This window comes from Eleutherodactylus coqui, chromosome 9, assembly GCF_035609145.1.
Source record: "Eleutherodactylus coqui strain aEleCoq1 chromosome 9, aEleCoq1.hap1, whole genome shotgun sequence".
NCBI lineage: Eukaryota > Metazoa > Chordata > Amphibia > Anura > Eleutherodactylidae > Eleutherodactylus > Eleutherodactylus coqui.
In genome coordinates, this window is record NC_089845.1 from 148,569,534 (window position 1) to 148,713,712 (window position 144,179).

A 144,179-nucleotide genomic window follows, 5' to 3' on the forward strand; every position below is an offset into this window, starting at 1 on the left:
GAGACATACCATTAGCAGCGGTATAGGCAGAGCCCAGAATTAGTAACATTTCAGCCGTAGCATTAGCGACAGGCCCCACTAACATATCACTAGCAGCATTATAGGGGGAGCGCAGTCTTAGTTCCATTTCAGTAATAGTAGCAGCCTACACAGGCCCCAGGAACAATTCCGAAGCAGCAGTATAGTGGGAGCGCAGTCTTAGTTCCATTTCAGTAGCTGCAGTATAGCAAAGGCCCAAGTTACATTTATGTAGCTAAAGTGTAGGCCAACCCCACACACACTTCTGTACCATGAGTGCAGGCGAAGAACATAAAAATTGCTATGATTACACTGTAGATGAGGGCCCCAAAACATTGGTGTACCAACAGTACTAATGTACCTCAGTAAAAATTGGCCATGCCCAACCAAGATGGCAGGTGAAACCCATTAATCGCTTTGGTTAATGTGGCTTAAGTGGTAACTAGGCCTGGAGGCAGCCCAGTTTAACGAAAAAGTGGTTCAAGTTAAAGTTCCAACACTTTTAAGAGCATTGAAACGTATAAAAAATTTTTAGAAAAATTATATGAGTGAGCCTTGTGGCCCTAAGAAAAATTGCCCGTTCAGCGTGATTACGTGAGGTTTCAGGAGGAGGAGCAGGAGGAGGAGGAGGAATATTAGACACAGATTGATGAAGCAGAAATGTCCCCGTTTTGGATGGTGAGAGAGAACGTAGCTTCCATCCGCGGGTGCAGCCTACGTGTTGCTTACGTATCGCTGCTGTCCGCTGGTGGAGAAGAGAAGTCTGGGGAAATCCAGGCTTTGTTCATCTTGATGAGTGTTAGCCTGTCGGCACTGTCGGTTGACAGGCGGGTACGCTTATCTGTGATGATTCCCCCAGCCGCACTAAACACCCTTTCCGACAAGACGCTAGCCGCAGGACAAGCAAACACCTCCAGGGCATACAGCGCTAGTTCAGGCCACGTGTCCAGCTTCGACACCCAGTAGTTGTAGGTGGCAGAGGCGTCATGGAGGACGGTCGTGCGATCGGCTAGGTACTCCCTCACCATCCTTTTACAGTGCTCCCGCCGACTCAGCCTTGACTGGGGAGCGGTGACACAGTCTTGCTGGGGAGCCATAAAGCTGTCCAGGCCCTTAAAGACTGTTGCACTGCCTGGGCTGTACATGCTGCTCGATCTACTAACCTCCCCTGGTACCCGGCCCTCGGAACTGCGCCTTCTGCCACTAGCGCTGTCGGATGGGAATTTTACCATCAGCTTGTCCGCCAGGGTCCTGTGGTATAGCAACACTCTCGAACCCCTTTCCTCTTCGGGAATGAGAGTGGGAAGGTTCTCCTTATAGTGTGGGTCGAGCAGTGTGTACACCCAGTAATCCGTAGTGGCCAGAATGCGTGTAACGCGAGGGTCACAAGAAAGGCATCCTAACATGAAGTCAGCCATGTGTGCCAGGGTACCTGTACGCAACACATGGCTGTCCGCACTAGGAAGATCACTTTCAGGATCCTCCTCCTCCTCCTCCTCCTCAGGCCATACACGCTGAAATGATGACAGGCAAGCAGCATGGGTACCGTCAGCAGTGGGCCAAGCTGTCTCTTCCCCCTCCTCCTCATCCTCCTCATGCTCCTCCTCCTCCTCCTGAACGCGCTGAGATATAGACAGGAGGGTGCTCTGACTATCCAGCGACATACTGTCTTCCCCCGGCTCTGTTTCCGAGCGCAAAGCGGCTGCCTTTATGCTTTGCAGGGAACTTCTCAAGATGCATAGCAGAGGAATGGTGACGCTAATGATTGCAGCATCGCCGCTCACCACCTGGGTAGACTGCTCAAAGTTTCGAAGGACCTGGCAGATGTCTGCCAACCAGGCCCACTCTTCTGAAAAGAATTGAGGAGGCTGACTCCCACTGCGCCGCCCATGTTGGAGTTGGTATTCCACTATAGCTCTACGCTGCTCATACAGCCTAGCCAACATGTGGAGCGTAGAGTTCCACCGTGTGGGCACGTCGCACAGCAGTCGGTGCACTGGCAGATTAAAGCGATGTTGCAGGGTGCGCAGGGTGGCAGCGTCCGTGTGGGACTTGCGGAAATGTGCGCAGAGACGGCGCACCTTTACGAGCAGGTCTGACAAGCGTGGGTAGCTTTTCAGAAAGCGCTGAACCACCAAATTAAAGATGTGGGCCAGGCATGGCACGTGCGTGAGGCTGCCGAGCTGCAGAGCCGCCACCAGGTTACGGCCGTTGTCACACACGACCATGCCCGGTTGGAGGCTCAGCGGCGCAAGCCAACGGTCGGTCTGCTCTGTCAGACCCTGCAGCAGTTCGTGGGCCGTGTGCCTCCTATCTCCTAAGCTGAGTAGTTTCAGCACGGCCTGCTGACGCTTGCCGACTGCTGGCGACGTCCTGCTGCTGCTGACACATCTAGATTGCGAGACAGAGGTTGAGGAGGAGGAGGAGGAGGAGGGTGCTTTAGTGGAAGAAGCATACACCGCCGAACATACCACCACCGAGCTGGGGCCCGCAATTCTGGGGGTGGGTAGGATGTGAGCGGTCCCAGGCTCTGACTCTGTCCCAGCCTCCACTAAATTCACCCAATGTGCCGTCAGGGAGATGTAGTGGCCCTGCCCGCCTGTGCTTGTCCACGTGTCCGTAGTTAAGTGGACCTTGCCACTAACCGCATTGGTGAGGGCGCGTACAATGTTGCGGGAGACGTGGTCGTGCAGGGCTGGGACGGCACATCGGGAAAAGTAGTGGCGACTGGGAACTGAGTAGCGCGGGGCCGCCACTGCCATCATAGCTTTGAAAGCCTCCGTTTCCACAACCCTATACGGCAGCATCTCAAGGCTGATAAATTTGGCTATGTGGACGATTAACGATTGAGCGTGCGGGCGCGTGGCGGCGTACTTGCGCTTGCGCTCCAACACTTGCGCTAGCGACGGCTGGACTGTGCGGTGCGAGACATTGGTGGATGGGGCCGAGGACAGCGGAGGTGAGGGTGTGGGTGCAGGCCATGACACGGTAGTGCCTGTGTCCTGAGAGGGGGGTTGGATCTCAGTGGCAGGTTGGGGCACAGGGGGAGAGGCAGGGGTGCAAACCGGAGGCGGTGAACGGCCTTCGTCCCACCTTGTGGGGTGCTTGGCCATCATATGTCTGCGCATGCTGGTGGTGAGGCTGTTGGTGGTGGCTCCCCGGCTGATCTTGGCGCGACAAAGGTTGCACACCACTATTCGTCGGTCGTCAGGCGTCTCAGTGAAAAACTGCCAGACCTTAGAGCACCTCGGCCTCTGCAGGGTGGCATGGCGCGAGGGTGTGCTTTGGGAAACAGTTGGTGGATTATTTGGTCTGGCCCTGCCTCTACCCCTGGACACCGCACTGCCTCTTGCAACCTGCCCTGCTGCTGCCCGTGCCTCCCCCTCTGAAGACCTGTCCTGTGTAGGCGTTGCACACCAGGTGGGGTCAGTCACCTCATCGTCCTGCTGCTCTTCCTCCGAATCCTCTGTGCGCTCCTCCCTCGGACTTACTGCCCTTACTACTACCTCACTGCAAGACAACTGTGTCTCATCGTCATCGTCCTCCTCACCCACTGAAAGGTCTTGAGACAGTTGCCGGAAGTCCCCAGCCTCATCCCCCGGACCCCGGGAACTTTCCAATGGTTGTGCATCAGTGACGATAAACTCATCTGGTGGGAGAGGAACCACTGCTGCCCAATCTGAGCAGGGGCCCGAGAACAGTTCCTGGGAGTCTTCCCGCTCCTGAGCATGTGTTATTGTAGTGGAGTGAGGAGGCTGGGAGGAAGGAGGAGCAGCAGATAGAGGATTCGGATTTGCAGCACTGGACGGTGCAGAACTCTGGGTGGATGATAGCTTGCTCGAAGCACTTTCTGCCATCCATGACAGGACCTGCTCACACTGCTCATTTTCTAATAAAGGTCTCCCGCGTGGACCCATTAATTGGGCGATGAATGTGCGGACGCCAGAAACGTGCCTCTCTCCTAATCGCGCAGCAGTCGGCTGTGACACACCTGGATCAGGAGCTCGGCCTGTGCCCACACCCTCACTTGGGCCTACGCGTCCTCGGCCGCGTCCACGTCCTCTCGGCCTACCCCTACCCCTCAGCATGCTGTATTACCAGTGATTTCCAAGCCAGGAAAGAAATTGGCGCAAGCCTGCAGCCAAAATAGAATTTTTTCCCTTGTTTTTCAAAGGACAAGCCACACTGCGTGTATTCAATGAATACTACTAAGTTTAATAACTGTGTTGTGGCCCTGCAAATGTGTCAGAGAACTGCAGTGATGCAAAGTTATTGGCTCCAGCAGATCAGGGATTTCCCATGCAGGAAAGAAATTGGCGCAAGCCTGCAGCCAAAATAGAATTTTTTCCCTTGTTTTTCAAAGGACAAGCCACACTGCGTGTATTCAATGAATACTACTAAGTTTAATAACTGTGTTGTGGCCCTGCAAATGTGTCAGAGAACTGCAGTGATGCAAAGTTATTGGCTCCAGCAGATCAGGGATTTCCCATGCAGGAAAAAATTGGCGCAAGCCTGCAGTAAAACGTAGCTGGCTGCGTCTGATTTTTTTTTACGTTCTGCACGCAGCACACACGTACCCAGAGCCCTGAGGACTGTCAGAGGCAGGCGAAATAGAATTTTTTCCCTTGTTTTTCAAAGGACAAGCCACACTGCGTCTATTCAATGAATAATAAATGTCTTCTGGCCCTGCCTACACAATTCTATCCCTGTAGTATTAATGCCGGGTGCAATGGTCTGCACAGCCGGTTTTGAGAAAAAAAAAAAAATGCAACACTGCTAACAGCAGCCTGGACAGTACTGCACAGGGATAGATGTGGCCCTAGAAAGGACCGTTGGGGTTCTTGAAGCCTACACTAACTCCTAACACTCTCCCTGCCTAACCACCACTTCTGTCCCTATTGCAGGGCGCAATGCTCTGCAGATCCAATTTTGAAAAAAAAAAAAAAATACAGTGCTAACACAGTACTGCACACTATTAGATGTGGCCCTGAGAAGGACCGTTGGGGTTCTTGAAGCCTACACTGACTCCTAACGCTCTCCCTACAGCAGCACCAGCAGCAGCACTGTCCCTCAGCTAACTCACAAGACATCTGAGGCGAGCCGCGGGAGGGGCCGACTTTTATACTCGGGTGACATCAAATCTCCCCAGCCACTCACTGCAGGGGGGTGGTATAGGGCTTGAACGTCACAGGGGGAAGTTGTAATGCCTTCCCTGTCTTTCAATTGGCCAGAAAAGCGCGCTAACGTCTCAGAGAGGAAACTGAAAGTAACCGGAACACCGCGTGGTACTCGTTACGAGTAACGAGCATCCCGAACACCCTAATATTCGCACGAATATCAAGCTCGGATGAGTACGTTCGCTCATCTCTAGTCTTAGGTCATGAATACAAAACCATTATACAATATTTGGATGGCTTTTTCAATAAGCAATAAACAGTCCTCTATTTTCCTAGCACTCAAAAATGAGGAGTTGAAAGTTTTCTGCTCATTGAAGTATACTCATGTCAGCTCTATACTGCTTCATGTATCATTGTGTCTAGAAGAGGTTAGCGGAGCTGAATGCACTAGGGATCGAGCTAATGACAGATGAGGCGGCTTTATTTCTGTTCTCAGTAAGCACTAAACAAGTATTATTTATAGGTGATGCAGAACATTCTATTGGTGGCACTGGCTTACTGCCAGGGGACGCAATCGTGACCCGGCCCCTTAGCTAAGGGGTCCATACCATATACTGTTTTACAGCAGTGGGATGGCTCTGGGTGGAGAAGGACCATTACTTGAGGCAGCCAATTCAACACTGCAGACTTCTCTGGCGCACGGTCTTTACTATCACTGAGAGACTGCAGTTGTGATTGGCCACAACTGCAGTCTGTCAGCGCAATGCCGGCAATGTGATTGGTCTGGCCGGTGGTATCTGATAGGGACGGAGAGGAGGGGAACATTTTGGTGTTACCAGCTATGTTCTGGACATAATCAGATATGTATAGCTTGTGGCAATGTCTGCATGAAGGGGGGGGGGGGCTTGGTGAGGACACAACCGCTCAGTCCGTATAAAAGTCTAACCATCTTTACTTTTGGTTTCAGCAACAGAAAACAGCAGCAGCATGTATACTTGGGGCTATTACACAAAGCAAACACCTGTTTTTTACTTTTATGTATGTTATTTATGGGAGAGTGGGTGCTATGATTTCGGACAACAGCCTGACACCTGCTCTAACAACCGAGACTGAAGAAAGCATGGATCCCCGCTGTTTAACCCTTAACAGTGCGACCGCAGCATATAAAACACTGACGGGGGGGGGGGGGGGGGTCTACCTCTCTCACCCATCGGACCCTCAGAAAGTGGTCATCAGGTCCTGATGTGGCACCCAGAGGTTTGCATATGGCCTTTGGGTCTGCCAGGAACAGAGGCCTGTGAAGTTCAGTCTCTGGCTGAGCTTCATATGCTATCCAATACACTGCTATATTGAATTTTAGTAGTGTAGTAGAAGAATGGTAACATAGATATTCAAGTCCCCTAGCGGTACAAAAATAAAATAAATGCTATTAAAAATACTATTTGACCCGCAAAAAGCAAGCCCTCATATGGCCATGTCGAAATGAAAAAGTTATGGCTCCTGGAATGCGACGATGAAAAAAACAGAAAAATTAGTTGGTCATTAAGGCGTAAACAGGTTTGATCACTAAGGGGTTAACACAACAATACCCATTGTAAAGGGATTCAAAGTGTAAATAAACGACCCTGATAGCACAGCAACTAATGACCAACTGATTTTTCAGTTTTTTTTCATATTCCATTATCATGATGTCACGTAAAGGGCTAATGCTTTTGGATGGATTTGTGCCGGCGAAAATCCGTGGCGTTCTCCCGCAGCTAGTAGGTTGTACTGAACCGAATAGCTTTCTGCCTTTCAATGTTCACGCTGCAGAATTCTACCGCGGAATTCCGCAGCCTGAAAGAAATCGTGGCATGTTCTAATTGCCGTGGAAAAACATGCGTCCGGCTTCCATTGTAGTCAATGGAATTTGTCCGTCATGTGAGACTTCCGCTGTGAGCGAAGTATTGCGTGATTACGCATTACCGCCCAACGTGTCATGCGCTGCACTGCACATGCGCACCCGCTAACCGGCGGATCCGGAGAGGTCAGTATGGGGTCTTTGGAGGTCGCCGTGTCGGACTCCGCTGCAATATTCCGCTGGCGGAGTCTGTGGGCATGAGGCCTAAGAGTCAAGCTAAAGAAAGCCACATCCGTATTCCCTCCCTGCTCTGGTTTAGGTCACAAGGTGATAAGTGAAGGCAGGTTGCTATAAAAAAAAGAACAACTGGGATATTAAAATTTAAACACAATCTGAATTGCAAATCTGTGTCTGACTATTCTTACAACAGATATTACTAGCGCTGGCTCCCGGCCATAACCCGTTCTGGGAATCCGTCTACACCGCGGAGGGAATTGGTTTCCTAATGAAAGCATATTAGCTGTAGAAGCCCTCATGTTGTTCTGGCTCATTCTCTGCAGCCTTGGTTATGTAGGTGCTGGAATGAAATGAGTACAGAGAAGTTTAGCATATGGGAAGTTTGTGAAAACAAATAATCAAAATGTGAGAGCTATAACATATCTTCCTAATCCAGCCATCTGGGACACTTTTTTGCCTTTCTACAATTAGCGCTTTATTTTAAATAGACCATAGCTAGGTAATAGAGCGTTAAAGAGGTTGTATCACCATAAGTCATCTTTAACAGTTGGCATAAAATTTTTAAAAAAAGAGCCCGTACTCACCTGTCTTCAGCCCCCCAGGACGCATATATTTCTTTTCAACCCCAGTTTAGTAGCATTGAGCAATTCCAACAACCTCATATAGGCCCCCGGGACACAGCTGAATGGCTCCTGCAGCCCCAACACTGGCTCCCGATATTGATGTCACATGACCGCTGCAGCTAATAAGAGGCCGAAGCGTCACCATCTGAACTCCTGGTATCAGCGCTCACATCCTAGGTGCTATGATGCCAGGAATGCAGGCCGATGATGATACAGTCTGATTTCCGTTGGACATCCATGCCGTCAGCCACTGCCATGGCTGTGGGAGCTGTCAGCAATGTCCCGGGGGGTTGAGGACAGGTGAGTATGGTCTCTATTTTATATTTTATTCCAGGCCCAACTGTTAGAATTTTTTTTTTAGTTGGACAACCCCTTTAAAGGTCCTGGGTATTTACACCCCTTTATACTGGAAACTTGTAATACACTTTTTGGTGTGTTTTTTGAGCCAAAGACAAGAGTAGATCCAACAGGAAGGAGCTGTCCACTGGATAGTATATTACCGGTAGTACCATAACATGTTTTTTGGTGAATGTAGTAGAAGACTGGTCATGCAAGACCTAAATGGTAATGTATTAACCCCTTAAAGACCAAAGTGTTTCGGTCCTAAAGGACCAGACACTTTTTAGTGATTTTACTCATGTGGTGGTTTTATGGCCCTATTTTTTTTCCCGGCCTGCCCAAAAATTTTTTGCTGCGTTTTTTTTTTTCCCGTCAGTGAATATACATATAGGGCTATTTTTAATACCTTTTTTCACTGACATTTTTTTCCATTTTTTTATTTTATAAGGGTTAATGTTTACAAAAAGTTTTTAAAAAGTTTTAAATTGATAGTTCTTTTTTTTTAAAGTTAGTATATTTACATTAAAATAAAGTATAGGAATAAATTCACCATTTTGTTTCAATCGTTTTTACATATAATTTGTATCATCTCGGATTATGGTGATGGTAATCAGTGGCGGGTCATTTTCTTTTTTTATATATATTTTTACTTTAATTTTTTTATCATTTTACTTATTTTTGTATGTTTTTTCTTTTTACCATCTATGTCCCCCATAACGTCATAGAAAACTCTGGGGGACATTCACACTGTATTTTTTTTTATTTCACACTTTTCAACTGTAAGGGCTTATTCCCACAAGCGTATATCAGCCGGCGTTTTCACGGACGGCCGACATACGCTTCCATCTAAGCAGTGCCCCTTCCCTCACCATCTCTCTCCCTCTCTCCTCCACTCCTGCATTTGCAATGGGGTGGGACGGGGCGGAGCTAAGCTCTGCTCTGTCCCGCCCACTCTCATTGCTGGCTATGGACAAGGGGCGGGAGCCTAGCTCCACCCTGTCCCGCCCACTCCCATTGCAAATCGCTCGAAGGGGAGGAGAGAAGCAGAGAGCTTGTGAGTGGGAGGAACAGCATATATCGGCCGGGCGTTAAAACCCAGCCGATATACGCATGTCTGAATAAGCCCTAAGGCTGGGTTCACGTGGAGTGTAATTTCTTCACCGAAATTCCGCCTGCGACTTTAATCCCGGGATTAGCCAGCAAAGTGGACGAGATTTGCAAAAATCTCATCCACACACTGCGGCCGGTCCGTTGCGGCCAAGCCGCACTGAAATTGACATGCCGCGCGGAATTCAAAGACGCAGCATGTCAATTCTTTCCCCGTTTCCACGGTGGCCTCTCTATAGGGAGAGATGGCCCTAGTGGAATGCAGGAGGTGAAGCCGCTCCAAAACCTGCGGCAAAAAGGCCGCGGGTTTTGAAGCTGCATTTCTCCCGCAGAAATCTTGCGGTATTTCCGGGCGGTCATTCCGCGGGATGTCAGTCCTGTGTGAACCTCAGCCTAACTGTCCATAGGAGCCCCAGTTTCAGAGGAAAACATACCCTAGTGTGACAGTAGTCACTGTCAGAGCTGGCAAGTGGTCACTAGTGATCACGTGATCGCCGGATCCTGTGCAGAGAACAGCACTGCTGCATTTCTGCATTCTCTACATAGCTCCTAATTAGCGCTATGTAACTTGTAAAAGAGAAGGCAGAAACGGTGTCTTCTCCTCTAGGTTCTCAGCTGCGTCTGACAGCCGAAGACCCGACCTGCTCCTGTTAGATTGCAGGAGTTTAAATTCCACGCCATATATTTACTATCGGTTGGGATTAAAGTCTAGGACCAAGATCCGTACGTCGCTTGGTCCTTAATGGGTTAAATAGGTAAAAATTAGGAGTGATCCATCCTCAGGATAGGTCATCAATATCACATGGGTGGGTGTCTGCTGCCTGGAACTCTGAAAAGGATGTACGTACTGCATTGGCCCGGTTTGGTAGTGTAGCCCGTTCCCATTGAAGTGAATGAGAGAGAGCGCCGCACTACCAAAGCAGGCCATGGCACTATGAAAGTCATTGTGTTCTGGATGTCTGCAGCTCCCTTTCATCAGTTGACTGCTGGGGGTCCCTGGTGGCAGACTCCTATGCATCTGCTATTGCTGACCTATACTGAGGCCCACCTTCTATCTCTATAGAACAATTGCATGCCCCTTTAATTATATCCTGTATTCTGTTGTTATCATTGTGCGTATCATTCATACAAGTTGTTTGTAAGAATTGTCTTCTGCTAGACCTTTGAGACTTATTGCACGTCACATCCTGGGTCCACTGGTGGTTCATGTGGTATTCTGGTGGGCCATCTGACCCTACTTAGAAGTGTCCATGAAACGTACAAATGTGCTGAAGACTGAGGCTTTATAGAGGGTTGCGTTATGTCTTCCGTCTTTGAGTTAGCATGCCACGGCGTTGTCCTTGCTACCAATAATGCCTAATGTTCCAGTAAACTGAATGTTTTTCCCCTCATTTGTGGAACTATAAGATAGGCCAGCTTCACATGACTAGATTTGAATAGCGGAATCCATGATTGTCACTTGTGAACGATCTGTGGTATTCCGCACCTATTGAAAAAATAGAACATTCACATGTCCATTCAAATGAGCGGCTAGCGATTGTGATTTCCGCAAGCGGATTTAAAATCGCAAAATGCTTTATTTTTGTGTGGAGTCCGCACAGACAGCTTCTATTGAAGTCAATGGAAGCCATCTGACCCACAGCCCATCTACAATTGACATTACGGATCGGCTGCGGGTACCTGTGTCATCGCCTAGCGATGGAACGGGAAAAGCAAACATTTACATAAAAATCTGTACTGTGCATGACCGTCAGCGAGCGTCCGTGGTTATCCGCAATACAGAAAAAGAAGGCACGGGGGGTCGCTGGCTGGGGTCAGAGCTGGTATCCGGTGCGGGAACCTGTGGAATCTGGCTTTGCCGCGTGCAGCCGGCCATACTGTGAGTGCTTTTCTGTAACTTGTTGCTAGCTTCACTGTGGGTGAAAACCCTAGGCGTCTGCAATACGAGGTCTAGTTGATCACTTTACCCCTGGAGGTGAGGTGGTTTGCCGGTTGTTGTTTCAGTTTATCTATACTTTTACGTGACTCCTTCTCCACAAGATTTTTGTATTAGAAAGCGTAATACTGGATCACCACTGGGATTGAACCGTATTGGACTATTACTTTAGCTAATCTCTTTCTACTTGAAATCAGAAAGGTTTTCATGTGAAAAGAGCCTCGGATCACTTTGGGGAGGAAGAAATCCCTGACCGCGGCTGACAGCTGCACCGCAGGATCACGGAGTTTCTCCCATTGTTTTTAATGGAAGACCTCGCATCGCATCACGTGCACCTAGTCATGTGGTGCCAAGCTGCCGCTGGCCCCATGGAAATCAATGGGCGCTGCGATGCGAGATCACGCAGCCAGATAGAACATGCCGCAATTTGTTTCTCACATAGCATCGCATCGTGGTGCCATACAGGAAAACATCGCTCGTGTGTATGACCCCATTCAAAAGAATATTTGTGTTTCTTCTAAAATTTGTGTTAAGCTGGTCTTAATTCAGTTGTGCCCTGAAAGCCAATGGTGTCCCCTCCATTATAGGCCTGTAGAAACCGAAAGATAAGACTCCAGTGGACAAAGAGCGTAAAAACTGGATGACAGAGCAGTGGAAAAAACATTACCTGGTCAGATAGATCCAGATTTTTGATTCACCACGCTGACGGGAGGGTCATAATTTGGAGCATGCAGTATGAATTGATGAACCCTTCCTGTCAGCTGTTCAGAGCATGTTAGTAACTCCATCTAATTTTCGGTATTGGCAAAACTTTTCTGCCTGCAGAGCCAATATTCCTGCAGAACGATTGTATGTCACGATGAATTGCTGAGAAATCTGACGGCCAAAGGAGGCTCAATGTGCTAAAAGTGGTTTCACACCTGTATTGGGGATTTTGCTTTCTCGCTCCATTTGGTGGTGGGGGTGGGTAGAAAAGGAGAATCCCGGCAGCCGAACGGTTACATCTCTGGATGGAACCAAACAGCGTAGAATGAAACCCATTGACTATAATGGTGTCCGTCCGCTTGCTGCCCAGCTGTTGGACGAAAATGGCACTTGCATGCAGAGCTTTTTCTTCCAGTATTTTGAGCTGGATCTGTGATGGACCCTTCATCCGGAGCTTTCGGCGCAGATGTGAAATTGACCTAAGAGTGGGTGTCTCTAATAAATGGCCATTCAGTGTATTAAAAGTTTGCAGCTGCACCTTGGCTTTTGCATGATATACATGGTCTTATCGAGGTCTCGACACAGCTCTACAGTCTGTATCATACAAGGGGACCCTGAGTGTGGGACCCCCTCATGATGTCCACCTACTCCGACGAAAAACCCCTTTAACATATTTTGACCATACAGTCCACATCAAAGAATGTGAGACGAAATGTGAGAGACTTTCCAAGCCACATGGCACTATGCATTGAGCACCCTCGGTGATCGCCTCTGTGTTCTCGCTGGATGTTGCTCTAGAGCAGTTCGCCCTTTTTTATCCCATACAAAATTATATTTTCTTTGAATAAGTTTTATTTTGAAGCAATGCAGATGAAAGATATAGTTGGAATAAGTACCTCAGACACATTTATATCACACTTAGTCTTTAAGTCTTTCTATAAATTATGAATTGAATAGATTCACAGACAGAAGATTATACTTTAAAGGTTGGAATATGGAAGCCCTATTAATGCTGCCCCCAGATAATGCGCCCATGAACAGAGCAACGGCAGATCAGTAAATCACATATACAGTTTATAATTAAAGGAAATTACCATTTAAATGACACTTTTGACAAAATGGTTTAGAATTCCTTTTTTATGGTCCTATTCCATGGCCTAATTTAGCAAAGCTGTTAATCTCAATTTCCAAAGATGCCAGCAAAGGTATTACAAGCTCCAATACTCACTTTCCTACAATGATAGGACTCTGCGTATGAAAATGATATACAGCTTGTTCTAGAGATATTCATAAAATGGTAATTAAAAGAAAATAGCGCGAATACTAGAATCCTTAACCCTTGGATGACACGGACATTTTTGTTTTTATCCTTTTTGGTTTCAAATTTTGGGCTTACTTCAGTATTGCAGTATATTGTATTTCTGCAGACATTCTATTAAGACAGGCCACAGGCAAGTTAAACTACTTAGCAACCCTGGGGGCCTTCACAAGGCCAAAGCTTACCAGGAAACCCCAATGGCACCCCACAATTTCATTTTAGTGGAAGGGGCATTTGGGAGACAGAGGGAGCCACCTCCCTCTGTCGGGCCATTTAAAAACCACTATGAGAATTGTGGTTCAAAATATTTTTATTCAATTTTGTCTTTTAACAGAAATAAAACATAGATCATCCGGGGCCAGTAATTCTGGCCATATTGCATCATCAAACAATTTTATGTTGTTAACAGTAAACTATTACCAACTACCTCCTGTCTGGTTCTTAGTTGTAATCTGGAACATTATACCTTAAGGTATTTTATAAACCATTTAATATTGTTAACTTAATACAATAGTTGGTACGATTTGTCAGATATAGCTCTAGCAGAATCTAGAGTGTAGAAAAGAGAGAAACAGAGTAAAGTTAGAAGAATAGTATGAAGGGGAGGGGTGAGTGTGTGTGTGTGGGGGGGGGGGAATAGACTGACCTGGTGTTCCTTTCCCTTCAAGTCCGTTTTATATGCCTCTAGTCGTCAAGAGACGGTTGGATCCTGGGGGCGGGAATCATTCCACTTGTGACCCAATTGGAGATCTCAACCGTTTCTCGTTGCGAGGACCAGGCATACCATGTCGTCAGGTGTTTCTTGAGACGCATTTCATCTCTTGCACACAGTTCCTCCATATATCCGATCTCATCCAATTTTTCTATCCACATCAACCTGGTGGGGGCCAACGGTACCTTCCACTTTAGTGGGATCACTTGTCTAGTCGCCAATACAAAGAACCTCAACAGTGATCTCTTGGCCCCCGCCAGTGACCCCTGAAACATTGACAGTAACGCTATTTCTGGTGTCAGCCGGACAGTTTTCCCGCTGATCCAGGAATATAATGCTCCTACATCCCGCCATAGGGGGCCGATCATCGAGCACGACCACCAGATGTGTGTATATGTGCCCCTCTCCGTGAGACATCTCCAACAGGTATCCGAGTGCTGCGGGAAGATTTTGGCCAACCGCTCTGGTGTTTTATACCATCTCGTCAAAATTTTATAGTTCAGTTCTTGAAATTTGCTTGAGATATTCAATTTATGTGTTAGAATATAGGCTTTTTTCCAGTCCTCCTCGGGGGGCAAGTGGCCCAGCTCCCTCGCCCACTCTCTCTCTAAAGCTATCCCGCACCTCCCAGTGTCTGTTTCTACCATGTAGCGATATAGATCAGAGATTTTACTTTTTGTTTTTGGGTTGAGGACAAATTGGCTTTCGAACGTTGTGGGAGCTGAACCCAACAACCTTATACTTCCTTGGGATCTGACATAGTGGCATAGTTGGAGGTACTGATACCATGCTCCAGCTGGGGGTCCCCGGTCCCCCAAAATTTCCTCCAGTGTTTTTAGGCCTTCTCCAGTGATCATATCTTTTACTCTTGGTATATCCCCTGGTCGGTTTTCTGTTAACATATTAACAAGAGGTGAGCCCTTAAGGAATGTCGGGATGTTTGTGTTACCCACTAGCGGGGTTAGTGGTCCTGGCCTCTTGATTAATTCCAACCTGGAGGCCACTCCCAGCCACACCGAGATCAACTCCTCTATGAATGGGGATAGCCCCAGCTTTTTGTGTTGTCCGTTACCTGGAATCCAGATAAGGCCTGCTCCCCTATATGGTATCGATTCTTGTTCCATAGTTACCCATCTTTTCTGTGTCTTGTTATGTGTCAGCTCTAGTATACGTCGGGTCAGGGTTGCTTTGTGGTAGAGTGAGATATTTGGGACCCCCATACCCCCTTTGTCTCTTGGCCCTGTAAGGGCCCTCCAGCTGCGCCTCGGCCACCTACCGCCCCAAATAAATCTCATCATTATTCTCCTGATTCTATGCATGTATGTCCCTGGGAGACGAATGGGCACCGTCTGTAACATATACAGGAACCTGGGGAGGACGTTCATTTTTATTGAACTAATCCTACCGAACCAGGAGAGGGGCGCGCTGCGCCACCTGTCCAGGTCTTCTTCTAATTTTGTTATTAACGGTTGGTAATTTTTTTGGAACAGGTCTTCCATTTTAGGGGTAATGTTTATGCCCAAATATTTAATCCCCTCTTTCTTCCATCTGAATGGAAAAGATGCCTTCAGGGCTGCCTCTTCACTTTCTTGGATATTGACATTTAGGATTTCTGATTTGTTCAGATTTACCTTAAAGTTGGACACCTTGCCAAATTTGCGGAATTCTTCGAGTACGCAGGGGAGCGCCACCCTTGGATTTGTGAGGTATAATAATAAATCATCTGCGTATAGGGCTACTGTTTGTTCACTTTTTGCCACCTGTACCCCTCTGATGCTGGGATTGGCCCTGAGTGCATTTGCCAATGTCTCCATTACCAGGATGTACAGGTATGGTGACAATGGACAGCCCTGTCTTGTGCCGTTTCTGATCTTCACTTGCTGAGAGAGTCTACCGTTCACCCTTACCCTCGCTGTCGGGTTGCTGTATAATGCTTTGATCCACCCCAAGAATCTAGGGCCCAACCCCGACTGCTTTAGGGTCATCTCCAGGAATCCCCAATCGACCCTGTCAAACGCCTTCTCGGCGTCGACGGACAGCAAGCACAATGGTGCACCAGACTCTGTCGCTCTCGAGATCAGGGCCAAGGTCCTAATTGTGCTATCTCCTGCTTCCCTTCCCGGCACAAAGCCCACCTGGTCGCCATGTATCAGGCTAGGTATATGAGTTTTTAATCTACTCACTAATAATTTAGCAAATAGTTTGGTATCTATATTGAGTAGTGAAATCTGTCTGTAACTCCCACAGCATGACGGGTCCTTGCCCGGCTTAGGGAGGACCGTGATTATCGCCTGTAGGGCCTGCGCCGGGAAGGGACATGATCTCGAGATTGCATTGAATGTTTCCAGCATCAGAGGAGCTAGTTTCTCCATGCATATTTTGTAAAAGCGGGGGGTTAGACCGTCGGGTCCCGGACTCTTTCCGATTTTTAATGTAGTGATTGCTTCCTTTAACTCTTGCAGAGTGAAGTCCTCTTCTAGTGCCCCCGCTTCCTCGCTTGTTATGTGGGTGAGGGAGTTTTCAGTTATGTATGTGTTCTTCTCTGCATCAAGGTTATTCTTGGGGTCCCCTAGGTTCCCCTCCAGGTTGTAGAGTTCCAGGTAATAAGTGTGGAAGCTCTCTAAGATCTCTGTGTTGCTGTGGACCATCCCCTTCCCGGGTTTATGGACCTCAAACACATATGTCTGTGCTTCTCTAGGATTGAGGGCCCTCGCTAACCCCTTACCGCATTTATTTCCGTGCTCATAGTGCAGTCCCTTGAATTTGTCCCTACGGCATAGTGACGCCTGATCTAGTATACGCAGGATTTTAATTCTAGTTGTGGAGATTTCTGCTGCTATACTGTCTGCGGGTGAATTTTTATTTGACGTTTCCAGGCCGTCGAGCTGTATCAACAGCTCTTCTAGCCTAGCTGTCCTCATCTTTTTTAATCGTGCCCCGTGCGATATAAAGATCCCTCTAAGGACGCATTTTAGTGCCTCCCACTTAAAGGGCGTGGATGTAGGATCGTTTTTGTGAGTTTCTATGAATGATTCTATTGATTGTTGAATGTCCTGCAGGCAAGCTCCGTCCTCTAGCAAGTTATCATTAAGTCGCCACGTAAGGTTTGTTCTTTCAGTGTTTCCCCCCACCAAGGACCCCCAGACTGGAGCATGGTCTGACCAAAGGAAGGGGCCCATAGAGGCCGACGGCCTTCTGTCCAACAACCCGTGTGAAATAAACAGATGGTCTAGCCTGTGATAACTATTGTGTGCGGGCGAGTGAAAACTAAAGTCCCTCTCTCTGGGATGTAATGTTCGCCATAAGTCAACTAACTTGAGCTTTGCTAATTCCGTGCGAATTCTACGTGTCGTTGAGGGGGAAACCCCCGACTTACCCCCCGAGGAGTCTTTTGCCGGATCCATGATTAAGTTGAAATCTCCACCGAGGATGATGGAGGAGCCGCCTGCGAAAGCCGCCAGGGCCCCCAGCACTCGGATACCGAACTTCTTCTGGTCCTGGTTGGGAAAGTACACATTAGCAAGTGTTATTATGTCGTTATTCACTTGAATTTTTAAGAACACATATCTCCCGTTTTCGTCCATTTCTGAAGAGAGTAATCTGTGCGGAAAATTTTTATGGATTACTGTGGACGTGCCGCCTGCTTTTTTGTCTGGGTGTGGGCTGTTATGCCAGGTAGTATAGTGGCGATATTTACACTTAGGTATCTTGGTATCCTGGAAATGGGTCTCCCGGAAGAAAACAACCATGATCCCCTTCCGGTGGAGGTGGTCCATGATCTGCCCCCTCTTAGTAGGTCCGTTCAGTCCTCTCACATTAAAGGTGCAAAATGTGATGTCAGCCATTGGTCACCGTGGGCATAAGATAAATTAGCTCTGCTAATGGTTGTAGGTCAGTCAGGTCGGGGTGAGGGTGGTGGGGTGGTTTGGGTAGGGAGAAGAAAGATAGAATTGAGCAAGAAGAGAGAGAAAAAGGTTCATCAGGTAGAACCTTGCGCAGTATCCAGCTACTGCGTTTGGTTTCAGGGAGAACTGCTGGCATATACAATGCCCGCATTCACACTAAATGTGATTGGTCGCCCTGTGTGAGGGACGTGTAGGTACCGGCTAGGACATGCGCCGAACCCCCGCGCCTCCCCCCACAACACGATCCTTACGATAGTGCTGCAGCCCCTCGTTGGGCCCTGGTCTAAAACTCTTGAGGCACCAATCATCATTTGCAATCTAAAAGAGAAAACAACAATTTAACTAGTACTATATCATTGTATAACTTGGAATGATATACTATATTAGAGTCTCGGATAACGCCCGTTTCCCGATCTCTGAGGAGCGGGTCATTCTGCTCCTCCGGACGCCAAGTGGGTATCTTCTGGTCTAGTTCGTTTTCTTCCCCAAACATAAACAACTTGGGTGAAGTAGAAGGTCGTGCAGTATGTTGTACTATTTCCTGTATGAGTCAGGTATGCGACTATGCTTGTATGCCAGATATATTTGGTGGATCATACACTACTGCATAATGCGTGGCGGGGTCCCGCAGTAAGATCAGGTGTTTCTGTCCATTGCCTTTTGCTTTTCCCGTCTTGGTTTGGGGTGTGCGCTCTGCCACTGCTCCTGTGCTGTGGGGGCCAGTACCGTCGGTACCATAGGCCAGTCCGGCAGCGCTATCATGGGTAGTTGTAAAGTACCCAGAAAGTTGGGCAAGTCTCCGATTGATCTGAATATGGCAGATTTCCCATCTTTTCTGGCTGTTAAAGAAAAGGGGAACCCCCATCTGTAGGGTATCCCTTTATCTTTCAGGGCCGTCAGCAGGGGTCTTAGGGCACCTCTCATCCGCAGTGTGTGGCGTGCCAGGTCCTGCAGAAGAATTATGGGTCTACCATCGTGTTGTAGGTCCCCTTTGTCTCTAGCTTTTCTCAAGATTGCATCTTTATCTCTGAAGAAATGCACTCTGCATATTACATCTCTTGGTCTTTTGGGATCAGCATTTTTTGGTCCGAGGGCCCTGTGGATCCGATCTATTTCGATCATATCTTCCGCTTTGCGATTTAGTAGTTGCCGGAAGGATTGCGCCCAAAGTTCTAAATGCTGCCCTTCTATTTCCTCCGGGAGACCCCTTATTCGCAGGTTGTTGCGCCGGTTTCGGTTTTCTAGGTCATCAAGGTGTGTAATAATGCCGGCAATTTGGTCTGCTTGTGCTTGGATGGCCTGTCTGTGGGTTTCTAAAATGGCTGACGCACCCTCCTGCGCCTCCTCAACTTGTACTATTCTGTGTCCTAGATGCTGTATATCGTTGTGGATATTTTCTAGCGCTTTTTTATTAGATGCCTCTAATCTCTTGAAGAACTCGTCTAGCTCATTTTTTGTTGGTATGGCCATAATACGACTCTTCCAGGCTTCTTCACTTATTTTGTCAGGGGAGTTGCTAGATCTTTTTTGAGGTGGGCTGCTTGTGGTGCTGTATGCAGGGGAGTGTTGCCATGCTGTGCTACTACCTTCATCAGCTATGGGAGACTGCATTGTGGGTTGGGGGGAGCCATATTTGGGGCAGGGGCTGCTCTCTGTTGTACTCACAGTTCCTTTATATCCTGCTTCCTCCTCCTGTGATGTCTGCTCTGTAGCGTGGTGGTTCTTAGGGCTTCCCCCCGAACTGTGCTGGTTGCTGGCCGGTCTGCCCCCGCTCTCTGCTTCCTCCAGGTGCCCTCCGGGCGGCTGTGCCAGCTCTGCATTGCTCGCCTGTGCCTGCGCCTGCGGTCCCGCGGGAGCCGGCGCCATCTTGGACGCGGCGGTGGCTTCACCTCCGCTGCCGAGAAACCTCTCCAGCGCGCCCCTTCTGCCGACCGGAGTGCAGGACAAAGATCGCGGCAGCTTCTTCTTCCCCATGTGGCGTCCGGGATCCGTTCTCCGCTGCTTAATGGTGCCTCTTAAGCTGCTGGTAGGGTTAGAGACGCGGGAGCTCGCTTAAGGTGCGACTTATCCCGCCATCCGCTAGCCACGCCCCCCCCACTATGAGAATTGAATAGAATGCTGACTGGGAAAGAAGGGGACCCCAATGGGTGAGAGTTCTAGAAGTGTAACGAGCAGCTATCAGATATTTATGGTATATACATTGACATGCCAAATCTCAGATGGTAATACCACTTTAAGTTTTATTTTGGCTCTTGAGAAATATGACAGTGTAGCCCTTGGGTTAAAAAAGGTTGTACACCCCTAATCTATACAGATCCAAGTACAGTTAAATGTGAGGTGACTTTTAATATTCTAAAAGGGTTTTTTCGGGATTACCTTTAATGTTTTCATTAGTATCCCAATGCAAATGTAAACACCTTTGTATTATGTTGTTAGCCGTTTAGTCGTTCACGGCCCTCGGCAACCCGAGCTCCCTCCATGTTTTTCGGTTTTACACAGTTTCTTTTAGTTGTGTGATATTCATGCCAGCATCAGCTCTAACAGTATCAGCCATCGTCTTCTTTGGCGGACGGGTCTTCTTTTGCCACTGATCTGTCCAAGCATTATAGATTTTTCTAGCACCTCTGCTCGCATTACATGGCCAAAATACGTGAGTCTGAGTCCGGTCATCTTGCCCTCCGTGAGTCTGAGTCCGGTCATCTTACCCTCCGTGAGTCTGAGTCCGGTCATCTTGCCCTCCGTGAGTCTGAGTCCGGTCATCTTGCCCTCCGTGAGTCTGAGTCCGGTCATCTTGCCCTCCGTGAGTCTGAGTCCGGTCATCTTGCCCTCCGTGAGTCTGAGTCCGGTCATCTTGCCCTCCGTGAGTCTGAGTCCGGTCATCTTGCCCTCCATGAGTCTGAGTCCGGTCATCTTGCCCTCCGTGAGTCTGAGTCCGGTCATCTTGCCCTCCGTGAGTCTGAGTCCGGTCATCTTGCCCTCCGTGAGTCTGAGTCCGGTCATCTTGCCCTCCGTGAGTCTGAGTCCGGTCATCTTGCCCTCCGTGAGTCTGAGTCCGGTCATCTTGCCCTCCGTGAGTCTGAGTCCGGTCATCTTGCCCTCCGTGAGTCTGAGTCCGGTCATCTTGCCCTCCGTGAGTCTGAGTCCGGTCATCTTGCCCTCCGTGAGTCTGAGTCCGGTCATCTTGCCCTCCGTGAGTCTGAGTCCGGTCATCTTGCCCTCCGTGAGTCTGAGTCCGGTCATCTTGCCCTCCGTGAGTCTGAGTCCGGTCATCTTGCCCTCCGTGAGTCTGAGTCCGGTCATCTTGCCCTCCGTGAGTCTGAGTCCGGTCATCTTGCCCTCCGTGAGTCTGAGTCCGGTCATCTTGCCCTCCGTGAGTCTGAGTCCGGTCATCTTGCCCTCCGTGAGTCTGAGTCCGGTCATCTTGCCCTCCGTGAGTCTGAGTCCGGTCATCTTGCCCTCCGTGAGTCTGAGTCCGGTCATCTTGCCCTCCGTGAGTCTGAGTCCGGTCATCTTGCCCTCCGTGAGTCTGAGTCCGGTCATCTTGCCCTCCGTGAGTCTGAGTCCGGTCATCTTGCCCTCCGTGAGTCTGAGTCCGGTCATCTTGCCCTCCGTGAGTCTGAGTCCGGTCATCTTGCCCTCCGTGAGTCTGAGTCCGGTCATCTTGCCCTCCGTGAGTCTGAGTCCGGTCATCTTGCCCTCCGTGAGTCTGAGTCCGGTCATCTTGCCCTCCGTGAGTCTGAGTCCGGTCATCTTGCCCTCCAGTGATATATCCAATCTTCTATGCTTCAGGGCTTCTCTATTTGTTACTCTCGCCATCCAGAGCATACGCAGCAGCTTTCGCCAGCACCACAGTTCAAACGCATCAATCCTCCTTCTATCAGCTTTTTTTGCAGTCCAGCTTTCACATCCATAGTTTAGTTGCTATGCCGATATCCCTACTTTTCCAGATTTTGTCCATGTTTAGCATCTCTCTTCGCTCTAATGCTATCCTATGTTTTATCTCTGGCATCAGCCTGGTTAATTTTGGAGCCAAGGAATATGAGGTCTCGCACGCATTCTATGGTATCATTGTCAAAGTTTTATTTGAATTTGGCCATTTTTTGCAGTTGTCATAATTTTTGTCTTCTTTAAACTCAGGTAGAGGCCCATCTTTTCACTTACAGTTTTAATCTTCTATATCAGCTGCTTCAGACCTCGATGCAAGCTTGGAGATGTTAAATCACATGTTTTGCAGTTTCTATTTATTTCTATAGGGCTGACAGAAAAAGTCAAGAGTGTGCCGTTCGGGTATCTCCGCAGTCCCATAGAAAATGAGTGGAGTGCTGGTGTGCTTGTGCAACGAGCGCTCGATTCAGTCTCCTCCTCACTGCAGTAACCCCGCAGTGAGGAAGACAGTGGACACGGAAGCCTCAGTCTCAAGATCAGCGGGGATCTCAGCAGTGAGACCCCTAACCAATCAGCAAGTTATCCTGTATCCTATGGATAGGGTATAACTTGCAATCTTGGTACAACTCCTTTAATCATGTGTGGCCTGTCGCCGTATGATCTTCTGTTGGATGTCTGTCCATTGTTCAACGAGTCTTGATACACTCTATGCAGTGGAAAGCAACAGTTGGTAGTCATGGATAAATGTGGTGATTTAACCTCAGGTAGATTGGTGGTGCCCAGAGGTGTGGTGCCAGTATTTCTGAATAGTCGCACTTGTTGGCTGTTCCCGAACCGTGCTATCCAGAGTGTATCAAGACTCATTGAACAATGGACAGACATCCAACAGAAGATCATACAGTGCTCCATTCACTTTCTATGGGACTGCGGAGATCCGAACGGCACACTCTTGAGTTTTTCCGTCAGCCCCATTGAAATAAATAGAGCAAAAACTGCACATGCTCATCCAGCGCTACCTTAATGCTGATGTCACTATGAAGGGAGAAACGATCCCCGCAGTGACAAGCGGAACAGAGCATGGGAGTCCTGTTCTGGAGATTGGCCGAGGTCTTAGCAGTAAGACCCCCACTAGTCAGCATATTCTTTGAATATGGAATAACTTGCAATCTTGGTACAACCACTTTAATTTTAGAGGCGAGCATCAGGTGGTATGTCTTGTATCTCAGCAACGATGTGCCACATTGGACGAACTGACCCAGTAGTACAACAGCAGAGAAGTTAGACAAATTTCCACAATGGCCAAATAACAGCCGAAGATCAACAAAGGTGCCCTTGATGACCCCGCATCATCGCCAATAACGCCCCACATTGGCCCAGAAAAAAAAGTCAATGGACCTTGAACACATGGCAGGTTGTCTGGACCGATGAGTCTCATTTCCTCTTGAACCGTATGAACAGCTGGGTCCACATCTGGCGTAAACAGCAGAAAGTCATATCCCATGGGTGTACTGCTGGGATTCAATAGGCTGGTGGTTGGAGTTCAAGGTGTCACTAGAGATACATAGCCTATGAGACTCCATACACCAATTTGGTGCTCTCCATAAGAAGAAACAATACCTTCTTCAGACTTATGTAAAATATACTAACATAGGCTTTGGCTTTATTCATACCTTACCTGTGGGACATCAATGTTGGATGAGACTACTTTCCATTTGTCCTCCAATAAGCAGATGGACCTTGTGCATTCCTGTTTTAGTTCCTGTTTGGAGTCCTCTGTTCTACTTGCATTCGTCAAGACCATGTCCTTCAATTCTGTATTGTGGTCACTGTTATCAGACGTCAAGTGACTAGTTTGTCTGATAACGTCTTGTTGTTCTTCAGATTGCGAGTGCGATTCTACATGTTCCCTGTGCAAATGACATAAACAGAAACACAGTAGGATCATCATTTCAAAGGTGACAACAAAGGCAAGACATTTACTCTCCAGCGTAAGTGACATGCCTGCTGTGTACACACAAGACATTAGTGTTCCTTAAGAAATTTTTACTTGACAGCCTTTGAACTGAACGTCTTTCTCATGACACAGATGAATCATTCTCATTCTTCGTTTCAGATCACATAATTTGTCAGCAAATCAATTCTTATTCTGCAAATTCAATAATAATGAAGATACACTCTTTGACAAAAAAAATCAAGCATCTACAAGTAGTTGTCATTTTTTTCTGCAAAACCTGGCATGCAGTTACATCTTAGGCAGATATACAAGTGATTAGAGTTGTGGTGATTAGATCAGCAGTCCTGTAAAAAAGCTGTCAGAGGCTACTGTGTGTAAAAGAAAGTAGTAGAAGCAGCACACCAGGGATTCTTTTCTTTAAAAGAATTGCATTGCATCAAGAGGTGCTTCCTTTATTACGGTCTCAGTCATAAAATGCAACGTTTCAGCCCAGTATGGGCCTTTCTCAAGCTTGAGAAAGAGTGGGTACTACTGTGCTGCTGGTTTTCTTGCCACTTGTGTGGACCTCTTTTTCCGCTTGTGTAGAGTTTGTTGATCACTAGAGGTTTTGTCCAGTTACCAGAGTCTAAGAGGGGCGCTTTATTGGAATATGAGAAGCTGGTTTGTTGTATCAATGAATTGCCCCCCACCTGGGCCATTCTGACCAGACTGTTAGAAGGTATGGGATGCCCTTGACAGACCACCAGTAGAGAAGATTTTTGCTTGTTGACCAATCAGGCAGCAGCTCCAACTGTTTTGTTGTCTGCCATCCAGAGACAGGTGGCGCCATTGTTACAGGCCCCTGTGTCTGCTTGAACCATTTCAAGGTACTTGGCTGAAGGACATTTGGTCTGACAGTGCCCATTAGGTATAATGCCTTTGACACCCATCCTTACCTGTGTTTGCAGTGGTGTCGTAAGCGAAGAAACTGGACGGCTATGGAGTGGAACCGGGTAGTCTTCAGCGATGATTTCAGGTTTAGTTTGGGCACTGACAACGGTTGTATTCATGTCTGGAGACCTAGGGCTGGTCCAGTGGTCCATTAAATACGACATTTGGTCGACCCTACCGTAGTAGTTGTACGAGGGACAATGACAACTCAGCGATATGTTCAGGACATCCTGCAGCCACATGTGTTCCTCTCATGGTGGCTTCCAAGAGGTATTTTCCAGCAGGATAATACTCAGCCGCACATACAAGGGGGGGCACAGGAGCCCCCACAACATTGTAACACTTATGTGGTCTGCCTGGGTTGCCACATTTATCGCCAATAGGACATGTATGGGACCATCTGGGATGTCAACTTCGACAGCCTACGAGTTTGCATGATCTAGACGCTTAGTTACAGTAAATGTGAAGCGATATGTCGCAGGATACCATACAGAATCTGTATGCCTCCATGCCTGCCTGTATCACATCTTGTATCCAAGCTAGAGGCTGTACAACATCGTACTAGAGCCTCCATGCCTGCTTGTATCACATCTAACATCCAAGCTAGAGGTGGTACAATAGGGTACTAGAGCCTCCATGCCCCCCACCCCCACATATCACATCTTACATCCAACCTAGAGGTGGTACAACAGGATACTTTAGTCTCCATACTTGCCTGTACAACATTTGGCATCCAAGCTAGAGGCGGTACAGCATGGTATTAGAGCCTCCATGCCAGCCTGTAACACATCTTTCATCCAAGCTAGAGGTAGTACAATAGCATACTAGAGCCTCCATGCCCTGGGTATCACATCTTACATCCAAGCTAAACGTGGGCCAACAGGGTACAAGAGCCTCCATGCCCACCCGTATCACATCTTGTATCCAAGCTGGAGGCGGTACAGCAGGGTACTAGAGCCTTCATGCCCACCCATATCACATCTTGTATCCAAGCTGGAGGCGGTACAACAGCGTACTAGAGCCTCCATGCCCACCCGTATCACATCTTGTATCCAAGCTGGAGGCGGTACAACAGCGTACTAGAGCCTCCATGCCCACCCGTATCACATCTTGCATACAAGCTAGAGGTGGTACAACAGGGTACTAGAGCCTCCATGCCCGCATGTATCACATCTTGTATCCAAGCTAGAGGTGGTACAACAGGGTACTAGAGCCTCCATGCTCACCCAGATCACATCTTGTATCCAAGCTGGAGGCGGTACAACAGGGTACTAGAGCCTCTATGCCCGCATGTATCACATCTTGTATCCAAGCTAGAGATGATACAACAGGGTACTAGAGCCACCATGCCCACCCGTATCACATCTTGCATACAAGCTAGAGGTGGTACAACAGGCTACTAGACCTCCATGCCTGCCCGTATCACATCTTGCATACAAGCTAGAGGTGGTACAACAGGGTACTAGAGCCTCCCTTCAGGCGGTCAGTTTTTCACAATAAATGATCCTTTTGCTCTGATATTGTAATGACTTATATCAACATGACAATCACACATAGAAAGTTAATTCCATTATGACAACTTCTAAGTGCTTGATTTGCTTTTATAATGAGTGTATTAGACCAGAAATGAGAAATAATTGAGTCAGCAGGAGGGAACTGGCCCCAGACACAAATCTTTTCCTGAATGACTTGGTTGTAGTTAATGTTTGTTCCATTTTTGTCTACGACTTCAGCAGTCTGAAGACCCTTTGGCATTTTTTCTGCTCGTCCAGGCATAGTGTAGAGAATGGCATCTCAGCCCTGATCACATATACAGACGTGAGCTGCAATACCTGCACAGAATCCGGATGGCACTACTTAGGAAAAAGTTAAGTTACACAATCTTCCCCCAGGAAATACAATTTGCCCCAATGCCTAAAATGAGAACGGGGTCTTAAAGGAAGAAGGAAAACACTACCAACTCTTCTATAATGAAATTCAGTAATACCTCATGGTGGGAAATGTCATGCCGTCTGGTTCTATGAGACGATATTTCAGAATGCTCGCTCAGCAGAATGGTGTGACTGAGAAATACTTCCTAATGAAATCATGCAGTGCCGTGTGGTTCTGTGAGATGGCATCACATATAATGGGCACCGGCTCATCAGTACAAGGAATAACGTCTCTGGCGGTACCCTGTAGTGTTGTAGCCTGATACCATACAATATGCTTACGTAGGGCGGGTAGATATCAAACAGAAACTTTTTGGAGCATTAAAGTAAAATTATTAATGGAAATCTATTTATCAATTAAAAAGAGGGATATTTAGAGCAAAGAGAAGCAGGGAGATTTATATCAAAAGTAGGAAGTGCCCCTCCAAAAAAGGGACAATTGGGAGGAATACCTAAGGTTTCTATCCATAGGATAGGTGATCAATGGGGTCCTTGCCTAAAATAACAAACAAGGGTATACTCACCTCTGCTGGCGCCCTGGGACGCAGCTGACAGCTGGCACTGGCATCAGCAGTGACCTCTGAGTAGATGGGTTGGGCAGCAGCACGTGACCGCTGCGGGCCAATCAGGGGTTGCAGTGTCATTCCCCTAAACTCTTGGTATTGTGGCAGCCAGGATAAGAGCACTGATGCCAGGAGTGCGGATGGTGACACATCTGCCTTCTTCCTCCTGGCTTGTCTACTCAGAAGTTGAAGCTGTTGCCACTGCTTGCAGTCAGCTGTGTCCCGGGGCCCCAGGGTAGGTGAGTATACCCTCGTTCATTATTTTAGGCAGAGCCCAGCTGGGGTATGGGTTTTGGTTTTAATGACAAAACTTCTTTAATGTACGATTGCTTGTCTTTCTACCACAGGGAACAAAAAACAGCTCATTTCAAATCCAAGTGAATGGAGCAGCTGTGTCAATGCGTGACGACAGCTCCATCCACTTTTTGGGATTGGCAGAAATAGCTGACCACATTTCTCAACTATCTCCATAGACAGTGAATGTAGCAGTGGTCACACATGCACACCCACACTTTATTCACTCGGGATGTGCAGTAGGGTTAATTAGTTTTAACATTCACTTAGTTCAGTGTTTCCCAACCTTTTCAGCCTTGGGGCACCCCTGGGAAAAAAATTTTACGGCGCGGCACCCTACCAAAAGAGGGTGTGGTTATGGGTGTGGTCGGGGGCATGGCTAATTACGACATAGGATTTTCACCTACATCCTTATAAAAAGGACAGGGCTGTTTAAAAAAAAAAAAACACTCAGGGAGGAACGCTGGAGTGCTGGGTGGGCTATTGATATACATTAGGGCGAGCACCCACTGGCGTTTTTTTACCTGCGTTTTGCGTTTTGCGTTTTGCGTTTTTCCTGCACAGGCATAGAGATAACATGTGTTCCTGTCCACTGGCGTTTTTTTTGCGTTGCGTTTGCGTTTTTAACATAGGAGCTGTCAGTTGCATATGTGTCCTTATTTTTCTCCATGGAAATTAATGGAAAAGCCGCGAAAACGCCGCGAAAACGCCGCGAAAAACGCCGCGGAAAACGGGCGGAAAAACCGCGGGGAACGCGGCGAAAACGCTGCGTTTTTTTCCCGCGGAAAACGCAAACGCCAGTGGGTGCTCGCCCTTATATGTAAAATTAACATGTTGCGGAATTAAATCCTCCACATGTTGGTGTCCACGCGGGTTTTGTACAGATTGTTTCCACACCGGGTGGATGATTTTCAAAACCTCATCCACTTTGCTGCTACCGCTACTATAGATTCCATAACTAATCCGCCCCATGTAGTAATAGTATCTCCCCCCCCATGTTGGTGGCCCCAGTAGTAATAGCAACCCCCTATATTACTGGCCAACGTAGTAATGGCGACCCCCTATATTGGTGGCCCCCGGTGGTAATGGTGACCCCCTATATTGGTGGCCCCAGTGGTAATGGCGACCCCCACAGTAGCCTCGGTAGTAATTATTGCAGCCCCGGCAGTAATAGGCGACCCCCTATTGCGGCCCCCGTAGTAATAGCGACCCCCTATTGCTGCCCCAGCAGTCAGAGCGACCCCCTATTGCTGCCCCAACAGTCAGAGCGACCCCCTATTGCTTCCCCAACAGTCAGAGCGACCCCCTATTGCTGCCCCAACAGTCATAGCAACCCCCAATTGCTGCCCCAACAGTGAGGGCAGCAGCGGCGGCAAAGGGAAGAACAAGAGGACCGGTACGCATATTTGGGATTTCAGCCGCACGACCGGTACAGGGACATTGAGCAGAAAGGGCAGCAGGGGGCCGAAACACATTTGACTGAGAGCGCCCACAGCCTATCACAAGCTGAGGTTGTCAGCAAACGTTACGGCTGGTATATTATGTCCCCACCTAACTTTCGGTGGCGACCTAATACACCACTGCCGACGTAATTTCCAGCCGGAGAGCCGCAGCACCCGGGCAGCCTCTCATGGCACCCTTGGGTGCCGCGGCACCCTGGTTGGGAATCACTGACTTAGTTGAACATACTTTACATTCCTTAAAATGAAGATATTTGGACATGCACAGTGCTGCTTTAGCTGAAAAGGTCTTACCCCACAAGTGCTGATATAATGGCTGCACAATGCCTCATTGGATAATATGTAAAAGTATCATGAAGTGTCATTTATGGTACATTAGTTTGTTTCAAAGTAAGGTGGAGTCCACTGTGGACTGCTACTGGTGAAGGCTACTCTAGAATTCTGGGTATTTAGAAGTCACAGGGCGTTCTCCAGATTGCTGACTGCACAGCATGGATGCCGATTATGATATTGCATTACTTTTTCGTATCTTGTTGATATACACTTTCCTACCAAAAGTATTTGGCAAGCTGAGCAAGAGTTGTGATATGGCATAACTCGTATATCCAATAGTGAGCAGTTCCTGTCATACTGTGCTGAGACTGACTTGGTTTCCACTCCCTTGCCTGCTCTCAGGGTGCTCCTATATAGTGGAAAAGCGAGCTCTGCGAACAATTCCTTACCAGCTGTCATTTGTCCCATTTCAATTAATATTTTGGCCCCTGCAGTTCATAAGTGGTAGGTTCGTCTCTCCTCCACCTTGTGAACTCACGGTTCATCTGGTAAACCTAGGTTTTAGGGGAAATGTCATGAACTGATATTCCACTAATGTAACAACTAACGATGATACCACGTGTAAACTCTGTAACCTCCTTGGAATGAGGCATGTTAAGCAAAACAAACTATACCAGGCACCTCCAAGGGTCTGCATCTTATGTGGCATGGTTTAGAACACGTGAATTGCTCATAAGGCGCAATCCATTCTACTGATAGGAGTATCCAAATACCTTTGGTAGGATAGTGTCCAATTCCAATTCTATCCATTCAGTCGTGTGCGACTCTTGGATACTCTGTAGGCCAGTCTTCTCCATGCTTCTCTATTCTAGGGTAGTGTACTGTTTGTATAAGCCTTTGTATCCTCTGATCATACATGTCTTTTTGATGATATCCTTTGATATCTAGTATGCTTTTATATATCTCTTTTGATGATGTCTCTTGATATCTTGAATGCATTTGTTTTGATATGTTATACGTATGTCCACTTCTTATCACTTTAAGTAAACTTTAATAATACTTAGCTTTTGTGTGACCTTATTTGTGCTTGCATCTTAGAACTCAGGGTAAAACAAGGGGATCTTGGGGTGTGCTGCTCAATGAGCGTCCCAGTTGTCTGATCCCTAGGAAACCTATCTTATGGATAGGTGATAACTGTTTTTGGTGGGACAACCTACTCTCCCTAGTATATATAAGTGGGCTAGTATTACCTTGGTTACTTATTCCTTTCTGTCTGAGATTCCTGGCCCCAGATGGATATGTGATTTCAGTTCTCACCAGCTCAGATCTACTTGGACTTATGTTGTCTAAAACTAGTCAAAGAAGATCCGGCCGCGAAGTAAGGAAGATCTGCATCGTCCGGAGCAGGTGAGTTTATTCTGATTTTAGGTCTCCCGCGGATCCGGACGGCTTCCATAGGTTTCAGTAGAAGCCTGCAGGAGCCGTCCCCGCAGGAGACCCGCACGAAAATAGAGCATGTCCATTTTTTTTCCTGCACGCGGATCCGCGCCTGACGGGAAAAATGACATCCGCAGGTATTTAACTACCTGTGGATGTCCAGTGCATCCCTATGGGGCGCGGATCCGCGTGTGGGAAAAACGCTGCGGATTTAAAATAAACATTTCCCAGTGGACATGAGGCCTAAATGTTTCATTTTGGAGCTCTCAGTAACTCTTAATTAGCGTGACATCTTGGATGTGATTTCCTGGATGGTATGAGAAGTGAGATTTTATGTTTTGCAATTATACAATTTGATTATTTCATTAAAATCATTTTCGGTAATAAAATGCTGTTATAAAACTTTAATTGCAACTTGATTTTGTGTTATTTTAACATACAAGTCTAATTAGTGAAAGTGTAAATGAATGGTGTAATACATTCAGGGACCTAAGGAACAAACTTTCTAATGAAGTCTAAAGAATTGGCCGGATTTAGGGGAAAATTGTTATTATAAGGCGCATTTATTTCCAATTAAAATCAAGATATACTTTTTCAAGAAATATTACTTAATTACTTAAAAAGGACATTCCAATTAACGCTGAATAGCAGTTTAGGTCTAAAAATAATATTTGAAGCACCACTCTATAGATAATGTCACAGTGGGATTTGCTGACCATCTAATATGAATGGCGGCCTCCCAACTTTTCCCTGTAAGATGTTAGAGGAGAGAGGTATTGGGCAGTTGAACTTCAGCATGTCCAATCCTTTTGTTCCACTGATTGTAGTTGCAACTATCTTAAACTCGCTTTCAGGTAATTTCGTTTTTTACCCCTCACCAAGCTGAGTTCTCATTTTACCGACCTCGGAAGGATGAGTCAACCCTGAGCCGGCTACCTGAATCAAGCGGGGATTGAAGCTGCAACCTTCAGGTCGCAGGCAAGAGCTTACACTCTGCACCACATGAGGCTCATAATGGTAATGACAGCCATTTGTGCTAATAACCCTTTCGAGTAACTGTACAATTCGCAGTTGTGCTGGCCATCACTGAAAACACTCAACAAGATTGTTGTCAGACAGACCAGCTTCTATACTGGAGTGGAAAAATAAGTTTTTCCTGCGATCATATTGCTGTATGATGCCTGGTCAAAAGCAGATACTGAACATCCCAGAATGCAAACCCAAGAAACTGCACAAGGAAGGAATGCTGTGGGATTTCAGCTCTGAAAACATGACATTTTTGCCATGACCAGCAGTGTCCCCTACCTCCTCCTACCATTGGCCCTACATTTCCCATCAGTTTCCTGGTCTCCCTATAGTATGCGTGCAACTGGCCAGCTCTTAAAGAACCAGCGTAGTTGCAGCCAACTTTCCAGTCCCCAACCAGTTGTGGGCTATTTAGGACTACTTTGCTCATCGGTGGGTGCCTGAGCTGTCAGTCTCCATACTCTGTGAAGACGCAAGTTTGCTTCTGTCTGATCTCCTAACATTTGATCCCTGCCTGAACCAGACAGCCTTTCTGACCTCTCCAATCCTGACTTTGGCTTATTTGACTACGCTTTCTTTGTCTGCTGCCTGCCCTGACCCTTGACCTGATCTACTTTGTAAAAGTATTCCACCTGCCCTGACCCCAGCTCTGTTCTATGGCTAGACCATCTGGTACCGTATAAGGGAAAATCTGACCACGTGTGTCAATGGGATACATGGCCTGTGCAATACTGATGTGTCAGCAGATGTGGATCCACTCTGCTTTAGAACTGATTTGACTTTGGGCTAGTTCCAGCATCTGAGGTTCCCCATTTCTTACCCTTTAACACCATCGAGATCTGGTCTTTGCTGTTTTGCTGTGGAGAGCTCCAAGCCATTACCCTACAAATAGTTTCAACCATGAAAACACTGAGACTCCAATATCCCCCATTGACAGATCTATAAAATTAAGTTCTACTCACAAACTCTTAGTTCTTATCAGTAAAGCTTTGCTTGTGTTCTGATTAGTGCAGCATGCTGCTTAAAGGGTTTTTCCTAAATTCTTATAATAGGCCATCAATATCAGATTAATGGGTATCTGAGTCCTGGGACCTCAACCAATCAGTTGACCTACTGGAAAGTCACATCTCCATCTGATAGTAGCTGCCTCTGACATAATAGCTCAATCCATTTCAATTGAATGCCACAGTACAAGGCACAGCTACTACCAAATGTACAGCCCTTCAGTCACCTGATGGATCGGGGTGCCAGGGGTCAGACTCCCACCAATCTGATATTGATGGGCTTTCCTAAGGATTGCTGAAAGTCCTGGAAAATAACTCTAAGGGTCTGTTTACATTGGTATTTTTTATGGTTTCTGTCCGAGATCCGTGTATGGTTGACGTGGAAAACAATAGTAGCCTGCAGCGCTTTTCTTCATGTCAAAAATATCCTAATGACATCTGATGGTCCACATGATCAGAATCAGATGGGATACACTGTATTTGTATGATGAGACTCAAAGTGACCCTGTGGTTTTAGGATACAATTCTGTCCTGGAACTGGAGAGTTGTATATTACCTGCAGTTGTTCTTCTCTGGCATCTCTCTCGCACATCAGTTCCAGGTCCTGTTTTCAACCTTCCAAGATGACCTTTAGACCACCTAATCACCACAAGGCATTGGTAGGGTAAGACTAACAATGCACTATATCTGCTCTCTGATTGGCCAGAGCTGATCATCTGATCAGCACTAACCTATTAGGAAGTAGCACACAGTGTGTACTAGGTAGTTAGAAAATTGCTGAAACCACCAGCTAAAAAGGCAACCACAATTTTGGGATGTATTAAGGGAAGCATAGAGTCTAGATCACGTGAGGTCATTATCCCCCTCTACTCTTCCCTAGTCAGACCTCATCTGGAATACTGTGTCTTAAAAAAAGACATAGACAAACTGCAGCAAGTTCAGAGAAGAGTTACTAAGATGGTGAGCGGTCTGCAAATCATGTCCTATGAGGAACCGTTAAAGGATCTGGAAATGTTTAGCTTGCAAAGGCTGAGAGGAGACTTAATACCATATGTCCCTGAAAATAAGACACTGTCTTATATTAATTTTTGCCCCAAAAGAGGCACAGGGGCTTATTTTAGGGTGTGTATGTGTTATATTCACCTAACCTATTCAATCCCACTGCACGGTGATAGCCTTTCAAATATTTGTAGACAGCTACCGTGTTTCCCCGTTAATAAGCCCTACCCTGATTTTCGTGTGTGTGGGGGAAATATAAGGCTTCCCCTGAAAATATGCCCTAGCTACACTACATGAAAAAAAGCAATACTCACCTAGCCGGCGGCGTCTGAGTCCCTCGTGCTGGTGTCCAATGCTGCGGCAGGCTGCCATGTCCCCAGCATTGACACAGCATTCTCTTTCTGGTGACGGGGCTTTGAACGCCCCACCTCCAGCAAGCGAGTTCTGTGATTGGGTCACGAGCGCCGCTGGCTCAACCGAAGCTCGATGAAACAATCACGCCCATTCAGTGATGTCATTCACTGAATGGTTGTGAATGATCGAGCACCAGTTCTGATTGGCTGGCGCGCAATCCAATCACATCGCTCGCTTGCTGGAGACGGGGTATTCAAAGCCCCATAACCAGAAAGAGAGTGCTGTTTAAACGCTGAGAACATGGCAGCCTGCCGCAGGAGACCAGCGTGAGGGACTACCCTCCACCCACAACAAAAATTTGGGCAGGGCTTATTATCAGGGAAACACGGTAGCTGTCTACAAATATCTGAAGGGCTGTCACAGTGCATAAGGATCAGCCCTATTCTCATCTGCACAAGGAAAGACTAGAAGCAATGGGATGAAACTGAAAGGGAGGAGACACAAATTAGATATTAGACAGTGATGGTGATCAATGAGTGGAACAGGTTACCCCAGGAGGTGGTGAGTTCTCCTCCAATGGAAGTATTCAAACACAGGCTGGCCAAATAGCACTCTGGGATGATTTAGTGAATCCTGCACTGAGCGGGGGGTTGGACCCGATGACCCTGGAGGTCCCTTCCAACTCTACCATTCTATGATTTTGAACATCCAAAGACAGGGGCAAAAACTGGTGGATCGGAGGGGCAGCAGAGAGGAACATTTGCAGGTAATCTACTCCTCTTTCCCACCTATCCCTGGACAGAATTTTATCCTAAAACTGGAGAGTCCCTTTAATGAGCTCAATACAGTTGAGTCTTTCACTTGAACATGTATACATATAAATTATATTGGTCTGTGATTATATTATTCTCCTAAACCTTTACAGTTTAGAGTTACAAAATACCTTTTCAGCTGACACCGATGTGTAGTCATGATTTAGCACTTACGTAACCAAGGCCTATTGTTCTGAAACAGCGAGGAAAACGCAGTCGCCTGGTGCCAGCAATATGTATTCACTGCACAAGGACTAACAAGTCAGATGAAAAGAGATAGATGAAGCTTTTCACATCTACTTATATGTGTCGCACATCAGCATGGAAGAAAAACCTACCACAGCTTATTTGTTTGCATAATGTTTAGTATTATTGGAACCCATTATGGGCTTCACAGCATGAACATGCGATGAATAATGGGATTCACATTACTATGTATCAAAGAGATACATTACTTATTATTCACGCACTTTTTACATTATCACAGAAATGTAAATATAAGAATACTGAATTGAGCTATCCTAGCTGCCTGATTCTGCTTGACAGCTCTGCTTACAACTATTTGCTTATGCTGACCTTCCAATATTATTTTATGGTCCACTGCAGTGGGGAGGGATAGTGAAGCTGTGGATGTGATAATACTGCAGTGGGGAGGGATGGTGAAGATCTGGATATAATACTGCAGTGGGGAGGGATGGTGTAGCTGTGGATGTGATACTGCAGTGGGGAGGGATGGTGAAGATCTGCATGTGATAATACTGCAGTGGGCAGGGATGGTGAAGCTGTGGATGTGATAATACTGCAGTGGGGAAGGATGATGAAGCTGTGAATGTGATAATACTGCCGTGGGGAGGGATGGTGTAGCTGTGGATGTGATAATACTGCAGTGGGGAGGGATGGTGAAGCTGTGGATGTGATAATACTGCAGCGGGGAGGGATGGTGAAGCTCTGGATATGATAATATTGCAGTGGGGAGGGATTATGAAGCTGTGGATGTGTTAATACTGCAGTGGGAGGGATGGTGAAGCTCTGGATATGATAATACTGCAGCAGGGGGGATGATGACGCTCTGGATGTGATAATACTGCAGTGGGGAGGGATGGTGAAGATCTGGATATAATACTGCAGTGGGGAGGGATGGTGTAGCTGTGGATGTGATACTGCAGTGGGGAGGGATGGTGAAGATCTGCATGTGATAATACTGCAGTGGGCAGGGATGGTGAAGCTGTGGATGTGATAATACTTCAGTGGGGAGGGATGGTGAAGCTGTGCATATGATAATACTGCAGTGGGGAGGGATGGTGTAGCTGTGGATGTGATAATACTGCAGTGGGGAGGGATGGTGAAGCTGTGGATGTGATAATACTGCCGTGGGGAGGGATGGTGTAGCTGTGGATGTGATAATACTGCAGCGGGGAGGGATGGTGAAGCTCTGGATATGATATTGCAGTGGGGAGGGATGATGAAGCTGTGTATGTGTTAATACTGCAGTGGGAGGGATGGTGAAGCTCTGGATATGATAATACTGCAGCAGGGGGGATGGTGACGCTCTGGATGTGATAATACTGCAGTGGGGAGGGATGGTGAAGTTCTAGATGTGATAATACTGCAGCAGGGGGGATGGTGACGCTCTGGATGTGATAATACTGCAGTGGGGAGGGATGTGACGCTCTGAATGTGATAATACTGCAGTAGGGAGGGATGGTGAAGCCCTGGATGTAATAATACTGCATTGGGGAGGGATTGTGAAGCCCTGGATGTGATAATACTACAGTGGGGAGGGATGCTGAAGCTCTGGATGTAATACTGCAGTTGGGAGGGATGGTGAAGCCCTGGATGTGATAATACTGCAGTGGGGAGTGATGGTGAAGCCCTGGATGGGATAATACTGCAGTGGGGAGGGATGGTAAAGCCCTGGATGTGATAATACTGCAGCGGGGAGGGATGGTGAAGCCCTGGATGTATTAATACTGCAGTGGGGAGGGATAGTGAAGCCCTGGATGTGATAATAATACAGTGGGGAGGGATGGTGAAGCTCTGGATGTAATAATAGTGCAGTGGGGAGGGATAGTGAAGCTCTGGATGTGATAATACTACAGTGGGGAGGGATGGTGTAGCTGTGGATGTGATAATACTGCAGTGGGGAAGGATGGTGTAGCTGTGGATGGGATAATACTGCAGTGGGGAGGAATGGTGAAGCTGTAGATGTGATAATACTGCCGTGGGGAGGGATGGTGTAGCTGTGGATGTGATAATACTGCAGCGGACAGGGATGGTGAAGCTCTGGATATGATAATATTGCAGTGGGGAGGGATGATGAAGCTGTGGATGTGTTAATACTGCAGTGGGAGGGATGGTGAAGCTCTGGATATGATAATACTGCAGCAGGGAGGGATGGTGACGCTCTGGATGTGATAATACTGCAGTGGGGAGGGATGGTAAAGCTCTGGATGTGATAATACTGCAGTGGGGAGCGATGGTGAAGCTCTAGATGTGATAATACTGCAGCAGGGAGGGATGGTGACGCTCTGGATGTGATAATACTGCAGTAGGGAGGGATGGTGAAGCCCTGGATGTAATAATACTGCAGTGGGGAGGGATGGTGAAGCCCTGGATGTGATAATACTACAGTGGGGAGGGATGGTGAAGCTGTGGATGTGATAATACTGCAGCGGGATGGATGGTGAAGCTGTGGACGTAATAACTCTACAGCAGGGAGGGATGGTGTAGCTGTGGATGTAATAATAATGCAGTGGGGAGGGATGGTGACGCTCTGGATGTGATGATACTGCAGCGGAAAGGGATGGTGACGCTCTGGATGTGATAATACTGCAGTGGGGAGGGGTGGTGAAGCCCTGGATGTAATAATACTGCAGTGGGGAGGGATGGTGAAGCCCTGGATGTGATAATAATAGAGTGGGGAGGGATAGTGAAGATCTGGATGTGATAATACTACAGTGGGGAGGGATAGTGTAGCTGTGGATGTGATAATACGGCAGTGGGGAGGGATAGTGAAGTTGTGGATGTGATAATACTGCAGTAGGGAGGGATGGTGATGCTCTGGATATGATAATACTGCAGCCAGGAAGGATGGTAAAGCTGTGGATGTGATAATACTGCAGTGGGGAGGGATGGTGATGCTCTGGATGTGATAATACTGCAGCGGAAGGGATAGTGACGCTCTGGATGTGATAATACTGCAGCGGGGAGGGATGGTGACGCTCTGCATAGGATAATACTGCAGTGGGGAAGGATGGTTAAGCTGTGGATGTGATAATACTGCAGTGGGGAGGGATGGTGTAGCTGTGGATGTAATAATACTGCAATGGGGAGGGATGGTGAAGATCTGGATATGATAATACTGCAGTGGGGAGGGATGGTGACGCTCTGGATGTGATATTATTGCAGTGGGGAGGGATGGTGAAGCTCTGGATATGATAATATTGCAGCAGGGAGGGATGGTGTAGCTCTGGATGTTATAATACTGCAGTGGGGAGGGATGGTGAAGCTGTGGATGTGATAATACTGCAGTAAGGAGGGATGGTGACGCTCTGGATGTGATAATACTGCATCCGGGATGGGATGGTGAAGCCCTGGATGTGATAATACTGCAGTGGGGAGGGATGGTGAAGCTGTGGATGTGATAATACTGCAGCGGGATGGATAGTGAAGCTGTGGATGTAATAACTCTACAGCAGGGAGGGTTGGTGTAGCTGTGGATGTAATAATAATGCAGTGGGGAGGGATGGTGAAGCTCTGGATGTGATAATACTGCAGTGGGGAGGGATGGTGAAGCTCTAGATGTGATAATACTGCAGTGCGGAGGGATGGTGAAGCTCTGGATGTGATAATACTGCAGTGGGGAGGGATGGTGATGCTCTGGATATGATAATACTGCAGCCAGGAAGGATGGTAAAGCTGTGGATGTGATAATACTGCAGCAAGGAGGGATGGTGACGCTCTGGATGTGATGATACTGCAGTGGAAGGGATGGTGAAGCTCTGGATGTGATAATACTGCAGTGGGGAGGGATGGTGAAGCTCCGGATATGGTAATACATTTCTCACCACTTAGAATTTTTTAAAAGTTTTTCAGTACATTTTATACAATTACATTTTTTAAACGGGGGAGAAAAAATGAAAAAAGCTTGGTCATTGAACAATGAGCAATGGAAAAATTATAAAGGCAAGCATAACAAAGGATATTACTGTGTCACAGATCCATGCGTACCATAGAGATCGCCCATATGAATACTATGGAAAGCATACATGAATACTATGCATGCAGCGCCTTTCTTTCCATCCAGAAGCTGGGCGGGCTCCATTATAGTCAGTGGGAGGGGTACTGTTCAGACCCGTGGTTTTCCCTTTCCTGCTCCCCAAACAGAGCAGGAAAACAGAATCCCCAGCGCAGATGTGAAAGCGGCCTTAAGTTGATACGCAAGGGTAAGGGGCACTCAACCTACTGATTGTGGAAAGGAGATGAGGGAAACAATATCAAGTCCTCTTGCTAAAAGTGAAGAAGGGTTTGACTATGCCAATCAGGAACCTTTTCCTTTGTCGTATGCCCCTACTTTGTCACAGTTCACAGTACATCACCAATCGGCCGTCAGATTCTCAGATCCTTATCCCTTATCTAGAAAGGAGGTGAGCCGGCGAGAGGGAGGCAATGGCATTGTGGCCTCGGTGTATATGCGCCAGCCCCCTCCCATCTGAATGGGCGCACAAACGTTAGATTTACGGCAGGTGCGCGTAAAAACACCTACGTTCGTGGGAAAGAGCCCTTATACTGGAGAAAAGATCTATTTGACTCTTGGATTCTGCTTTCCTGCTTCCATAATGCTAACGTAAACCAACCTTAGTTAGTTCATTTCTAGATAGAGGTCCAATGCCAGTAATAGTTCCAGTGCCAGTTATAGTGCTAATTATAAGTCTAATTTTAGTTATAAGATTAGTGGAATGTATATATAAGTTCAGTGCTAATTATGGGTCCATTTCTAGTTAAAATCTAGTTATGGTTATAGATCTAGTACGAGCTATAGGAGTAAGTCTAGTACTAGTTCTTAGTCCCCTCCATCCCCGCTGCGGGAGAATATCTACATCTCCCCTGCAGGGCAACCCCTCCATCCCTGATGCGGAGGAATCCCCTTATCTCCCTTTGCTGGCTGGCTCGCATAGTCTCCTATTGGAAAGGCAAGCATATGTATAAGCAGCACACCTAAATAAATACCACTTTGCGTGGGGGTGCAAAAAACAAAATGGGGGCATGCTTCAACAGGAGTCCGGACTTCAATAGGCTCCAAAGAGATAGACCATAAATATGTAGATGAGAAGCAGCACACCAAAAAATGAAGAAAGAATCTTCACAGCATTCTCTTCAAAAAGTAAAAAATACTTTGCTTATTGGGACATCCAGGGTAAAAGGCAGAGCAGAGCTACGTTTCGGCTCATACATCAGCCTTTGGCCGCCTGCAGACGGGCGGGATTTCCCACGAAATTTCCGCCCCTGGAAGCTACCATAGGATTGCGTTAGCAAACACAATCCTAGGCAGACGGCCGCGATTTGGCCGCACGAAATGTCACACGGCAAACAAATTGCGGCATGCTCTGTTTCTGAGCGGGGCTCGCAGAGGCCGCGGGAGCAGGTGAGTGACGCGCTGCTCTCGCAGTCGGATGCGACTCGGACGTCTGTAGGCGGCCTTTCTGAAGCTGAACAGCTTGTCCTGTCTTTTTTGGCGTGATTCTTTTCATTCATCTGAACATTTCCGTAGGAAACCATTGGTTCTATTAGTTGCGATTTTTTTGACGCATGTAACTTAGTAGGTATAGTTATGTTTTCAATGCTAATTAGGTCAAATACTAGTTAAAGGTTCAGTGCTAATTATAGTTCTAGTGCTAGTTACAGGTCCAGAGATAGTTATAGCTCCTGTGCGAGTTATAGGTCCAGTGCTACCGTGTTTCCCTGAAAATAAGACACTTCTTATATTAATTTTTGCCCCAAAAGAGGCCCAGTGTCTTATTTTTGGGGGGTGTCTTCTAATAGTCACCGGCGTTCGGGTCCCTTGTGCTGCTCTCCAGCACTGCTGCAGGCGTCCGTGTAGTCCTTAGCGTTGACAGATCATTGCTTCCTGGTAGTGGTAGTTTAAAAACACTCACGTTTACATTACATATCCCCCAATATATCTAACTTATATGACCTGAATTTCGTTCCCATCCTTGAAAAAATAGGAAGAGACTTAAACGCATGGAAATCTTTGCAAATTTCATGGTTCGGCAGGAAAAACCTAATTAAAATGGGAATCCTCCTGAAAACCCTCTACCTCCTACAAGTACCACCTATAGATAGCCCGCAAAATTTTTTCAACAAATTGAAAAGCTTGATCATTAAATGTATTTGGCAAAACAAAGGCCCCAGAGTGGAGTTGAGCGAACGTACTCTGCCGAGCTCGCTACTCGAGCAAGCATCATACCGTCTTCGACCCCGCCCCAGTTTTGGCTGCTCCCCTCCGCTGACGTGTCAGATTTGACCCCTCCCCGCTGCGATGCTGCGCATGTCTGCGGTAGTTTGTGGCTGGCTTGGGGGTGGAGAGGGAGAGAGGAATTAAAAAAAAGCTCGACAACCAGCGGTTCCCATACAAAAATGCTCGAGTCTCCCATTGTAGTCAATGGGGTTCGTTACTCGAGTAGAGCTCTCGAATTTTACGAAAAGCTCGATTCGAATAACGAGGACCCGAGCATTTGGGTGCTCGCTCATCTCTACCCCAGAGTAAAATATACAACTCAAATCAAGCATAGAAGAGGAGATGAGAATCTGGATAGATATCTGGAGACTTGGAGTAAATGGCTACAAAAACAGACAGAATCTCTTACCTAATAGCAACGCATAAGCCTCCTAATGACAAACCACTCTCTCCATTGTAAGGAAAAGGGGAAGGAAGGAGGGGAAAAAAGGTAATTTTTGCTGCCTGACTACATTCAGCATAGATATACTTTCTATTACAATTTACATATTGTTGCCATTTGGATAATTAAACAGAATCGTCCACATTTAATGTGTTATTCTAATAGTTCTCTGCATGTTCGCAGAGAAACTGTTTCTTGTTTTTCTTCCTTTCCCACATGCTTCCTGGGTGTTGATCCTGATAAGCAAATTTCCCTGTTTTCTTTCTGTACCCACCCCAAAATGTATAGATAAAGAAATTATATAAAAAAACAACAAAACAAAAAAAAACTAAATGGCCGCCGGTGAGAAACTCGTCCTAGAATTAAGGAAAATGGGTAAATAAGACGTGAGACGAGGGGTGTGACTAAGGCCTCGTTCACATGGGTGACATCGCAGCGATATCGCATCGCTGGTCCGTGCGATATCACCGCGACTTATCGCAGTGATACTGCGACTTTGTAGCACTACATGTGGTGCTACAAAGTCGCAAAAAAAACAACACACCTACATCACCTGTCCCGCGCTGTCAGCCTGGCCGCATCTTCTCCTCGGGTCCCCAGCAGTGATCTTCTCCTCTTCTGGCCGGGGATTCAAAAATTCCCGCCTCCTGGAAGCACTGGCTGTGATTGGCTGATGCTTAGGTGATGTATGTGTATTTTTTTTCTTGCAGCCAGGGCTTAGATTAGGGCTTTGACAGTAGGATTTCCTACTGTCACAGTTGCATTGCGCCGCACGAAAATCACATTTTCATGTGATGCAACAGAGAGGAAGGCTCCATAGGGGAACATGGCCTGTAAAACCTCAAAAGTCGCGTGCATATCGCGGGACCCGCGAGGTTTTTGTGTCTTTTTGTAGCATGCTACAAAACATGGCATGTGTGAAGGAACCCATAGGAAAGCATGGGCATCTCATACATACGATTTATAGCATTGTAGCAACGCTACAAAATCGCGCGACTTTGTCGCCCTGTGTGAACGAGGCCTAAGAAACATTTTTTAGCACACTAGTTTCTTAGCTAGTGTGCTAAGCTCCCGCCCCATCTCGGTTGCCAGTAATGGGAGGGGTGGACGGGGCGGGAGCTTAGCAACTAGCTCTGCTCTGTCACACACCTCCCATTGCAAACAGCCAGAAAGAGGCGGAGAGGAGGATGGAAGGGGGCGAGAGTTTACAAGTCACACTGCTCAACTCCGTCCCAGCTCCGCCATCAGTGTAAAAGCGCCCGGCCGAAATGCACCATCTTGGCCAGCCGGGCACTTTTACACCGCAGAAATACACCCATTGTAAACCAATGCATCAGAGGGGCAGCGTATATTGTCCAGAGCATGAAAACGCGGATGATATACGCTTGTGTGAATCAAGTCTCAGGCCTCCTGTCCACAGGCGGGTGGAATCCTGTCCATGCGGGATTCCCACAGCGGAGTTTGACCCAGTGCCTGGCTGATGACCCCTGTCTGGCCGCCTGTACACAGATGGGTCGGACCCCTGCGGGATTCCCGCAGCGGAGTTCGACCCGGTGCCAGGCATGCTTACCTGTCCGGTGTCTTCTCCTGTGCTGCCAATGTTCCGGCGACGCTGCGCTGTCACTATGGCGATGATGCGGCCTCATCTGCTGCAAAAATGCCGTACGCGTGCGCGGTTGAGAGGACGCCTCGCCATCGCGAGGACGCGGCTCTTGTGGCCATTCTGCAATCATGATTCAATGGAAGCCGGCTGTGCGTAGCCACGGCAAATCACACCATGCTGCGATTTCTTTCCCACGAGCGGAAAACCGCCATCGATTTCCACTTGTGAGCACGAAATCGCGTTTTTCCATAGCATGCTGTGGGCTGGATTTACTGCAAAATCCGTAGGTGTAATCCCGCTCCGGATTTTGCAATGCATATCCGCCCGTGGACAGGAGGCCTTATATTGAGCTATTTAAATTCTTCTTAGATTTTTTTTTTTTTGCAAACAGATGAATTTTTGTAAATTCGTAAACGTAATTCACAATCTAGCTTGAATAATTTTGATTGCAACTTTATAATCTGCACCAGCAGATATCTTATTATAAGGGCTCGTTTACACGGGCATGGAATTCATGCAGCTATTAGCTGCGCAAAAAGATCGCAACTACAGCTGCGGGAAATTGTCTGAAATCCCGAGTTTCAGCCACGATCTTGCCACACTGATCGGGAGGGACTGAAAATATGCGCTGCTGGAGAGAGAGATGAGGGGAAGCCCTGGGGAGATGAAGGGAATCCCTGGGGAGTCCCTTCATCTCTCTCTCTCTCCAGTGAAGGGAAGTCCCACAGAGATGAAGGGGTTCGCCCGAGGCTTCCCTTCAGATCTCTCTCCAGTGAAGGGAAGCATCGCCGCGAGGATGAAAGGAGTTCCCCGCCATGGGGCTTCCCTTCATCCCTGCGGGGACACAGTACTTCTTGGTTTAGAGACGTAGCAGAACTCACTCTCTTTTTTTGCAGCTTCCATAGGTGCCTGCATTTTGCACACCAAAGATAGGTCAAAAACCTATATTTTCGCGCAGCTGGGAATTTCAGTTGCTGATTTTCAGTCGCTCATGTCTTATCTTTTTTGGTGAGATTTTTTTGGTTCTAGTAGTCGCAATTTTTTTTCTTTTGCGCGTGTAATTTAACTGCGCAAATTCCCTCATGTGAACGAGCCCTAAATATAGAGACAAAGAACAAGTAAAGAAAAAAGAGATGTCCAGTTTTCTTTTAATGTGCAGGCGAAAGATGAGACAAAAGTAATAAAAAACACTGTAGATGAAAGTCCTGTACAGTCCGATAATACATAGCTGCAGCCAGGAGCTAGTACCTTCCCTGCAGGGAGCCGCACCAATACTGACACAAATCGTCACATTCTGAACAGTCCAACAGCTTAGTGGCCATTCAAATAAAAATAACCGTAAAAAGAAAAGTTTTTGCCTACTGTATTTACTAAGCAATTCCTGAAATTGTGCAGCATGGCCGTCATGTTCTTCCCTTAAAAGCATCAGTTTGTTTTTTTTCCCAGCAAGTCCATAATCAGACGCCCACGTAGTACCTCTCAACCGGGGCGTACCTATAGGTGGTGCAGAGGTAGCAGTCTCCGCCAGGTCCTTGTGCCGGGGAGGGGGAGGAGGGGGAAGGGGGCTCAAAGATGACATCAGTACTATAAATGGCACATAGAAGGCGGAGGTTCTGTTGAGGCTCCTGGGCCTCAGTGAAGAAATCTATAAAGTTATGCATCTGCGTCTTTAAGTTGAGTCTTCCCATGATCTTCCGTATATGGCAGAATTCTTGTAATGGCATATACATAAAAGAGGAAGACTTTGCACAGAGTGAAGCCCGTTCTACCCAACAAGAGCAGATAAGGTGATCTGTGTACACTAGCCGTAACGGTGCTGCTACAATCCGGTCCAATCAATGATCGACTTGATCTGTTTTGTAGTATTGAGGTAAGGTGCCTTTTTTCTTGGTTCCACATTTTAGGGAAAAGTGAAATTTTACTTTACAGCGTACCGGTTATAATTTTTCAAAAAAATCAGTAGGTTTTATGAAACTCTAACATCTTACTATGAGAAAAAATGTTTTCCCAGCAGCATATCATCCCCTTTCCATATCTCCGGGCTCTTTGTAAATGTTCAGAATCTTCCTCAGTCAGTAAAAGCTGAAGGCCAAGGGAAGAGAAGAGGGAGAAGCACCAGCAACAACTCTGTATTTCAGCTTGTACGCGAGACTCATGCTATGAGAGGGAGGAGGTGGTGGAAGATGCAGCAGGATGTCTCTGCCTGTCTGTGTACAAGACTAATGCTATGAGAGGGAGGAGGTGGTGGAAGATGCAGCAGGATGTCTTTGCCCGTCTGTGTACTAGACTCATGCTATGAGAGGGAGGAGGTGGTGGAAGATGCAGCAGGATGTCTCTGCCTCAGCCTTTGTGAGAGACTTATATGGTAAGGGAGGAGGTAGAAGATGCTATAATTTAGTTTCAGCCTTATGTGATACTTATGCTGTGAGAGGGAGGAGGAGGAAGATGAAGCAGTAACTCTGCCTTAGCTTGTGTGTGTGAGAGCCATGCTGTGAGAGGGAGGAGAAGCAGGAGGTGAAGTCAAAGTTTTCCTGTTTCTGCCAGTTTGTGCGACTTGTGCTTTGAAATTAAAAGGAAAAGCGCAGGAGGCGGCAGCCGACTACCCAACGCAGGAGGCGGAAACAGGCTACCCAGCGCAGGAGGCGGCAACAGGCTACCCAGTGCAGGAGGCGGCGGCAGACCACCCAGAGCAGGAGGCGGTGGCAGACCACCCAGCGCAGGAGGCGGCGGCAGACTACCCAGTGCACACAGCGCCGTTCTACACAAGAGAGAAAGTGAGGCGGGGAGAAACTGCACAGATCCAGAGATTCTGCAGAGGTAAGAACACAATACTTCGGGCTGCACAACATGTAATGTACATCTACAGCTGCCTGGGAAGGGATTGGCAAACCTTGTACCAATAGCTTTCATTTATAGGGGTTATGTGAGATTATTACAGTTCAGCCAAATGAGCTTTACAGCGGAAGTGAACATAGGCCCAAACAGCGCGGCCTGTGGTGATCAGGGGGATCCAGCGACCGTTTGTGGCAGATCCGTCTGCAGTCGGCATCCCTTTCATTCTGTTCCTAGGATGGAGCAGGAGAACCGAACGTCCTCATGCAGATGGAAACAAAGCCTAACAGGGAAGGACGCCAAATTAATGAGACAATGTAGAGTAAGTCTCCAGAACTAAAGTAGTTGTGTCCAACACTTGTGATTTAGGTTTAGTGTCCCTCTATTTCGGGTCGGGGGGGGGGGGGGGGGGGGCGTCATCACATTTCAACAGATTGACAAGTAGATCCAACAACTAGCACTAAAATGCAGATGTGAAAACATGACGACTATTAATACCGACGTCTCCGAGAGCCTTCAGCTTATTACCCCGGTTTGTACAGCAATATTATTAGAACACTTGTTTTTCACTGTAGCGGTCCTCTTTCTCTAGTACCATTGTGTTATCAGCGTGTCTTCGCAGGACGACGTTGCTCGGACGTCTATAAAGTGATTTTACTCCCATAATACTTTCTTGGTCTTGTTCTCCAAGGACATTGTAATTATGTCTTAGAAAATCAAACTCAACTTCTTCACGCAGCAGAGGTTTTCTATCAACACCGGGTATTCCCACACAGTGGAAGTTATCCATCAGATTGCAGCTCTCAGATTCCATGTATACATAAAAAAATGGTTATGTTTAAAGGGGTTTTTCCACTTATAAAAGGGGTTGTCCAGGACTTTTATTACTAACTCTCCTCAGGATAAGTCAGCACAGTTGATTGGCGGAGGGCATCCCTGCCGATCACCTGATCCTTAGGCCCACTGTCTGGAAGCAGATAGCGCCGTATACATTGCAGTGGCCTGGTCTGGTACTGCAGACACAGCTTGTATTGTATTCAATAGGAACCATGCCAGCAATACCACACCGGGCTGCTGCAATATGGTCAACATTATCCACTTTCAGCACTGACAGCTAGTCCGGCGATCAGCTGAGTGGCAGGCATCCTGAGGGGCAAACCACCGCCGATCAACAATTGATGATCTGTCGGTAGGATAGGTGACCAATTGTAAAAGTCACAGATAACCCCTTTAAGCGCTATGACATATCAATTACATACAAAATAAAATGGGGATTCCTCAAATTGAGCGGGATCCAAGGTCTCCGTTCTGGGGCAGTGGGCTTCCTGCACGCACAGATCCATTGAAATACAGGAGACTTGGAAACAGGCGAGGGCCCTGGACCCCACAGACCAGCAGTCAGATGATCCCCACCGATCCATTATCTAACCGCTAGAACGCGAAACAGAATATGCAGAAAACCCCTTACTGGGCTGAAATGGAAACTGAAAATGGGTGTAGGGGGCAGAAATGATGACACTGGCCAACAATACACACTATAAGGGCTCAAAACAACAAACGGGCAAGTTAAATTAAAACATACATAAGTAAAGATACAGACTGCGAAGTTGTCCATTTGCTCATCTACAGAGTACCATATAGAGGATATAACCGGATGCACGAGTACCATAGAAATGGGTTGAATTCAGGGTCTTCTAGTTTCTGCCTTTTTTTTTGGCAAATTTCCAACGTTAAAAAAATAAAAATAAATGGCACATTAAAAAAATAGAAGAAAAATAAAAATATACAAATGTCTTCATGCAGCAGGGAAACTTTGTATGCCAACGTGTGCTTTCTCTTTGACGTCAATCCACAGCTAGGTAGGATATACGATAATCACCCAATAAAGGATTGTGCTATATCAGCGGATAAAGAAACTCCAAACAGTTATAACTTTTGCATTCTTCAAAGTCTGGTATAGTCGCCGTTTTGTTGCAGGTCCCCAATACTTTCATAGTCGCTTTCGCCATGTTGGAGGATTCCCCCCTGACAAGACTGAGAGAAAGTCATAGTCCTGTCTTCTTCATGGCTTAAAGCTGCAATGGCTTCATACTCTGGGTCAGGTCCACCATTTACTACGTCCATTGCAGGAGGTAAGCCAATAAGGTTGGGGCTTTTATCGAGGTCTCTGACGGTTGCATATGTTCCATTACAGGTCGTTGGCGAGATCTCAACATCCTGGATGTAGGAATAATGCGAGAGGTCTTCCTGAAGCCTCAGAGACTGCCCGGTTCTAGAAACTCTTGAATACATGGCAGAAATCTAGAAGGATAGAATTCATATAAGTTTCTCATTCCATAACGAGATCCAGTAAGTATAGAAAAAGAACTTTTCATACAAAAAGTGCCATTAACACAAATTTCAAAATCGGGTGGGGAGCGGCTCTGTGGTCTTTGCCAACTTCTGGGGCGATCTGGGACCTCCACCAATCACGAGAATGGGAGGAGCCTAATGAAGGGAGTGCTGGTTACGTAAGTGCACTATGGCTCTAATCAATTTAATGGGATTGCCAGAGATAGCAGAGGTCAGGCGCTTGGCAATCATAGTAATGGGAAAAACACTCTAACCCCTTAATGACGTCACCCACCCCATCATTTTAGTTTTTTCTCCCCACCGTAAAAAAAACAAAAAAATCATATTTTTCCATCTACATGGCTACCAGGGGCCTCATTTTTTGCAGGAGGAGTTGTATTTTTTAATAGAAGTTTTTCACTGTTTTTCAGTACATTATTTAGAACATTGAATAGCACTAAGTGGAGCAAAATGGAAAAAGAATCGATTTTTCTGCCGTCTTTTATTATTCTCTGCCACAACTTTTTTGTTTTTCCGGCTCTTTTTTGTTTTGTTTTTTTGGGGTGGGGGGGAGGTCTTGTAGTCTCTATTGTAAACATTTGGAGTTCATGTGCCGTTTTACTCATTCTTTTCTTACATTTTTTTCTTAGAGACCGGGTGTATGTTTTTGTATGGCATTCGCAGTGCAGGATAAATAACGCGTTACCGCGACTGATCTGACTTTTATTTATGCAGAAATAATGAACATGTTTTTGTTTAGATTTTTTTTATTAGAAATATGGGAAAAGGACGATTTAAACTGTTATTACCTTTTATTTTCCTAATAATTAAAAAAATATTTTTACTATTTTTTACTTTTGTGTTTTAGTCACCACTGCTCCAGTCCAGAAAGTGGCTGCAGTAGTCGTGTGCCATTCATGTGATTGCTCATTGGATCAGTGTCCGCAGTGGGTATCTGGCATGAACACCATGTGACCACCGAGGCCAGTGATTGGCTTTGCAGTCACGTGAACGATGAGTAGTATGTGAAGGTTGCAGCAATTTCCTGGACTGAAGTGGCTGGTGGTGCTGTACCTGTGGGAGATGCTGGTGGTGGTTGGGGAGGGGGGGAGGGGGGGAGAAGTTATTCAAAAAAATGCCTCAGTTTTTTAAAATCCCAGACAAGTACCTTACTCCACAATTTCCCCTCCATCCGCACTGTGCATTACATGGCTAGTTATCTTTTTGTATATATATGAGCCTCGTGTGGCGCAGAGTGTAAGCTCTCGCCTACGACCTGGAGGTTGCAAGTTCGATCCCCACATGCGTCAGGTAGCCGGCTCAAGGTTGACTCAGCCTTCCATCCTTCCGAGGTCGGTAAAATGAGAACCCAGCTTGGTGGGGGGTAATTAAGTAATAAGTAAGTAATAATTACCTGAAAGCGCTGCGGAATAAGTTGGCGCTATACAAATACCAAGATTTATTTATTTTATTTATATATATATATATATATATTGTGTTCACGTGTTGTGCTTTTGCAGCAGATCTACCATAGACCTTGTTGACATGATATAAAATTTGCTGTTTTCCTACTCCTTTTCGTTTTAAGGTACTATAGATTATCCCTATTTGTTGGAGTGGGTTTTCCAACTTTCTGCAATGCAGATTTCAAATCCCCAGTAGCGGCTACAGCGCAAATTCCCATTGGACTCAATAAGATGTTGAATTGGCATTAATTCTAATGCAGATTTTGGCATGGAATCCCTATTTAAAAAAAAAAGTTGTGTGATCAGGGCCTTAAAGGGGTGTTCCTATATCTGGCTTTCATGGCTAAGATGGGAATACCCACATCTGTGATCCAAGCACACCGCCGGGGATTATGGAAATACTCTAGTCTGCGATCCGACGCTGTTTTCATAGCTCCTAATGAAGTGTATGGGAATTATGTAAACCGCGTGGCACAGCAAGCGATGCATCTTCTGTCAAATGACCGTTACAGATACAACATCATTAGCTGTACCATGCGGTTTCTGGAACTCCATACACTTCAATAGGAGTTACGGAAACAGTGTAAGATTGCAGCCTCGGTCATTTTTGTAATCCCCATTGGGGGGTTGGATCACAGATGTAGGTATTCCCGTATCAGCATGAAAGGCAGAGATAGGAACACCCCTTAAATGTTTCCATAGAGCCAGGTAAGGTAAAACACATGAAGTCACAGAATGTATCTCCTCTGGGCGCCATCTTTATACATACATCATCTTCCGTCAGGCAGGGATCTTCTTCTCGAGATTTGTAGGATATGCAGCTCTGTCTCTAAAGTGAGAGAAAAGAATAAAATCAATACCCTGTGAAGAGCTAAGGCCAAGTTTATTCTCCTCCGAACCCTCCGGGGTTGTTATCCAAGGACTCAGGAACAAAGACCTTCCTTTTGAGCCTCGTAGAGAAGTTAATATGTAAACTGGGCCGTCAACGAGTGCTGGCGGCTTCTGCTTCCACGGAGGACTCTGCTGAGCACACACCGGGTCATTACTCCTACACTACAGGCACAAAGTTCTGCATTTTGTTCTGCACGGACTGGGTGGGAGGTCCCTGTAGAACTGTGACATGGTCCGCCAGAATTAACCTGATTAACATGACAAAAACCTGGAATTTACGTAAGTGTTTGGCCGTCCATTGTACTGCTGCAGGAAACGGTGAAAGTTCCAGAAAATGTACAATTCTATTCATACAGCTAGTAAGGATGTTGGCGCCAATCACAAGAGCATTGCAATGAAAGATTTCAGACCTATTTTAACTCTTTAAAGGGATTCTGTCAGTCAAAAAAACAAATCATACTCACTTATTCCTCCCCAGGCAGTCTACTTAACGCACCTTCTCTTCCCCGATCTTCTCCCCACTCCTGCAGTCCCTTGGGTCACCTCACCTCCAGCCGGCCGATTCTTCGTCTTCCGGTGACGAATCGTCCATTAGCTGCAGTCTTCTTCCTGCATGTCAATGTACACTACATCACTCATGACATAGCTTTATTGCCTAGCATGAAGTGCCGGATGTTACGTCAGGCTAATGCAGAGACTGCACATGTGTGCAGTCTCATCGTGAGACTTCCTATTCAAATGCCACAAAACAGCACGCATGCGCAGTTTCGGCAATAGCCCGACATAGCATCCAGTGCTTTCTGCTAGACACTGACCCGCCGGAAGAAGAGAGCTGTAGCATAACAGAAGAAGAGGATCCAGCCGGCTGAGGTGACCCCGGGGACTGCAGGAGCCAGAAGAAGGTCGACGGGGAGATGGTGCGGTAAGTAGACTGTCTGGGGAGGAATAGGTGAGTAAATGATAAAACCCCTTTAAGGGCCCTTTTACATTGCAACATAAATCGGAGTGAACACGTGACCAGTGATGAAGTAGCGATAGTATACCGTTCGTTTGCTGTGCATTTACAATGAACAAGTTTTGGGAAGGTTTGATCGTTGATTCTAACATAACGAGGCCTCGAGTCAACCCTTCTGCCAAGGCTTTCCATACAGGGAATCGTACAATGTTCATACCAAACGATGCAACGCCAGATGAGCGATGATCTTCAGGTCCGCATGAAAGATCCCATCATTGATAATCTAATGATTTATCATCAATCATTGATTCGCTGCACGCATTCCAAATAAATTTTTTAAATAGGTTGCCCATGTTATTAATAATAATAATTTTAAAAAAATCTCTTCTTGGCAGTGAAGAAAAAGACATCTAAAAGTCTTCAGCTGCCAAGAAGAGCCGACAAGGAATGAGGACAGCCGAAAAGGCACAGAACGTGGGCGAGTGCTTCTGCCCCTTTATTTCAGTGATCACCGGGACCCCACTGATCAAAACTTTTGACATGTCGCTCTGACACATCAGAAGTTTTTAAAAAGTGAAGTATCTTTTTGAAAACTTGGAAAACCCTTTAAATTTCTTCAATGACAACAAACAGGAAAACGCAAACCGTCATTAATCATATAAGCAGAGTGTTTCAGCAGATTGTTGGTTGTGAGTAAATGCCCAGAAGCCTTCTCTTTGGAGCCATTTTAAAGGATGTGTTAGAGAATTGCATGAATAGCAATTACATGACATTATAGGAATCGTTCCATTTAGCCAAGTTCTAGGGAACCTTAGATTCGCCATGCTTGCTTCAGTCTAATCCACCATTTGAATTCATATTCACCAGTGACCATGGAGATTAGTGTTATTACCTCCCGCTCAGTAAGTAACAACGAATAGTGATAGTAGCAGCGGAATTGGCCATTTACCACATAGGAGCTCCGACTCCCATACACTTTACATAGTGGTCAGCTGAACGTTTGCGTGGGGGCGACAGCTATTCCTCCGAATCCAACCCCATACCCAGGCATGCTTGGCAAGCAAGAGTGTGCATGTGTTCTCAAAAGACTGAGGGGCGTAAGCCACTTCTAGTCGTCTCCAACGGTGGAGAACAACATGTCAACAACCCCCCCAACCTTCGGGGGCAAGTTAGTAGACAATCATATGCATCACATGTACAAATCGGTGGGTTTGGCAGACCTTCATCCTCACCTTGAAATCTGTGCTTGCTCCACCCTCTGGATCTCGGTTTTCTTCCTCAGTCTCTTTATTCTGCACATTCTCATTTTCATCCAATAGTTTTTTAGGAAGAGGTGGGGGAATGTCATCATCTTGATAAGTCGGAGTGCTTGCTGCACTCTGAGTGTTGATACTTTGCCTGCTCTTTCTGTTATGGTCCACAGAGGCGTATTCGACAACCGTCTCCATCTTACACTCGGCATTGGCTAGATGCTGCACATTCATGGTTAGACCTCTTTCTTCTGCGCTGGCCGAGGAGCTGATATCCTTTAGCTCTTTTACAGTCTCATACAGAGAGTCTTCAATGATGTTGTCGTGGGAAGAACTGTCTTTCAGTACCTCGTACGGCCCCTCGTTATACAAAGGAGCATCTTCTTCAAGACTTCCAGATTCCACGCTATTATCTGGAGGGATTTCAGGCAGCTCTCTGGTCTGAGGGCATCTCATAGACTTTCCGCTGAATTCCTGAGGTTCACACAGGTCAGCGAGAGAACTTTGCACATCTTCGTACGTGGGAAGGCAGGTGGCAGCACTGGCTTCTGAGACTGCAAATAACCAAAATCTGCGTCAAACCCTATCTTAATAACTGAATAACATTTAATATGAACGCAACTTTAAAGGGGGTTCTGTCACTGAAAAAAAATACTATAATCACCTATTCCTCCCCAGGCAGACTCCTTACCGCATCTTCTCCTCGCTGATCTTCTCCAGTCCCCTGGGTCACGTCACCTCCGGCCGGCCAGATCCTCGTCTTCTTGTTATGAATTGTGCATTCCTTGCATTCTTCTTCCGGCAGGTCAGTGAAGATCACATCCCTGTGACGTAGCGTTCACTGGCTAGGAGGGAATGCTGATCTATTGCACATGCGCAGTCTCTGCAATAGCTCTGCACCCCCTGCTAGGCTGTGAACTAGTGACATAGCGTAAATTACCAAGCAGGAAGAAGAATGCCTGTGAATGGACGCTTCGTCACAGGAAGCAGAAGACTCAGCCAACTGGAGGTGAAGTGACCCCTTCCCCACCCGGGACTGCAGGAGACAGAAGGAGATCGGCAGGGGGAAGATGAGGTAAGTAGACTGCCTGGGGTGGAATAGGTGAATATAGAATTTTTTTTAAATGACAGAGTCCCTTTAAGGGCTTTATACGGTTCAGAAAACCCACTTTCACTGCATATACAGTAATGTTAATTACTAGCGTGATGGAGACGTTCTGTAATTTGCGAGTTCAATTACCGGAGATAGTCGGAGGTCCTACGTAGAGGGACACTTTGTGATGAGCTTATGGTTAAGGCATTCTTGGAATTCTCTGATCCCTGACCATGTTATGTGACATCCCATACACTGAACACTTGGTCATCTCCCTTCTCCGATGTACAGGATGTCAGACATTACTTGCCTCTTAGGGCCCATTTACATGGGCAGACAACCTGTAATGAGCGCTGATTGATGACGTAGCAAATGAAACACTCGTTTAGTTGTATTTAAACGTATCGCTCATGTGGAACAGGATTGTTTGCCTCCATACAATAATGTCACCAGAAGATCCTCCTAGTTTACAAGAGGGCATGAGCTGCTGAGAAATTATGATTTCTATGCCCGTCTAAAAGATGCATTCAGTGACCATGGAGTGTTCGCTTGTTAGACATGTTCAATAGGGCAATGATTGGGAATGAGTATTTATATAGTCGTTTGAGTGATTATCGCCCCATGTACATGAGCCATTATGTCCACAGCTCCCTGTCTTTCCCCTATCCCTCTCTATAGAGATCATGTATCTCATACTGAGCAGCGGATCGTGTATTGTCTAGTGAGCAGCAGAAGTTTCTTAGTAGCAGAGCTGTATTTATCGGAAGACGGAGTAACTACAGCACTAACTTACGCCATGCAAGAGCTTGACATGCAGGAAGCGGTAAATACAGATACAGTAACATTCAACTGGACTCAACATGTTAGAATGACTTTCTCTGCCATGTTTTTTTTTCGCCCTTTCAATAGTTTTACAATAACTCTTCTGCCGTGTTAAGGCCCATTTACACGAACCAATCTGCATGATAATAGTTACGTGTATATGGGAAGCTACTGTGCCTTATTTGTTCACTGGTCGTTTATCGCTGAGTTTCAGCTTACATAAAAAATGGTAGTTTGTTTGTTTTTCGCTTGGTTTAAATGATATTTGTTAAGTTGTTTGAAAGACTAAAGGACTTGAGGGGGGGGGGGGGTTGTTTGCCTTGCAAAACACAGTGACTACTTGTTGACTCATGCTGCAGTAGACAATGGCTTTTCTTCCCACTAATTAAAAACCTCCTGGCCAGAGATTCCTCGTATAAACACACGCAAAGGGGAACAAACAACATATAGAGTGTTTACGTAGCTAATGAGGGAAATGGAGAGGATTTCAAACAATTATCTTTAAATCTAAATGCTCAACATTTGTAGGCAAAAAATTTGCAAAACCATTAATTCGTTCATTCAAACGGCAATTGTTGCATGGTAAATGGGGCTTAATGCTAAGGACACAATAGCTTTTTAATGGCCTAAGATAGCTTGCTGCAGAACATTAACAAAGTTTAACTTGACTGTGATACACTTGTAGAAGAAGGTCTGTGAGAACGGAAGAATCATGGGAACTGAAGTACTTTACATGGTAATCCCGCGCTTGGGAAGCCCTGTACAGAGCTGGGCACAATAATGAAAACAAAAAATAACTTCTGCTTTATACTGGCATCACCAGAGGGGCATGTAGACACATGCAGGAACTTTTCTCTTGTTTTTCATAAAAACGGAAAACCCCTTTAAGGGACTATATATCACTTTTTTTTTACTCAAACCAGATAAACATTTCTAATCTGTTTTTATTTTCCGATGGTTGATTTTTTTATTTTGTCGTCTATACATATAGGGGGCGCCCATCGTGTCTGAGTCCATTTAACAGCATTTACAGAAATGCTTTGCAGCAGCTTCACAGGCCATTCAGAAAACGTACAGGAACTGACCCACTGACTTGTATAGGAGACTGTTCTAGACATGCTCTGTGACCTGAGCTGAGGTCACTTTGCAGGGAGTATAGATAGAGCTCATCACCTCTTGTGAATGGTAAATCCTGTGTTATCTACATATAAGTGTTACCTGTGATGTTAGTGAGACGACTGCGGCAAATCTTTCTCTACAGATCAGGATGTGACAGACTAGTATTAGGTCAGTGAAAAAAATGCAGATTTTTAGGATTTGCCTTTTAAATATAGATTGTGATGGAAAATGAAGGGGAAAAAAAAATCAAAAAGGTCATAAGAAAATGTTTAAACACAAAACATGTGATTTATATAAGAGGCCATTTTCTGAATACACACTCCCTTTAAGGCAAAGCTCTTTGGGAAACAATAGAAGTATATGAAGGCTTGTATTTACTACATATGAAAACAATGCACATAATAAAGGGAATACACTTTAGAAGTCCGCACAGAAAGGAGCCTTAGCCAACTTTGGGTATTTTCTTCTATTTTTATTTTACTTCTTTGGCACAAAAATAACTAATGAATGAAGTTAACCAAAACTGGTAAACAATTGCTAATTTAGTTGCCAGTCGTATATTTGTACAGAACACAGGGAAAAAAATCACCCTGGAGGACTGAAACAAAGGACTCACCATCACCAGTGCTGACAGCGCCATTCCGGTAACTACTGGCTGGTGCCTCGGTTCCCAGACTTGTCACGGAGTGGCTGTGTGTCTCCTTGTCAGAAGGCTGTAAGAAAAAACATACTAATGAAGTAATGTGTGAACGTTATCATAATGTGTAAACCCCATACGATCTGTTACGTGTGCTGCTGTGATCTGTAGTTCTAAGCTTCCTAGCAGCACAGACCTCACAGAGTTAATTGATTGAGCTGGCTGGGTGTGGTACTTCCTGTTAGCCAATCTTCTGGGTCTGTGCTCACATATAAACCCAGCTCCTGGTCAGTCTTTGTATGGCCACTAGGGCCAAGACTAGCGGCATACCCAGGAGCCGTGAAGTGGCCTGCTAGCTTTCATGTTTTGTACAAAATGTCAACTAGTACCTGGTATTTATATTCAGCTTATCATCTGTTACTAGTGGTTGCATTTTGGCTGCTGTATGCTGTGTATTCTGGCTCTGTGTGTCCTGTTGTGTGGCATGTGAATGCATCCTGTTCTGGTGCGTGGCTCCTAGGATCAGCTAGGGCCGAGATCCGAAGACTGCTGGGCTGCCCTGATTGGGGCAATGTCCCCGCTTAGGTAGGGCCATGTCATCATCCCTTGTAGCACAGGGTCAGTTGCCAGAAACCTGTGTGCATACCCTAGTCCTCCTTTGGTCACGATCTTAGTTTGCCCACACGATCGTAACATGATCAGAATCTAGCTACAGAGCTGCACCAGGTGGTACCACTACGCAGCTAGGCAGAACCCAAGTCAGACAGCCAGGTACTGTCAGAAGGAAGCTGAACGCAGCCCAAGAAAACCATCAAGCGACAATATAACTTACCCGCTATACTATGGTAAGGCTACAGTCGGCCTTATGGTAACACAACACAAACCGCACACCCTTAACTGTATATCTATTATTCACCACTAACTTACCGCATTCATCAGGTTCTCATGGTCTCCATTCAGATGTTTCTTCTTCTTCCCTCTTTGAATTATAAAGGCAGAAAACAATGAATAAGAAATATCACAACCAACAGTCTGTCCTCACCAGGCCGGTCCTGTCTGTATTTGCCCATATGTATCCGGTACTACATTTACTAATATAATCCCCAGAGAGCAGAACATTACATCTCTCATACATCAGTCATGGGGTAAGCGGACGCGGTTTGGGCTGATATTTCACTTTCCAAGAACTGAAAGACCGCAATTATCCTTCTCTCCGGTCTCTTCTGAGGTCTTGTGCTCTGATCTTGGCCTGACATATCTGGTAATTGGTGTGTTTAATTATGTAGGGCACACTGTGAGCACGCTCCATGCAGGTACGATCTGGAGGAAAGGAGATTGGAAATCTTTACATCCCAGTGCTTTGACCAGCAGTGATACCTTAACCCCTTAAGGACATGGCCTATTTTGGAGTTGAGGACCATTTTGGTATTTTTTCATCTCCATTTTTCAACAGCCATAACTTTTTTATTTTTCCGTCGACGCGGCCGTGTAAGGGCTTGTGTATTAAGTGGCAAACTGTAGTTTTTATTGGTACCATTTTTGGGTACATAGACTACATTGTAAAACTTTTATTATTTTTTTTATGATCGTGGGGAGAAAAAAATGCATCAATTCTGACATAGATTTTTTTTTTTAGAGCGTTAATTATGCAGCATAAATGACACACTACATTTTTTTCTGCGGGATGGTACGATTACAGCGATACCAAAATTCTTGTATTTTTTTTTAGGTTTTTTCCACTTTTCTACAATAAAAGCCCTTTTTTTGGAAATTATTTTTTTCTAAACTCACTGCATTCAAAGTGCTATAACTTTTTTTATTTTTCTATGGACGGAGCTCTGTGAGGGCTTATTTTTTGCGAGACGTGCTGTAGTTTTTATTGGTACCATTTTGGGACACATACGTTTTTTTTTATCACTTTTATTGCGTTTTTTGGGAGGCAAAATGCTAAAAAATTAGCATTTTGCCTCAATTTTGTAGCATTTTTTTAACACTTTTTGCCGTGCAGGATAAAAAGCGTGTTCAATATATTGTACGCGTCATTACGGACGCGTCGATGAGAGAGAGAGATCGAGAGAGATCAAGAGAGAGATAGCGATCGAGAGATCGAGATCAGCACCTGGCGTCCCACATACAAAAATGCTCGAGTCTCCCATTGTAGTCAATGGGGTTTGTTACTCGAGTAGAGCTCGCGAATTTTACAAAAAGCTCGACTCGAATAACGTGGACCCGAGCATTTGGGTGCTCGCTCATCTCTATTTTTTAACTTTTTTGTACATTACGTCATGGGGAGTGAAGGGGTTAAGGACACAGCCAATTTTAGTTTTTTTCTGTTTTGTTTTTTCAGCCTCGCCTTCCAAGAGCCATAACTTATTTATTTGTCCATCAACATAAGTTAAATAAGTTAACTTTATTCTGTTAGTCAATAAGATTACAGAAACTTCTGACCTTCCTGCCCACAAGACCACTGAGGCCGGCGACCGTCTGTAGCCATCATGTTAGGGATAAACAGGACACCATAGCTTTCAATATCAGCGGCGACCGAAGCCGCTCGACAATGCTTGACAGCAGGCAACATGAAAATGTGGACAGCAGCTCATTATTTAAATCATTTGCTACCCTGATTATTTTAATGTGAGCAGACCCCTTTAGGTCATCAGAAGTAGTAGAAGGCGGCGTACAAAGTGCGGTGTCAAGAAGGGAATAAAAAGATCTTTTTTTGGCGATGCACTAAGGAATCCGACTTCTACTGATGATCCGTACGGTTGGGTAATCTAGATCACTCCCGCAGAGGAGGTGGGCAGCCATGCTTTCCATACGTTTGGAGTGTTCTGCTTTCTTTATGGAGAAAACCCCTTTACATCAGCACAGAACATTGTACTTAAAAAAATTATATCTTTTTAACCCTTTCCAATCCAACTTGTATCCTGGTTTTCCTAGGGGGCTTACTCTTTTTCTGCCGTTATACAACGGCGCTTTATGCTGGCTAAAGCCAGTACTGCATGAGGTGACACGTTGGATAGGCTCTGACAGCAGAGAGGCTGGCAATATACAGTAAGAGAACCCAGACGGACGTCTTCCAAAATCAGAGCTGTACAGCCTTAAATCATAATGTATTTCGATGTCAGACAGTGGATTGGGAAGGGTTTAAGGTGGATTTTTACTTCAAAAACTGAATTGTTAAAGAGGTTGTCCATGATAAGAAAATATGGTATTCTATAGCCAGAGGCGGTGGCTGGTTTATGACTTCAGCCTCACTAAAGTGGAAGGGGTTGGGCTGCAGTACCAGACGCAGACCATGGCCGAGGGTGGTGCTCTAGACTAAAAGCAAGCCTTATTTTCTAAGCCTGGATGAATCCTCAAAACCTAAAAACTCTTTAGACATAACTAACTACTAGCAGCAGTTGTTGGGCTCCTTTCACACTACACTTCTCCCGCCTGCACATTCACCATATATGGAAAACTTCTGCCAAATATGCTAAACATGCAGACCGTCTCCCATTATACCAATAGAGGCCAAAATAGCATTTATTAGCCTGTTTTAGGCGGTACATATCAAGGATATTGTTTATCTATTACTGCATGGAATAGCGCAGCAGACTGCACTACTTTATACAGAGGCATAGAACACACAATAGTTGTGGTACACATTTTTTTATTTTTTTAAACACAGGTGGCTATGGGTGATGGATGTCACTGTATAGCATCTGTCTCAAACATCCATTTAACGTATGCATCATGATTTTTCAATAGAGTATATGTTAAATGGGGGCCATTATTGTAGAGAAAGTGATTTGATCTTACCGGTCACAGCTGGAGCAAAGGAAGATGAGGACGGTGACTACAAGCAAGGAAGATACAACGGCTACACCGCCATATGATACGAGAAGCACTTGTTCACTGCCGGGCATCCAGCTTCCAGCTATTCTCTGTAAGATCGGGGCCATCGTCAGCGTCTGGGTAAGTAGTCACACTGAGGACTCATTTGTATAACGGAACTTGTTGCTGCAAGATAAGAAGTAGATTCAGGACACGGTAACTTCTATAGATGTATGCACTGAAATGACTACAATCATTAGATTATTAGGCACAGACTATATTTGTTATGTGTGCTGCTGGGATCTGTAGTTCTAAGCTTCCTAGCAGCACAGACCTCACAGGGTTAATTGATTGAGCTGGCTGGGTGTGGTACTTCCTGCTAGCCAATCTCCTGGGTCTGTGCTCATATATAAACCCAGCTCCTTGTCAGTCTGTCTGGTGTTCAGGGTGAGCAATCATGAATCCTTGTCTGTTGAAGTTTGTTGTGTGACCTGCTATCTGTGTCTCGTTGCAGCTTGCGGTGTGATCTGTGCCTTGCGGTTCATGTCCGTTTGTACATTTATTTTGTGTCAGTTTGGTCTGCTATGTCTGCGCTAACCTAGCGCAGACATAGCAAACAAACTCAGCAGACCAAACTGACACAAAATAAACGGACATGAACCGCAAGGCACAGATCACACAGCAAGCTGCAACAAGACATAGATAGCTGGTCACACAGCAAACTTCAACAGACAAGGATTCATGATTGCTCACCCTGAACACCAGACAGAGACTGACCAGGAGCTGGGTTTATATATGAGCACAGACCCAGGAGATTAGCTAGCAGGAAGTACCACACCCAGCCAGCTCGATCAATTAACCCTGTGAGGTCTGTGCTGCTAGAAAGCTTAGAACTACAGATCCTAGCAGCACACGTAACAATATTCCTTTCAATTTCTTACCAAAAACAGGAGTGGATCCCTGCTATATCTAGCAGTGCCGGCTTTAGGTATTATGGCACCCTGCGTGCAATTGTCTTTTGGTATCCCCAACATAAGAGAAAAAACTATATACTGTGTATTGCCCTGATAGACAGTCTGCCTATATTCTGCTTGGGCAGCATGATGGCAGCATATCCACACCGGAACAGCTCAGTCAATAAAAAATTGACACAGAATCAAGCTCATAATGTAAATACAGCAGCAGAACCAAGCTCAGTACATAAATACGATACCAAAACCAAGCTAACAACAGAAATACAATAGCAGAAATAAACTATTGTGTTGCGAGATACTGGTGGGCTAACGTCGCCTGAGAATATTAGAGAGGAAGATACAGAGCCGGGAGGAGGATGATTCATGTAGCTCCACTAGGTGCTGCTATATGGAGGAGGATGATCAACTGGCAAGGCAGACCTAAGTATGGTGATCATTCCCAGCTTACATATGCATGGTGCCCCCCCCCCCCCCAGCTTGTAGTTGTTGATACCTTGTCATCATTTCTTTAGGTAGCCATTAACAATAGCTTTCCAGAATACTTGGGTCTCTACATCAGGTTGGTATAACACAAAATCCGAAGAGTCACATATTTAGGCCTCCTTCACGCGGGTGACACGTGGTCCGTGCAATATCGCTGCGTTTTCTCGCGATGATACCGCGATTTTGTAGCACCACTTGCGAGGATTTAAGGGGAATGGCTTGAAATATAAGCTCTACCCTGAAAATAAGCTCTATCTGCAGGAGAAAATAAAGAATACGTCACCTTAGATGTGCTGTCCGGCTCCGCTGCATCTTCTTTCCGATCCCCGGCACTGGTCTTAATCATCTCTTCTGCACGGGGATTGAAAAATCCCCGCCTCCTCGAAGCACTGCCTCCGATTGGGTCAGTGCTGTGGAGCTTAGTCAATCAGAGCCAGCGCTCAATGAACCAATCACAGCTATTCAACGATTCATCAAGTGCTAGCTCTGATTGGCTAAGCATCATAGCACTCAGCTAATCAGAAGCAGCGCTTCCAGGAGGAGGAGATTTTTCAATTCACGGCCAGAAGAGATGATGAAGACCAGTGTCAGGACTGGGAAGAAGATGCAGTGGAGCCGGACAGTCTAAGGCGATGTTTTTTTTTCTTCTTTTCCTTGCAGTTAGGGCTTAGTTTAGGGCTTTGACAGTAGGATTTCCTACTGTCAAAGTTGCATCGCACCGCACGAAAATTGCGTTTCTGTGCGATGCATCAGAGAGGAAGGCTCCATAGGGAAACATGGGCTACAAAACCTTGCAGGTCGCGGGCATATCGCCGGACCTGTGAGGTTTTTGATTTGCAATGTCACATGCTACAAAACGTGATTGTTCTCAGCAAGAGAAACGACGTAATCTTGTAGATATGATACCTTTTAATGGCTAACAAAAATACATGATGTTATAATAGCGAGCTTTCGTACCGACGCAGGGTTCTTCTTCCGGCTTAAATGGATTGGATCTGAAGAGGCATGCATATTTATACACACTTATAACATACATACTTATGACAAGGCACAGATATGGATGTGATTGGTTCGCACTTAAAAGGAGTTCTGCAAAACAGAAAACAAACGTTTTTTGTCTAGGCACTGATAGCGGAGTGAAAGTTTTATGGTCTCTAAATTACTGTTGGAGGGGGGGAAAAGGTCAACAGGCTCGAATTGTTATAAGAGATACACAAACATTTTTAGCTAAATACTGATAAGGGAGTGAAAGTTTATGGTCCCTGAATTACTGCTGATGGGGGTCTTATCTGTGCAATCAAGTCTCACACTTCCCATTCACGCATAAATCCTGGGGAATAATTTAACCCAGTATTCAGCGTGTCAAAGGTTGTTATCAATTTATACTCCCAAATTCTTCTGTGGTTTTGTGACTTGAAACCACCCTTCAATATCAAAACTCTCATATCTCCTATGTCATGTCCGTGGTTAGAGAAGTGCTCGGCCACAGGTAATTCTCTTCTTCTGTGTTCAATCGTGTGGCGATGAGATCTCATCCTCGCTTTCAGTTTCTGTCCTGTTTCTCCAACATAAAGACCCCCAACAGGACATTTACTGCACATGATTAGGTACACCACATTGGACGAGGAACATGTGAATGTCCCCTGGATCTTATAGTCCTGCTGTGTGTTGGGAATCCATATCCTGTCCGCAGTCAGTACATGTGAGCAGGTCTTACAGCTCCTTACATTACAGGGATAAGTTCCTTTTTGTGTGTCAGAGGGTAATGCACTCCTGATTATAAAGTTCCTCAAGTTAGGGGGTTGCCTGTAACACAGAAGCGGAGGGTCCGGGAATATGGTTTTCAGACGGTCATCCTTGTGCAGGGTATGGTGGAGTTTTCTTGCGGTTTTCCTTAGTACCTCTAGTTGCGGATTGTAGGTCACTACTAGAGGCACACGATTGTTTCTTTCCTTCTCCTTGTATTGGAGTAGTTGACTTAAGAGCAACAAGGAAATTACAATTAAGCCTGCAGATAAGGGTGGTGCTATAGTCCTCATGAACACATCGGACTACAAAAAGGAAGCAAACAGACAGCTGACGGACACCAGATACTACACCAAACTGAATCAAGACCCGACTCAGACATATGTGAGGGAATTGAGAAGGGTCATTAGAAGCCTGTCTGTGGGCTCCACAAAACTTCTGGACTTGATACCGGAGAACCCCAAGGTGGGGACATTCTACATGCTTCCAAAACTACACAAAGCTGGCAACCCAGGAAGACCGATTATCTCAGGTGTGGGAACCCTCACTGAAGGAATCTCAGGATGGGTGGAAGGCATCCTCAAACCACTGGTGAGAAACACAACCAGCTACCTGCAAGACACCACGGACCTACTGAACAAACTGTCAACCGTAGGTCCCCTCCCCAATGGCACCATCCTGGCCACTATGGATGTGGAATCCTTGTATTCCAACATCCCACACGAGGATGGACTGACTGCCTGCCAGGCGCACCTTGAGGCCAATGGGGTTGCCTCTGATGCAGTGCTACAACTCACAAGATTCATTCTCACACACAATTATTTCTCCTTTGGCAAAGAGAAATTCCTGCAACTCACAGGGACTGCCATGGGCAGTAAAATGGCACCGCAATATGCCAACCTTTTTATGGCAAAACTGGAGAGTGACTTTCTGGCCTCTTGCCCCAGCAAACCATTGGCCTACTTCCGCTACATTGATGACATCATGATCATCTGGACCAACACCGAACAAGAATTAATAAAATTCCATGAAAGATTCAATGCATTCCACCCCACCATAAACCTGACATTAAACTACTCGCATACAGAAATCAACTTTTTGGACACCACCATAAAGATTTCAAATAACTCAATACAGACATCCCTGTACCGAAAACCGATTGATCGGCCCACATACCTCAGATGGGACAGTTTCCATCCTAAACACATCAAAAAGTCCATTGTCTACAGCCAGGCCATCAGATACAACCGGATCTGCTCCAATCCAACAGACAGAGAGGAACATTTGTACCATCTTAAAAGAACATTTATAAATCAGGGCTACCATCCCACCTCAATTGATGACCAAATCACCAGAGCCACCAGGATACCCAGAAGTCAACTACTCCAATACAAGGAGAAGGAAAGAAACAATCGTGTGCCTCTAGTAGTGACCTACAATCCGCAATTAGAGGTACTAAGGAAAACCGCAAGAAAACTCCACCATACCCTGCACAAGGATGACCGTCTGAAAACCATATTCCCGGACCCTCCGCTTCTGTGTTACAGGCAACCCCCTAACTTGAGGAACTTTATAATCAGGAGTGCATTACCCTCTGACACACAAAAAGGAACTTATCCCTGTAATGTAAGGAGCTGTAAGACCTGCTCACATGTACTGACTGCGGACAGGATATGGATTCCCAACACACAGCAGGACTATAAGATCCAGGGGACATTCACATGTTCCTCGTCCAATGTGGTGTACCTAATCATGTGCAGTAAATGTCCTGTTGGGGGTCTTTATGTTGGAGAAACAGGACAGAAACTGAAAGCCAGGATGAGATCTCATCGCCACACGATTGAACACAGAAGAAGAGAATTACCTGTGGCCGAGCACTTCTCTAACCACGGACATGACATAGGAGATATGAGAGTTTTGATATTGAAGGGTGGTTTCAAGTCACAAAACCACAGAAGAATTTGGGAATATAAATTGATAACAACCTTTGACACGCTGAATACTGGGTTAAATTATTCCCCAGGATTTATGCGTGAATGGGAAGTGTGAGACTTGATTGCACAGATAAGACCCCCATCAGCAGTAATTCAGGGACCATAAACTTTCACTCCCTTATCAGTATTTAGCTAAAAATGTTTGTGTATCTCTTATAACAATTCGAGCCTGTTGACCTTTTCCCCCCCTCCAACAGTAATTTAGAGACCATAAAACTTTCACTCCGCTATCAGTGCCTAGACAAAAAAAGTTTGTTTTCTGTTTTGCAGAACTCCTTTTAAGTGCGAACCAATCACATCCATATCTGTGCCTTGTCATAAGTATGTATGTTATAAGTGTGTATAAATATCCATGCCTCTTCAGATCCAATCCATTTAAGCCGGAAGAAGTACCCTGCGTTGGTACGAAAGCTCGCTATTATAACATCATGTATTTTTGTTAGCCATTAAAAGGTATCATATCTACAAGACTACGTCGTTTCTCTTGCTGAGAACAATCACATTTTGCTCTACTGGCTAACACGGTACCAGATCTTTGTTTTCATTATGCTACAAAACATCGCATGTGTGAAGGAACCCATAGGAAAGCATGGGCTTCACATACATGTGATTTGTAGCAACGCGTGAAAATCATGCAGCTTTGTCACCCGTGTGAAGAAGGCCTTATACACAGGAGGCCATAGGTGATATAAAGCAAAACCATCAATATGAGGAGAGCAGTAGACAGATGGAGCAATAAAAACTGGAGCGGTTTATAGATAAGGAGGGGGACCTTTTATTGTCCTCTGAGACCTGCTCAATGATTTTAATGCCTCCAAAAGGTCTGAGGAGCAAATTCCTTTAAGTAATGTAGGCGGCCATAAATCCACACGACACATTGATTCCTGTGTTAGAGGCTGTCATGACCTTCTATTCCCAGATCCTCCGGTCTCTCAAAGATTTGAAATGACCTTTCAATATAAATATTTTCATGGCAAATTATTTCTGGAAGCTACACCTGATACAGAAGAGCCAGAACCCACCCTGATAGATGGGAGCGGGAAACTGGCAACTAAGAAGAAACTGGACTGGACTGGGCGCTACCCTCATTTGGATAATGATGATAGCAGAATGCAGTTCTGAGCTCTCACTCACAACCTGAAGGTTGCGAGTTCAATCCCCGCAAGGTTCAGGCAGCCGGCTCATCCTTCGGTAAATTGAGCACCCAGCTTGCAGGAGGGGTTAATAAACAAATTACCTGAAAGCACTGCAGAATAAGTTGGCGCTACTCTATTAACAAGTCCCGCTCACCCCCCTGATGTACAATCCTTTAGACATGATAAAATCTACTGTCCTGAACACAAATAAGAGAAGCTATCCATATCATTGCCCAAGAGAGGAGGGCCATGCAGGTTTTGAAAAGCAACTATGAAATCCTCATTAAAGGGACTCCGTCACCTACTTTTAGTCCTATAATCTAAACTTACGGGCTGAGGGTAAATGAACCGCTGAGATCAGGGACTTAAGTATTATACTTGCCTCCCCCATCGTTCCCCGGTGTTGGTGCTGAAAGATGTCACTCTATGCATATATTGGCACGCTGAATAGTCCGCCCGTATGATACTCCTCTACAGGAAATTAAAGGCCATACGTCTCGATTACGTCATCAAGTTTGAAAAATCTGGGATCCATGATTATCCTTTGTCAATGTACCAAATCTGCATTACTATAGCCAACTGTAAAATCCGCTATGCCCATAGCAAGAATAAGCCAACTTCCCCAGGGGTCCTCATCTGCCACAAAGACCTCTCTCATTGATCCAGAACCGTACCTCAGCAACTAACCTCTTCAAAGTCTTAGGCCTCATGTCCACTGGGAAAGATCCGCAGAGGGTCACCGGCACACGTGATCCGCGCCCCATAGGGATGCATTGGACACCCGCAGGTAATTAAATACCTGCGGATGTCATTTTCCCTTGAGGAGCGGATTGTGTGCGGGAAAACACCCGCGACATGCTCCATTTCAGTGCGGGTCTCCCACGGGGACGGCTCCCGCAGACTTCTATTGAAGCCTATGGAAGCAGTCCGGATCTGCGGCACACCCGCAGCTGAATTCCTGCTCTCCAGCGCGGGAGAGCAGGAGTTAAAAAAAAAAAATGGAGTGCATGGCGCATGCGAGCAGATCCCCCGGGCCGAAGAAAGAAGATCCGGCCGCAACGGAGGGAAGATCCGCAGCGTCCGGACAGGTAAGTAATGCTTACATTTTAGCCTCATGTCTGCGGGAAAGGAGGGACCCGCTGCGGGATTCTGCATGAAGAATCCGCGGCGGGCCTGATTTCCCCCGTGGGCATGAGGCCTTACAGATCTAATGACACATAAGGCTCTCTACAGCGTGACCTCTAATGTTGTTTGTTATGTTCTTTTCAAGGTTTACAACTTATATACAAATGTCTTTTAATATGTCTATCTATATCCCCCTGTGGGGGGTCTTCAAAATTCAATAAATATTTTTGAAAGATAAATAGTCTGCCCGCTCTACCTTTAAATTGGGTTGCAGTTGGAAGTGTAATAGAAGGCTTGGATCCCATTGAAATCAATCTTCTATTACACTTCCAGCTCCAACCCCAATGTGAAAATCCAGCTGAGCCACACTGACAGTGGGCCAGAGGATCAGTTGATCAGTGGGGATCTCGAGTAGTGGACCCCTGTTGATCAACTATTGATGATCTATCCTGAGGATAAGACATCAATAGTAAATGCCCGGAAAACCCCTTTAAATGGCATGTACCAAATGTGTTATTGGTGCTCTCTACGTAAAAGAAACAGGATAGAGTCTTAAAGGGACCCCCATCCCAGGCCTCTCGCTAGCCAAGCCAGGATCCTACTGCACACTGTTGAGGGGCAACCTCCCCCCCAACCCCGCCCCCCTCCCGAAACAGCTGTCTGTGTATGGATTCTGACTTCAGTTTCAATTCCCAGTCATTGTTACAAGGCTTGTATAAAGAGTCTGACATTGACTTGCAAAAAGCTGCCTTCCAATAGATGGCGCTGCAGAGATATTGTTCCATCTCTCTTATTTGAAATCTTATGGTCACACAAAACAAAAACAAAACAAAAAAAAGGATAAATCGATCTGTGACCAAATATTTTTGTAGCACTGATCACATCAGAGATAGGAAATTTAGGTATTAAAAAGGAAATTTTAATCTACAAAGAAGATGAGGGTTGCATCCAGTTGGAGGGGTCCAGCCTGAATTCTTCTTAGCTGCAAGGTTCCCGATCTCTTCCAGGCAGGGTGAGGTCTGGCTTTTCTGTATCAGGCATAGCCTCCTGGGAATACAAGGTCATGAGAGCCTCTGACATACAAGAATGAAGTGGATTTATGGCCGCCTACATCACTTAAGGAATGTGCTCCTCAGATGTTGTAGAGGCATCAATATCATGGACCAGATCTCAGGAGGACAATAAAACGTTCACACTCCTTATCTATAAACTGCTCCAATTATTTACAGCTCCAACTGTGTATTTCTCTTAATCACCCCCCCAATCCCGCTGTCCTTTTGGGTATAAATGTTACTGTCCAGATATTGTATGCCTGATGAAGAGACCCAAGTAGTCTTGAAATCTTACTACCCCCTTTTCCCTGAAAATAAGACATACCCTGAAAATAAGACATAGAATGATTTTCCAGAATTTTTGAGGATGCAAAATGATTTTTCAGGCTTTTTGATGATGCTTGAAATATAAGCCCTACTCCAAAATTAAGCCCTGCTAACAGTTAATTAAAAAAGTCAATTTAAATAGTGTCCAGGCAGCTATACATGTAAAAAAGTTAAACCTTTTTGAACAAAAATTAATATGACACTGTCTTATTTTCGGGGAAACACGGTATATGTCATCGTTTTTTTCAGTCAGCCATTAAAAAGTATCATCAACTGAAGGCTGTCACTTTTACATTTTTCTATCTACCAGCTACCACGGTATGGTATTTTTTAAAGTGCATTCTACATGTGGCCACAAGGTGGCAGCTATGCTCTGTGTGCTGACATAACTAGAAAGCAGGCAGCTCACACTAGTCTTGGATAGCTGAGGGGGCTGATAAGATATTCTATAAAGCTGGCCATAGACATTAGAACAATCATGATCATCCTCGTCAAGTTTCACATGCAGCACTCGTGCCGGTCAAACAGGGCTTTCAAGGAATCCACCGGCCACAAAGTTCAGCTTTTCACTCCCCCAAATCACAAAATGTGCACATAAGTAATTTCCCAGCAATTAATCACACTTCCGTCACATCTTTCATCAGACATTCCTTATAAAGTGCAAAACTCAGCCCAACGTCGCACTCGGGGACGTGTGATGTTCCAACGGATGCCCCTCATTCCTTCAGTATAGTTGTGATCCTCCGGCGCGGCTGGCAAGCGTTTCCTATTGTTTTCAATGGTTTCCATCGCACGCCTTGCAATGTGTTTTCCGGCCGCATTGCAAACTACGGACGAAGCGTTACGAGCGAGCGCCCAAAGATAGGATATCGCGATGTGATGTAAAAGAAAGGTTTAGCCATCTGTCCCATCTTCTGCTGTCTGTAGAAGTGGGGCAGATGGGAGAGAGTAACACACGAGGGGGTACCCCAAAAATTGGAATTTTCTTCTGGTGGGCGTTACTAGTGCGGGCTTCTGCTGCTAGGTGAATATCTGCGGTACCCTTCCAGGGTGGTATACCAGCCGAAGGTTACGTATGAGCCGAGTCAATAAGTTTTACCACAAAAAACTGGTAAAACTTATTGACTCGAGTATAAGCCTAGCGATACCCAAGGATATACTAGGTAAAAAAAAAACCCAATACTCACCTTCCAGCCTGCGTCTGTGTCCCCGGCGTGCTGTCTCCCCGGAAGTGCGGCAAGCTGCTTGAGAATTCTCCCCACTGTTATCTCCCTGCTCAGCTTTGAATTCCCCCGCCACCAGCGCTGTGTAAGTAAGCGCTGTGATTGGACCGAGCGCCAGCCAATCACAGCCCACGCTCGATAAACCAATCACAGCGTTTCAGTAATGTCATTCACTGAATGGCTGTGAATAATTGAGCGCCGGCTGTGATTGGCTGGCGCTCAATCCAATCACAGTGCTTACTTGCACAGCGCTGACGGCGGGGGAATTCAAAGCCGAGCAGGGAGATGACAGCAGGGAGAATTCTCAAGCAGCTTGCTGCACCGCTGGGGAGACCATCGCGCCGGGAACACAGACGCAGGCTGGGAGAGTATTTTATTTTTTTTTTTACCACACTCGAGTATAAGCCGAGGGGGGCTTTTTCAGCATAAAAAGAGGTGCTGAAAAACTCGGCTTATACTCGAGTATATACAGTATATTATTTTGAATGAATAAATGAATTCTGGTTTCCTTTTTGGCACCCCTTCATATGACCGGGAGGTTATGAATACACACAGGGCTTATAGCCCACTTCCATGGAGACACATAGGCCTGCACTGGAGCTGTATACACAAAACTTTAGGAGATTTGTCATCGAGACTCTTTGCGATTCCAATATGAGCACGCAGCGTTACTAATGTGAAAACGATCTGCACTGGGACTTAATCAGTTAAAAAAAAAAAAAGAAAACCTCTTTTAAAATAATTACGATCCAATTTTAATTACGAGATAATTTGCTACAGAGATTACAAATGAGCGTGCGGCTGGAAATGTGAGCTTAGAAAACCCCGTTCCTTTAGAAACCTTGGAACTAGGCAAAATAAAAGGGACTTTGAGACACAAATCAGAAGAATCAGAGCCCAAGTGGTTGTCAGGGAGATGGTGACGATACGAGGTGTTGTGTTACCTCCGCAGCGCTGCGCCTTCTCTCTCTGGACCGAATTACACCGCATCAACATTCAGAGGATATTCAAGTTATTTATACCTTAGAGCAGCAGTAAAATCAATATTTCATTCCAGGAGCGCAGAGCTGAAGTGTAAAAGTGATGCTCGGGGTTATTAGACAGCGGCCCATTCAGCAATAAGACACACATTGTTTTATTGAGAAGCTGCAGCCCGTTCTAATTAGGAGAGATAAGAAGAGGGCAACCGCCCTGAAAAGGGCGCATGTAAAGGAGATCATGTGTGATAAGATGCTGCGAAGGCTTATACGACTGACAACAATGGCGTTACAGACCATAAGTGAATGCAGATTTATATGGGACCAGAACAAACGTGTATTCAAGTGGTAATTGTAGTGCCGTCAAGTGGCAAGTCAGGCTGTATAAAAGGGCCTCAAGGGTACTCATTGGTTGGCTGAACTCGCTGATCATCTAGTACTTGTATGTATGGGGGCATCCTGATTCTCCCCAAAGGAAGATAAGTATTGGGCACTAGAATCTCAACTGCCCGACCCTTTTATGCTCAGGAGATAAGCTGCTGCAGGAGGAGTCCATCAGTGGTTTTCTTACCTCTCTACACTGAGCCAGTTGTCCGAGCCAGCTGTGCATGTGTATAATATTGGGTGAGGTGGCCATCGGCTAAACTCTCATTTGCATGGACAGCTTATACATTTTTGATAAGTATCGGTAGACCGTTTCTCGATCGCCCCCCCCACCCCACCCCCACAGACATGCACAACCGGTGCCTTTTATCAAAATGGATACCTTACCCAGTGGGCCTCTATTAAGGACAGACGTGTGAAAGTCCAGATTTAATAACTCTCCCCCTAGATACTCAGTTCTAACTCATTTCAAAAGAAGTTAGTTTCTAATGTTTTTATAGTCTCGAAAATCCATTATTTCACCATCATCGCAGCCCAGGAAGTGGCAGATTTTGTAAGTCAAGGCGGTGTTCACATCAGCATCGCAGCTTCCTCTGTTGCCGATTTATGCGAAGATCCCAGACTAAATAGCGCTGCGGTCAGAGCCATTTCATCAGTGAAGATGCCAGAGTGCATAGTGGCGCCAAACGGAGCCCATTATAGTCAGCGAGTTCTGTCTGCGTCCCACATGTGCCAGACATGGCACTTCCATTGTTGTTCGGCTCCTTAGGCTGAGCTAAACAATGGAAGGCTTTGTGCAAATTTTGGGGTGTGTTCACATGTGGCGGAGTTTGATGGGGATCCACACAGAAACCCGCAGTATATTTTGCACTGTGGATTTTGGTGTGGATCTATAGCAGATTTCATCTATACAGCTGAAGGGGTGACGTCTGCTGCGGATCCCGATCAAAGTCCACACCAGTGGTGCAGCCATAGAAAATCTGCAACAAATCGATACTTGTGACCCCAGCCTTACAGTAACTAATTAGCAAATGAGAGGCATGCACACCATCAGCATTTAGCAGGTTTTGATTGGTGGCTGGTATGCGGTATCCTGCTCGTTGGCGTTTACAATCTAAAAGGAATAAATGTGGGAACATGATGTCTAATCTGCAGGCACCATGATAAAGAGCAGCAGGAGCCGAGGGCATTGATATATAGTCTATGGGAAACGATTCAGATAAATCTATATTCCATCCCTGTTCTTTCTATGCTTTGGAGTCCGGTGGGCGGTCCCACCAGTAACCGGCGAGCTTTCTAAATGACTATAGATACAAAGATAACGGTCAGCCATTAAGGAGGACCGCCCACTGGACTCCTAAGCATAATATGTATATAACGGGGTGTAATATTTATACATTGTATTTAGTTACTGCATTGTATGACTAGCAGGCCTGTAAAGAGTTAAGTCGTGTACGTGACATCTGAGTTTTGCTATGGCACTGTCCTACATGCAGGTTTAGTAACAAAACACATCTCCTCTGCCTCAGTGGACCGGGACAGTAAAAACTAATCTGCCATCTCTTGGGAATTCCTTCCAAGCAGTTTCCTTGTACAGCCGATGTAATTATACAATCTAATGAACTGAAACTAATGCAATCTCAAAAATCTTTATAGCTGATGAAAAACAGGTTCCTTCCCTCCATATTTTACTGGATGTGCAGATACAACCCAAGGGCATACACAACATAACACCCCGTACATGGGCATAGAGAAGGTAATAGATGGGCGCTCCCCACTCTGACTAATGTGAACCTTACAAAACGGGTAATGACAGAGATACAATATAACGGTGATCGGATCACTAGCAGCAGCACTTCTGATGGAAGCCACATATATACAGTATATACAACCCAAGGGCATACACAACATAACACCCCGAATATGGGCATAGAGAAGTGAATAGATGGGCGCTCCCCACTCTGACTAATGTGAACCTTACAAAACGGGTAATGACAGAGATACAATATAACGGTGATCGGATCACTAGCAGCAGCACTTCTGATGGAAGCCACATATATACAGTATATACAACCCAAGAGTGATTACCTGCTTAGGGCGCCCACCCACTGGCGATTTTTTTCCCTGCGAAATTCGCAGCATTTTTTTCTCTGCAGGGGTCTATGGGACTTGTAATGTTAAAATCGCGATCGCGCAAAATCGCGATTTCGCGGTAAATTGCGATTTTGCGCGATCGCGATTTTAACATTACAAGTCCCATAGACCCCTGCAGAGAAAAAAATGCTGCGAATTTCGCAGGGAAAAAAATCGCCAGTGGGTGGGCGCCCTAATAGAGAAAAAAAAGACAATATATGTATCTTATGATTCTTCAGGCCTCTTTCACATGACCGTATATCAGCCCGCCATTTTCACGGTCGGACGATATACGCTATGATCTGATGCATTGAATTCCAATGCATCAGATCACATGGCCGTATTCCCGCAACATAAAAGCACCCCACCGGCCAATATAGCGCCGGGCGTTTTAACGTCGAGCCCAAAAGAAAGTCCTGGAACTATCTTTTGCGCCGGAATATGTTGGCTGCTGCATGGACTCCTATGGGAGCCAATGACAGCGACCGGAGAAGAGAGGGAGTTTAGCAGCGTGACTGCTAAACTCCCTCCCTCTTCTCTCCTCCCCTCCGGCTGATTACAATGAGACGGGGCGCCGCCTCCTATTGCTGGCTGCGGACAAGGGGCAGGACGGGGGTGAAGCTAAGCTCCCGCCCCCTCCCCGCAGCCAGCAATAGGCAGATGCAGAACGGTGGGGCGCTTAGCTCCGCCCCTCCTATTGCAATCAGCCGGAGAGAAGAGGTGAGCCGGTGAGGTGGAGGTAAGGGGAAGGGGCAACAGCATGGTAGCCTCGGCGTACATGCCAGATGTTAGATTTGTGCGCCCGTTCACGAATTTTTACTACCCACATTGTAGCGTATATCCGCTGGCCATGAAAACGGCAGCAGATATACCTTCCTGTCAATAAGCCCTTAGGGAAGTTTTTTGTAAATGGACACGATTGCATGAAATGTTCTTAAAGGAGTTGTCTCATCATCGATAAGCTGCTTAATATTGGGGTACAGCTACTGCAGTAGTTCTGGTGTACTACTACATGGCTGTCATTTAGATGAGCCCACCAAAACAGATTTTTTTTTTTATTTCACACAATCATATTAGGGATTTAGGTCCTAGTATTTGAAGGGATTGTCCCACTTCTAGCTGTTTGGCTGCAGGAAGCAGACAGCTCCACACATTACATAGTGGCCTGGGCTGGTACTACAGGCTAAGAAGTGAAGTGAATGAGACTTAGCCTGCAGCACCAACTCAGGCCACTGCACAACGTACAGAGCTGTCTGCTTCTTGCTATAAAACAGCTAGAAGTGGGACAACCCCTTTAAGGTCTTTTTTTTTTTAAAGGGCAAATTTATTTTCCATTGTTTCATTGTAAGTGGTATTATCATACACGACCACTGCTCTGCTGTCCATGGACATTAGCCGAGTGATGTGCATGGTTATCTCCCTCAGTCCCATAGATATGACATACACACTACTCAAGGTATACAGTTCTCGTAATGCCTGGGAGCCCCAGCTGTCACATCCCTAGTGATCCTACATTTACTACCTATCCTTTACCACTTATGTGAATAGTTGATAAATGTTTTGGGTGGGATAACCCCTTTAATAAAAAAAAAAAAACTCTATTGTTTTGAGTCTACAGCTCCTATGCATGCTCATGTGTCACCATGGTAATAACTACAAACAAGTGTTGTGTGGTCTGATCCTGTCGTCGTATTCACATCCATCTGTCGCCTGCCTCTAATAAAGTATATTAGGATGAAAGGGAGGTATAACTGCACGATCAGACTACACAGAATGTGTTTGTAGTCTGTTACCATGGAAACAAATAGGTCTGCATAGGAGCTGTAGAAACGAATGCAGAATTGCATTATTTTTCATTCCTGATACCACACCTAAACGTTTGTGAATGTCTATATGGCCTTTAGCATTATACTGTACTTACACGTTACTAATGTCATTCATTCGACATATCCCTTATTACATATGCATTAAGATGCTGATTATCTTCCTGCCTGTCATCATCCATAATGTATAACTATATTACATGGATCTCTGCAGACGTTCACCAATCTTATTTAGGTTCCCTGAACAAAAGCAGCGGAGTGCGACTCCACGAACAATCGCTGCATGATCCTCCATGATAATGAAGGAATATTAAGCGACTTCTGGCGGCAGAGCCGACGAACCTGTAGGCACATAATGTGCAGATAAATCATATCGAAGGAGAAAATCAGCCCTATCCTCCCTAAATTAATGCAACACAAAATGTAATTGTGGGAAGGAAAAGCATTAATTAAATTACAGTCGCTAATTAGCTTGTCTTGTCATTTCAATTCAGTGAGCTCTGCTCACCGGACCGGATAAATCAAGCGTGCCTGCCTCGCCCCGACAGTAATACATTTCATTCAGACCCCAAATGACATCTGCGCCGAACTGGAGGTTAATGTATGGCGAGGGTAATCCGTCTGAGTTAGCAATGATTTGTTTTTCTGATTTGCTTGCTTTGTTGCTTGTCTCTCAAACAGTCATTTCTCTATATTACCCGCAGTTATTATTGTAGTCCGCCCATGATCAAATCCCAATATTAAAGGCCCTCTGCCAATGGAAAGACTCGAGATTTATTTCTCTGGCCTTTATTTATTCCGCTGTCTGATATTTCTGTCTCCGGTGAGGATGTGGAAGAGATCTTAAAAAATATCATGTAGAGGTCACTCTAGTCAGGATGGATCATTCTGCAGCCTCCTTGTTGCTACATACAAACTATCCGTATAGGTCATCCATCATGGAAGAACACCTTCAACACCAAAAATGGAAAATGGAAAAACAACAACAAAAAAAAAGGATACTAAATCATCTACAACCCCCCCCCCTCCCCTCCACCCCAGAAAAAAACATGGAGTTCAAAAACACATAATCTTAACCTGAACTGGGTCCCACGGCTGCCGAGTTGAAGACCCCCTGTATTGGAGAGCAGTCCTGTATATTTTTACCAATTAAAACCAGATAGAGAAACATTTTCCCCTTTTCTAATTTGTTTTTATTCTCCGATTATAGATCTTTTATTCTCTTGTTTGTACTAGACTAAGGGGCGGCCATCTTGCATTTTCTACAGTTTAACCCTTTGCAATCCAGTTTTGGATTCAGTGTTTCCTAGGGGTTTTTTTTTCTTTCTGCCATTATACAACAGCACCATCTGCTGGCTAGAGCCAGTACTGCAGTATGGGGCATGCTGGAGAGGCCCCCCAACAACAGAGCGGCCAGTAATATACAGTAAGAATACCCTGCCAGACGTCTTCTGGCATCAGAGCTATACAGCCTGATGTCTTTAGACGTCATACAGTGGATTGGAAAGGGTTAATAGCATGAAGAGATGCTTTACAGCAGAACGGACGAGCCATTCATGGACAGGAGGGGAGTCATCAACTGGACTATCAATTACATGGGGCTGATAGAAATATCTGAGCGCTTGCCGCTCAAATATCTGGGCAGGTGAACTTAAAATGAATTGACCGCTAGTTCGCTCCGTGCTCCGTTCAGTCCCCTCCTTACTGCGACGGGTACACCGAGGAGGATCGGGGACACAGGAGACCCCTCTATCCTGCGGATAACCCCCTCTAACCCCTTTAAGAACTCCTAGAGCCAAGTGTGCATACGTATGATATTGGGAGAGAAAGCCGTTAGCTGACGGCCATCTAGTGCGCACGGTCAACCTTTACTGGGCTTTGGCCGCAGATTGTCGGAAGTGCAGCAGATTGTTGCCAATGTTGGAAAATTATGGCACAGCGTTTGGCCGTAATCCCGGTAGAATCCCGGCCATACACTATGCAAAAATTTCCAATATTTTTGAACAACCCAGACAAGTGCCAAACAACTGTAAAAAAACCCCAAACCACATGACCCAGTATATCACCGGGCGCACATTGTAGAGTCCTGACACTACTTGGTGAAGATGGTAAACAGGGGGTTACACCAATCCGGTGCCGTAATTCATGGTTTTTTTCTTTACTGTAGTTTTCAGCCTAAAAACAAAAAAAAACCTGAAAATCATCATATAACTCTAACGGTGACATAAACCCAAACGGTATGTAAATGAGGCGTTAACACACCGGGCTCACCCTCTGCCGCAACGTGATGAAGTTATCATGGCCGAACGTATTATTGTGACATTGAATAAAAACAACTGCTGGAACCGCGAGTTAAAACATTCGAAACATAAATCTCTATCGCAAGATTTATTTATGTGTCGGCGCAGCGAGAAAAGAAAGAACGGATTTCCAGTTGATTGCATTTATTAAATTCTGAGAAGAGATGTTCAGTGAGGCAATACCTCTAGGATTCGGATAAGACCAGGGCTATGCTCCAATTCCCATACTAAGTGCCACTGATGAGCCTTAAACCCCTGTAAAGCCCTCTTCACAGAAGCTGCATACATAATACGGGTGTGTGACATCTCACCGAGATCAGCCGTGGACATTAGCTTCCAGTAAGAGCTCACATATGTGTAAAGGGGTATTAATACAGTTATGGCCTGCACCTATCAGGACAGGGGGACATAGAAGTCTATAGAAACCAATGTAAATGGGCATTCCCTGCACTTACAGTATACCCAAACAGCTCTTGCCTCTTTTACTAACTCCAATGGAGCGGGCCGTTGGGCTCCTGGGAATCAGCCAACAGGGGACACCAGACCCCTTTACTCCCAATAGATACAGGTGGGAGTCCCATTTATTAGGCATTTTTGGCAAATGCTACAGGATATAGAGCCACGGGGTATACTCGGTAAGGCGATATACTAGAGAGAGCATCGCCTTTTTTGAGTACCTACTGGCTCGTCCCTGAAGATTCGGGGGGGGGGGGCGGCGCGGGGCGACAGAAGGGAGCAGGGTGGAGAGTGAGAGACATCCCTCTTTTTCTCCCTCCCGATTCCCTCTGCAATCCCCCGTGTCCGCCCGAATCTTCAGGGACGAGCCAGCAGGTACTCAAAAAAGGCGATGCTCTCTCGAGTATATCACCTTACCGAGTATGCTCGCTCATCTCTAATATTATCCAAGGGATTGTCCAGTTGAGCATCACTGGGACGAGCTGCCAGCAATCATTTGCCCGACGGCTTTCCCTGTGCAAATGGACCATTCCAAAAGAGTCTCTCGCTCTGGAGGACCTGTGCTGTTCTGTATTACACATATAACCCATTGTTTTGAATAGACACTGGTGTACTGCCTAATTTCTCCTCTGGGGGTGCTATAGGGAAAATGAACGCTTACTGCCAAGTTTACCTATAGATTATAGCCAGTTACTGGGAGTCAGTTTGTGATTACCTTATTGTCAAGGGACCCTTCGAGCAAGGAGGGACTGTCCAAAGCAGAGAACCCCCTTATGGAAAACTAGTGCAGATAAGCACTATGAGCAGCCAATGAGGTTGTTGATTTTCATTCTCTAACCCGCATCAATCAGATTGGTAACAATGAACAGCACCATTGTATAACTTTAATCTATCCTCCATACATATCCATAGTCCACCATAGCCATGCTTTATCCTGAGGGAGAACCTACCAAACTATGCCCCCCTGTGCCCAATTACAGACCAATCTACACAAGCCAATGGCTTTTAGCATGAAATAGTTTGTAATACTTTACATTCTAAACACGATTTAATAATGTCAGGATAATGCCCCTAAATACAGGCGGTTCTATGGAAAGGTCCGTTTACACATAATGCACAGAGACCTCATCAAATATCGGGAATCCAGTCCTGACTTAAATCAATCCCTAATTAGTTCATTAATGGTAATCACTAGGAAGCAGTAGTCCCTTTTAGCTGGCGTCAGCACAATTTCTGAATGAACACATTAAAAATCCATCCATCACATATAATTCCATAGTCTGATTCACAATGTTGCTTAGAAAGTGAACTTTGCATGCAGTCATCAGAGACTAGACCCCCATTGCCCATCTGTGCCTATCCTACAGTTCGTAAAGGGAAGGTGTGATCAGAAAATGGCCCATCAGATGAATCATATTTTTGTGTTAAACATTTTTAAAGAATGTTTTGTGATTTTTTAAAAACTTTTTGGTCACAATCTAGATTTTTAAAAAAATCCTGAAATCCTGCACTTTTCTCTCTGACCACAGAGCCTAATAATAGTCTGGTCTGTAGAGGAAACTTTGTAGCAGTTCTCTCACTAACATCACAGGCAGGATTACACCGAGAGATAACACCTATATGTAGACAACATGGATCCAACAGTTACAAGAGGTATAAGCTGTGACCATCTACTCCCCCTACCTGCGAAATGATCCCAGCACAGGACTAGAACAGTCTCCAATACAAGTGAGTGGGACCCCTCCTGTTCATTGTGTGAACAGCCCATGAGACTGCTGTAAAGCATATCTTCTAAATGCTGTTAAGTGCAGCTCATGCAAGATGCCCCCCCCCCCCCCCCCCCATAGTCATGTACAGGAAATAGAATAAAACATTGTACAATCAAAAAAAGGAAAACCGATTAGAAAAATGGAAAATCTATCTCAGTCTGGTTTTAATAGAGAGAATTTTGGGGGGTGATCTAGTCCCTTTAAATGGGTTCTCTAAGAGTTACACATTGATGACCTATCCCAGGGCCCTCAAAGATCAACAAAACCAAAGGAGCCATGAACCTACAGCCGCACGTCCTCTTTATTATTTACACAGACCCAGGAACTCATCCAAATGGGCTTCTCTGCCTGGTATGGTGGTGTTGAGCCAAAGTAAACAACGAGGGGGCATGGCTGGAGCTCCATGGCCCTGAGGATGGGCCTCCACTGATTAAACATTTGAAGGTTATGGACACCTTGAGGAGGGGGGCAAACATTTTTTAACTTAAATGCAAGCATTTTGGACTGACAATCATTTCTGTAATAGACTTTATTTAAACTTTTTGCACAGTTTGTCTTCTGCACCTTCTACACATTACTGTATATAGAGACTGCAAGCTAAGTCTCAGTAGGAGATCTGTCAGTGAGGCTGGACTGATGGCTTAAAGGTACCTTTATAAGCTGTGATTACCGCCCAAATTTTCAGTCAATTGGGGAGATAATTCATCCCATGTACATGCGGCCACCGACAGGGAGCTAAAGAAGAACTTACCTGCTTATCCTTAAGTTCCGTTACAAGGAAAAGTCAAAAACAAGCATCTGTTGGGCCGTGTAAACAGGAGCTGCTCAATGCTTGGGACAGTAGCCCATGGGACAGTTGTCAAGGGGGTCTGTTTGCCTCTGGCATGTGCTGAATCCAGCGGTTCCAGTCTCTTTATTGTTAGGCTCCGAGGATGGAGCAGATCAATGGAAATTAGAGATGAGCGAGCATACTCGCTAAGGGCAATTACTCGATCGAGCATTGCCCTTAGCGAGTACCTGCCCGCTCGGAAGAAAAGATTTGTGTGTCGGCTGCGGGAGGGAGCAGCGGGGGAGAGCGGGGAGGAATGGAGGGGAGATCTCTCTCTCCCTCTCTCCCCCCCACTCCCCCCTGCTCATGGGCGCAACTCACCTCTCACCCGCGCCAGCAGCCGTACCTTTTCTTCCAAGCGGGGAGGTACTCGCTAAGGGCAATGCTCAATCGAGTAATTGTCCTTAGCGAGTATGCTCGCTCATCTCTAATGGAAATCATCTAGAGTAGATGTGAAATAAGCTTAAGCCATCAGTCCAGGCACATTGACTGATCTCATATGGAGACTTAAGACTGCAGTTTCTAGATACAGTGGTATGTAGAAGCCGTGGAAGACAAAAGGGTGCAACATTTTTAAGCAAGCCCAATTACAAAAGTGATTGTCAGCCCAAAATACATACATTTGAATAATACTCCCCCCCCCCCCCAGATATCCATAGCCTTTAAAAACGTGAACCCGGTGGTACTTTGCAGCATATACACTAAATGACTGATGCTCTATCTTATTTGAAGTAGAGCGGGTGAGAAGTTCACAGCTGTAGAATACGGCAGATCTCACTTTTCTTCAAAGAAACTCCAGACGTTTTATGTGTCGGCAAAAAGTGCATTCTACAGAAGAGACAGATGAAAGGAAGCCGAGACTGTTAGATCACCGCTTGTGGCGGGGTGCGCTTACAAACTATTACACTTCAACTGCGTAAACTTTCTAGATTTAAAGGGGTTTTCCAGGCAAATACTATTATTCTCAGGACAGGTCGTCAATTGTTAAATCGTCCAATCAGGGGATTACGCGCCCGGTCAGCGTCATAAAACATAGGGGTACGAAGCGGAGACCGTTAGCTCCAACGCCTGTATAGTGACAGGCGCTAATAATTAACCCCTCAGTGACCGCCGATACGCCTTTTGACGGCCTCTATCAGCGGTATATGAATGAAGAGAGATCGCGCTGCGGGCGCCTAATCAGCTTTGATTAGAAGCGCCGGACCCCAGCTGATCAACGTGTGATGATAGGTAATCAGTAGTATTTTCCTGAACACAACTTTTAATAGTGCAAAACAGTATGGAGTCATATTTAACCCCATGTCGCCTGCACAAACACAGGAATCTTTCCAAATATACTGCAACTTATGTTCTATTGGTCCTCCGGAGTGACAGCCTAGGTTTATTATAGCCCAGTCTCCCATGTGGTTATATTCTGGTCCATATCTGTGTCCAGGTGCCTTGTGTATGGGGATAGTCTCCTCTAGAAGCCCCTGTGGGACCCTCACGTCTCAGGTGACCACAATCGTCCTGTGACTCCCATTTGCAGAGCTGTCCACGGTTTATGGAAGTTACAGAAAGAGCCAAGTGCTTTTTGTGGTACCCCTGTTCTTCCCATTGGCGATCTAGACCCATCAGGCTTCTATGGTCTAGTCTGTGGAAGCGCTATGAATGTGCAATATTGGAATACACCTTTAACCCTTTCCAATCCACAGTCTTCCGTCTGAAGACATTATGATTTAAGGCTGTACAGCTCTGATGTTGGAAGACGTCCGTCGGTGTTCTCTTACTGTATAGTGTCTGCTGTTTGAGCCTATCCAATGTACCACCTCATGCAGTACTGGCTTTAGCCAGCAGATAGCGCCGTTGTATAACAGGAGAAAAAGAGTAAGCCCCCTAGGAAAACCAGCTTACAAATTGGATTGGAAAGGGTTAAAAGGGTTATCCAGTTTAGAAAACCCATTTTTCTGTACTATATTAGTGACTTCGGAGTTAACAGAGTGCACTCCCCTGTTTAGGACCCTTATCTCTTGGCCGGAATGGAGATCCGCTATAAAGAGGATTTATCTTTACACCAATCCTGTCCCGCATTGCAAACACCATATTGCTGTGAATGGGTACTGTGTAATGCTTAATTTACCCAGTGGTGGCGCTGCAGGGAAATCGATCACTTGCTGCTAGGACTCTCCTGATCACTTAGGGTCCCAACAGCAGGATATTTTGTGAAGTGTGCATTGTCAGGGAACTCTTATAACAAGTACAGATTGTCCAAAGCAGCGAACCTCTGAAAAGGCCAAACACGTTCTGTTTTAAAAGGGTGGTATCATAATCGTAAGTCATTCCCCATCTACAAGATGGCTGATAACTTGCTGATCGGTGGGGGCCTTACAGCTCAGACCCCCACCGTTGCAAATAATGGGGGTCTCATTTCCCCCATCCTCCTCACGGGGGACTTCTTGCACCCCCACATTGAGGAGGAGAGTCAATAGAGCACTGATCATGCAAGCGCTCCATTAGTTTTCAATGCGGCTGCCAGAGATAGCAGAATGACAAGCACTTGGATACTTCCCCATTGAAATGAATGAAGAACAACCGTGCATGCTTGGCCAATGCTCCATTCATTCTGACCTCACTATGGGGTGAGAAGCGGCTCTGCAATGACAGAGGGGGCACAGGTCCTCAGTTCTTGAGATACTGCTGAAACCCCTGCAAAGACCCCCACCGATCAGCAAGTTATCCTATATCCTGTAGATAGGGGATGACTAGCGATTCTGGTACAACCCCTTTAAAGAGAACCTGTCAGCAGTTTAAAAGCTACTAAACTAACTACAGGGACAGAATTAGGGCAATTTCCATGATTTACTTAAAGGGGTTGTCCCGCGGCAGCAAGTGGGTCTATACACTTCTGTATGGCCATATTAATGCACTTTGTAATGTACATTGTGCATTAATTATGAGCCATACAGAAGTTATAAAAAGTTTTATACTTACCTGCTCCGTTGCTGGCGTCCTCGTCTCCATGGTGCCGACTAATTTTCGCCCTCCGATGGCCAAATTAGCCGCGCTTGCGCAGTCCGGGTCTTCTCCTGTCTTCTATGGAGCCGCTCGTGCAGAATGCAGGCTCCGTGTAGCTCCGCCCCGTCACGTGCCGATTCCAGCCAATCAGGAGGCTGGAATCGGCAATGGACCGCACAGAAGAGCTGCGGTCCACGGAGACAGAGGATCCCGGCGGCCATCTTCAGCGGTAAGTATTGAAGTCACCGGAGCGCGGGGATTAAGGTAAGCGCTCCGGTAAGCTTTCTTTACCTCCCTGCATCGGGGTTGTCTCGCGCCGACCGGGGGGGGGGGGGGTTGAAAAAAAAAAAAAACCCGTTTCGGCGCGGGACAACCCCTTTAAGTTTTTTTTCCCTGAAAGCCCCTCTGCAGAAAATGACTTCTAAAATTTCCCGCACCGCATACAAATGTCCGCAGTCCGGTCCAGCTGTCTCTTTTGGTTGGAATTCTTAACCCTGCCCACCTCGGCTGCGGCCGAAATTCATGTCATCTTCTGAACTGCTTTGATCTCTCGCGCATGGGCGTTTGTGGACTGGCGCATGCGCAGATTTACATCAATTTTGTGGGTAGACCTTTTGCTCCTATCGATGCCTGTGGTGTCTGCACTTCCGCCACATGTGTGAAAGACCAAAGCACTCCAGTAGGTGGCGTGAAGCCCGCAGCCAAAGTGTTGGGTTTGTGCCAACAACTCCAGCCAGGAAAGATGGACAGGACTGCAGACCTTCATATGCGGCGCCGTAGGTTTTAAGTCGCTTTACACAGGTATGCTTTCAAACAGGGAAGAAAAAGTTAATTTTTAAAAATTGCTCTGATTCAGCGCTCTGTCCCTGGAGTTCGTTTAGTAGCTGGCAGGATCTCTCTTAACCCTTTCCAGTCCAATTTGTATGCTGGTTTTCCTAGGGGGCTTACTCTTTTTCTGCTGTTATACAACGGCGCTATCTGCTGGCTAAAGCCAGTACTGCATGAGGTGACACGTTGGATAGGCTCCGACAGCAGAGAGGCTGGCAATATACAGTAAGAGAACCCCGAGGGACGTCTTCCAACATCGGAGCTGTACAGCCTTAAATCATAATGTCTTCACAGGTCAGACAGTGGATTGGAAAGGGTTAAAGGTGGTAATGCCAATAATGTCTTAGGCTGCCTGCACGCGAACGGGTCAGATTCCGCATGCGAGAGCCCACAGCAGAATCAGACCCTGTGCCCAGCCTCGCGGACCTGTATTTAATCTGTATGCGGATGGTCCGGACGGCTCGCCGTCAGACATGCACGGTACAGGCTTTTTTGTTTATATCCCTGCTTTTGCTGGGTCGTCGACCTTTCCGCAATGTCAATTGCAGAGGGGCCGCGGGTCGGATGGCTTCCACTGACTTCAATGGGAGCGGTCTGAGCAAAAATAGAACATGCTGCGATTTTTTTTGGTGAGTGAAAATCGCCATCGCTGTCCGATCGTGTGCGGCCGACCTTCTTCCCACCATTAGGTAGGACTTAGAATCAGGTTTCTTCTGTACTTCTGGCTGTAAGCATGCTTGCAACAAACGGCACGTCCTCAGGGTGTGTTTTTTGCTAAGACTAGCAATCCCACCGAAAACCACAAACCAAGATGTAACATTTAGGGAAGGATGTGAGGTCTTATGTAAAAAAGGACTATTTTAGAACCCTAAAAATATAAAAACGAAGATACAAGTTGGCCGGTGGTGATCGGCACATGATGGATATAGAACAATGTAAATGTTTTGTTACAGTGGATACAGAAATATGTTTGCTGGGACTGTTTACATGAAGGTCAGTTCAGTAACTTCTCATGCAATGACTTACTAAACCGCAGCGCTGCAAAGAGCTTCCTGGGAACGCAGGCGAACCATCAAAGCCATCACACAAGGGCCACTCCAGCTTCACACTACATTCTCAGACATCACCTTCAGATGTTAGGAACCTCTTTGATAACAGCACTGGCAACTATTATTGAGCCACAGGGCACAGAACACTAATATGTAACTAACTGGTTGTAATTAGCAATCAGATATGCAGTGATCCCCCCAGAGACGATGGTCTTGGGATACAATATTGTCAGCATACAATGGGCTTTCCCAGGCATTATCACTAGAAACCAGACTCTGCATACAATGTCACAGGCTGTCCGGAAAATCCAACCAATCAGCATGGGCATTTCACTGGTAAAACCCCTGTATTACGGACATGCATGCAGTCATTGGCAGTCTAGTGGCGCCTCTGTACAGTGTGGTTCGGTACTGCATGTTCTGTAATGCTCTTTCATGTACCAGGATGATAAGTTCCTTTGGACACCACATGAGGGCGCTCCACGTTATTTTCCAGTACACTGTGTTCTGTACAGGATCCTGAAGAAGCACATTGCCTAATATTGTGCAGGTCTTCCTTGTGTCACCAAAACATCTGGCTCGTTGAGGCATGGACAGCTCAAGGTGTCCTGTGGTATGTGGCACCAAGACGTGAGCAGCAGATCCTTTAAATCTGGTAAGGCTCATGGGCGAATTTGCATTGCAGAGTCTGCGGTGGGCGTCCGCCTCTGGACTCCGCAGCATATACCGCCCCATAGTATGCTATGGAAATATGGGATTTAAACTCCACGAGCGGAAATAGATTGCGATTTTCCGCTCGTGGAGTAGAAATTGCAGCATGCTATGATTCTATGCGGGCTACGCATAGACGGCTTCCATTGAACTCAATGGAAGCCGTCCGCCCCACAGCACCGCGGAAGTATTGCGGGATACGCATCATCGCCTACTGTGCAAGCACGAAGAAGAACCGGACGGCACATCCGCAGACAGGTACGCAGGCAGGCACTGGGTCGAACTCCGCCGCGGGAATCCTGCATGCGGGGTCCGACCCGCCCGAGTCCCAGGAGGCCTTAGGTGTGATAAAGGTGTATGCCGGCCTCTGAACTAATGATACTGGCTGACTGATATTTATTATACTCCCTTTGAATTATAATGCACTATTACTGTATATTCTCAGTATTGTCACACTGTAATCACTTGTATTCTCCGTGTACTTTATGTGTATATGGGGCCTTCCTTTAATGCTATTACGCAGCTGAGTTTTCATACTTGGTATCATATTTCTATTGCTGCTTGAAAGCAGCTCAAACGACAAGTTGAAAAATTGAAATGTTGCAGTAAAACCCCGGGGGAAGAACGTGTGCACATTGATTAGAAGGTAATTAGAGTCTTTGTTTTTGCTGTGGACCTGGAAACTCTGGACCGACTGATAGCAAACTTCACTGAGCTGGTTCTCTCGTTTCAATAGGTTGCCATGAAGAGATGTCGTCGGACTGCAACCACGTTTGGTGAAAGGGATTTCCCAGTTAAATACTATTAATGAATATAATCAGGATGGGTCATCAATAGTTGATCGGCTGGGGTCCGCCGCTCAGGACCCCGACCGATCAGCTGTGCGGGTGCATGCTGTCAGTGCCACAACAGTGGCAGTGTGAGCGAAAGCCTCCACTTCGTACTTTGTGTTATTTCTGCCCTGATAGCATGCGCCCGCTCAGCTGATCCGTCGGGGTCCTGAGCGGAGGACCACAGCCGATCAACTATCGAAGACCTATCCTGATGATCAGTAGTATTTAACTGGAAAACCCCTTTAAGGCCCTTTTACACAGAACAATTATAATTTAAGATGATCATTATCATTAAAAAAAAGCCCTCAAACGAGCAAAAATAAACGTTCAGTGTAAACGCAGCCGGCGATCAAACGATAAATGATTTGTTTTTCATTCATCATTCGTTTTATGCAGGCAAAAAAACTCATTGTTGGCTCGTTCAGTTTCAAATACCGATCGTTCAGTCATTGTTACTGACTTATACAGTGAATGACTGAACAACTTCTTGTCTGAACGAGCAACGATGTATCTGCCAGTATGAACAGGCTGCCCGAGCGAACGGCGACATCGTTCAAACTATATATCGTTTGGCACATACTGCCTTAGGGTGCATTCACACGAACGTATATCGGCTCGGTTTTCACGCCGAGCCGATATACGTTGTCCTTGGGTGCAGAGGGGGGAGGATGGAAGAGCCAGGGCCAGGAACTGAGGCTCCCGCCCCCTCTCTGCCTCCTCTCCGCCCCTCTGCACTATTTGCAATGGGGAGAGGCGGGACGGGGGCGGGGCACATTCCTGGACTTTAGGCCCGCCCCCGTCCCGCCTCCTCTCATTGCAAATAGTGCAGAGGGGCGGAGAGGAGGCAGAGAGGGGGCGGGAGCCTCAGTTCCTGGCCCTGGCTCTTCCATCCTCCCCCCTCTGCACCCGAGGACAACGTATATCGGCTCGGCGTGAAAACCGAGCCGATATACGTTCGTGTGAATGCACCCTCAGGGTTCGTTTACACCAAAGTAACATCCACATTAAAACCAGGACCCAACGTCTCCCAGCAGAGCATTGCCTCTGCAGACTGGTCTTCTTTCCACAGTACATCCAGGTGCCATTTTTCGCCAGGTAAGTGATACAAAATTAAACACCCTAATGTGCAAGGCAAAAAATAAAATGTAACATTGTTGCAGACTTTGCTTATGCCCCGAGTCTCAGTGATGTAAAAGATATATATGCCAAATTTCAAGAAGATTGGATAATATTTAGAGGTTGCACACTTTAATCAGTTTTGTAAAAGTAAATGCTTGATAAAGACCATTGGATGGTCGAAACGTCGTCTGTACCATTTTAAAGGATGGAATAAATACCTGTTTTATGCACCGAAGCTATTCTGCTGCCGTTCATACCTAATTTGGAGGTTGCCTGTGATTGGAGAAGTGGAGTTCATTTTCCAAATTGGCTGTGCAGAGTTGGGTATACATCCATTGTGCTGCGGTTGCAATCTCTCCTTGGATCGTGCCAAAAGTGAACGGCTGACAAAATGTGTAACCCGTTTCAATCCTTTCGATTCTCGTTGAGGAATATTCAACCATTTAGTGAAGAGGACAATTTTAAGTGCATAGATTGCCTTTGCCATCCACCTTGCCTGATACAGAGCCCCTGGGATCCCGAAACTGACGTCGCTTTGAGACCAACCTCCTAGGTACAGGAGTGAGAGTTCTAATAACTCTTTGCAGTCTTCTCTTGGATGACTTCCGTCTTTTAGGACATTTTGGATGTAGTTAACCATTTTAACTGGTTGTTGTTCTAGAAAGCCTTGAACGGGACTTTCTTCATCCAGGATTGTCGTATATGACTTCTTATCAAGTGAAGTCCACAGACTTTGGAACTTCCGAAAAATCTGGATTGTCAGGACCACTTGATGGTAGGCAACAGCACTCCCCAAACACTCCTTTCAATATTAGTTCATGGGTGTGATGACGGCAAGCCAATCACAACAATGTTTGTTCGAATTCCCTTTCAATTCTGGTCCATGCCCCTTGGATCAGTCCTGTATTAGATGCTGTAGTATCAAAAGACATACCGATGATATTGTCACATGGCCCAAATCGGTCCACTTCCCGAATAACTACTTCAGCAATCTGCTCACCCTCTCAGGGCAACAGGTACGCCAAGCAAATGCTCAAAATCTTTGCCAGTCCCTAAAACTTCAACTCTATCTTCTAAAGTTGTGACACTCCCATGGGCAACTGAGGGCAACAGTTTACTATCCCAACACAAGACCAAATGAGGAGGATTTTCAAAGAGTGACTCTTCAATTTTCTTTGTCATTTTACTAATATTGTTCGCCTGGGCTCGGTAAACAGTAGCTGGAGATACAGAAAGTTTTGAAACATCGTGGGCAAGGCTCTTTGAAGTTGCTATAAATGAAGTACTTGCTTGTCGAATAGAGAAATACACGAGAAGCCCATTAGTAAAAAGCACTTCAATATTATAAATGTCAGTAGTTCGATATAAAAGTGATCAATGTGTGCAACCCCTAAATATTATCCAATCTTCTTGAAATTTGGCATATATATCTTTTACATCACTGAGACTCGGGGCGTAAACAAAGTCATATGAAAATCACATCTTTGGAAAAATGAAACACCCTAATGCACATGCAGCCGGACATCCATATGATGTAACAGAAAATGTGATTCATCAGACCATACCGCCTTCTTCCATTACATCATGACCCAGTTCTAACGCTTATCTGAAGGGAGCAAAAAAACAGAAACCCCGGGCTGGAACGCACCCATCCTATGATGGAACCGAACGGCCAGAGGCATAACTTGAAGCTCCTGGGCCCCAATGCAAAACCTGGAACGGGGCCCCCAACTATAATGCTTTATTCATAGTACTGGACTTCCTATATGGAGAAGAGAGGCCTTATGGGCCCCCTAAAGGCTCCTGGGCCCGGGTGTAACCGCATCCCCTGCATCCTCTACACTTACGCCCCTGCCAACGGCTCTACGTGGACCCTACTGACTATAATGGGGTCTATACGGCTTCTGTAATACCGTTTGGCATCTTCCCAGACAGTTTGCTGTGCTATTTCATTGGGGCATTTTAACAATCTGAGACCGTGACTCTCAACAGAGCCTCCAACACAGAGGAGCCCTAAAGTAACCTAAAAGACCCTTTAAAAAACAAAGGCATCATTCTGTGAAACAATATGTGGAAAGACTGAGTTGTCAGGCATCTAAGATCGCAGCTTCTTTGGCGGGGAGTGCAAGTAGCGAATCTCCCTTCTATCTACTTGACACTCACATAATAAATTATCTGGATGCGAGTGCGACATTGTCACATAAGGGGAACGAGTAGAAGAGAATGGCTTCCGTTCTAGCACGGTCCTATAAACTGCCGTAACTCCCATGATAGGAAGCCCCCTCGGACTGAAGGCCTATTTATGCCGGTCAGATAATGATCTGATTTACACATAATAATCTGAGCTACATTTCGGCATTGCCCGTTAGATCGTATGTGTAAAGCTAGTCTTACAAAGAAAAGGGGAATTAATTATTCATTACATCGAGCTAAAGTGCAACAACTCCTTTTACAGCACTTAGCCACCAGTTCTGTTAATTGGCGATAAGGAACACATGGGCTGTCAAGATGGATTTCAGGCATATTGTCCGTGACTGGAAATGTAGCCACTCCGCAATCGAACCGCCCTGTATCTTCGCCGGAATTCATAAGAGCCTCACATACGCTCAGACCATTATTCACTTTAATGGTCTTTCATTTTACCCCTTAGCTCTCTGAGACCTGGTCATCCTCATAAGAAGAACGCCATAAAAACCGCACGTATCACATGCCGACAATCTCCCTTCGCTTAATTCTCTGGCGTCTTGAGAAAATTGACAAGACTTGTGCTGCACTCACCGGGAGAGATGAATCAATGCTAACAAACCACAACGGGGCTATCCAGTTATATAAATAAATATATGGACGGGCACCGAATGAGGCTGAGCCCGGCAGTGATCAATTACTCGGCACTATCACAATGTCCCTACCTTCTCGCTAAATGCCACATAACATTTCATTGCCCTCATTAAATTGCCACCAGTGACTATATTTCATAGCCAGGAGAAAAAAAACACGAGCCTCTGTGTTTGCCATCTACAATACAGCACATGTGGGACTGCAGGGCCGTATCTCACTGCTAGAACGCCGCTAAGATAAAGTACGCTCATATAATGTCCACTTTGCAATGTGGAAGCAAATACAGGAAACATATGGGTTTGTAACTACTAGGATCAGGAAGGCAGACCAGAATCTTTAACATTTCTTGCATGTTTAAAAAAAAAAAAAGAAAAAAAAAAAAAACCTTAAAAGGCTTAAAAGGGCAGTTAGACCGTAAAAATTAAATAATGGCCTTTTCAGCGATTCTCGTTGCATCTAAATACACTGACATCGTGCAGTTTTCGTGCACGAGTCGTTGATTGCTCACTTCAAGCTTTCTTGAATTGAGCGATCAGCTGTTATCAGCGCAGCCGGCTGTTATCACAGCCGGCTGCGCTGATAAGATTCTCTGTGCCTGTGTCCTGCTGTGAATTCACAGCGGGGCATGGGCTGTAAGGCCTCATGTCCACAGGGAAAATCAGGCCCGCTACGGATTCTCCATGGAGAATCCGTAGCGGGTCCCTCCTGCCCCGCGGACATGAGGGCTGAAAAGAAGAATAAACTTACCCGCAGCGGACCGTGCAGATCTTCTCTTCTTTTCGCGTCCGGATCTTCTTTCTTCGGCCGGCGGATGTGCTCGGCACGCCGGCAGCATGCGGCGCGCATGCGCCGGGCCGAAAAGAGAAGATCGGTCCGCGAAGAAGAGAAGATCTGCACGGTCCGCTGCGGGTAAGTTTATTCTTATTTTAGGTCTCTCGCAGATCCGGACGGCTTCGATAGGCTTCAATAGAAGCCTGCGGGAGCCGTCCCCGCAGGAGACCCGCACCTAATTTATCTACCCGCGAGTGGTCAATGCATCCCTATGGGGTGTGGATCCGCGGGCGGGAGAAGAGTTAAAATCCGCTGCGGATTTTAATTCTTCTTTTTCCCGTGGACATGAGGCCTAAGTGTGCTGAACGATACAGCTGTTTGCTTATGCAAAACAGCTGCATTGTTCTATTAGCAGCCATGGCTGTGTCTGTTTCCGGCTGCATAATTGTATAGTAGCTACATAGAGCTATGCAAGGATGATCGCTCAAAACTGTAACTCAAACTGTCGTTTGAGCGACTTTTGAGCAATCATCTGTCAGTGTTAATGGGGTCTAAGATATATTTCTGGGAACGATGAATGAAATCCAACACAGAAGGAGTATCTTCATTTCTAATGGAATTAAGGCGTTAGCCCATATTGGGCGTAGATGTTGGAAAGTTGGCTATGCCTCTCTGGTAGGACATTGATCATCATGTTTGGCATCCCTGTCATTGGCGACTGTACTGCCTACGTAGACAAACCGGTTGACCTCTTGAAACCGCTGTTGGTTAACCGTGGATCCAACTTGCATAATCTGTGTCTTATCGTAGTTGTGTCCATAAACCGACCATTGCTGCTTCTTGTTCCAGCTGATTATTTGTAGGAGTTCGGGGAGCGAAGATACAGGGCATGAGCCTAATGCCTCCCTATAATCCAGCACTTGTATGTAGCATTCATAATTTCATCTAAAGCCAAGGTCAACCATAAGGATGAGTGATGGTAAACAAACTATCCCTTCCAGATTGCTTCGTGGAACCATATAGATGACCAAGTGCTACATGTGCCCCATTACTCCAGTCCACTTCACACAATGTTCTTCTCTTCTGGCCCACAACTCCTTCATCATCCTTTGTAAAACCATTCATTTTGACTTCATGCTTTATGTGATATGTTCAGACAGAAGAAAGAAAAATCGCTGTAATCCTATTCAATGATGGCAGCCATGAATATCATACTGCCCTTCTAAAATACAGCTGGCGAGGAGACAGTTGTGTCACAGCCATAACATGGTCTTCTTGTAAAATCCCTCCTACCTGCGTCAGCCGATCTGTCATGCTTCACAGAGCTTCAAGTCATCGGATTCTGCTGTAATTCAGGATTATGTCAATTCTGTTTTGCTCCATTAACACAGCTGAGATACAGAGAACCTGTCAATTAGTTTTCTGAAGTGGACCACAATATCTAATTTATGCCACAGAAGCCCGGCGTTCTTAAAGGGACAGAAGAAACACAACGTCCAATGGAATAAGAATGGAAAAGACAAACAATTGTGCGTCTGCAGAAACAGAACTTCTCTTCTTGATTCTTACAGAGCCAAGTAGCGTAATAGAGTAAATAACTATCAGGACACCGGTGCACGGATATTATCAGTAGATTTAGAGAAGTACAATAGGAAGTCTAGAGCTAAATGGTACTTTTACACGGAGCCAATAGTCGCTCAACTGAGTGTTCACAAGAATGATTACCGGCGACTGTTGTGCCGAGCTAACATGGGACCTGACAGAGCAAGCAAGCCAGAATCACTCACTTGTCAGAGTCGCTTTATGTTTAGCTCACCTAGAACCCAAGCAACTATCGGCTGGTGTAAACAGGCAGTCAATCATCTATGAACGACTGCCTGTTCTCAGTGAATGGAGACGGGTGGTCAGAAAAGATCTCCGATGCTCGATTATCGCTCCTGTGTAAAAATGCAAGAGGGATGAATCGTTTGATGATATCATGTGCTGTTGGTAGTGAGAACATCAAAGTCTTCACAACTTTATGTAGAGGAACTTTCTGAACTTTTCCACAAGTTTTAGAAGCAGTTTTTCACAGATTGGTGAACTTCTCACCATCTATGCTTAGAGACTCTGCCTCTCTAACATTCTTTTTTTCATACATAACCATGTGACTTAATGAAAAACAGCTGGAGGGTTAATTTTCTATTTGTACCACTTACTTTTCCAGCCTTTTGTTACCCCTGTCCCAACTTTTGTGAGATGTGTTGCTGCCATTAATTCTAATTGATACCATTTTTTAAAAACAAAATGGAAAAACGTCTCCCTTGTGATCGGTGTTCTGTGGATTTCCAAATCATGGGCAGGGCTTATCTTCATAAAGTGAGCTCAACTTGAAGACCATGAATCTTAGAACTCGCCATTCTCCTGACAAATCTGTTTAGTGCATACATCTGTCTAACGTGAAACAGTAATGCCGCCATCTTTTTTGCGTTTTTTTTATTTCTCCGTAATTCCTCTTGGAAGTATAGGAACAACTACAATCTGCGCTGAGAGTATCAGACTGTATACAGACCCACCTTACTGACTATGAAAATAGTAACATCCAGTTGTCAATTTCTAGGAGGAGTAACAGAGAAACAAAATATATTCTAAGGCCTTATGCACATGGACACATTTTTGCTGCGGAATCCGTGGCCAGACGCTCGCTGCGAATTCTGCCGCAATGTCCGTCCACAGCACGCAATGCAAAATGATTCTTCCACGCACGCAAGCAAAAATCACTTGCGATTTCTGCTCACAGAGGAAGAATCGCAGTATGCTCTATTTATGTGCAAGACGCACACGGGCGGCCTCCACTGCAGTCAATGCCGCGTCCATCCGCGGTGATTCTGAAAAATGTCAATTTGAATTTGCCACGAATCCACGTTATTGCCGGCACATGTGTGGCGGCACATCCGCAGTGCATCCGAGACAGGTAACCGGGGGTCACTGGCTAGCACGGGATCTCGCAGACAGAATCCAACCCGGCCGTGTGCATGCGGCCAGGGGCGTAACTAAAGGCTCAGGGGCCCTGATGCAAAATGTGAGCTGGGCCCCCCCCCCCCTCTATCTGTACCCGTACCCATACCTAAACCATGCTGCACAGAGACATAACTTGAAGCTTCTGGGCCCCAATGCAAAACCTGTAATAGGGCCCCCAACTATAATGCTTTATTCATAGTACTGGGCTCCTTATATGGAGAAGAGAGTCCTTATGGGCCCCCTAATGCTCCTGGGCCCGGGTGCAACCGCATCCCCTGCATCCTCCATAGTTACGCCCCTGCATGCGGCCTAAGACGAAATGCTTCAGAATTGTTATTCCATGGCGGATAAAAACTACTAAAACAGACATATCAGGGCCGCCCGCTGACTCTTCCTCATTTAGCGGTACATGTTATACCCGCACAACATGCCCCCGGGCTGTGCTCATCCAACACTTTGTCGTTCTGCAGGATGTTTACTGCATAGGATGCTGCTCAATTCCCTATGGGACACCTATCCTCTTGGCAGAGCAAGAACTAAAGAGCGGCTTACCGTATAACGCCTTAGGCTATCCATTACAACGAACGTCGGTTGAACATCTCGGACTGTCACAGAACTCGCTTAGATTGTAAGCTTCTGGGCCAAAAAATCATAATAATACTGCAATATCTTCTAGAAAAGAATAGGAAAAGCAACGACTGCAGGTATCTTATTTAATGCCATTGGCCGCTCTTCTCCTAGATAAAGCCGTATCCTGATAAGTAGAAGCAGTCAGGAGGGGGACGAGGGAAGATTTCATACATATAACTGCAATGATCAGTCAGCTCTGAAGTGATAAGATGGGACGTCGGCGAGATAGGTGCTAAAATACTCATATTTTATTAAGCGATACCGCTAAACGAGAGAGCTTACTGCATACCAATCATACAATGCAATCATAGCCCCTCTCTAGAGAACTAGAAATCACCGGGCTTATAGAAAATACGGATGCAGCAAACGTTAACATGACGGGTGCATCATAACTACAAGGCGCATCGAGGGGTAAGGTGTGAAGTGTAAAGTTAACGTTTGCTGCATCTGCATCATAACTTCACACCTCTAGTTTACAGACTAATGGATATTCTCAAATGGGTATTTCTATTGGATAAATGGCAAAATAAAGCGGTGACACGTGAGCGGGCGGCTGCATTATGTAGACATTCAGAGCAAAAGGTCCTGCACCACCCATAAGGTCCTACAAGAAGCATAATACTACAGTGCATGAGTTTTGTCCTGCGTTTCCCCCCACTATTGCTATGTATATCAGTCAACATCCGGCGGGTCATGGCAAACTGTCTGATAGTAGTTCATGAGTTTTGTAGAGCAATGAACCCTATAAGGAAAACCGGCAACCCTGTATATGTATTATCATAAATCTCCGGATGTTAAAGGAGTTCTCCAGTTGTTAACTATTTATGGTCTATCCTCAGGACAGATCCTCAATAGTAGGTTAGCCTGTGTGTTACTACAGACCTCCGCAGATCAGCTGTTCTCCAGGCCAATGCACTACCATGCCGTGGAGAGTATCTGTCATCAGGGCCAGAGGAGCCCCACTAAGTATTAACATATGGAAATAAACACTACTTTTGATTCTTGCTCAGGTGACCAATAACTTTTGGTAGGATCGTGTACTTCTATCTCCCTGTGCACACGGGTAGATGTACCGCCACTTAGTAAGTATTTTTATGCTCACTGAAACAGAATGATCAGCCGTCAAATGAGCGTTTGCTCATTAACTGGCTGATCGTTAGTCCCATTACACGGACAGGTATTCGGAGGAGTACTCAGACCTGATAATCGGCCTGTATAAGAGAGCCTTTAAAAAGTTCATCAGTGTTTGCTTGGTACGAGTCTGAGCCGCTGGGACCCCCACCAATAAAATGGCTGCAGCCTTCCTCCAAGAGCTGTAGCCCCTTCATTGTATAAACAGGCACGGAGGGTTGGTGTTGTAGCTCGTCCCAATGTCTCATCCCCTTTGAAAAAAGTGTTAATATCAATAGAATCATAGAATGGTAGAGTTGGAAGGGACCTCCAGGGTCATTGGGTCCAACCCCCTGCTCAGTGCAGGATCACTAAATCATCCCAGACAGATATTTGTCCAGCCTTTGTTTAAACACATCCATTGAAGCAGAACTCACCACCTCCCGTGGTATCCTGCTCCACTCATTGATCCCCCTCACTGTCTAATATCTAATTTGTGTCTCCTCCCTTTCAAATTCATCCCATTGCTTCTAGTCTTTCCTTGTACAGATGAGAATAGGGCTGATCCCTCTGCAGTGTGACAGCCCTTCAGATATTTGTAGACAGCTATTAAGTCTCCTCTCAGCCTTCTTTTTTGCAAGCTAAACATTCCCAGATCCTTTAACCGTTCCTCATAGGACATGATTTGCAGACCGCTCACCATCTTGGTAACTCTTCTCTGAACTTGCTCCAGTTTGTCTGTCTTTTTTAAAGTGGGGTACCCAGAACTGGACACAGTATTCCAGATGAGGTCTGACTAAGGAAGAGTAGAGGGGGATAATGACCTCACGTGATCTAGACTCTATGCTTCTCTTAATACATCCCAGAATTGTGTTTGCCTTTTGGCTGCTGCATCACATTGTTGACTCATGTTCAGTCTACGATCTATTAGTATACCTAAGTCTTTTTCACATGTGCTGCTGCTTAGCTCAATTTCTCCCATTCTGTATGTGCTATTTTTTCATTTTTCTTGCCCAGATGTAAGACTTTGCATTTCTCCTTGTTAAATACCATTCTGTTAGTCGCCGCCCACTGTTCAAGCTTTTCTAGATCTTTTTGAATACTTTTCCCTAGTGTTAGCTATCCCTCCTAGCTTTCAGTCGTCTGCAATTTTGATCAGTTTCCCATCAATTCCCGCCTTCAGATCATTAACATTGCTAAACTGCAACAGAGCAATATAAACAAACATTCTTTATAATTGTTTTTTTCTCATTTACATCCAACGAAGGCCCAATGCACAGGGGTGTATTTGCACTGTGGGATCCGGAGCTCTGTATCACCCAGCAAATACAGCCTATAGGACATGCATTCAAAAATGCTTTTCCATGCCCACGAGCGGAAATCAACTGCGATATTCCGCTCACAGGGTGGTAATCACCTATTCTAGTGCGAGGTTCGCACTATTCACGTCATCGCCGGCCCGATGGCTCTGCACTAGCATGTTACAGGACAAAAAAGAAGAGCAGCATGCTGCGCTGCTTTGTCCTGTTGTTTAATGGAATCCAATGCCAGAACCTCTGATGCTGATTGACAAGCCCTAATATTGCTGTCTGGTTGGGCCTTGCCAATGAAGCAGGACAACAGTAGGAACTTCTCAGGGAATGTGAAGAAAAACCTAACAAGGTCTTTTTATATTGCCCTTGTGGAAATTCCCAAACCTATATGGATTGCATTACATTATAGGGAAAAAGGAGACCATGGAGCTATACAGAAGTATTAGTCATTGAAGGGGTTGTTTAGTTGTTAACTAATGGACTAAAGGTTATTAAAAGTAGATCAGAGGGGGTCTGCCACCTGGGATCTCAGCTGATCAGCTCTTTGCCGGGCCTGTGCGCTCTTGCACTGAGCCGAATTCTGCAGGAAGCAGACAGCTCAGTTCTCACTGCAGTGGCCCGGCTTGGTATTGCAGGTTGAGTCCCGATTCACTTCAATGGAGAATAGGCCAACCATACATAGTTTACAACTGGATAACCTCTTTAACATGACTGGCGCATCATGATAGCTCAATCTGCATCATTGTAGTTAAGGTACTGTAATGTGTTAAATGTCAAGTTAACATTTGCTACATATTTAGCGCTGCTATGAGTTATAGAGAAGGAATAAAACACTTAGACACAGGAAATAGCATTTCCATGTGAAGAATAAATGGAAAGAAGTCAGGCAACCAATACTACACATGTAATAAGCATCAGAGAGCATATGCCAAAATACAGCAGACAGAGAACGTAAGACATTTGCATAGAGCAGATCTCCCCGTGCGTCTCTGATGAATATGAGTACTATAAGAGGTCACAGAAGCGAAGGGACATTCTGAAAACACATGGCTGTTCTTCATAAAGGAGCAGGAAGTTGTTATATTCAGAGCCTCAATGGGATAGAAACGTCCAAAATAGAGCAGAGGACGGATTATCATAATGAATATTCAAAGCCTGATGAAGGATACCGATCAGTTCAGGAAATATGTCCCAAGCACCTGCTACCCGCACAGAGCCCCTCGTACTCGTCTATGGTATGCAACCGGATCTACAAACAATCCAGGAAAAATGTGAAGAATCTTATTGCCTCATATCACAAGAAAGTTATATTCCGAAACTTGTATTCTCCTCATCGAAAAGGAGGCAGCAGTTCTGAAATAATACAAGGCAACTGTGTCACCTAAAGGTTCATAATAAGTCCATGGCGGACTCTTAGTATATAGTTTAACGGCCTTATAATAGCAGATAGCTTGAACAATTATGAAGTATGGCCAATATGATATACTGTAAATATAGATATGGAGCGAATGATTTGACTAGGTGTAGTGTCTCTGGATGGAATTCTGTTTTATATTACTTTTAGGGGTGTGACTATGGGGGAGGCAGAAGCAGTAATGTCCCGCTGCTGAGGGCCCCGTTACAACTTTTGCACTGGAGCCAAGGAACATCAAGTTATGTAGAACAGTTCAATATTAGTGTAGTATGTCTCCACCGGAAGTATGAGTTTTCCGGGCTCAGCTACAGGTAATGCCCAGGTCATGCCCAAAGCTGGCAAAGGCACCCAATTAACTCCCGCACACATGTAGTGGCCCAGAACATATATTCCTGGCCCCTCCATAAATGTCATGCATGTAATGTCTTGTGTAGCTGCACTGTGCAGAAACTGTCTAGTCATTTGTTATGCGTATTGCATGGCTGCAGCAAATGAAGAGTTAATGTTTACATAAGGCTGGGATATGTCTGCAGATGTAACCATTCATTTTCTGCCACATGATATGATTGAGATTACAAATATGAGTGATTTGGGTGCGGTAGTCAGAGGGGGTCTGCAAGAGTCAGAGATCCATCAGAGAAAGGGGTTCCATTTCTGATCTGCTCTGGTGTTGTCTTGGTGTGGAGTGGAGTGCCAGCTGCATGGGGGTACCATCAACTCCCATGTGGTGAATAATGGAGGAATAGGAGCGGTTCCCTGAAGCCTGCTATGCCAGGGACCACTGAGGAGTAGAAAGAAAGAGTGAGCAACAGAAGAATCTGATCACTGTGCGGAGGTATTGTGTTTGGAGTGTATCTCTGGAGAGTCTATCCATTTTCCCCGTCCAGGAGTGGTCCCAGACAGATAACAAGGACTGTTGGGCCGGTGTCATCCTGAGTATATCCCCTTCCAGGAGTGGTCCCATACAAGTATAAAGTACTGTAGGGCCAGCATCATTCTGAATACCTCCGAGATCTTCTTCCTCTGTTTTGTCTGCATTGGTGTATTGTTGTGCTTTTGCAAAGTGTTCCAGTTACCTACAGTAAAGTTTGACCAGGCCCTGACCGTTCCCAGGGACTGAGGTACTTAATTATTATACAGTGTGTGGACTCTGCTCATTCCCGCCGAAATCTTTTTCTGGTAATAAAGGGAATGGTGGCGTCACACGTGACAACCTACAATACCACCAAATGTTTATAGGCCATCCCTATCCTAGGGGTGTCCAGAGAGGCCTAGTGGTACTTGGGCCGAGGTCGCGTGCAGCCCTCAGAGAAGGAGACTGGCGAGTGCCGACATGACAAGTGACAGCTTTACCCTCCCAGCTCCTCCGTGAGGACCTCGTGTCCTGAGTGGACCCTCCGGGTCACCACACACACACCTTCATAGATTCCTGAGGTCCAAGCTGAGTTGCTGAGCAAGCGATCAGCGCCAAAGCTACAGCCACGCCAACCTCCGAGTTCTACCCATTTCTGCTCAGCAGCTTTCATGATGCCTTCTCGGAACAATTGCATGTGCAGGCCTAGTTTTGACAGCGAATAAAACGTTCGTTTAAGGTTCGGAGCACGTGTGGGCGTGGCTATAGCCTCCTGGGCGTAACCTTGGTGTTACCTGTAGGTGAGCCAGGCCAACCCATACTTCCGGTGGAGACATACTACATTAATACCTCTTAAACGACCGTTTTCTTCACTGCCGAATCTAGACTTGCGCATGCAATTGCTCCGAGAAAGCAGCATGAAAGCTGCTGAGCTAAAAGTGGTAGCGCTCGGGAGCTCGGAGGTGGGCATGATGCCCGCTTGGGAGCACGGGTCAGGAACTCAGAGGTTGGCGTGGCTGTAGCCTCGGGGCTGATCGCTCGCTCAGCAGCTCAGCTCGGACCTTGTTAATCTGTGAAGGTGTGTGTGCAGGAGTCAATCGGGAGCTTTTGCCAGCTTTGAGCGTGACCTGTGCATTACCTGTAGCTGAGCCCGTACAACCCATACTTTCAGTGGAGACATACTACACTAATATCGAACAGTTCTACATGACAAAAATCCATACTAAATTCTTAGCAAAATTCTGACATATAAAGTTTGTGTCTTTTACAACAGCCCCTATCACTACTCACATTCTAAATCAAACTACTTGTAATTAGTTTTTTCCTGTAGTAGAAAGCCATGCAGACGCGAGGAGAACATACAAATCCCATGCAGATCCTGCTCTTGGTTGAATTTGAACCCAGACCCCAGCGCTGCAAGGCAGCAGTTCTGACCAGTGAGGGACCATGCTACCCTGACATCGTAACATGTCAGAGGTTTTGATCAGTGCAAGTCCAGGTGCCGAAACTCAACCAACCCTCTCCCACCAATTGCTAATACAGAGGAGCAGATTTGCTCATCTGAGCGCTCTGCCGATTGGGCTCTTTTCCTGCTCTTCACGGAACAGTGTACAGACTGGATAGGACAGCCATCAATGATGCTTGACTGACAGCTTATGGTGCCTTTACACTGAGAGATTATTGCCTAAATAATCACTGGAAACAGAACATTCGGGCAATAGTCATTCTGCGTACACACGGCCACCGATAGGACACTGAGCGAGAGATCCTTCACATGTCCGAGTCGCTTGGCTTTTAGCTCACCTAAAAATCAGGCAAGTATCGGCCTTTGTAAACAGGCAATTATTTATCTATTAACGACTGGAGATGGGTGGCTGGAAGAGATCTCTGGCGCACTCCACTATCATTCTATATGAAAGCACAGGAGTGAAGGTCAGCGGGACGTCTGTCAGGCACTTACGCACCCAACAGTAGTCCCATGTTGACGTACCTTTAGGGCTAATTCCCACGGGCGGATTTCCGCCGCGTTGCCCCGCAGCTATTAGGTTCTATTGAACCTAATAGCGCAATGCTCACAGTGCGGAATTCCACCACGGAATTCCGCACCGTGAAATCACACGTCCTCACCAGCGGCATGTTGTATTTGCCGCGGGCGTACACGCAGTCAATGAAACCCACCCGTCACGCTATCTTCCGCTGTAGCACAGCCGAAGATAGCGTAAAAACACTTCCCCGCCTACCGCCAGCAGCGTCATATGCCGCGGCCGGTGCGTCATGTGACGCTGTGGGCGTGTCATATGACGCAGCCTACGCGTCACATGACGCAGCCGGCGCATCATGCGTTCTATTGTGCATGCGCGCCGAAGCGCCATGCGGGACGTCGGATCTGGAGGTAAGTATGGAGTCTCTGGGGGGGGCGCCGTGAGGGGCTCCGCTGCGGAATTCCGCTTCCTGAGCCCGTCACGGCTGTGCGCACGAGGCCTTGGTTTCGGTCTGCAATCCCTTCTCTGGCAGGCTCTTATCCGCTAGTATATGACTACAACAAAGTTAATCTCCATTGTGGTCATAAATTAGCTGATAAAAAGTGCAGCGGGGTAAAGATAAGGTCTGCAGAGCAAGCATCAGTCCAATATACTGACAGATCTACTGAGACTTGAGGCCCATTTACACCGAGTGATGATCGTTGAAAAATTGCTAAAAAGCGACACTTTGAGCGATAATCGTTGCGTCTAAACGCGCGGCCATCGTGCACTGCTAGCTGATCATTAAATTCCGGCCAACCTAAAAAAAAAATTGTTGTTCGGCCTTTGGCCTCCTTCACACAGTGACACGGCATCGCCGCGAGGATATCGCATCGCTGGTCCGTGCGATATCGTTGCGTCTTCTCGTGGCAATGCCATGATTTTGTAGCGCTACATAGTCACGCGACTTTATAACGTCTCGTGTGAGGATTTTCGGTTCAATCACAGCCATTCATCCAGCACTGGCTGTAATTGGCTAAGCGTCAGCCAATCACAGCCAGCGCTTCCAGGAGGCAGGGATTTTTGAATCCCCGGCCGGAAGAGAAGATCAGTGCCGGGACCCGGAAAGAAAATACGGTTGGGTTGACAGCGCGTCTAAAGGTGATGTATGCGTATTTTATTTCCTGCAGCTAGGGCTTAGATTATAGCTTTGACAGTAGCATTTGCTACTGTCAAAGTTGCATTGCACCGTACAAAAATTGCGTTTTCGGGCGATGCGATGCAATAGAGAGGAAGGCTCCATAGGGAAACATGGGCTACAAAATCTCACGAGTTGCGGGCATATTGTCGGACCGGTGAGGTTTTTGTGTAGGGGCGTTGTATGCTACAAAACATTGCATGTGTGAAGTAACCCATAGGAAAGCATGGGCTTCACATACATGCGATTTGTAGCAACATGACTTTGTCGCCCGTGTGAAGGAGGCCTTAGGCTGTATCCGCACGTGCGATTTTGTAGCGATGCAACATAGCTTCAAAACTGCACGTATATAGAGCCCATGCTTTCCTATGGGTTCATCGACATGAGCGATGTTTTGTAGCCCGCTACATTGCGACAATACAGAGTTGCGGCATGCTCTATACAGCTGCAATTTGCTATGTTTTGTAGCCCATGTTTCCTTATGGAGTCTCTTTGTTTATCGCATTGCACAAACTTGTGACTTTCATGCAGTGCAATGCGATTTTAACATTAGTAAGTCCTATTAACATTCTTGCAACAAAAGCGCATGTGAGGAAATCGCATGCAGCAGCGACGCAATGCTACAAAGTCGCGTGCACATAGCAGCAATATTGCAGCTATATTGTAGCAGCGATATTGCTGTCGCCTTTGCGGATACAGCCCTATCAGCACTTCTCTGTGGGTAGTGCTGATAGCATTGTTTCCCGCTGGAGAACAAAGGATCTGAATGCAGATAAGCGCCCTCCGGCTATTAAATACATTCAGCAAACGCTTCATTTACACACTAAGGCTGCGTGTCAACGGGCGGGTTTAAATTGTGTTCCCCGCGGCGATAATCCGCGTTGCTATAGCGAGCACTTCCCCCCCTGTCCACTAGTGGAGAATCGCAATTTACCGCGATTCTCTGAGGTCAGCCAATCTGTCAGATAGGCTGACAGCAGAGATCCTGTTCCCGGGTGGCCGTATCCCGCGGTGAATCTCTGCCACGGGATATTGCAACGCCCAGGACAGGCAGCCTTAATTGCTCTTAAGTAGCTGCGTAGCTACTTAATAGTTTATGCAAAATGATCGTTCAAAGCTGTCACTCAAACTGTCATTGGAGCGATCTTTGAGCGAACATCGCTCCGTGTAAATGGGCCTTTTAGGCCTCCCTCACAAAGGCATTTTTGTACACCGTTTAGTGCTGCCTTTTCAGCGCTGCGCTAAACGCTGTACAACGCTCCCATTCATTTCAATGGGGCTGCTCACACAAGCATCAAAACGCTGCGCTTTGACAGCGACGAATGTTCTATCTTTGGTCGTTTTTAGCCGTGCGTTGCCCATTAAAATGCAGTAAATAAATAAATAATCAATCCTCACCTAGCTGGCGCTGTCCGGGTCCCTCCTGCTGCTCTCTGGAGCTTCGGGCAGGCTGACGGCCACTTGTTATCGGCAACAGAGCATCTTTTTCTAGGGTTGGGGTTTGAAGACCTCGCCTCCAGCAAAAGATTGCTCTGATTGGTCAATAAATGCCTGTGATTGGTGCATCCAGCACTGGCCGGAATTGGCGAGCTCAGCCAATCAGAGTAATTTCTTGCTGGAGGCGGGGTCTTTAAACTCTGTCACTAACAAAAGATACTCTGTCGGCGATGACAAGTGCCCAGAAGCCTGTCCAGAGCTCCAGAGAGCAGCGTCAGGGACCTGGACGGCGCCAGCTAGGTGAGGATGGATTTGTTCTCTTTTCAGCTTCCTTGGCGGCATTTTCAGCACAGCCAAAATGTTGTAAAAAATCCATGACGACAACTCTTCTGAAGCTGCACTAAACGCTGCGCTGAAAAACGCTGCTTTTCTGCACACGCCTGTGTGAGGGAGGCCTTAAGGTGCGTTTACCTGGGACAAGCGGAGTTTAAAAAAAAATAACAAAAATCCCTGGATCATTTGAAGGATAATCGTTCTGTGTAAACGCACCTAACGATCGGACGCTGAGCCATAATCTGTTCACTTATAGTTCATTTCAGGCAAGCTTGAAAATCATTGTTTGTTTGTTCGCTAATCGTTCGGTTTAAATAGCCATTTCTTCAGTCACTCTCATTGGCTGGTACAGTGACTGTGAAGGACTGAACAACTGAACGACTGAACGACTGAACGACTTATCTGCCTGTAAACAGGCTGCAAGACTGAGCTGTGACATGGTTCGCTCCGGCGGATGATAAATCCCACCCTGTTACAGCTCCCTTAGGGTGCCTACACACTAGCGTTTTTTTTCTCCAATTGTCAATGGGACTTTCTAATGTTAAAAACGCAACGTGATGAACCGCAACTTACGTTTTTGGTGCGTTGCATTTTTAACATTAGAAAGTCCCATTAGCAATGGGGGGGAAAAAAAACGCTAGTGGGTAGGAGCCCTTAGGCTACCTCAACACGGGCGAGCGCGATATTGGGTCAAAAAACTTGGCCTCAAATTGTGCTCGACAGCAATGGAAACAACTCCTCTCATCACTTTACTGTAGCGATCCTCCAGGAGGATCGGCAAGTGTTTCCCATGGTTTTCATTGCGATGCGTTAACTGTCACTTTGAAAACAACGATTGACGCGTTCCGAGAAGATCGGACAGGCAGTGATTTTTTTTCCTGCATCGCTCATGTATAGGACTCCATTCATTTTCATAATGCACAAATCTCACGCGAGTTTCTCAGCCGTGTGAAACCGACCTCAGTCTACTTTTACACAAACCGACAGTCACCCAAGTAAATCCCTTAGTAATTACGGGCATCTCTTTGCTCGCTCACTTGCTGGAATCGCAATGTTTTCAGCTCACCTAAGGACCCTTTTACACAGGTGATAAAGTATTCAGACCCCCGCATCCAACAGGAATCAGAACGATTAGTGTATATTCATGCCCCGACTGGAAGACGAATAAGAAATCATTCGCTTCTCGTTAGTCATTCCCGTGTAGAAGTAACAGATTCCTGTTTAAACAAGCAATTCTTCATCTATAAACTGCCTGTTTACTCTGAATGGAGGTGGGCGGCAGTACGACCTCCCTGGAGCGCTCAACCTGCATTCAGTGGGCCATTATCAGCCTGGGCGCCATGATGCCAGGAGTGCCAATCAGTCTGAATGGCAGGCAGTGGTCATTTGACTTCTGCTGGAAACAGACTGGGTAAACAGTGGGGTTGCAGGGCTAGGACCGAGGACGGGTAACTACTGATGAATTTGTTATAGCTGCAACGGACATTAAATTTTCAAAAAGTACCCGGACAACCGCTTTAATTCCTCTTTGGACTGCAAACCTCCCAGAAAAATATGAGTAATCGGTATTTTGGCAGAGGTAACTAAATATAGCTAATTTTTAGTAACTTTAGAAACTCTCTGCTTTTTTTGTACTGACCTTGAGCAACAAACTGTTTAATAAATCAGTCATATCCAGTAAAGAACTGGGTGTGACGGGAAGACAGGAAGTTATATTTCAGCGACACTTAAAGATCTACATTTAAATGCCCAGAAACGTAACTATACTTGCAAACATGAGTTTTAACCTCTTAAGGACGCGGCCCTTTTCCCCCCCACACTTTCTGGAGGCTTGTTTTTTGCAGGGTTCTACATGGTACTACATAACGTACCATATCATGTCCTTAAGAACATAAAAAAAATTCTAAGTGGAGTGAAATTGGAAAAAAATGAAATCCTGCCATCTTTGTAGAGGGTGAGCGATGGGGAGTCTTGTTTCTACAGCGCACAAACCGCAGCAAAAATGATATAACTCTATGCTGTGGGTCGGTAGGATTACTGCGATACCAGATTTATAGAGGTTTTTTTATGATGGACGCAGGTAATACCAAATATGTTCTTGGGTCTTTTTTATTTACATTTTTTTTTATAGTTTTTTTTAAACTCTTATTAACCTTTTATTTTTTTTTAATAAAACTTTTTTATACTGATGTTCACAGTTTGTGTTTCAGTCCCCACAGTGGACAAGAACTTGCGATGATTTGATCACTGCTGCAGTATGAGGGGAGCCGTCCGGGAGCCCTGAACTCTGATCGAAGCATTTAAATGTCACGGTCACAAGTTAAAGGGTTAAAAGCTGCGGTCAGCGGCGGTGCTGATGGGAGATATTGTGTTCAGGTGTCGGCTGGAAGAAACAGCTGCATTGTATGAAGCGAGATCAACCCACCGCCCCGATCCTGCTCCATACAAACCCCGAACCTCCATGACTTAAATGTAGTCTTTTCTCCAGGCAGCAGGTTACAGGATTGGAGGAGTTGAGCAAACTTATATATAGTTTTGTGGGAAAAGGTTCAGTATAATTTTTAATTTAGACTTTTGTGTCTCTGATCCTTATAGGCTTAGGAGTCCAGTAGGCGGGCCTATCACTGACTGACAGCTACCTGTGAATGATTGTGCATCTAGAAATAGCTATGACTAGGACCGCCTACTGGACTCCTAAGCAATAATATGAATGAATAAAAGTTATTTTCCCACAAACCTATAGTCTAATCTACTTCTGCTCTCGCACATGAGGTCTGCAGAATGAACTGCATTTTCAAGCAGACGGGTTCCCTTTAAGTGAATAAATTACAAGCTATACCGAATCCTTTTACACCAAACTATATAATAATCTGCTCGACTCCCCCGACTCTATAACACAATGTCCGGAAATACAACTACAATGTGACAGATTCCCTTTAAATTATATAGGGCAACACTCAACCTATGTACACACGTGGCAACTACTAACATCAAACATACAGGCAGCAGACTACAAATGCAAAGAAACCTGCCTAAAGCAAAGGCTAGAATACTGAATTGCATATTACTGCTATATTTTTTTACATTTGAGGATAGCGCACATTTTGATCAAATTACGAGAGCCCATCTGCCCTGACAAGTTGATCTCTTAACATGGGACCCCAACGCTAAAAGACATACCTGTCCTGGGCCATAGACCTAGAAAGTGAATGTAGGATAGGCAAGATCCAGCTCTACTTCTAATCAAGATCAGCCTTGGGCAAATGGGAAGCAGAGCATGTCCCGAAAGGAGCAACCTGATATTTTCCTGCATTTGGAGATGTACCTTCCACCATGTTGGACCTGCATTCCTTTCCATTGGCTCAAGACTGATTTTGATTATAAGTAGAGCTGGCTCCTGCCTGTCTTGAATTCACTTGGTAGGCCTATGGCCCAGTAGAGGTATGTCTTGGTCCCATCTGAAGAGGTCGCCTTGTGGGTCCAGACGGGCAGCTACTGATATCAGCTGATACCTTAGGAAGGTACATCTACTGTATCAGCAGAGCTTAGAATATAACGGACCTGCATGACAGCTAAAGTCATCCTTTATAAGGTGTACAGGGTCTGACGTTCTGCATACAGACACTGTATATACAAGTGCTATTTTCGTCCTTGGTTTCCTGCTGACCATGCTCTATTATAAAACATGGTCATGGGCACAAGTGAAATAGAACAGGACGGCACAGAGATAACACGGCCTGTGGTTACACTCAGCACTACATACATGTGCAGAACATTGAGGCTCTATGCACATCTGTATCAGAAGCTCCGTTCAGAGACCCCCCCCTCCCTGCTAATCTGACATAAAATGCCGGACCCAAAAAAATGGATGAAAAAAAGTCGCATACGCAGGATTTTTTCGTCTGGTAACAATGCCGGCTAGGTACAGGAACCGAACGGCCCCCGTTATAGTCAATGGGGGCCGATCAGCACTGTGTAGTTCCTTCATCCAGGGGATTCCATTTTTCTGCTCCCATAACGGAATCCCTAGTGCAGAGGTGAATTTAGCCAAACACAGAGTTATATTTGATGCAAGGACATTAAGATGTACACATTCTGAGTACTGTTTATGGGTAACACACACAAAGCTTTGTAGTTTCCTACTATTTGCTAGCAGGGAGCAGTTTGAAGCATTTGGCATATAGCATACGGCTGTTGAAGGTTCGTGTGAAGTTAGCAAACTGCATAACAAGAGGCGTCACAAGAACAAAAGTTCAGCTAATGAGAATACCAGGGATAGCAAAGCCAAGAGAATGAACCAGTGAATGCTTGGATTCCGCTTAAAGGAAATCTGTCATCACTTGTTAGCACCACAAACTAAGTTCTGGTGTTCATAGGACAGGTCCTGAGGAGTGCGGACCTTACCTGGCCGCCCGTTTCCTCGCTGTCAGCATGTGGTCTGTGAGCGTGACTCTTCTCTTCAGCCAGTGCATGCGCACATACTGTTCTGTATGGGAGCGTGCGCACTCTGATGAAAAACAAAAGTCAGGCTTGCAGACTAATTGCCTACTTCTACCAGTGAAAGAATGTGAAAAGGGAGTCAGGTTAAGCACATCCCTCGAGACTACTTGGGACCTGTCCTAGGAGAACCATAACTTAGTTTATGTGCTCATAGCTGATGCCAGTTCTCTTTAAACTTGGCCTTCAACTTGGCCATATTGATGCACATTAGATAACTGCAAGCCAATTTCTGCAGGGCAAGCTAACCATGTAATGTGTATGGGTTCCGTATGGTATCCTACAGAATATTGGTCCACATTTGCTGTAACTGAGCTTCTAGATCGTGCAAACTCGTAGGCTAACGAAGTTGGTGTCCCAGATGGTCCCATTCATTTTCTATTGGTGATAAGTCTAGTGACTGGGCAGCCAAGGAAGTATGACAATGTTGTGGAGACATTTCTGTGACCCCCTTGTGTGTGCGGCCAAGCATTATCCTGCTGGAAGCCCTCATAAGAGGAACACATGTGGCCGCAGGACACCCTGAACATATCGCTGAGCTGTCATTGTCCCTCATACCACTACTAGGGGTGACCGACTGTCATATGTGATGGCCCCCCAGACCATCACACCAGCAGGGGGCAGTGTGCTGCTCCATAGCAAAGACAGTATTGAGGCGCTCACCCCTAGGTCTTCAGGCATGAACACGTCCATTGTCAGCGCCCAAACAGGATTCATAGCTGAAGACAACCTGTTTCCACTGCACAGCAGTCCAGTTTCGTCATTCAAGACATCACTGCAAACGGAGGCGATGGTGGATGTTAAAGTCAATACATGTAATGGGCGCCGTGAGTCCAAATATCCTTCAGCCAAGAAACTGGAAATGGTTCTGACAGACACAGGGGTGTAACAATGGCGCCACCTGTCTCTGGATGGCAGACAACAAAACAGTTGGAGCTGCTTGGATGATCAGACGATCCTCTCTGCTGGTGGTCTGCTGAGCCAAGTCGCCTTATGTACTTGCCCTCACACATCCACTGGTCCCAACATCTCCTAACAGTCTGGTCAGAAGGACCCAGGTGGCGGGCAATTCATCAATATGACCATCCAGCTTCTCACATCCCAATAATGCGCCAGCTCTCAAGCCCCGTTTACGATGCAGAGAAGAGATCTCGCCCAGTTAAGGCGTCTAGTGGTCAACAAGCTCTACACAAGGGGAAGAAGAGGATCACTGCACACAAGGAGCCTCCGAGAGCCTCTTATAGGCCAAGAGGGTAACCAGTTTTAGGGTCTCTGGCAGCAAGACTGTTCATATATTCACACCACAGCTCTCATCATTTGTATATCTGCCCGAGATGGAACTGCATGCCAGGTTTTGCAGCAGAACAACAACTCCTTCTAGGGGGCTTGATATTTTTTTTTAAGACAGTATATTTCTGCACATGAATTTTCTCATCTGCTAGTGGAATAATTGCTACAATTGTAGCACTGAACCAGAAACAGCCAAGACATTTTTGAAACAAGTCCTATACTTGTTCTGACTGATGGACAAAACATCCATCTGTTGGAACGGATTGTTTTACTACTGTGTCTATGGCCAGCTTATGTCCATCAAGTCTCCATTTGCTGCACAGTTGAATGGAATCTACTGTTCACAGGAAGCAGTAATTTCAGGCTGAGGACAGGCTGGGAGAATGTTCTGCAGAGGGATAAGATGTTATTGCTCTCCAATAATCTTGTACATATGACCCCTTTGAATGGCCAACGACTAGAATGATGATGTTACCAGTGCAAGCTTTTGAGGCTTCTTGGTCCTCTTCATCAGGCTGGTGTAACACAAAATACATCTGAACAGACCTATATACGCACAAATGGGCAGAGACATGATGCGATTAATTTGCATTAATCAGAGGGATGAGTAACGGGTTGTCCAGAGGAAACCTCATGGTAGCTACTTAATATCACCTATCCATTCACATTTACATCTGTGTGTGTGAAGGATATCAGCTGCTACTTCTATACACTGCAGGCTTTAGATTAAAGCGGTTCTGTAACGTCTCGGAGGGTCCCAACAGGTCTGACTCTTTTTAAGGAGAACACTCAGTTTGACAGCATGATCTCTGATCTCGCTCGCTGCCCTGTAATGCGATGCAAAGGTTGCGGAATACAAAACGAATAGCTTCTAAGAGGCTCCAAAAGTGAAGTGCAGCCCACTAATAAGTGTGATTCTACAAAATGAATTCATTTTTACCGTCGCCGACAATCAACCATCTGTTTGGTCAATTAAAACCGTTAATACCAATCACCACAAGAAAACAAGCAAACCGCCGCGTTCCATGTTTCCAAGAGGTGAGCGAGGGCTGTGAACGTCTCTCCCGGGTGATGCAGCTTCCCACCACTTGCCCCACTTTTGCAAGGCAATCAGTGGAAATGTTTACCTGAATGCAGAGAAAGCCAATTGATTTCACACGGCCAATGACTGGGTCCAGGTATCTGTATTACACTGGCTGCATATACAAGCTGATCCTGGACATTGTGGCTATAAGGGACCTTTCCCATGGGATGACATTGGGCCGCATGGACACTTCTGCGTCACAATGTTATCCCTATGGGGCTTGAATTTGGCACTTGGTAAAATCTCTGCGTCTTTGCTTCAAGACCACAAGATTAAATTCGGAGCGGATCGGCTTTCTGGTGCAGAATTGTTGTAATTAAAGTCTAAGGGATAAAACAAGAAATTCCACAAAACGCAACTAACTCCGCACTAGTTGACAAAATCCGCGCCTGCACTGCGTCCTGCGGACAATGCCATCCCATGTGTAAGTCCTCTAAGGGGTTAGGGGGATGGTTTACTTATATACATCTCGACTAGGCTGCTGTATAGACAGGATACATAAGGCTGGGTTCACACAGGGCAGATTTGCCACGTTTTTTCCGTTGCGGTTTTGCCGCAGAAGAACTGCTTCTGCGACAAAACCGCTTCAAAGGTTAATTTGGGCTTGCGGATTTTCGTGCGGAAAAATCCGCAAGCGTTTTTTTCCGCAGCGCTTTTTTACTTTTTGCCGCAGATTTGGTGCAGATTTGGCTGCGTCCATAGAGGTCTATGGACAAAAAAGCCCTGTGGAAACGACCAAAGATTGAATATGCTGCATCTTTTAAAACCGCGCCGCAGTTGCATTTCCGCAGTGCGGCTGTGCGGAAAAAATCCGTCCTGTGAGAACAGCTTTTTGGCAAATCTCATTTGTGCTGCATTGCACTGCAAACGCAGCGGTTTTGCCGCAGTGCGGATATGCAACGGCAATCCACGGCAAAACCGCGGCAAATCCGCCCTGTTTGACCCCAACCTTAGGGGGCTTTCACATAGGATGGAATATTCCGCATGTCCAACGCACAGATTTTGATGCGGAATTGAAAAATGGCAGAATTCTACTGGCATTGCGTCAAAATCTGCATTTAGACCTGCTGATACGACAGCGGAATACTGCGCAGCGCCCTGTGGAATATTCTGTTCCTACGGCTGCGTTCGCACTGCGCTGACTTGCTGCAGATTTCACTCTTGTAAATGAATTCATATTGAAGGGCTGAAATCTGCTGCAGATCAGCTAGGTGTGAACGCAGCCTTATAGTCCTCTACGGAGGTGTGCAATGTACAGCAATGTTAGACTGTATGCACATAACAGTACGCCATGCGCCGCCCTACGGTACCTTCATAAAGCACTTGTATTAAGGTGATGATCCCCTTGAAGCATTACCCTTAGACTCCTGTGGGTGCCGTATTATGGCTTCCTGCAAGTTGGAGATTGTACAGAGCAGTAAGATGCATTGTGCACAAGCCTTATAGCTGGAAACCAAGTGTTCCTCTACATGTATGAGTCCACAATATCCGTTCCTGATACTCAGCTCTAATGGGGTATATACTAATAAGGATACAGAGGGGTAATCATTACCCGGAACAGCACGCTCTATGATGCCTCTGTCTCCACTAGTCCCATTCCCAGAGCCCTATTCCAGATGATTTCTATACCTTGCTGGTCGCTACATAACAACCTCCAGATTATCCGGTCATTATTGGGACATCGCTGAAGCCACGTATGTAAGCAATAATGCCATAAAGCCATCCCGGCACACTGAGAGGTCTTACTAAATGACATAGATGCAAATGGTTTGTACTAAGTGCAAGTCCGATAAGTTTCACGCGCCTCGCTTTACACCAGCCAATCGGTGCCGGGAGATGCTGCGCCGTTCTATATACTGGTCACTGTAGGATATATTGTGTGTACATGGCTAACATGTTTGTGCGCTCCCAAGTATATACAAATAGTTGCCATATGTGACATTCTCTCCATACACCGCCAGACATTTCCAGCCATATGTCTCACATCCGGCAGAATCTCCGCAGAACGTTTTGACCCCTTATTGTAAGAAAGGGGATAACCAGCGAATGCAGAAGCAATGTACCTCCCCGAAAAGTGTAGCTGATGGCACGCCACTAGACAACAGGCACATGGGCTATGGTCTTACTATACCCGCCACTGCATTGCAAGTAGCGAGCGCTCTCTCTGTACTGTGCCTCTCCTGCAGCAGTCTAATGCATCATGCTAGGCGAGCAAAACATCAGACTTACCAGCATCCGGCAACTTTCCCCCTGGATAGAAGCGATGCAGAAGCAGCTCCTGACAAAGCCGAGCAGCTAATCCACCATCACACTGGAATGTAAAGCCTGCTGTAAGCTGGGTCACAGTGGGAATCTGCATGCAGCGCACAGACCACTTCCTTATCAGGCTGCCAGCTCCTTGCTCAGGCAACAATGCCTCCTCTGTCAGAACACAGTATATTACCACAACGACACTGCCCCTGCGTGCAGACGTTAACTCGCTCGCTGCCGGCCTGCCAGGGGTTAATGCTGGAGCCTTGGAGGATGCAGGCCGGGCTCTGTGGATATTGATCAGTGCATCACGCATATATAGCGGTCAGCTCAGACGACCGCTTCAATAATAGTCAGTAGGAACTAAGCCGTCAGTCTTCATTTTCCATAGAAACTCATGTCATACCTAAGGGGAGAATAAAAAATTTTTTTTTATTTTTTTTAAATCCCAATTTTCCAGACTCTTAAGGCCACACTTACGCTTTTTACCGCGGCATCAACGCTTCCATTGAGGCAACGCAGACCTGCGCTCAGAGGGTGCATTTTTAATGCCACAATTTTCTAGCGCCGTCTGCTCTATTTTCGTGTGTTATCGCGTTTTAAACGCACCCCATCACAATGATGGGGTGTGTTAAAAAGTGCAGAGCAAAATTGTGGTATTGCGTTTTACCGACGCTGTGTGTGAGAGTGGCGGCTAACTTCACACGGGCGAGCGCGATATAGGAGCGCACATCTCGCTTGCTAACATGTAATTCCTTGCGGATGTGAGGCGTTTAATAGGTCAAAACAGTCTCGCATTCGCATGTAGCGATCCTCCGCTGCGGCAGATTTTCTCCCATTTTTTCCAATGGGAGACCTTGCATCGTGTGCACCTAGCACGGGTCGCCGCCGCGCCAATAGCAAAAAACGGTCGCTGTGATGCGAGAGAATGTAGGAAGATAGAACAGGCTGCGATTTGTTTCCTGCATGGTGGTGCCATGTAGGAAAGCATCGCTCAGGTGTATGACCCCGTTCCAAAGAATGGGGTTCATATTTGTGCGTCTTGCAACGCACTAAGCTCATGCGATTTTCTCACCCGTGTGAAGGCAGTCTAACGTGACGGTGGTTGTGGCATTACGAGTATACATGAATGTTGTATAAAAGTGAAGTTCTGGAATAGAATGACTGCACCAACTCAGATTTTGGGAAGCCGCACCCCTAGCGGTAAGCCCCGCTCACTGTTCAAGAAAGTGGTGAGAGCGGCGGAACAAAGGATGCAAGTTATGGTCCAAAACGGGCATATGACAAACTTTGTGACGGTTTTCCATAAGAATTCTCACCTATAGTTCATGAGGGGGAAATGTATACATCTTAATACATTTTAAGAATTATCTGTTAAAAGGGGGTTTCCATGTAAATACTATTGCTGATCTATCCTCAGGATAGGTCATTAATAGTTGATCGGCTGGGGTCTGTTACTCGCGATCCCAAGCAATCAGCTGAGCAGGCGCATGCCACAACAACAGAGGTCTGAGCGGAAGCCTCATCACTGACCTCTGTGTAGTGGCCAGCGCTAGTAACTGCAGGCACAACTCGCGTTGATTTCAGTGAGAGCCGTGTCTGCAGTTACAAGCGCCGGCCACTACACAGAGGTCGGTAAGGAGACTTCCGCTCAGATCTCTGTTATTGCGACGCTAACAGCATCTGGAGCGGCGGACCCCAGCAGATCAACTATTGATGACCTATCCTGAGGATTAGAGATGAGCGAACCTACTCGGCCACGCCCCTTTTTCGCCCGAGCGCCGCGATTTTTGAGTACTTCCGTATTCGGGTGAAAAGATTCGGGGGGCGCCGTGGGTGAGTGGGGGAGGGGGGGAGAGGGAGAGAGAGAGGGCTTCCCCCTGTTCCCCACTGCTACCCCCGCTCCGCCACACCTCCCCCCAAATCTTTTCACCTGAGTACGGAAGTACTCAAAAGTCGCGGTGCTCGATCGAGTAATTACTCGAAACGAGTATATTCGCTCATCTCTACTGAGGATAGGTCATCAATAGTATTTCCACAGAAACCCCTTTAAGTGCTGGAGAAAGATGGGACAGTTGCCATCCTAAACATATCAAAAAAGTCCATGGTCTACAGCCAGGCCATCAGATACAACTTGCTCTGCTCCAACCCAAAAGACAGAGAGGAACATCTATACCATCTTAGAGGATCATTTCTAAACCAGGGCCACCATCCCACCTCAATTGATGATCAGATCACCAGAGCCACCAGGATACCCAGAAGTCAACTACTCCAATACAAGGAGAAGGAAGGAAACAGTCGTGTGCCTCTAATAGTGACCTACAATCCACAACTAGAGGTACTAAGGAAAACCGCAAAGAAACTCCACCATACCTACACAAGGATGACCGTCTGAAAACTATATTCCCGGACCTTCCGCTCCTATGTTACAGGCAACTTCCAAATTAAGGATGCCAGGGTAGGATTCCGCTGTGGGCTCCCGCATGCAGAATCCAGCTCTGCCGTGTGCAGGTGGCAAGTAAAATAATGCTAATTGTCAGGCTGCACTTCTACTTGTGGGCTCGGCCCGGCAATTGGGAAAATGTAAGCACTAGCGGCAGCTGCAAGCGCTCGTGTAGCAGCAGACTAAGGGTGCATTCCCACGGATGTATATCGGCTGGGTTTTCACGCCGAGCCGATATACGTCGTCCTCATCTGCAGGAGCGGGGGGGGGGGGGGGGGAGGATGGAAGAGACAGGAGCAGGAACTGAGCTCCCGCCCCCTCTCTGCCTTCTCTCCGCCCCTCTGCACTATTTGCAATGGGGAGAGGTGGGATGGGGCTAATTCTCGCCACTTAGCCCCACCCCCGCCCATCTCCTTTCATTGCAAATAGTGCAGAGGGGCGGAGAGGAAGCAGAGAGGGGGCGGGAGCTCAGTTCCTGCTCCTGGCTCTTCCATCCTCCACCCCCCCTGCAGATGAGGATGACGTATATCGGCTCGACGTGAAAACCGAGCCGATATACGTTCGTGTGAATGCAGCCTCAGGGCGCATTCAGATGACCGTATATCGGCCGGGTATTCACGCCGGCTGATATACGGCATCTCTCTTTGCAGGGGGAGTAGGCTGGAAGAGCTGGGAGCAGTGCTCTGAGTTCCCGCCCCCTCTCTGCCTCCTCTTCTCCCCCCCCCCACTGCACTATTTTCAATGAGCAGAGGAGGGACAGGCGGCGGAGCTAATTCTTGGAACTTAGCCCTGCCCCGTTCCGCCTCCTCTCATTGCAAATAGTGCAGAGGGGCGGGGAGGAGGCAGAGAGGGTGTGGAGAGGAGGCAGAGAGTGGGCGGGAGCTCAGAGCACTGCTCCCGACTCTTCCAGCCTCCTCCCCCTGCAGAGAGAGACGCCATATATCCGCTGGGCATGAAAACCCAGCGGATATACGGTCGTCTGAATGCGACCTAAGGCTCCATTCACATGGCGCAGTTTGGCTGCGATAAAAAACGCACCAAAAAGTGCATTTGCGAAACTGTGTGCGTTTTTTGCCCCATTTCACTACAAACGTAGTAAAAACCCACATGGTTTCACCAAAGCACTTTTTAGTGTGTTTTTAATGCAAGTGAACTGCGCCATGTGAATGGAGCCTTAGGCTGGTTTCACACGGGCGAGGGCGATACCAGGTTGTGAATCATGGCCCAATATCGCCCTCGCCATCCTTGTGACAGCCCCAGTGATGAGACGCTTTGCCGCGTTCATGTATGAAGGGAGGCCTGAAGGGGCCATACACCATCAATAGCTGTAGGCGGAATGCTCATTCAGCCAACAGCTTCTTCTCCCGACTGTTCCATACTCATGCATACTCCGTGCATGAATAAGCAGAGTGGAGAGAGCTGCAACCAGGACTGGGGGCACCCTAATCTTAACTGTATGCTCACTTACCTATAACAAACATATACTTACACCTTCTTGCTTGAAACGTGGGTTGGCCACAGCTTTATTAGCATATTTAAAACATATTTTAATCTTCCATTTAACTTAATTTCACTTAATTTAACTATCTTCTGTCTAACACCTTCCCATGCCGTAAACTGCTGCAATTCTTAAAACCGTAACGGCCACAGGACGTTTGTAAGCCCCTGTATCTCCCTTGGGCTTGAAAACCTTCCTCTACGCCGTAGCCCGCATGGGAAGCTTCCGGCCACGCGGTATGCGCCGTATACCTATGGCGCATCCCGCCCCCACCAACGCCAACCCGAGCCAACGCCATCTCCATTCCGTCTTATAGTCCTGACAAAAAGGTATCCAGTCCCACCTCGTTGAGGTGCACACCATCATCCCTTAATGCTCCTCTCTCCTTGTCCTCCAGCTCCAAGTGGCGGACTGCCACTCCGCCCAACTATTGCACGAACCTGGACATCCTTAGATTTATCATCTTTGTTTTCCTAAGTCGTTCCCCCCGGCGTGAACGACCAGTATGACTCTCCAGGGGGTCCACCTGCTTATCTCCAGGACAAATTGCAACATCCTGGGCCTTTGCAGCCCACGTACCCCGATCCAGTTTATGAGAGCGCCACTCAGACCTAGATTCCTCTCCCTAGGTCGAGCAGCCGCTCTTCTCTCGACCCAATAAATAATAGAATGTCCGACAATCCAACGTGCCCGGTTCCGAGGCTGAAAGAAATAGACCTAGCAAATACCCCCGTAATTACCAACAACCCATCCCAACTAACGCACCCCGAAAAAACCCACCTGTAATGAAAACCGAGGTATGACGGCAACTACCAGCTAATCCGTGACCATGGATCCTTCCACAGTACGTTCCGGTCTTACGTACGATTTATACCCCTGCGATTATCATCAACCGCTTCAAACCCCCCTTTCCGTCATGCCGAGAGCATCCGCTGTCGTCGCAGCCCCCGTTCTACATGATTGGGTTCCAAATTCCCCCGGATCCACACCACACTTCTTTTACGCCGACTGCCAAAAAACCGCCGAAAATTGGAAAACGGGTGAGGGAGGGGGCCTGGCCTCGCGTACTAATAACTGTTCACTATGGGTTTTTTTTTTTTTTTTTTATTATTTTTTATTATATATACTGGTCCATCACCTCCACTGGACACCCTTGCATCCCCCCTCGATTAATAGCGATCCACTCACCTCTACCATACGCTCCCGTAGTAATAACATCATATACCCGTAACACCCCAGCTTTACTTAGCTAGCCGGGACTATCTCACCGATCGCAAAACTGCGGCAAACGCCAGCACCTGAACACAAACGTATCGTATTCATCCGAACATACCCGTCAATAACTTAATTAACCATGAAACCATAATAGGTCGGCGCGTATCCGTAAGAAAACTTTTTTCTTCCAAACTACGAACTATATTGTTGTAACGCAAATTCTTTAGTCACGTCTAGCATTCAGTGTAATTTTTGCAAGCCAAGTGTTTTCTTGCCGCTCCAACCGATAACCATCTACCACGCAACTCCGTCAACATATCCAATGTCGACAAATTTCAACCATGTAGACCAAACTGAATTAGAATTTTTTACGTTGTAACCGCCACCAGTGCCTCCACCAGCTTCCGCAACTCTCCTCTGCCAGACTCCATAAGGAAAGCGGGCAGCGTACCCCCTCGGCATTCGCCTATAGGTGCCGCTCCCTGAACCAGTTCCATCCGCGAACGAGAGAGTGCGTCAGCTGCTCCTTTGTCACAACTAGGAACATGTTTTGCACGCAAATACATATTACCTTTCAAACATCTTACTACCACCTGCGACCTTTTTTTTTTTTATTTTTTTTATTTTTTTTTTTTTTTTGATCCAGTAACTCTGATTCCCATGACTCAATCGCCACCACTACAGAGAAGGACTCCAGCAACGTGATATTTTACCGCTTCTCTCTCCATGACCTTGGCCAGGACTCCCTGCACCGATGGTTGTTAAAGAATACTCCGACACCGCCCGAAACGGCTGCGTCGGCGCGCAAGCTGGTTTCAGTGCATTCCACCTCTTCCCTCGGGCATACCACCTGCCCGTTGAAAGAATGAAGGAACACCCTACCTATATGCAAATCTGCTTTATTCCCGTCGTAACCCGCACGACATGGTGTGGTTCGCGGACCCCCACAGTCGCCAGCGATAATTGCCTGGTAAACGGCCGCCCCATGGAGATCACTTTGTAAGCGAAATTTAATAAACCCAACAAAAACCTGATTTGTCGTAACGTTGCTTTTTAACATCGAGCCACATCGCCAACCACTTGCCGAAGCCAACACCCTTTCCACCGAATCGATCTCTATCCTTAGGCAGCGCAAACACGTGGCCGGGCCCCATGTCTTCTCTTCAGACCATGGGGCCCCCGCTAAACGCATTAGCCTCTGACAATTTTCCATCAGAAACCCACCTTCACCTGACGTTTTGAACCGACGACCAAAAAATTATCCAACTGATGTATTACCGATGTGATGCCCGTCTCATGCTTTAACATCCACTCAAGGAAAGAACTGACTAACTCGAAAATACCATGAAATTGAGCATCCCGTCGTTAATCACATGTCGAAGAAAAATTGGAACCTCGATTCTGCTTCCTAAAGTTGAAGCCATCTGGGTGAAATGGAAGCAGTCGAAATGCCGATTCTTGTCTGTTTTGCCAGCTGGGCAAACCTGCCCGCTGCCTTCACTAGCCGTATTGCGCGGTCGAAAGAAGTATAGGCTACCGCTGCTTCTTTTTAGATGCCATCATTTACCGATCCGAGCTTGGGAAAGATAAATGATGGATCCCGCGAAAAAATTCCCCGGTTTCCTTCTTGGGTGCCAGACCCAATGGGGACACGCGCAAGTCTTCAACGATGAGTCCTTGAAACAGGCCGACCATGCGGCCCATTTATTTATTTAATAATTTTTTTTTTTTTTTTTTTTTTTTTTTTTTTTTTTAAGCTAACTCAATATCGTCTCTTGCCGATCTTAAGTTAGGGCATAAAGTGGTGACTGTTGGTAAGCGTACGGAAATAAAATCTGCAGTAGCCCTTGTTGTACCCACCAACAATAGCCGTTTGGCCTAGGAGAGGCCGCAGGTGGCTGAGATGCGCCCCCCCGTGGCTCCCCCGAGAAAGGAAGTCTTAGCGGGTCGCTGTGCTAGAATCAGCTATACGTCTAAAATCTACACCATAGCGCCACCAGGCTGCGGCAGCCTGTATCCTGGAGCTTTGAGCGGCTGATGCTGGCATGTCACCTGCACCAGAACCAAATACGCTTGTAACCAGTTTCCAAAAGTTTTAATTTTAGGTTTTTTATAAGCACCACGCTCCATCGTCCGCTCTTTTTCCACCATCACGTGGTCCGCTGATAGCAAGGACCATATATCAATGTAAACACCGTACTTAATTTTCTCAACCGTATCATCAGGCAGACCTGCCCCCAGAGGGGCCACACCACAGAACAGAGAATCCACATATTGCCAACCAACGGTTGGATCACCTTCTGTACCCGCTGTTGAGCCAAATCCAGTATTTACCACAGGCGGGCCTGCACCCCCTGGAGCCACACAGGACACTAAAAGCCCTTTTTTGTATAAATCTTGCTCAACAGCGACCTTAGAACAGACACCAAATCACCATTCTCCGCAACCGTTGCGGGATCTATACCTTTTTTTTTTTTTTTTTTTTTTTTTTTTAACTTTAATACCCGCTGTTGAGCCATATCACTCTTGCTCAACAGCAACCTTAGCACAGACACCAATCTGTAACATTTTTTCAAACATCGTATAATGTGGACTCACCAAATGGACCGACCTTCGGCGTTGCCAAGGGTGATATCCTTGCTGTACCGCTCCCGCGGTTCCGGCTCAATTTCTGCGTGGGCTGCCGACCACTCGTATGCAGAGCCCTCCTCATGCTGTCTGATTGCGATGTGGCAGGCTGGTCTTGCCCTGACCGATCCTGCGGGAGGTCCTGCCACCTGCGTCGTTCCCGGACCTTCCTATAAAGGGATGGCTGTGGGTCCGGCCGCCGTGGTTGTTCCTCCAACTGGTAGGGCTCGGCTTGGTTACCGCTCCCCTCCTCCCCGCTTGACTCGCGCGCCCTGCCGCTGCGCTCTACCCTTGCCTGCTCTAGCTGAGCGTGAACTCTCGGTCCTGCCTCTCCTAACTAGCACGCTCTCTCTGCCTGCGCCTGGCCCCCTGACACTGTCTTTTAGAGCTCCTGCGGTGCGGCTGATTATGTGTGGGGGGGTAGTCTACGGGCTCTACTGGGGGGGTTATGTAGTGTGAATTAACGTAGTAGCGCCTGTACGCGCCGGCTGCGTTGGTGGCGGCTGACATATGGTGGGTGGTGGCCGATGTGCCCGCGGTATGGCCATAATGGAGTGGGCCGTGGTTCTGGGTGTCTCCTGGCTCTAATCCCAAATGTGCCGCACTGCCTGTTGGCAGGTCTATAACTCTCTGCGTGGCACTCTATCCCTGAGCTGAGGGACTCTAGTGGATTGTACCGTAAGCTGCCGCCCCTCCCCCCGCTGCTGCTAGACCCACTAGTACTCCCTGGGCTTTGTGGCCGGGGTTTGTATGGGACCCTGCTTCCTGGCTTCCCCTTCGAGCTCTCCTTCCTCCTCCCCCCCCCCCCCCCGATGCGCGGGCTTCCTCTATAGTTCGCCCTTTGTGATCCTTGCGCCCCCCGCGCGCTGCGCCGCCATTTTGAGAGGACGTGCGGCCTTACCGCGCGCTTCCCTGCTCCTCTCGCTGCTTGGTATCCGCTCACCTCTTTCCGGCATTGAAATCCTGCGCCCGGCCGCGCGCTGAAGCTGCGGTCCGGAGCCTGTTAAAGCTGCCGAACCGCTGTTCCCTCCGCTCCGGATCACCTATTAGTGCCGACCGCTGCACTTCCCCAGTCGGACCTCCCGCCGTACTCCTTGGTCCCGGCGCCATTTCGTCTGTCGCCCTTCCGGTACCCCTCCGGACTGCGCTGTCTAGGTACCTCGTCCTCCTCCCCGTTTTGCTGCTGGGCTAGAGCTTAATCCTGCTGGGGGGCTGTTTCTTCAGCGCGGCCTACCTCGCGGCGCCTCGTTCCCGCTGGCGGCGTCCTCCCCGGGCCTCTGGAGCTGTTCCTCCAGCCCGACTGGCTCCGTGGAGTTCGCGGTCATCCTGCAGCTTGTCATCAGCTCCTCTAGCCATCCGGTGCCGTCTTGCTTCACCGCTTCTTGAATCATCGAAGGTAAGCCGTCCATCTTCTCTCTTCTGTCTGCCGCTGTTTGTGTCTTCCACCCGATTCTTCCGTCCTTCTCCACCTTCCGCCGGCTTCTTTCCACTTGAATCTCCTGTCTTCTGCGCTCTTGGTCTTGCTTTAGTTGCTTTGGTTGCTCTCTCACTCTCGTCTGCTCTTCTACGACCTTCTTCTTTACTGTCCAAGCCGTTTGTGCTCCTTCCCGCTCTCTGGCTGTCTCCTTCCTGTCTTAGCTCCACCCCCTTTACCTAAGTTCGCTCTTTAACCTTTTCCTTTCCTGCCCCCAGTCCCACGCCGCATCGTTATTTACTTTGCGGCATACAAAGAGCTGCAGCGGTGGCTTATCTCCACCGGGAAGAAAAGGATTGGTCTTTTGATAGTCAACGCGCCCTATCATTCTTTCCACCAACATTTTCTGTCTGCAGGAGAGTTAGGAGGTCCTCATAAACACCATAGTTGTAGGGTCGCACCAAAATCGTCGAGATTGAATGATTTTTTACTAATGCGTTCGGGGCGTTATATGATAATTGATCTGTGTAAGCAGCAAAGAGTCATTAAAGGGAACCTGGCGGCCGTGGGCATGAGCCCTCATGGTGAAAAAGTCAGTAAAACTTTTATTTTTTTCATTTAAACCTCTTATCATTCTGTGCTGAACTGTCCAGTGGGCGGAGCTATCAGTGACTGACAGCTGTAAATCACCGATGAGACCGCCCACTGGACCTCTAAGCTCAGAAAGAGCAAAGGTTTAAGTGATTAAATTACTTGTTGCACTGAATCTTTTCCCATAAAACTATATATTAATCTGCTCAGCTCCTCCTGCCCTATATCCACTGCCTGCAGTTTGGACTACATCTTCAGACTAACCGCATCCCTTTAATGAGAATACAGTGACATTTATGCTTTGTACAAACGGATTGTGGTTACTTACAATACCTCGCTATGTGCAAAGAAAAGTCTTCTAAACAACTTGCATGGTGATCACTTGTTGACACATCTAGAATGAATGATGGTTGTTGGGTCCTCATCTGAAGGGCACCGAGTAATACTAGGTATCTCATGAAGTGGCCACTACAGGGAAGAGGTCTGGTTGACCACAGCTGCCCCTGGCACAAATAGCAGTCTCGAGAGCCGATGCCATGGAAATCAACCAGTCATCTGAGCAGCTCCTTCATTAAGTGCCAGTGATATTAATAAGAGGATGCCTCATTACAGACAAGCCTTTTCTTAAAGGGGCTGTACCAAGATAACAAGTTATCCAGAATCTACAGGATAGCTTGCTGATCATGGGGGCTGTGACCAATAAGACAACCGCCAATCTCGGGAACGAGGGTCCAGGTCCCCCATCCTTCTAACTGTGGGTTACTGCACCCCCACCAGTGAGGAGGAAACTGAATGGGGCACTGGTGGAGCAAGTGCACTAGCGCTCTATTCACTATCAATGGGACTGCGAAGATGGTGGAGCGACATCCACTCAAGTATTTCCATCAGCCCCATTGGAAAAAATGGAGTGCTAATCATGCATGTTCTGACAGTGCTGCCTTCATTCTTATGTTACTGTGGGGGGGGTACTAGAGTAGTATGTCTCCACTGGAAGTATGGGTTGGCCGGGCTCAGCTACAGGTAATGCCCAGGTCACGTCCAAAGCTGCCAAGAGCTCCCGATTGGCTCCCGCACACACACACCTTCACAGAATTCCGAGGTCCGAGCTGAGCTGACGAGCAATCAGCCCCAAGGCTACAGCAACACCAGCCTCCGAGCGGCCACTACGCCCACCTCAGAGCTCCTGAGCGGCCACCTCCACAACAATTACATGGCCCTGAGCGCCAGTGAGCAATGGTTTCTGATCCCAATATGCACAAATTTTGCCTTTTAATTTCCAATTAAGAAGCTGCTACTAATTTTGCAAAACAAGCTGGCCTACTGCTTTCTGCTTAGCAGCTTCATAATGCCTTCTCTGAACAATTGGATGCGTAGGCCTAGTTTCGACAGCGAAGAAAACGCATGCTAGCCGGCCAGGAGCTCGGAGATAGCCATGGCTGTAGCACTTCTGATGGTATTTCCCTTCATTCATCCTGCAAACGCCTGGTGAGTTCTCTTAAAGAAAATGCATCAGTCTGTATACAACAGAGCAAGGATCCTACTCATTTGAATGTTCAGCAATGGAAGGACATTATATGGAATGATGAATCATGATACTCCATCTTCATATCAGATAGATGTACCTGGGTGTGGAGGATGCTGGGGAACACCCTTTGTCTGAGTGTGTTGTCCCAACAGTTAAGTACAATGAAGTTCCGTTATGGTCTGGGGATGTTTAACGTGGCATGGTCTCGGTACGTTGGTTGTACTGATAAGAACCATGAACAGAAAGGTGTGCCTTCACATTCTAGACAATAATGTGCTGCGGACAATGTGGCAATACTCTCGGAATGGTCGGCCATACTTCCAGCAAGACAACACTCCTTGTCACAAATCGAACGCTGCTTTATGTTGGTTTGAGGAAAAGGATGGGCTGCACAGAGTCCCGACCTGATCCCTACTTTACATCTTTGGGAAGATCTGGAATGTCTGGTCAGAAAATATGAACACCGTCCATTTTTTTGTGAGAGAATGCACCAATGTTTGCAGGATGAATGGAGGGAAATACCAGCAGATGTTATATATATATATTTATATATATATAAATGCACTCACAGCGAGGCTTCCATCGGCGGCATTCCGTGATGCCGTAATTCAGAGAGGGGTTCACTCCCCCTGTGACGTGATGTTAGTCACATGACCTAGTTTTGGAACGCAACCTTCCTCCAATTTCACAAGTGAAAGCTTTATCAATTCATTCAACAATTACAACGAACATAGTAGCGCTACCATTCTACCTTATGTATGCATACTTAACCTGTACCATAAAAATGTAAAATATTATACAAATGAATAGTATCCCAGGATAAGGTATAAAAACAGGAGCCTCTCTATAGCGTTATACAGAGTTAACTTTATTACCTCTGTATATGGGCAATTTTATAAGATCACACGAATCCCAGTGATCACGCGTCGCAGTCCTGGGTATAAATAGATGATGGGAGAGATCTCTGTATTGTCCCCTGATATATTTATACATAGTTATTAGAGCGCCCCCTTGTTACAGTCCTGGGTATAAATAGATGATGGGAGAGATCTCTGTATTGTCCCCTGATATATTTATACATAGTTATTAGGTCGCCACTCAGCAGTCTTTTTTTCTAAATTAAATAACGCCAAATTCGATATTTGTATTGGTAGTGACAACAATTTTGATAACCTCTCTGGGTATTGTAGTCCACCTATTCCATTTATTACTTTAGTTGCCCATCTTTGTACCTGCTTAAGCTCTGATATGCCCTTCTTGAGCACTGGTGCCCAAAACTGTATACAATATTCCATGTGTGGTCTGACCAGTGATTTGCAAAGAGGAAGAACAATGTTCTCGTCATGTGCCCTTAGACTTCTTTTGATGTACCCTATGATACTATTTGCCTTGGCAGCAGCTGCCTGACACTGGTTATTCCAGTTAAGCTTACAGTTAACTGAAATCCCCAAGTCCTTTTCCATGTCAGTGTTTCCCATCAAACTACTAATGACCATTTGTCTATGAGTATGTGTATGTGTGTGGGTGCTTCTCATGCTCCGCTCCTGGTGACGTCATTACTCTGCCCCACGTGACGTCATTGCTGGTCCTACAACATATATAAAACACAGAGCCTGACCAACAGAAGAACAACAAAGTGAGGGCTCTTGGAAGGGGAGGACAAAAATAACAAAATGAGACTACAACTAAGCCGTTATTATCACAGACACAACTCAGCGGTCCTGACAGAAGACACCAACCTACCACCACCACGGAGATCCAGTGGGCTGAAGGACCTGTGTGACATCACTCCCGTGGGAGGAGCCATTGTGCAGTTTGGTAAAAGAGACCCTGTGGGCTGAAGGACCTGCGGTGATGTCACTGCTGTGGGAGGAGCCATTGTGCAGTTTGGTAGAAAGTACTGTATACTGGATAAGCCGACAGTAGCCACCGGGACCTGTGGTTACGTCCCCGTCATGTGATCACCTGTGTGGGTAGAGTCAGGGATCACATGACCAGGGGCTGATCACTGTATCCCAGATACTGCTGAGCTGGTGATGTCTGGAAATCAGCATGGATGCACCGCAGCTGTGTGTGTGAAACAGGATGCATGTAGTAGAGCTGTGTGTGTAATGTGTGTGAATCAGGATGCATGTAGCAAAGCTATGTGTGTAATGTGTGGGGTCAGGATGGATGTAGTAGAGCTGCATGTGTAATGTGTGGGAATCAGGATGGATGTAGTAGAGCTGTGTGTGCAATGTGCTCTGTGTATAATGTGTGGGGTCAGGATGGATTTAGTAGACCTGTGTGTATAATGTGTCGGGTCAGAATGGATATAGTATAGCTGTGTGTGTCATGTGTGGGAATCAGGATGCACGTAATAGAGCTGTGTGTGAGATGTGTGGGGATCATAATGAATGCACCATGTAGCACAGCTGTGTGGCGCATTGCGCCACCAGAAACACTGCTACTATAATTTTCTTATAATTACTAGTTTAGTATGTAATGGTGACATGTATTTCCTCTGCCCATATGCATTACCTTACATTTATCATTGCTTAACCTCATTTACCACTTTTCAGCCCCCAACTTACCCAGATCCATTTGCAACCGCATTCTGTCCTCTCTTGTATTAATTAGTTTATCAAAATTTGCAAATAATACAAAACTAAGTATTTTACTGTGCAATTCTTCTACCAGGTACCATTAATAAATCTATAAAAAAAAACATAGGGCCAAGTAACAACTCATGTGGTACCCCACTGGTACCAAACTTCAACGTGTGCTTATTCTGAAACGCTGCAGCACTGTACATAGCTGTCCCGAGTTCATGCTGCCCATGCTTCAGGTGGCATGAATCTGATGACAGAATCCCTTTAAAGTACAACTTGTAAATTTAACTTCAGAAAATACGTTTCCTCCCTCACCTTAGCAGTAAAATACTTTTCTTCTCCTCCCCTGCACTCCTCCACACAGCATCTAGCACAGAATCTATTTTATTACATAGCAGCAGGGCTGTACTTGGTGTTAAGCACCATTCAGTTTCGCCACTCCGAATAGCAATAAGGGGCAAAAGCAATAAGGAATGATATGCTATTTGTTAATTGACACTCGTTATATCAGGCTCATCCTCAGCAGATGGCAACATTTGGCAGTTATAGGTACACGTGGTGACTAAAGTGACTTTAGCCATTGGCAGACTGTTGGTGCCTGGAGGTGTGCTGCCAGTATTTCTAAAACAGTCACACTTATTGACTGTGTTAAGAGTGTACCAAGACTGGTTGAACCATGTACAGATACCTCTAGGATCAACCACAGGTGACCTGCTGAGTTTCGGGTGGCACGGGTGGAATCTCAGCAGAGATGTGCCACAGTGGACCAACTTATCCAGCCCTACAACAGCAGGGAAGTGAAGAGAAATTTCCACAATGACCATGCGATGTACCTTCCATCAACTGGGGTTCAATAACCAAAAGACCGACAAGAGAGTATCCCTGATGATTCTACGTCATCGCCAACAATGCCCCACGTGGGCCAGTCAATGGTCCTTGAACACAAGACAGAAGATCATATGGAGTGACTAGTTTGGTTTCCTGCTCAACCATACAAATGGCTAAATCCACATCTGGCATAAATAGCATGAATCCATATTCCATGGGTGCACCATTGGGGTTCAACCAGCCAGTGGTGGCGGTGTCATGGCCTGGGGAATGTTTTCTTGGCATTGCATAGGACTGTTGGTCATCATACCAGAACCCTTGAATAGTGAACTCTACAGGGATCAGTTAGCTGATCATCTGCACCCATATCTTCAGGAAGTTTTCCCTGACCACAATGCCATCTTTCAACAGGACAACGCTTCGTGTCATTGAGCTCGGATCACTAGAGAGTGGTAGGAGGAACACGACAATGAATTCTCCATACTGCCTTGGCCCTCAAACTCACCGGACTGTAACCCAATTGAACATGTTTGGGATATGCTGGAAAGGACTGTGAGATCTGCCTCTGTTTGAACACTTCCATTGAAGGAGAACTCCCCACCTCCTGTGGTAACCTGTTCCACTCATTGATCCCCCTCACTGTCTAATATCTAATCTGTGTCTCCTCCCTTTCAGTTTCATCCCATTACTTCTAGTCTTTCCTTGTGCAGATGAGAATAGGGCTGATCCCTCTGCATCTCAAATACATGAAAATAAATTCTCCCTGCACATAATTAATGTACAATATAAACAACATCTACTGTATACATTACTGTGAGACTAGGACATGTACTAATACTATTTTATAGTCCATAGCTGTCAGTATACTGGCCAGCTTTGGTCATGGGTCTCTGGCAGGGAAAGAGTAGATTGGCTTTGTTGTGCATTCTCTGGCATAGTTGACTCATGGGAACTGACAAAGCTCGTACTGCTGGCAAACAGCGTCTCATTCAGATGCAGTTCCCAGCTGTCTGACAACTTGGTACATCTGAAAACCAAATGGCATAACTGAATACATCAAAAGCTTCCTCCCAACACAGACACACAAAGGCATTAACAGCCTCATTCCTCCGACACATCATCACCAATTCACATCCCAGAATTTGACACATAGCAAATATCTAGATACGGACGATAATGAACGTTTTATATCCAGATTGTGCTATAGCAAACTTTTTGACTTGCCACTTTTTGTCACTGCAAGACAAAGGCAACAGCTTGGCCTGCAACAGGTAACTGGAGACGTCGTCGCCGTGGTCATGGGCCACATTGGCAGTTACAAAGTCTCTCAAGTAGAGCTGACGCAGCGCAGCATCCAGAAGTATGGGTAGAGAGGATTCATCTGCTCCTATGGGAAGAGTACGGACTCTTCTTAAGGAGATACAGTTAATAGGGAGCCAATTTGGTCTAAAAACTCTAATAGCTGAAGAAGATTTGTTCTCTATTCCCCTCCCCTCCAAAAAATGTAACAGGTGGTAAAATCAGTAAGTCCTATGTACTCCAAACTAGTGCCACGTTTCCCCGAAAATAAGACACGGTAAATTGTTGCTCCAAAAAGGGCACAGTGTCTTATATTCGGGGGGGGGGGCCTTATACTCACCTGGTCCACGGTGTTCCGATGCCTCCCGATGGTGTCCGGCGGCGGCGCTTCATCCTCCTCATCTCACAGCTGATCTTCTGCTGGTGACGGGGCTTTGAATACCTCTCCATTGGGCAGTTTAGCTAGGTCCTATTTTCGGGGAAGGCCTTATATTTCAAGCCTTCCATGAAAACCAGATGGGTCTTACTATTGGGGCGGGACCTATTTTCGGGTAAACACGGTACCAATGAAAACTGCAAAGAAGGTGTAGCTCTCAGAATACAGGCACACAAAATTACAATAAGAAATAGTAAATCGGCTCCAGTGACTTTAAAGTGACCCTCCAGTTTTGGGATAAAATCCCGTCCCAGGTCAGAAGAGGCAGGGGAGAAGATTACCTGCAGTTCTTCTCTGCTGCCCCTCTGATCCACCAGTTTCTGCTCCAGTTTTCATCTGTCCGAGATAGCTGCAGAAACTACCTAAAGCACACTGTGCACTGCTCTCTGATTGGCCACTGCTGATCACATGAGCAGCTCTGGCTAATCAGAGAGCAGGTATAGTGCATTGGTAGTCTGACAATACCAATACACCATGGAGGTTAGGTAGTCTGAAGATTGGATATTTGGATACCCGATTGGAGGGACAGCAGAACAACTACGTAGCCTTGATGGTGCGCTTCTTGACGTGGATTCCATATTGGAAAATCCGCACACAGATTTGCCCATTGAGGGCTCCTGCACACTGGAGAGAGTGATATCGGGCCGTGATTCACGGTTAGATATCACTCTCGCAAACCTTCTAAAAACTCTGCATGCGGGGCAATTTCATGTGAAAATCGCCTCACTGTGGGGGTTCCCTTCATCCCATTGCTTTCAATGGGGTTGGACCCCCATTGAAAGCAATGGGAGAACATCGCGATCCCCTGCTGCAGCAGTGACAGCAGCGGCAGTGGATTTCTTCATCCCCGTGGGGAGTCCTGTCATCACTAAACACCCAGCTGCTGCTGTCAGAGTGTTAAGTGACTAGGGGACTCCCCACGGGAAAGAATGAATCTCCTGCTGCTGCTGTCACAGCACCGACAGCAGATCGCAATGTTCACACTGTTTTCAATTGGGCCGGCGCTGCTGACTCCACTTTATTCACTTGGGGACCGACCAGACTCCCGACCTAGGAAGCGATGGGGGTCTCAGTGATTGGACACCCATCAATCGTAAACTTATCCCCTATCCTTTGGGTAGGGAATAACTTTATAACTTGGTATAACACTTTTAAAAGCATCTTTGTTTATATATGTAAAATGGTCAGTCCAGTCCTGCCTAGATTGCATGGTCACACTTGCATGCAATGACCTACAGAAAATATCTGATTTTTATCCACTTGGCTTTTTTGATTTTTCAGCCTTTACGGAGACTTTGGAACGCTTTTTTTTTAACTTGCTTCCAAAATGCAAAATTCAGTCTGTGTGGAGTCTGTGCAACTCTGGTACATAGCTGGATGTCCTGCTGCTCCTGACATAGACCCTACAGCATATTGCTCTCTACCTCCCTTCGCTCAATGTTAGAATTCTCCACAGGGGCAAATATATTGCCTGTAACTAGCACTGATCAGCGATGCGGCAAGCCAATCAGTGCTCATTTACTGGCGATTATGTGTTTTAGTAGTTATGAGGCTTTTTCATAAATATGGTAATATTATTTAAAGGGGTTGTACCACAAATCCAAGTTATCCCCTATCAACAAAATAGGGGTAAACCTGCTGATCAGTGGGGGTCTCAATGCTGGGACCACCATGTCCCTCTCTGCCAGTCAATGCAGTGGTCTCTGCATGTTTACATTAGGCGATGATTGTGAAGGACTGCTCGGGCAATTATATCACTCCATGCAAAAGACCCTTTAGATGTACAAGCAGGAAAGGTATGTACTGCAGGTCAGAGAGTGGAGACTGGATAAAGCATCCAAGTTTTCAGGAATGGCAGATCACACAGGCTATGTATAAGCATAGAGAGAGGGGAGCAACTATGGAAGATCACACACTCCTCAACAATTGGAGAAGGGATAATCAGAACAGGGATCAAGATGTGTTGAGATCTCAGAACTAGTGAAGAGGGCATTCAGCATGTATTACTGGGAGGGACACAACATACTAGAGAAGTGTGAAACTAGAAGCAGGCTGTGAACTGCATATCAGGGGCAGAAAATGAATGAAGGAATGGAGATTGCAACCTGAAACTTAAAAAGAGATATTCCCATCTTGGCTTTTCGTGGCCTTGATGGGAAAACCCAACGTCCACCTAACGTAAAGAGCAGAGCGCTTGCCGCAGCACTGTTTCCGTAGCTCCCATTCACTTCAACGAGAGTTATGGAAACAGCATTACACTAAGCGCTCAGCTATTTCCGTAGGCTCCAAATCCGTAGCGGTTAGCCATGGTAGCAGTTTCCCATCTCTGCTATGAAAAGCCAAGATGGGAATACCCCTTTGGGCTCACTCACATGGGCGTATGCCACACGCAAAAGATACCTAGTACACAGCAATTACGCATGTACCGTGTATTAGATGCGCATGTTAAATTCCCATTGCCTAGAATGGTGTGCGTTACCTACGTAGAACGCACAAAAATAGGCCCCGCGGCAGTTTTTATAGACACGTAAGAAAAAAACGCAGGTGTCAGTAGCCTACTAGAATTCAATGGCCTTTGAACACTGCATATTCAGCGCGACGTACCTCCGTGTGAGCGAGCCCTTAAATGGAACTTTTTTTTGTTCTTTTTTTAAACTCAAGATAACCAGTAACAAATCTCAAAAATCTATTTTTCTGTAGAAATTACAATTTGTACATAATTTCAACATTTCCAATCCTTTGGTTCTCATGGGTAATAATCTGCTGCCGGAGGTGTCTGGCAGCAGCTTACTCCTCCCTACTGATTGACAACCCATGCGCACTGGGCGGTATGCAGAAGTCAGCAGGAACAGCTGAATGCACAGCGGTTGAGGGTTATTGGCGACGGTGAGTGGATGACAGGAGTTGTAGTGGATGGGAGGTAGATATCTGTCTCTGTGAAGCAGCAGGGAGGAAGCTCACTTGCTGGCTGACTCATTAGAAGCTCCAGTGGAAGGATGTAAAAGGCAGGGAGGTGTGCAGTTCTGGGCTCTCTTTGCCTGGAGACAGACACTAAAACCTGTTCTGCTTCTAGTGTTTGGCTGCCAGTTGGTAGTGAGCGCTGAGCTTATGTAAAGTTAGAGCCGGGCAAGCAGACTTTTATTTTCGATCATCAGCTGAGATGGGTGATATCTATATAGTTGCACCTCAAAAACCAACATCAGTTTGAGTTTGGGAGATCTGTGTCCTGGCTGCTTGCACTGAAGGTGTGACCTGTGGTATGCATCCCGGGTGAGCCCAAGCTAATTCCCTCACACCCCCTTAAAAGGGCATCTGTCACCAGGTTCATGTAGTCCTAAAAATGCTCACCTCCTCTTCCATGGACAAACCAAGATCATCCATGTATAGACACACGGAGCTCTGGACACGCCGGCAGTCCAACCGGTACTCAGGAACGTACAGCGATACAAAGTGTCGGCTCTTACGTGTAAAAATGTGTCACCAGCTTAAACCTGGTGACACATTTCCTTTAAGTTAGAAGGCAGATGTTTAATTTATAGCCAGGAGATACAATTGTAAAGCAGATTTCTGGTTAAACAATGCTGTAATAAGCTGCTGTGGCCATGTCATCCAAAGATGAACAAGCTGGTTGTGCCCATAGAAGATACTAAATTGCTCCAACCACAAATAAGATAAGATATCCACATGTAACAATGCAAAGTATAATGCAACATCCCATCAGGTGTTAATGGTATTATACAGTATATATGGGGTATGGACAGGTCAAAGCTATAGTAATGGCAAAGCATCAACGCATGCCATGCTAGTCGATGAGCCCATTTTAGGGATACTTTACAGATAAGGGCACCTTGATTTCCAGGCCAAGCCGTCTTCTCCCTTGTTTTTTATGAATACCGACGGACAGGAGGGACTCTAAAGAGATTCACACCACCAATGGGGAAAGGGAACTGGCTAGCCTCAGCTCTAGCGGCTAGGGCTGACTCGGTGGTATATGAGCCCTAGCAAGAAACAACCCGTAATAAGGGCATCATTTTTTTTCTACTGGCTGTAATTAGTACGTAGACATGCTAAACCCAGGGACACCACTGTGACCTTATTCTAGAAGATTAGAACTGGTCCTCAAATGCTACAGATGAAAATACAGCTGCTAATCCGTCTACAGTAAATGTAAAGGAAGTCCGTCCAATTCCCAGCCTATGATAATCCTAACAAATCATGTGGGATTAACATGCAGATCTCACTATATAGCTTTTTTTCTCAGAATGAATCTAATGCCCCAAAATCCATGTTTTTGCGCTTTGCATGCAGTATGCTAATTAGCTTTAGACCATCCATTGGGTGGTTCACTGGCAGAACTGGTCCAGGCTCGCTCCTTCTCCATCAGCGCCAACCATGGCCCTTGGCTAATGAGGTCTCCAGAGAGGACCATAACGCGCACTACAAGAACCAGGAATGACCAGCATATTCTTCAATAAGTAGATAAAGACTGGGCAGTATGCTTCACAATGGCTTCTTCAGGCCTGAAGAAAACGTTGTACAACGAAATGCGTTGCCCGGTCTTTGTTCAATAAAAGGGAATAAAGGTACCTTTCCCGGGCCCTGCGGTGTGTGAGGAGGTGAGCTCCAGAGAGCTTCGTCTTCTCTTTCACATGAGCGTTGTGATTCGTGGTCAAAAATCGCATAAATGAGAAAATGCTGAGACCAAGTCAAAGCTTAAAAAAAAAAAAGAAGAAGAAAAAAAAAAAATCGCCCTTTCACACAGTCCAGAATTCCTTCGCCCGGGAGAAATGCTCTGCATGGCTTCTATTATTTAAATAGAGCCAGCTGACATGGTTTGGCAGCACTAGCCGCTGCTAAACTCCCTCCCCCTCCCTTTCCTGATGGATCTCATAGGCTCCCATAGGAGTCTATGAGAGCCGCCAGAATATTCCGGCCAAAAGATAGTGCAACACCTATCTTTGCCAGATGCAACAAAATTCAGCCGCCAGATTTGGCGGTGTATGTGCTATCTTTTCCGGCCGGCTAAACATCGCCCATCTGAACAAATGCATTGAAATCCAATAATTCAGATGGTCGCGATTTTCGGCCAACCTTTTATTGCAGCTATATAGCTGCCATAAGACGCTTGTGTGAATAAGGCCTAGGAGCGCAATATAGGTTTACGTTTCTCCAATAGATATCGCACTCGCCGGTGTGAATGCACCCCAAGATTAGTCATTAAAAAGGAACACAAAACATAGAAAACGCCCGCCCTCTTACATAAAACCCAACGCTCAGCTTATCCCCAGACAGAAAGAAAAACCAGACCAGCAAGAAATTAAAGAGCGTTTCCAGGCAATTGTTAGGGCTAATGCCCATGGACAGATTATTGCTGTGGAAATCACAGCCAGACGCCCGCCGTGAATTCCGCAGCAATGTCCGTCCATAGACTGGAAATCCACGACTGGAAATCAACTGTGATTTTCCGCTGGCGGTGAAGAATCGCAGCATGTTCTATTCTGTGCAGAAAAACTCATGGACGGCTTCCATTGCAGTCAATGGAAGCCGTCAGTCCCGTGATACTTCCGCAGTGAGCACTGCAGAAGTATTGTTTGAATCCGTGTCACAGCCCAGGGCGTCATACCCTGCACTGCGCGTCGGCTCGCTGGACAAGACTCTCGCGGCGGATCTGGAGAGGTGAGTATAGGGTCTCTGGAGGGTGCTGGGTCTGATTCCGCTGTGATATTTCGCAGGCAAAATCCGACCCGGCCATGGGCATGAGGCCTTACTGACGACCTATCTTCAGGACAGGTCATCAATAGCTGATCGAGCTGGGATCTGCTTAACGAAACTCTGACTGATCAGCTGGTCAGGTGCCCGCTGTCAAAGCCACAACACACAGGGTATAGAGTAGAAACAGGCAGCTCTGACCTCTGTGTAGTTGCCGGCGCTGGTAATTGCAGGCACAGCTCCCATTATTGACAGCTGCGTCTAAGGATAGGTCATCAATAGCAACTGCCTTGAAAATCCCTTTAACCAGAGTTCTGTTACGTGTGCTGCTGGGATCTGTAGTTCTAAGCTTCCTAGCAGCACAGCCCTCACAGGGTTAATTGATTGAGCTGGCTGGGTGTGGTACTTCCTGCTAGCCAATCTCCTGGGTCTGTACTAACATATAAACCCAGCTCCTGGTCAGTCTCTGTCTGGTGTTCAGAGTGAGCAGTCATGAATCCTTGTCTGTTGAACTTTGCTGTGACCTGCTATCTGTGTTCTGTTGCAGCTTGCTGTGTGATCTGTGCCTTGTGGTTCATGTCCGTTTGTATGTTTATTTTGTGTCAGTTTGGTCTGCTGAGTTTGTTTGCTATGTCTGCACTAGGTTGGCCCCTAGGACCTTCTAGTAGATGTGTCTTGCTAGTGTAGGGACTGCAAGATACGAGGGGCCTTGCAGCTTAAGTTCATTGGCCAATGTACAAACTAACACATCGCATTTGTGGCTGCTGTATGCTGTGTATTCTGGCTCTGTGTGTCCTGTTGTTCAGTCCCTGTCATGTGGCATGTGTATGTGTCCTGTTCTGGTGCGTGGCTCCTGGGATCAGCTAGGGACCAAATCCGAAGACCGCTGGGCTGCCCTTATTGGGGCAATGTCCCCGCTTAGGTAGGGCCAGGTCAACCTCTCGTGTAGCACAGGGTCAGTTTGCCAGAAACCTGTGTGCGTACCCAGTCCCCTTTGGTCACGATCGTGTGGGCCCCATGCTTAGTTTACCCACACTGTCGTAACAAGTTCTCTGCACGAGTGACAAACAGTCTGGACAAGATTATATCCCGTTTGCTTCTATCATTCATTTGTAGGATCAGTGTTGCTTTAAAGTGAAGCTTTCTTGTGTTTTTTTTTTTTCAAATCAACAAACATGAAATATTTTAAGGAAAAAAAGTTGTGTTAAGAGCTTCCGGCATTAACTGAGAATGCATAATGAGGCAAATAACCATCATTAATAAATAAACCATGTTATAAATAAGTGATGAGTCTGAAATGGCCATACTGCACATTAATACACATCTAATAAACGGCTACCAACACCCAAAGTGTAGAGAACAGAACAGAACAACTCGGCAAATAAAAACATTCAGATATAATGTTATACATCTAGTCATCTTGTCCACGGTGAGCAATCAGATGACCGGCGGTGGGTTTACACAATTGTTTGTTGCCTAATCATAACCAAGTCATTAAAGCAGATAGAAATCAAAGTAAGTACCCCGTAGAGACCTCCGAGAAATCATCAAGCTCTATCTAAACAATTCATAGACTGAACAAGGGACGGGCTGCCATGTGTTATTATGCTGGTGGCACTTACCGAATTCCTCAGGATGAAGTGTGTTCACCAAATGACATGTTGTTGCCAACAGGTTTACACTAATGTTAAAGGACCTCCAGACTTTTTCCAGATGGCAGATAAGGATCGGCAAGCTGGTGTTCACGTTGCCCAGTCCTTTTGTTCTCAGGGAGATAAGCCGTCGCTAGAGATATCTGGCAGCAGCTTACTGCCCTCTTCCCGTTCAAGACATATCCATGTTTTGTTGAGTCGACTGTGGGGTCGGAAGAGATAGCAGTTGGCTGAATGCTCTATATGGCCAGCCTTAGCCAACTCTAGGGAAATTGGAGTATAGTCCAATCTTGGCCTGCCACCAAGTAATTATCAAATATAAAACCATGATAGTATCATAGAAACATAGAATAGTAGAGTTGGAAGGGACCTCCAGGCTCAGTGCAGGATCACTAAATCATCCCAGACAGATATTTGTCCAGCCTTTGTTTGAACACTTCCATTGAAGGAGAACTCACCACTTCCCATGGCAACCTGTTCCACTCATTGATCACCCTCACTGTCTGATATCTGATCTGTGTCTCCCCCCTTCCAGTTCCATCCCATCGCTTCTGGTCTTTCGCAGTAATAGAACCTTCTAGTATATTTCTAAGACAGAATAAAAGAAACTAAGTGAAAACATTTTTAAAAATGCCTTAAAGGGGTTGTCTGGGCATGATACAATCTTCTGAACATAAATCAAAATCTGTTAAAACAAAACAATAAACCTAGCGGTACTTACCCATTCTCTCCCTTGGCGATCCAGGGCTACAGCCCTACGGTCCTCTTTGTTTCTAACGGCTACCACCTGATCGTTGCAGCCAAACAGAGGCTTTAGTGGCCGCATGTCATTCTCCTGGCATCACTGCTGCAATCCACGATGCCAGGAGAATGGCACCTGACCACTGTGGTCTCTGATTGGCTGCAGCGGTCAAGTGGTAGTCGTTCCAAAACAAAGACCTGTAGGACCGCGTGGCTGCAGTGCGGAATCATCGCGGTGAGGACAGGTCTGAACCACTACTTTGATTGTTTTAACAGATCCGTGTTTAAAAAAAAAATTGTAGAACACCCAAACAAACCCTTTAAACTTAAAAAAAACTCTTCAAAGTGTCAACACTTACTAAAAGCTGTTTTTTCATACCCAACTTACCCCACCCCACCCTGGTTAACCAACTATAATCTTCATAACTACAGGTCTATTTTTCCGTGACCCAGTTTTCCTGGAGCCCTAATGGTAAGTCAGTCTTATTTTGTAGCACTACAAGAGGGGGGGAATGAATCATCGCAGAAGTTGTCAACAGCGCTATTTACAGAAGTCCGCGCAGTAAGAGCTGGAGTGCAGCTATACGGGTGTCACTCACTTGTAAAGAAAGTTTCTGGTTATTTTTGCCTCGTCAGGTTGAGCCTCGGGGCGTAATATTTAACGTAAAGAAGGTACCTTCACAATGTATTATCATAGATGCCTTCTGCCTGATATGAATGCAATGCCTAAAAATAGGGAGCGAGTGGGCTGTCATGTGGGCATGCCTATCTAATAACACGGAGGCATGACGGTACGACTACTATAAATAAGGATGACAGTCATGGAGGAAAAACTAAACAGAGAGGGGGACATAGAAGGAGATAGTTTGTGTGTACTTGTATGCCAATGGATGGCTTGAAAATGGGTAACACCTGGTTAAAACCTGCCAGCAGATACAGAAGAGCAGCTCCGGAGCACAAACTACAGCTGAAACAAGTGAACTACTGAAAAAAAACAATGTTTATGAAACACAGGTAATTATTAAATAGGCCCTCTGAGGAAACACTACAAGGGTGCAAATGAAATACAGTATACTGGGGCAGATAATCTACTTAATGAATGCGATATTGATGAGATATCATCCCCGGTCCAGTAACCCATCATCCCATGTGACTACAGGTATGTTGAGAAAAATACTCCAGCAAACCGGAAGTCATTGGGGTATATTTCATCAGACCAGCGTCTCATGTGCCGGTGGAAGTGTGAGGAAGTATTGAGAGGTGCCAGCCTGCTTATAGATTTATCACATCAGGCGGCACCTCTGTGCCAAACTAAGATGTATGCCCGCTACGGGCCAGCGTAGGTTTCAGCTATAATTTATGCCAGTTTCTTGTATGAATTATACTAAAAAAGTACACCTGCAAGGTGTACTTTTCGCCAACCATTTCGCCAACCTCACCCACCTTTAGAAAGTAGTGTATGCTAGTGTAATAAGGCCCAAAGTCACAAATTGTGGAATGCATCATAATTTGTGACTGTTCTGTGTCATATATTTGGAGTGAAGTCTTAAAGGGCCTGTTCAGGTTCATTTTTTATATAGTTTGTGCCCCTTGTGCCCAACACTCTATGAAATCAATATACTCACCATGGTGCCAAAGCACCGCTTCAGCACCTCAGCATCTGACAGGTGATGCCACTGGGTCATTTGGCCTACTGAAGTCCCATAAACCGGTCACATGGGCTTCTAATGTAGAGGCTCTCGGCAGGTTTATGGGATGTCACTGATTATGACCGCCGCGCTTCCTATTGGCTGCAGTGGTCACATGGATAAACAACCCACATGACTACTGCAGACCAAGTAAACAAAGCTGCAGGGGCAGGACCGGCGGCGGCGGTGCAGCGCAGCAGCAGGGAAGAGAGTATTGCTGTTTTAATAGGTAACTCATCCCATCCCGGAGACTAGGAACACCCCTTTAATAAATATGTCCCGCTGTCTCTATGTCAGGTATAAAAAGAGGACGGAATGTCCATTTACTCTGAAAGCTTCAACTAGTCAAAGTGGCAGCCACATGTTACTGGCCCGTAGCCAATGTGTCATTAATGTTGCCATCTGTAAGTACGCTATCTGCTCTTGAAATGCGCTGTCTGGCAATTGTACCCAGAAGTGGCCCTTTAGTACAATTTATACAACCAATTAACAGGTGAACTTTAATAGAGGACGACTCAAGGACTGGTAATTTAATCGCTTTTTAATTAGTATTAGACAATATTTAAAAGTTAGGATTTGTTAAAGGTTCTACAGCACAAAACTTATTGGGGATTCCTGGCAAATCTAAAAAATGCCTGAGGATAAAGCAGTTTCCTATCATGGACCATATGAGGAACAGCGGGTATCATCATGAAGGCAAAACTCTTCAGGGTTCTAGCAGAGAATGAATCATATTTAGTACAAAATGACATTATCGGCTGTAAAATCCGGAGTATTTGTGAGTTCTACCAATATAACTGCATACGGATGGAAAGTAGTAAATCACATTTATTGTTCCGCCTGACACTTGTTACACAAGAAATGGAATAAATTTACATATATGCAGTAGAAAACTAGTTTCAACTATGGCAGGAAATGAAAAAAATGGGATTGTTAATACTTCTGTCTGCCAATATACAGAATGTAGTGTGAGGTCAGGGATTTAAAAGTGCCCCTCCTGCAAAAACACATTTTTTTCGGCCCTAACCCTCTCACCTGATTGCCTGTCTCACTCTGGACATGTCCTGTGTATACTGCGGTCACTTCTATGCAGTGCAGCCTCCTATCTGATACATATCAGGCACCATCTTGATGCTGAGATTTCTCCCTTTTTTCTCTTTTTCTATTCTGCATGATGCGTCAGCACACTACATGACCAGCCAGAGCCAGTACCATCTCTGCCTGCTGGGAGGACACTGTCATTACCTTCCACATTCACCTAAATAAACTGCATAATAACTATGTGACAAGAGCCTCTAATCATCAGCAGTTTCTGTGATAGGAGTTTCTGTGTCCCCCTCTAGACAGTTTGTGTGGTAGGGTCCTTCATACAGAAATGATGCTAACTGAAGAACTGGCTCCTTATGAGAACAAGCAATTCTCAGGCAGCCAAAATGTCGATACCACAATTAGAGGCACATTAGTAATCAGTCTGCCAGGTATGACTGGAGCTTCAAGGCATATTTCTTCTGTCTATCATGGAAACCTTTGCAGTTTGGAAAGTGACAGCGCTGGAAAACGTTGCAAAACCACCAAAAGATGAGATTTATCACACAGATTACAAAAACAGGGAGGCCTTTTGGATCTTTACACTAAACTGAATTTCTGCTCTCCAAACAGCCTGAATTAGAAAAGTGACCTTTATTGTGTATCTATTGCTATTGTGGCGAATGTGGCATCTGTTGCTTTTATGTTTTTTGATCAACGTGTAACTGCAACCACAAGATATAACTTGTTCTACTAGTAAGCAGTTACTTAACAGATGTGTGCAGCATGAGCATCAATGTGTGGCTAAATCTATTCCTGGGGGGCCATGTCTGTTGTTTCCTCTTCCTATGAGTCGGGATGCACAGATCTGAAAAGCATTCATAGAATGGTAGGGTTGGAAGAGACCTCCAGGGTCATCGGGTCCAACCCCCTGCTCAGTGCAGGATCACTAAATCACCCCAGACAGATGTCTGTCCAGCCTTTGTTTGAACACTTCCATTGAAGGAGAACTCACCACCTCCTGTGGTAACCTGTTCCACTCATTGATCACCCTCACTGTCTAATATCTAATCTGTGTCTCCTGCCTTTCAGTTTCATCCCATTGTTTCTAGTCTTTCCTTGTGCAGATGAGAATAGGGCTGATCCCTCTGCACTGTGACAGCCCTTCAGATATTTGCATTATTAATATCCTTTTTACGCTAATCTTGTTTTAATCTCTCTGAAATAAAACTGTACAATTTATTTATTTCACATTGGATTAGGTGCCAGATTTTTACTTTTATTCTTTCCATCACTGAATCTACTACCGATCAGGGATTTACTGCGCACCAACAATATCCGAAGGTTGTGACCTAATTACTTCCATCTAGCAGTGAGCTGTAAAGTTGTTTTGTAAACCATCTTTTTCAATACCAATTAGCCACTGATGACTGCAGATATACAAGAGTGACTGACTTGGGCCGAATGTCCACGGGCGATTTGTCATAGCGTGACCCGATAAATCGCACGCATGACACGCTTTCCATAGGATAACTATGGAAAGTGCAGCCCAATGTACAAGAGTCGAAAATCGCTCGTGTCTATAAACTGTGGCATGCCTTGATCCTCCGCGATGGACCCATTAGTGTTCGCTCGCGATATTCCGTCCCGCCCGTTGACACTCAGCCTTAATGTTCCATGTACATTTAGCACAAAGGCTCGTTCACACCTGCATCAGTTTGCATTTAGGAAGTCCACTGCAGATTTCCATAAAAAACCCAGCATGAACTAGCGTTGCATGCAGCGCTCCGTCATCCTATGGAAAGCGTTTCAAGCGTGATTTATCTCCATGGATCACGCTATGAATTATCGCCCGTGGACAGCCAGCCTTAGTACGGCTTCACAGATGACACCGCGATTATAAAGGTACACGTGAATGGGGCTTAGCTGCAATACCAGACACAGCCCACACACTAAAGGGGGGCAGTTTCATAATGAAAGAGGTTTTTTTAGGTTTTTTTTATAGCTTGTAAATCCCTTTAAAGAGGACCCGTTAGCCCTCCTGACTTATCTCTTTTAGTATATACTTGCATTTGCCATAAAACCCTTCTGGACCAGCTTTTCTTATGCCTCTGTGTTGTGCCGTTCCCCTGCTATTCCTACTATAAATTTA

At 46.2% G+C, this 144,179-nt stretch overlaps 1 protein-coding gene across 1 annotated transcript; it reads right to left on the reverse strand.

Moving 5' to 3' along the window:
- Positions 1 to 44,412: 44,412 nt before the first annotated feature.
- Positions 44,413 to 114,891, reverse strand: PAG1 (phosphoprotein membrane anchor with glycosphingolipid microdomains 1). Its single transcript, XM_066578617.1, has 7 exons — positions 114,723 to 114,891; positions 60,485 to 60,685; positions 57,608 to 57,659; positions 56,660 to 56,756; positions 52,992 to 53,563; positions 50,683 to 50,742; positions 44,413 to 48,417 (listed from the first exon to the last, which is right to left on the reverse strand). Exons 2-7 carry the CDS (start codon positions 60,625 to 60,627, stop codon positions 48,061 to 48,063), a joined length of 1,281 nt encoding a protein of 426 aa, XP_066434714.1. The 5' UTR covers positions 60,628 to 60,685; positions 114,723 to 114,891; the 3' UTR covers positions 44,413 to 48,060.
- Between the last annotated feature and the right edge of the window lie 29,288 nt (positions 114,892 to 144,179).

Bases quoted from the DNA above. Each gene is read 5' to 3' on its own strand.
- PAG1 (XM_066578617.1), bottom strand. From the start codon at position 60,627: ATGGCCCCGATCTTACAGAGAATAGCTGGAAGCTGGATGCCCGGCAGT. The intron at 57,660-60,484 runs GTAAGATCAAAT...TATAATTCAAAG, and splicing joins CTTTGCTCCAGCTGTGACCG to AGGGAAGAAGAAGAAACATC. The intron at 53,564-56,659 runs GTGAGTCCTTTG...GGTTATTTGCAG, and splicing joins CGCTGTCAGCACTGGTGATG to TCTCAGAAGCCAGTGCTGCC.